This window comes from Ambystoma mexicanum, chromosome 12 (assembly GCF_040938575.1).
Source record: "Ambystoma mexicanum isolate Mex_15411 chromosome 12, UKY_AmexF1_1, whole genome shotgun sequence".
NCBI lineage: Eukaryota > Metazoa > Chordata > Amphibia > Caudata > Ambystomatidae > Ambystoma > Ambystoma mexicanum.
The window spans coordinates 727,392,377-727,536,555 of record NC_090936.1 but is presented as its reverse complement, the minus strand read 5'-3'; positions in this window follow the sequence as shown (position 1 = coordinate 727,536,555).

Here is a 144,179-nt window from a genome sequence, read left to right as displayed (position 1 = left end):
CAGAAAGGCACCATCTCACACAGTAAAAGCTATTTACACTACAAAAGTGAGTAAAGTACAACGAATGCTATTGCTGTATTATCCCTACCCTTCCCAGTAAACCATGTAATTGAAAACCTGTTTGCCTTAGAATATAGGTCTTGAAAGCCCACACCCCATACAGTAAGTTATGTAAAAAAGGAACGCACATCTTACAGCAGTTATATACAAATCTGAAATATATGATTCATTCAAACCCATGATCTTAACCTAAATAGGATTATCAGAGATATGGGACAGACTGAGAACTGTACTTCTTTAACTTTCAAGCTGTTCACCTCAGGCTTTCAAACTTCTAGCAAAAAGGTGGATGGATTGATTGATTGATCTTATTAATTCAGACTCTATCAGTTTTAAACCCATTGCATGCATTCGTCCACAGCTACAACGTTTGCCTTTTCAATGGAAGATCACTTATGTTCAAAGAGTTTCCTTTCTCTTGAAATTAAAGGTGTGTATCTGTAACTCTACAGTCCCTTCTCTCTGCACTTACGAGCCACCCGCTGGCTGCACTTTTTAGTTAACTGCACTTCTCCTTTCCCCTCCTCCCTGGCACTTCTCCCCTTCCCTCTTCTCTACACGTGTGCGATCGGAATGAAAAAAGGCCTAGTAAGATCGTTATTTTGTCCTCCCTTTGTTTCCCCCTCCTTGTCTTGTTGCGCACTTGTGTGCATTATAAATACCACATCATATTATATCAAATACCAACCCCCTATTGAATAATGCCTTTCTGTATCATGTATTGGATTTAATAGTGCACTTCAATATAGACTTCACGAACCTTACCATCATCAGAGTCAGTTGAAGCAAAAACACTTCCACAGCTCAAAAGACTAATCAACAAGTATAGTAGATATCACCTTCCTACAAAGTTGATTGGTCCCTACCGACTATAAAACACATATGGTGACATAATTAACACTAAACCATACCTGATGGTCCAGCCGTTAGATGTAAAATAATTGCTGACACAAAATATCCTTAAACACTGTAAACCCTTGGATATGAACACTTCAGCAGGATTTATAGCAAAATGCCCAATATGTCTGACAGAAAAGTCTACATCTGTCTATTAGCATTCTTCACCCTTGCCAATTGCATTCAAGAAGATCGAAATAGAATGTTGCCCACCATGAACTAATAAACCAAAGTAAAAAATAACTTCTAATCTTCCCAGAACTAACTCTACTCAAAAGAAAACACTCTTGGAGTGGGACTGACGCCAAGGAAAATGTCTTGAAGATATTGCTAACTTTAATTAAATTCACCAAACATTATACTGTAAAACATCTTTGCACAACTCCAAGAAGCAAAACCTGTATATTTACAAATGTGTGCAGAAAACACACCGGAAAGAACTCTTGCAGATGACAAATGGATGCTGCATTAGCAGCGAAATCAGACAATTGATCCATTCAATCCCTGTGTGACAATATGTCCAAATATGTTTCAGAATAGTGACCAGAAATCTACACCGAGATACACACAAAAACATCTTCTGGCTGTCTGTCTTTCAGTCTTTTGACCTGTCTGTGTCTATATATCGATCAATCTGTCTGTCTGTCTATCTATCTTCGTTTATCTGTATTTGGGTCTATCTTTTTTGTGTAGCTATAAATCTCCTTTGGGTCTATCTATCCTTTTTGAGTCTATCTACCTATCTGTGTGTATTTCACGTTACCAATAGTAATACACTTTGAGAGTTCTGATGTTCTACAGTGCACAGCTGCATGCATTTATGTGTGATGAGATAGATTGTCATACTTTTTGATACGTTTTCAAATGTGCTTTCCTCTGTTTTGTTCCATGGCCTAGGAAACACACAACTAATTATACCAGAACAAGCTTGAAGGGTTGTATTAAACAAAAGTAAAACATACAACTTTGTCATATAAATTGGTTCAGGATGGCTATAACATAAAAGTTATCTCAAATGGTTAAATGGGTTGAAGGGTTTCCTATGGTGTGCTGTATTGAACTTGCCCAAGACACTTTCAATGTCTATAATTCGAATGGAATTTGATTTACATTCATGGAGGTATGCTGTCCTAAGAAACAAATACAATGTATGTGTCAAGATTTTTCTGGGAGAATCTAATACACTCTTCCATGTGACAAACAACACACTAGAATGAAGTAGGGATTTCCCCGTTATGGAATGAGTACATAAATGCACTTAAGCATTGCACAATCTGTACCTGCATGAATCTATTCTTATGGACAAACCATCAATCCTAACAAAAAAATGGAAGGAACAAGAATGTACAAATAATAGGGAAAAATTGATGAATTTGAAATTGTATTAGGCATTTGCAGAGGTGTTACAATCCCTAATGCCCTACGTTAAAAAAAATGTCCACCTCTAAATTGAGTGTTGCCTTTGAGATTCTGATTAAATGTTTTGCACACTTTGGAAGTGCTTGGCTCTACACTACATGTACCAAGTGCGGAGCACACTTGTAGAATTTGCAACACCAATAGTGAGAAAACTTTATGTCATCTATTAATAGACTGTCCTAAATTGATGGGGAGACGACAATTGTTTTCAAAGAAATCTGTTCACTCTCAAAGTGCAGTCTGTTGAGAGACCTTATGAACAAGAAACATGTCTGCTAGGCATCTTAGGTTATCCTTACCAGTAATCACCGTTTTAAAGGAAATCTTCCACAGTCTTTGAGCAATCCTCCCCAGACCAAAGGGTAGAGAGCCACCCTACCCCTTGAAGTATGATAGGGTGGAAAAGACAGGTAAGATACATACTCAACCAAGCCGCACGGTCACTTTATAGTTAGAATGAATTGTAGTTTTACATTGTTCAACAGTTTCAATTTGATCTAATTTGACTCAGGATTTTGGATTACTAAATATGAATTCTGCAGTAGCATGTGACACTTTAATGTAAGAATGATTAAATGTATTATGTAACAGAGATAATTCAATGTTCTGATGGTATTTTAGATCTTTATTACATGTTGAGATAACAATGTATAAACGATAGATTTCTAACCATAAATAAAACAATTAAAAAGGTTCCTGTGAAACGTAATATCTGACCTCAGAATGATGTGTGAAGGACAGAAAAATAGAAGGCATACAGAAAGTTCCAGACAGGAAGGTCTACTGCTTAGTTATTTCTAGAGCTCAGTCTTCCTCCCTTTTCCAAGTATCCAAAAAGTCAAATCATTCTTGGTGCTTTCCTCTTTATTAATTATTCCTCTCTAACATGGTAAAGAGGCTCTTCTCTTCTGTTGGACATCCCGTTCGATTGGAATCCAAGCCACACTCTCTTTTTCTCTGGGCTCATGGGGCTCTCCTCCCTCTCAGTGGGGCACACCCCTTATATGGGGTCTGGAGCTCGCCTCTTCTTCAGTGAAGTCCAACCCACTTCCAGACTCATGGGCTCACCTCTTTCTCACTGGTGTGCACAACTCTTCTGAAGTTCAAGGGGCTCTTCTGCCCCTCAATGTAGCACACATCTCTTCTGGGGCTTTTTTGTGGGTGCCTGGTGTTTGAAAAGCCATTTGAGGTAAAGGAAAACTGCTGACGAAGTCCCCACCTGGGAAACATCACTTTTACTTATGGTAGGATAAAGGAAGCATTTCTCTCCTTAAACGCTACAACTGCAGGGGGAAGCAAAGTTGTTCTCCTTTACAAGCACTGCTGCCTGGAGGGGGCAGTGGATGGAATGAGTTAGGTTTCCCCTTCAGGAATCGGCACTTGTTGTCCATGGCGGGGGGTCTCACTTAATGTACTAGTGTTTCCCGAAAGTATATCTACCTCCGAAGCTCTGGTAGACATTCCAGAATCTGCTCTGGGTTTTAGAGCTCTAAACCGAATGCATCCTAGGACTGCAGTACAAAGTATTCTGTTTCTTAAGGACCTCGTAGCTCCTAACTAGTTGCTCTCTCAGGGGGATTCGGAAATAGTTCAGTGCTGGTCCTCGTAACATCCTGGATGTGATTTAGAGGGATGTGCTCAAAGTGTTAGAAATCAGCCTTACCTGCAATCTTCATTCAAGGAAAAGGAGAATGCTCTCCTCTGAGCATATCTCCAACGGCACAGTCAAACCCCAAAATATCTGCATCCTGGGACCTGATGCCTGTACCCAAGATCGCATTTTTCTGTTACAGTGCAATGCTCAGAGACAAAGGCATCCTGGAGGCAGAGAAGTGACCTATCCAAGTGCCATGCACACCACACCCCTGAAGGTGCACTCTGTGCCAGTGGGATAGTGCTGCATGAGCAACCATGCCACCATGCAGCAGTCTACACCAACATGTTGTGGGCCCAGTTGGCCTGCCCCATGTTGGCATGACAGACACGCCATAGGGAAATACACATCCCCCTACACTGACATGGGCTCAGCCAGCCAATCACTGTACACTACAGTGCAACCCGGCTGGCTGCACAGCAGTGCCCCATGGAGCCATGCCGGTGCCATTAGGTAAGGCACCACACCCACAAGGTGAGTGCAACCCGGGGAGAGGATGTGGGGGCATGAAGGACCACAAGCATGCATGCCATACATCAGCTGCCCCTCATGGACACTGTGCCCTCCCCACTCATTGGCCAAAGACCAACTGGCCATATTTCACACACTCAATGCTGTAACCATTCACATAATACTAGGCCCACATGCAATCACCCATGACCAACCATACCCTTCTTGCCAAATGCTTGGGGTCAAACTCTGTACCTTAGCAAATGCATCTTGCATACCAACACATGTGGGGGAACCATACCTGATGTTTCCTATGTCCCCTACAGACACTCACACATCGGCAGAGGCATCAGAGGTGGAAGAGGCAGTAGGCCCACCTGGGAGTGGCACAACCAGGCCCTCAAGGTCCACCCCCACCCATATATGCACAGACAGGCTATGCTGAAGCAGATGTCCCGCCATGGAAACTGCAACCCAGCAGGGCCAAGCCAATTTCGACTCCCCAGCCCTCCAGAACCACCACAAGGCCCACTGCACCAACTCCCACAGCTGGAGGTTTGACACCGAAGCCACACCTCCATGCAGGGTGACTTTGGAGACATAGGGGGACACAAGCCCAGTGTCACCACCTACAGAAAGGCCACAAACCCCTTAGCGCTCTCGCTGCTGCCAGCTTTCACAAACCCAGAGAGCCCCCACTGCTGCCAACATGCTCAGACACAAGAGAGCCGTCACTGCTGCCCGCATTTACAAACCCCTGAGGACCCTTGCCGCCACCAGCATGCTCAGACACCTGAGCTAGACATTGACACGCCTATCTATGTCTCCCATGACATCTCCTCAGGGCCACTGCACAGCCCCCCCTCCGATATGGCACACACCACCAAGCAGCACTGTGCTGCAGAGGCTGAATGAGATGGAGTGGGGACAGAGGGAGATGGTGGTAATAGGGCACACTCACCTAGAACACCTGCAGGCTATACGTGACATCCTACAACGGGCCACCCACAGGGTTGTTTCGGGCCATTACGAGGAACTGGGCTGAGGTGGCTGGCAGTACGGCCGCCCTGGTAGTATACATCCAGAAGGTCAGGGAGATGACTAATGGGGTCTTGGCACTTGCAGAGGAAATCGGCCAGAGCACAGAGGTCACACTCCAACATATCTGGGAGCCAGGCTCCATCCCTTCCAGTTCTACGACTTCTACAGAGGAGTCTCATCAGAGCACACCAAGGTGCCAGTCCCAGCTCCATTTGCGGTCAAGATCATCACGGGCCAACAAGGGGGGAAAGAGGCCACGATTATAATTAACATCGATACACTTATTGCCCTGAGTGGCCATGCTGGATGGAGTTATGGTGGTGGGAGGAGGGAGAGGGCATAGTGTGCTTGGGAGTTGGTGGTGGGAGGAGGGAGGATAGTTGGGGCCCTTAATATCATTAAAACAGTAATACTTTGTCAATGTGAGGACATTCCTGATTGTGTCCCTGTCACGTTTATTGATAGAGGTGAGTGTCACACAGTTGTGCATCTGCCGTGTGAAAGTGTCAGAAAAAATGTTTTTCAGTCCCTGGCGAGGCAATATCCCATCCCTCACATCATTTCTGCGAAAGTGTGCATTAGCCTCTGCCACAGGCACTGCATCCTCATCCTCTGGGGGTGGCATCTCTACGTCAGGGGGTAGCGGAACACGTCTCTTCAGGCAGATATTGTGCAGCCTGGCACACACCAGCACAATTGTACCTACTTTCTCTGGAGCTGTCCAGTCGAGGCCGCAGAAACATGTCTTCATAAAGCAGAAGGTACAATCAATGGACACATGGGTCCTGCTGTGGGAGCGGTTGTAGGCATTATCCTGCAGTGTTTGTGGAACACACACAGAGGTCATTAGCCATGGCAGCTTTGGGTATCCGAATAACCTGCATGGCAGAGGCACAGGCATTAGTCACGGTGTAAAGTGTGGGGGTGCCCTTGCACAATATCAGATCAATGGTCACCTTGTGCATGCAAATGGGCCTTCATTTCACGTCATGTGTCTTTTCAATGTCTGTACATGCTGTGTTACTCATGTCTTGCATTGTTTCTGCTTCACATGCACCCTGTTCCCTTGCAGAATATGTTACGTAAGGTGTCTCTCGTTGTAATGTGCAAATGACATGGTTGCCGTCATGTGGCAGTGTATTCACACCATGCATGTGGCATGCTAGGTTTCCCATGGGCCCTCCCTGAGCATCTGGGGCCACTGGGTCGCCATTGTGGACCGGGCACACATGGGTGCATGGCTTTGGTACTGGCGGGGTTGGTGTTGTGTGAAACAATGTGGCCGTTTGTCAGTATTGCTGTGGTTTCTCAATATTTGTTTCACTGTATATATAGTTGTTCATTCAACTCAGTTGTTCATTTTTTTCAATTCGTTGTTCATTCCATCATAAATGCAGCTTTTCTTTTTTAATTGTATACAGTCATTAAATTTGTTGTTCCATGAATAGTTTGTTACGTGTTTCATTTAAATAAATTAACCTTTATTTATTTCTATCAATTTGGTTTTCAATAAAGGTTACTTTACTAATTTCATTCTGTTCGATGTTCATTAAAGGTTGATTTATTAAATGTTGCTTTGCTTGCTTTTACTCAGTTCGGTATCCAATAAAGGCACCTTTTCAGGCTTTACTCAGTTCGGTATTCAATAAAGGCAACTTACTCATTTTGGTATTCGGAACACTGCCATTTCATTGATTTCCATTGACCGCTCCTGCATTCACCATCTTCTGGAGTGCCCCAGTGATTAAAGTGTCCCACTTACACGGGCTCGGCAACTCAGTCACACCGCTTCTCCCTCCATTCAGGAAAGCCTGCACAAAGCTTGGGTCTCTCCACTCACTCCGGCTCTCGTGTGCAGCCACGCCTCTGTTTGCAGACAGCTTCTGCTGCCCTCTTTCCTCTCTGTGGGATCCCCGTCCTGCACTTTCACTCCAGCAGGGCTTCCAGGGTCTCGTTTGGCATCTTGGTTTTTTGGCTTCTCTTGCTCCTGCACGGCTCCTTCTGCTTTCTCTTTACCAGCTCTCTCTTTCTCCTTCAGTGTCCTGTTTTTTATACACTTGGGGTCCGACAACGTGCTGCAGGTGTATTCCATCAATTACTGTTGCCTTGCTTTCATTACCAGGACATGCCTGACTGCCATGCATCTTTTCTGCCCCAGTACCAAAATGATGAGAGTCATTTGTGTTTATTACTCTCAGTTGCTTCTTCCTCATCTTAGTACTTGAATAGGGAAAGGGTGTGATATTAGTATCCTGCCAGGGTTTCTTCCTCATCACAATACTGTTACGTATTCCAAGAGGAGAGTGAAGGGGATTTACTTTATAATGACCCAAAAAGGTTGATGATGGTTAGGTTGGTTGTTCCAGGGATATGGGGAATATTGTGTTTTATCCCAATGTACTTTATCCCAATCTTTTTCCTTCTCTGTTTAACCTGCTTAGAATGATTATATCTACTATCCTTCTCCAAGGCAAGGGAAAAAAGTTGAAGAATATCCCATAACCACTTCTGGGATTAGGGTTCCTTTCTGAAAGGAAGATACAGAATACTCTGTCTCACCTAAGGGCATCCCATCTCCAATCCCCAAGGACCCGCTATCCAGGTGATCTTTCCTTGCTAGTCCAACCCCAGTGTTCCCAGTGTTAGGATCCAAAAATGATGGCCTTTCCCTGGCCACCTGCTTAGAGGATTCAAGGGGAGTAGATGTGAGAATACCCTCAGGTTCCTCACAGGACCTAGTTATTGATGATCATACTTTCAAGGTGTGATTTGTTTGAGACTCTGCATTTTTGATCAAACTTGGTGGTGTTCAAGGGGTTATGCAAGGGGCAGCACCTGAGCCTGTGTGTGATGTCCTAGTGCATAAGAAGCAAGTCTGCTGTGATTTTTTAACTTGGCCTAGCTGCTTATGTCTTCTATTCACAGACATGAATTATCTTTCTATTGAACATGATATATGTGGTATGACATTGATAAGAGTCAAACACTGGTGCATGTGAAGCCCTGAAGAAGAAGTCAACATTTTATGAATTTGTAGATTCATCTCATTTGACAAATTCCATGTTAATGCAGTACTTACAGGTGATCTTCACTATGACTATTCCTATTCTTCCTCCTCACAGTACCAATGCCCACCTCTCCCTCCCTGGTGGTAAAATAGTCTTGATTGTTTTGGTATTATCAGGAGTATTATGGAGGATTATGTGAGTGGTCAGGTGCTTTGTACAAAGGCCTATGAGGGGGAGGGGTCAAAGCAACAAAAAGTACATGTCAGCGACGTTGTGACAGCAGGAGCCCCCGCCAATGGAGTCATGTTCATGCTGCAGGAGCAGCGAGGACCCACTCTCTCACCCATCCTGTGATACCGGTGAGCACCCACAAAGTGTATTTGCACTATAATTTATGAAATTGACAAACTGTGCTGAAAAGGGCACTTTGAGCATCCACATTTGCTTCTGCAACTACCTCACCTTGTCTTGATCGTAAATTAGAAATGAAGAGAACTGCGTTCCAAAAAGTGTCTTATTTTGCCTTTCTCCCCTGTCACGTGGAAGCACCCACCATTTGTAAGATGGCTGCTTCATTCATGCTTATTTGAGAGGCACACTTTGCTGCAATTACACATACCTGATTGACCCACAGAGCCTAATTATGACCAATACTATTGGCCAGTAGGCGTAAACTGGCTCCTACCTCGAAGGCCCATAGTCAAAGACCTTGTCTGTGCCTCTGAGGCTATTCAGAGCATCTCATCGATGCTGTGAGGGCAGTAGCGCCCACCACTGGAGTCATCTTCACGCTGCAAGAGCAACGATGCCCCACTCTCTCACCCATCCTGCAATACCAATGAGCCACGCAAAGTGTATTTGCACTATGATTTATAAAATGGACACACTGTGCTGAAAAGCGCACTTCGTGCGTCCACATCTGCTTTTGCAACTACCTCAGCTTGTCCTGATCGTAACTTTGAAATGAAGGGAATTGTGTTCCGAAAAGTGTCTTATTTAGCATTTGTCCCCTGCCATGTGGAAGCACCCACCATTTCCAAGATGGCTGCTTCATTCGTACTTATTTGACAGGCCCACAGTGCCTACTTAGGGCCAATAGTATTGGACGTTAGTGGTAAGCCGGCCCCTACCTGCAAGGCACATAGTCAAAGGCCCTGTCTGTGCCTACGAGGCTATTCAGAACATCTCAGCGATGTTCTGAGGGCAGGAGCCCCCTCCACTGGAGTCATGTTCATGCTGCCAGAGCAGCGAGGCCCCACTCTATCACTCATCCTGCGATACCGGTGAGCCCCACAAAGTGTATTTGCTCTATAATTTATTAAATTGACAAACCGTGCTGAAAAGCACCCTTTGAGCACCTGCATCCACTTCTGCAACTACCTCACCTTGTCTTGATCGTAAATTTGAAAAGGAGGGAATTGCGTTCCGAAAAGTGTCTTATTTCCACTTTCTCCCCTGCCGTGTGGAAGCACCCACCATTTCCAAGATGGCTGCTTCGTTCATGCTTATTTGAGAGGCACTCTTTGCTGCAACTACATGTACCTGATTGGCCCACAGCGCCTACTTAGGGCCTATAGTATTGGCCGGTAGGTGTAAACTGGCCCCTACCTCCAAGGCACATAGTCAAAGGTCCTGTCTGTGCCTACGAGGCTATTCCGAGCATCTCAGATAAGCTCTGAGGGTAGGAGCCCCCACCACTGGACTCATGTTCATGCTGCCAGAGCAGCAAGGCCCCACTCTATCACTCATCCTGCGATACTGGTGAGCCCCACAAAGAGTATTTGCTCTATAATTTATTAAATTGACAAACCGTGCTGAAAGTGCCCTTCGAGCACCCCCATTCGCTTCTGCAACTACCTCACCTTGTCTTGATCGTAAATTTGAAAAGGAGGGAACTGCGTTCTGAAAAGTGTCTTATTTCCACTTTCTACCCTGCCGTGTGGAATCACCCACCATTTCCAAGATGGCTGTTTCGTTCATGCTTATTTGAGAGGCACACCTTGCTGCAACTACACGGACCTGATTGGCCCACAGTGCCTACTTAGGGCCAATAGTATTGTCCAGTAGGCAAAAGCCAATCTGTATTTCGAAGGCCATAGTCAAAGGCCCTGTCTGTGCCTTCAAGGCTATTCATCGAATCTCAACGACACTGGAGGGCAGATGCGCCCACCACTGGAGTTATCTTCATGCTTCAGGAGTAGCAAGGCCCCACTGTCTCACCCATCCTGTGATACTGGGGATCCCTGCAAAGTGTATTTGCACAATAATTTATGAAATTGACAGACCGTGCTGAAAAGCGCACTTCGAGCGCCCGCATCTGCTCCTGCAACTACCTTACCTTGTCTTGATCATAAATTTGAAAAGTTGGGAACTGTGTTCCGAAAATTGTATTATTTTGCCTTTCCCCCCTGCCATGTGGAAGCACTCACCATTTCCAAGAAGGCTGCTTCATTTGTGTTTATTTGAGAGGCACACTTTGCTGCAACTACACATACCTGATTGGCCCACAACTCAATTTTAGGGCCAATAGTATTGGCCGGTAGGTGTGCGCTGGCCCCTACATCGAAGGCCCATAGTCAAAAGTCCTGTCTATACCTGTCCAGACCTCTACGGCACCTCAGAGCACGTTATTCTGTGCAATTCATTGCTGGTGCCTAACTGCGGGCTCACCGACGCCGCGCAAGTTACTAACACAGAAACTGTAACATCCATGCCAAATTTACCTTGCTGCCCTGCTACAGCTGTGCCAAACACAGCCCCACCTCTTCAATTAAGCCCTCCCTTCCACGACCCCACTTGCTGACTTCACATCTACAACCCATATCTGATTAAGCAGCATTTTCAGACCGAGATCACAAGACACCAGACTGAACCATTGCACTCATAGGTACTTACGATCACTACCCTGCCAGACCTATGTTCCCTCGACCAAAAGCACACAAGAGCTACAGCAAGTGCTCAAGTAACTGTTCTCTGTAGCCTTCACAAACAATCACACCTCACCCCCACCACCACTGTGCCCTGTTATTGATATGCTCTTGCTGCCTATGTAATATGATACACATATACTGACTTTTTGCTACACTCCCAAAATATAAAAATGACATACCGTGCTGTCTTCACCTACCGCTATATGAGCTAGCCTCCTAGTTTTCTTAATGTACTAGCCCTTATTTACTTACCAACCATCAGGCGCCTCAGCTTTGCTACATACTGTCAATAACGGCAGCTGTGCATCGCAGGACTGACCCTAATCAGACCTCCCTGGGCTTGTTTCATTGCATCTCACCACATCCAACCCTTTAGTGTGACTTTAAGCGCCAGCCTTGCTCACCGTTTTATTTACCAGCTACTGTTTAACTGTATACTTTCAAATGTCCGAACTCTGAGACCTACAGCCAATAATGTTTCTATGTAAACCATCAGATGCCCTAACTATGCTACTTACTGTTAACTATGTCTTACTATGTATACTCTCACCTGCCCTAACTCTGAGACTCACAGCCAATCATGTTTACTATTCATACTCTCAAATGGAACACACTGAATCTGAAAGCCTTACTCAGCATGACAAGAGCAGCGGAATCCAATTGAAAATAATTCCCCACTCTATGGAACAAATTAGCCTTCTCTGAAGCCTCTGATAATGACAATCAGGCAATCCTTCCTATTAAAAGTACCATGTACAACGAGAGAATCTCTAACGCTAAATCTGAATCTAAGGAATCTAAGGAACTCTTCGCCATCCTTGGAGAACTTGTGTCCCCAGTTACACCACAATAAAAATGCATCAAAGATGAGAACTGGTGCACTGGTCTTCAAAAAGCCCTAATGGAAAAAATCCTCTTCCTGCAAACCAAAATTGAAACAAAAACAAACAGCCTTAAACCGGCCCAACCGACATCCAGCCCCATCACTCGCAAATCCGACGCACTATTCAAATTTTCTCGAACAGTGAAACTGAAAAAAATATCTCCAGCCTCAAACTCTCAAGATGTCTGTGCGACATCTGCCCACCCGGCATCACTGATCAAAGAATGTGCAAACAAATTGATGCCTTACATCACTAGATTAATCAACGTTTCCTTCGAAAGCGGAACCATCCCATCCAATCTCAAAGCGACTTGGGTCCTCCTGCTCTTAAAAGACCTACTCTAGACCCCAATACACCGACTAACTGCAGACCGATAATCACAGTACCATTTCTCCTAAAAATTCTCAATAGAGCAGCTTATCTCCAGATTCAAAACCACCTGGAAACGAACAATCTCCTTGGCATTCGACAATCTGGTGTCTGCCCGAGACATGTGATGGAAACAGCACTACTTGACCTTAAAATAGAAAGGGATGAGCTGAAAGACAATGGTAACCTAGCGCTTCTCCTTTTGTTAGAGCTCCCTGCAGCGTTTGACCTAGTCAATCACAATATACTCTGCAATCACCTTGTCTCGGCAGCCCACTTCTCAACTAATGCAATCCAATGGATACAATCCTTCCACATGGATAGAACCATGAGAGTTTTCTCTTCACTTTCAGCGGCTGCACCTGCCCCGGTGTGGAATATTTGTATCCACGCCAATGTGACACACTGCAATCCTTTGCCAATGGGGAAAGGAAACTGCCAAAAATTGAGGCGATAACCCCCATGCACACTAAATCTGCAAAATTGCGCATGGTTCCCAAACCACAAAGAACTGCACACCCTGCCAGAAACACAGGCAAAGTTGGTGTAAACACAGGAATCACTGCTGTCACCTGTCATCTGTCATATGTCACCTGTCACCTGAAACAAGGCCACAAAAGGGCAACATCCGAAAATGCTCTTAAAAATTCAGTCATTTTCCCAGAGAGTTATGGAAAGGAAAGGGTGCTGAAATCAAAGATTCTCCAGGCAGTGAGAGGAATCCGGGCATCACTGCCTGATAGCTGTCTAATGAAATTGGCTGTGAAACCCAGTTTAAAAGTGTTTTCTTTTTCCTGAAGAAGTGAAAAATCCACCTGTTTAAAGCATTTTTCAGTGACAGGCTTAATTCCTTTAAAATGTCAAAATCCATTATAAACTCTGTTTATTTTATATCTTTTAAATAAATGATTGTAGGTAAATCTTACAGAAACCCAGTCTGGAGCTAATCCACTATTTAATTCTGATCTGACAGTGCCTGGCCTAGGAAAGTTGACATCTCAGCTTGACACTCCCTTGCTACAGAAAGGCTTACGTGATGCTAATGGTTCCTGCATAATGACAACAACCAGTACAATGGGACCTCAGTAGACTTTTGTCTGGGGCTGAGCCGAGGACAATGGCAAGCTGCCCAACTGATCTCTACATGGGAGTTTCCCTCCAGGAAAGGGAACACACCCCCCTGATCAAAAGACTGGACAGCTGCTACCTTAAAAGGGGATGTTACAAAGGAGAACTTTGATGTTAAATCCTTATGTTTGATTAAAGTTTAGAACTCTTTAACAGAGCAACCTAAAGAGGAACAAATCTGACATTGGTAGACATTATACTAATTTCAGGCTTGTGATTTGAAGACATTGAGGAAACTTGTACCATTTAAGGACCGACGTTATGAAAAATGTCTCATTTTAGCAGAACGATCAATATTGCAAACCTAAAATTTGATGTACATGATACACTGATCAGCGCCCAGAGATGCACCGAATTAGAAATTATTAATCCAAACCGCTATAGTTAAAATTGATAAAAATCCATAGAATAACCAAGACAGCTCGCACAAAGATCGGGAGTGAATGTGAATGTAGACAATCAAATATAAAATACATGTGTCCAATTTTATTAGGGTACGGGTACATAATGTTAGAAATGTACATTTGTGCAAAAGTTATGTTTTGGTAAAAATCCATGTAGGAGTTCCTAAATCCTGTCATAGGGATGACAGCTCTGTTCAAACTGCCAACCAGGTCAAAGCACATGCCTGTAGCCACTCACAGACATGGGGGTGTGTTTTTGAAGTTCTGCCCATGCCATAAACGTTGTAATAGATACATATAGGACTTTCACTACACGTAGAGACTGCTTCCAGAACCCATCCAGATTTCAGCGCAGCACCTGGTTCCAGAACTTTTCATCTTGTAGCTGACTCCAGAATTCTTTGAAGATCCAGATTTCTTTACCGAATCCAGACTTAGCATTGCTGAACTATGCTAGCTTGACCCAATTGAAAGCATACAGAATTTAAAAGAATAATTCTGGTTCAGCTTGGCTTGCTACCATTAAGGCTTGCCCGCTGAAACTTGCATACTGCTATCTACCATGTCCAGTAACCAGAAGGGGCCCTTCCAAATCCAGTCTGAGGTGCAGTCCAAAACTGACCAAAACTGCGCCGCTGATCCGATCGCTCCAGAGGTGCCTTGCTGCCAGTAAATCTGACCCGATTCATTGACCAGAGCTGACGGTCCAATAAATTACAAAAGGACTGTAAGTATAACAGGAAGAACAGTGACCCATATTATATCTGCATTGTAGTGTCCCAATCTCAACCCATCCCACCTTTAATTCAGAACCCTAGTATTGTTAGAAGCCTTCTTGCGCTGATTTTCTCACCTGTGTTACAAAACCATAACTCCTTAGTGATTTTGAATAACTAAAGTAGATCCCAGAAATCGAGTATCCACCACTGGCTGGTTGCGCTGGCCACATAGCTGTGAAGTTTCATGTGTGGCATCTTCTTTTTCATAGTCTTTAATATAGTATAAGGAAACCTATGTGTCATTTTTAAATCAAATTTATGTTTTCATTTTCGCTCCTATTCTTCAAAAACGACTCTCACTAAAACCTCTATAACTTCTTCAATTTTAAAGATAGAAACAAACTCTCACTGATACCTAAGATCCTTAGCTATATCCCCGACTAAAATTAAGGAACAGTGTATTTGACCCGTTTTTCTCCAATATCTCATAGTAAATTTTTGCAGCGAACTTGCAATTTTAGCCAAAATTACATGTGTCTTTTGCCCATTTCAAAGTGCTTCTTCCATCCCATCCTGATCTGAAGTGTGTATTGTTGTTTATATTATAGCTCATGTGTGTTAGGACTTGTTAAGAGTTGCTTTCTTTAGAAGTTTTCTCCATTTAAGCATTTTTGACCATTGTGCAGTATTTCACAAGGCCATTTTCACCTGTCAATTTTAAAATAGTCCATTTCCAAAAACGTTTTTCTCTCTTGTTTGGGGAGGGAAGATTGCCTATAAACTTTATACCTTGTCTTTCATTCCTGAATACCTGCTGATTACTCACATTGGTGTAGGATTGCTCATTTGTATTTAAACAAAACTTTGCAGGGGGAATATTAACTTAAACGCTATCTGTTCACAAACCAAAAGTGTTATTTTTCCTGTGATTTCTATGCTGCATCATTATAAGTGAATTCATTTGCTTGACATATATTATGAATTGTATTGTCAGCGTTAGGTGATTGCTGATATATATATATATATATATATATATATATATATATATATATATATATATATATATATATGTAAACTTATGTGTGATTTGAATATTAAATAAATAAATAAATCTTTACCTTTACAAAGTTCAGTGTGACCTGGATGGTATTTTGAGACAGGTGTGATATGAGTAGTATATCATTCAGAATATGGAATTTATAGACAAAAATAAATAAGGGTTTCATTGTGCGCTACATGCTAGGCGAGACCTGGGTGAGTGCCTGATTGAAATCCCTTACACCGGTTATGTGCGGAGTACCTCAAGGTTCAGGCGTCTCCTTCACTCTTTACAACATATTCACGAAGCCCCTATTCAACCGACTTGACGAATTGGGTGTCACCTACACTAACTATGCAGATGACATCCCAATCCTCATACCCATCACCAGCTCACGTGACACGGATTCTGATTCCCTGAATAAAATCTATCAAACCATCCAAGCATTGATGGCCTTACATGGGTTATGCCTCAACGATGATAAGACCAAACTCGTCCTTGTAGGCTCCCAACACCATCTCAACAAACTAAGCAACTCTTTTGAATCATTTAACATAGATAGAAATATTATCAAGGTTTCAAAAGAAGTAAAAATCCTAGATTTTTACCTGGACTCCTCCTTAACCCTTACTCGACACGTTAACACCTCTGAATCGACCGCATCGTACACATTGTAGGCGCCCTCCCCATCTTTAGACGTGCAAAAAGAATAAAAGAGACACCCCCTAATGGGAAAGAGAACCGGTTGCAGAGTTAAAAAAATATGTTTATCTAAATGGCATCCAAAGAACTCTGCTGCCCGAGAGTGCTCTGACAAATATCACAATTACATTGCATTATAAAGGAGAGAATCGTTATAGATGACACAATTAACATAGGGTATTAAGTTGGTGCAAGATTGGACAGTCAGTATAGTACTGTATGGCAGTGACGTCACTGTTCCATCCGGATTGGTCGCTCATTTGCCTGGGGGGTGGACTTCACGTGATCCCGTTGTCAGTGTCCAGGAGGGGTGAAGGTCAGGTTGCTGCGAAGCAGGGTGGCCACTAACTAAGCTAACATACTACATCTTTGTGAAGCATGCACTAAATAATGATCATTCCAACTCTTTTGACCAAATCATTGTAAGTTTATAAACCTCATACATGAATTTACATCGTTAATAATAGAGGCTTATATGGAGCTATGGCTTCATCCCAGGCTGGTGTACCTTTTATGGGCATCCATGCCCTGCATACGCTCTTCAGGCAGTGCCCTTTCCTAGCAAATTCATTGGGGGTACATGTCATATATATCCCTCCATCTCCATCCAGGTCAACCCATACTTCATTGTACCATTGCAGCTCTCTTGGTTCTTTTATGGTGCTTTGATATAGATTGTCATCCCTGTCCCCATTCTGGCAGTATACTGCTGTCATGAGATATTTTGGTGGGTTACATTCCCCAGTTTGCATCTGCGGATCTATCATGGTTGTTACAGTTGCCTGTCGGCCCATCGTTACCATCATCATAGCTGAATTAGGCATAGATTTTGCACAACATCGGATACCTGATTGGCACACACATAAAAACAGCATTATAAAGACGATGATAGGAATGAACATTTTCATCAGTGTGTTGAACCAGGACGGTACCCAGCTGAACATGTTGTCAAAGCAGGTGGTTGGTTCTACCCCCCCTTCTTTCGACATCCTTTCCCCCAAGCTGTGTACTGCTGATATTACATGGGGAAGTGTTTCATTATCTGCATCTTCAGATGGCACAAATGTGCAACATGCGCTCCCGATTTTTCAGCAAACACCGCCATCCACCGCCGTGAGGAGATCCAGGACGTAACGGTTCTCAATTGTCATTAGGCGCAAGGCACGAAGCTCCACTTATCACGTTGAATCCTTCTTCAGTGTCATTGGCGAGTTGGATCAGCTCCCAGCTCACTATCTGCAACTACTTGGCGTTAGTTTGAGCCTGGCGTCCTAGTGTTAGGAGCGAAGCAAAGAATGTCTCTGCGGAGTTGAAGAGTTTATACTTCGGTGGGATTGGGCAAGAAGATCAGATGATTCAGAGGAGATGTAAATGGATGATCTCCTTTTGTGGGAGAGTTTGTCTTTTAAGTTATTTTCTGACAACAGTTCATATGCTGGAGGACCTGTTACTTCTGGTTGGGGCACTGCCGATGCGTCAGCCAATTGCCCTGCTGCCGATATGCCAGCCGATTCTCCTGCTGCCGATCTTCCAGCCGATTCTCCTTTTCCACCTTGGATGTGACTTTCTGGGATTACCATCAGAGCCGAATGTGGGGTGGCTAGGGCGTAAGTGCCCTTCCACGATGCCGGGAGATGCAGGTATGCTTGTTTTCCACAGATCCAATACATATCCATGAGAGCCGTCGTGCCCTTCTTCATGTCTGGAATTATGATTGTCTTATTGCATTGCTTGTTGGCACCCATGGCACATTTCATTCTCTGTGAAAGCATAAATCATGTGGTATTTCTATTTGCGTTGTGATTGGCTTTTATAGTGCTGTGACCCACATGAGTTTGGCAATGTGCTGGGATCAGACGGGGTGCATGTTTCTTTTACTCATTGAAAGTTCTCTTCAGTCAGTCCTCTGAGTGCCTCAGCCTTGCACTCGATCGTTTCGTCATGCCATTTATTTTCTGTGAATCTCGTACCTTTTATGACGAAGAAGGGTTCTTTGATGCATATTACTCCTTGGGGCCTGCTTGTGCATGTTCTCTCGTTCTGCAGCATCTCTATTGTAACTGTGTGTGCCCGGAAGGTGCTCTGAATCCTACACAATATAAGATGAATTAAACACTGGGCCTCTGAGAAGGGCACCTCTTGTGACACTAGCATTTTTGGTGTCCCTGATGCGTGCGGTATGAGAGAGCAAACATAGCAGCTCTCATTCGTGGCTTGCTTTGCTGTGGTGCTCATGTCAGAGTATCATTTGTTTGACTGGTCGGGGTGGTTGGGGTCTTCTATTTCATCTAATCCCAGGCCATGGTAGATGTCATATCTTTTTCCATCCGCCCCCCTTTTCCTCTCCCCTTGTAATAGCTTCTAACTTTTCGATAATGTATTGGGAACACCCCAGACCATGCTGTGTCATTAACATTATTTATTGTGTGTCCAGCTAGCCGGGCTGGTGGTTCATGAGTAGCAGCAACATAAAATGAGGTAGGGTCTCTGGTTGTCTGTGCATTAATATTCATTTTGGTTAATTCATTTGGCCAAAAGTAGTCACCATCATACTTGTTTGTTTCATTGTTATCATTTATGCTTATTGTGGCAATTGGTAGGAGAGGGCCAATTGTTGTGTTATTAAAGTGCATCATAGTGTTTAAAGTGCATCATAGTGTAGGTTACATTAGCATCATTATAATTTGCAGAATAATTTTCTTTCCACATCGTTTTTATCACTGCCCATATTAGTACCGACCCTTCTCGTATCAGTTGTGCCCCGCTCCCCCCTTTGTTCATATCATGGACACGACATAGGAGCGTATAGTACCATGCCATGAAGAATAGATTCACAGACAACAAGACCACAGAATACTTTAAAGCAAAATCAACATTACTAATGTTGAATGTGTACTAATATGGACCGCTGTCCGTATTAGTACCGACCCTTCTCATATCAGTCGTGCCCCGCTCCCACCTTTGTTCATATCATGGACAAGACATAGGAGCGTATAGTACCATGCATGAAGAATAGCATCACAGACAACAAGACTGCAGAATACTTTAAAGCACATTCAACATTACTATACTTATTGGCTCTATTGGTAATCCTATCGCTAACTAACATTGAGCCATTGTCTGTGTGTGCGCTTCTTTTGGCCATTGTGTTACCTGGAGCGGCGATATGAAATGGTTAAGTGACAAGCATATATTCATTATTTACATTGCATAATTCAATGCTGTTTGTGATATTCTTCTTATTAATCACTTATATATTATTATAAATATTTTACAATATCGTTGTTTTTTGTTTTTTTTCTCGTTGTGCAATTTACTTGTATTGGGCGACAAACATCATTTCTGTATGTACATACTTTATGTTTCTTTTCATTTACTTTGATAGAGAGCACGGGACATGTGAGCGAGAGATAGAAAGAAAAGATGAGAGAAAGAGCGAGAGAAAAAGAGCCATGCAAGCACATTCATGTGCTCTGTTCTTGTTGCCCTTTTTGTGATTACATTTCACTTTTATTCACTATTTCAGTGGCACTTGCTTGCTTACACTGAGGGAGTGCTGTATTGCGTGCCTTCCTCACATCTGAGAGATGCACCCAATACTTCAGTCCCTTCACTTTAACTGCTGTGGGTGTGCAATAGATGACCTCATAGAGTCCATGAAACCCCGGCGAGTTCCACCGCCCAACAAAACTCCTTATGTATACATTATCTCCTGGCATTAATGGGCCCCTTGGGCTGCCGGGGCTGGCGTTACAGTGTCTGTCGCAGCATTCTCAGTAAAGGGTGGTGCAATTTGTCACGCTATGCTACGCACTGCGCGTGTCAACTGAGTAAGATATTCCTTAAATTCTTCCCCCAACACTGTGGCAGCCCGGTGCGCATCCAATGCTTTTTTTATCATGGAAAGTGGTGTGTGGATAGGCCTGCCAGTCATAATTTCATGGGGGCTCAAATGGCAGTCTTTACTTGGTTGCATCCTGAGTTGGAACAGTGCTAGGGGCAGGCAATACACCCAATTTTTCTTGAGTGTGTTGCACAACTTTGACAATTTACTTTTGAGCAGGCCGTTGATCTTTTCTACTATCTCGTTAGCCATTGGATGGTAAATAGAACACAGTTTGTGCTTTACCCCTAGAAGCGATGTCACTTCCTTGAAGAGGTCCTTCACAAAATGTGTTCCGGTGTCTGATCTTATTACATCACAAATGGCCCACCTTGAGAACACCTCCCACACCAAAAACTTGCCAGCACACTTTGCATCCGGGTGGTGGCATGGGCCTGCCTCCACCTACCTTGAGAAGGGGCATACCACCACAATCAAGTATCTTGCCCCATTACACCTCTCCCCCATGTCTGCATAATCAATGTGGAGCTCTCTGAAGGGCCCCACAGGACGCGGTAATGTTCCTTGCAATGTTCTTAGAGTCATTCCTGAATTGTATGTCTGGCATATGGTGCATTCTATGGTGAATTTTTGGACAATCGTTTCAAAGTTGTCTTCTTCCATTCTTACCACGACCATCCCCACATGTTTTTCCCCTGTTTCAGTATCTATGGATGCTGACCGGTCTATGAAGTATATTTCTCCTTCCTGTAATGCGTTCTCACTTATTTGGGATATCATCTTCCTCTCCTTCATATGCTGCACAGTCGCGCTCCTCCATATCTTCTACTGTACATGGTTCTGTAATGAACGTGGCTGGATTTACTGTTTTACATCTCACCACATGCACATTTGGGCTGAAAATTATTATCTAATAAGGTGTTGCCCTCTGTGTTGTCAACGTTGATTTGGATCGCTCTAAAATCGCAAAAGTGAATGCTCCGCGTACAACGTTACTGAGCAGCCAATTACAATTGTGGCACTCTTTTCAATGGTGAAGGCCACTGCAGCGAGAGCTTGTTCGCATGCGAAGTGACCTTGCATTACTGCGTCCAGCGTTCCGCTGTAGTAGGCCAATGGCTTGTGCCTAGGGACGTTTTCTGTGTTAACACTGCAGTCATCAGTGTGCCACTGCAGTGTGAGAACAGGTAGAATTCCCTGTCGTAATATGGGTTTGTGAGAACTTGGGCGTGTGCAATCAGGTCTTGTAGCTTGAAATATTGTGTCATCATTTCATTTGTCCATTTTATTGGGACATCATTCTTTTGGGACTCTTTCAGTGCATGGAGCAATGGGCTCGTGTAGGCTGCATAATCGAGTTTCCAGGCACGGCAGTAATTACAGATGCCGAGAAATGTCTGCATATCCTTTACAGTCTTTGGTATTATCATGTGGCGTATAGCCGCTGCCCTGTCGGGAAGTATTCTTTTGCCATCCCTAGATATGAGTTGTCCTAGGTATAGGACCTCAGCTAGTCTTCTCTACACTTTTCTTCAGTTTTGCTACAAATGAGCAGATCATCTACATATTGTATTATCGCGCTCTCTACATCGATGTTTCCAAGATCTTGGGCTTTCACAATACCCGTGTGGTAGTCTGCAGTGTTTGTACCTGTTCCCTCCTAGCGTGAACGCTGTGAAGTACTGAGAGCTTGGATCGAGTGGTATAGAAAAGAAAGCATTTTTCAACTCTACCACCGTAAAACATATGGATTCTTTGGGTATGCTGCATAGTATTGATGCCGGGTCAGGGACTAATGGGAACTCTTTCTGAATGACATCATTGAGTGGGCGGAGATCTTGTATCATCCTCCATGCCCCTCCTTTTACTTTTTTTATCAGAAAAATTACCGTATTACATGGGGAGTTGGATGGGACTATTATTCCTTGTTTTAACATAGCACTTATTGTTTCTCTTATCCCCTCCTCCGCTTCTTTTGATAGTGGGTACTGCTTAACGCTTGGGGGTATGGCACCTGGCTTCAATTTTATCTTAATGGGTGTTACTTCATGCAATAAGCCTACATCATGGGGACATGTGGTCCAGATCTCAGGCAGTATTTCTCCATATATTCCTCAAAATGTATGTATTTTGTCTGCCCATAGGCTGTTGTGCTCCCCTTTGTTGTGACTGGTGTTGTGGGGGTTGCTGTCTTTGCTGCATTTGGGACTCATTGTAATATTGACCACCTTGCCCGCCCCCTCCCATAGGTAACCCGTAGGGGCTTCCTGGGTGTGGATGCCCGTATTTCTGTTCATTTCCCATAGGGGGCTGTCCTTGGAAGTACCCCACAGGTCGCATTCTACAATCTCTTGAATAGTGCCCCCAGCTTCCACAATTCCAACATGACCCTTGTGGTCCTCCTCCCATCCCAGGCCCACCGAAACCTCTGTTTCCCATTCTTACCGAATCCCCCTCGTGGTCCCCTGTACCCACCTCATCCTCTTGTTGGTCTTCCTTGCCACTGGGGCCCTCCATATTGTTCTTCTCCATCCCACTTTTCTTGTCCTCCTGCAGCCCATGCTGCGGCCATCCTGGCTGGTGTATTTCCTACTCCGTCATCCCCGTCACTGATTTTATCACTTGTTGTGGTTGCGTTCAGTGCTGCGACCTTCACTAACTTATTCTGTACTAATTTTGCTTTATCTGCCAATATTTTCTGTGCTATCTCCTTTTCTCTTTCTTTGATCCTCCTACAGTGGTGTACAATTATGCTTTGGATCTCGGGCCAGCCCTTGGCTTCTATCCCAGCTATTTTATCCAAGGCCTTCTGTACCTCCTTCGGAAGCCCTTTTTTGATTATGAAATAGAACAAGGCGGTGGATTGATCCCACGCCGTACCCGTTTCACTTCTCCACAGATCTTCCACCCGGAGGATGAATTGCGTAGGCTCCTCCTCCTCTCCCATCGTGCACTGTATCACTAAAAGTAAGTCTGGAATGTCTGGAAACGTGCACCGCAATTCATCCCATACTTGTGCTCTAACGTTATTAAATGGCGATCCATCATGGCAGTCGCAGCTCATTGTCACTACCGGGAACCCAGCCTTCACATACTGCATCTGCTTGATCACCAACAGCGGACGCCAACAAACTTTTCACGTCCCCTTTTGCTAATGGGACTCCTGTGGTGTTCTTCTCGAACACGTGTATCCACTTCCCCGCCCCTCCCGAAAGTGGGGGGAGAAGTTTCAGCAAATTGTTTTTGTCCATTTGGGCCCACAGAATGTAGTGCGGCCTTCCTGCCCCTTTGTGTATCAGTGGCATTTGTAATTTGTGTTTTTTCCCTATCTTACTTACCGTCCCCTTCTTTATCTTGCTCACCAGCATGTTTCCTACCTGCTGTCTTAACCGGCCCTTCCATCTTGGCGGCGATCTTTCATTTAAGTCATCAAAATGGAATGGCAGTGGGGATCCCACCGCTGCTACCCTTTCTTCATATTCATCGAGATTACTCCACACCTCTTCTACTTCTTCTTGCTCCCTTTCTTCTTCTTGTCTTTCTCCCTGCTGGCTGTCTTGGGTTGTTGGGCGTATTATTCTTACTGGCTTACCATTTAAATGAAACAGGAACTCTCCTGACTGCCACTCTTGCCCTCTTGGTATGGGTGTCGATTGTGAGGTCGCTGATTATGATGGTACTGGTGTCGCTGGCGCCGATTCTCCTGCGACACTTGGTGGGGGTGTGAGGTCTGCCACTGCCAATAGTGGCACTTCCCCTCCCGCTGGTCGCAACTGGCCCCTATAGCATAACGCTCTTAATCGTGTTATTTCCATCTGCGTGTGTGTCAGCTGTCTATATAAATCCCCAGTTAACCGTGCTAGGTTTACTGGTGGGGCACTAGTTGGGCTGTACAGCCCCCCTCTGTCATACGGGGATGGTGCAGTGGCTGCTGCTCCTGCTGTGGTAGTCGGGGTAGGGCATGTGGGAACATATTGGGGCTCGCTGTATCCTACTGCAGGCCTTGTCATCAGCGGGTATATTTTAGTAGTATCACTCTCAGTTGTGGTTGTCCTGCATTCTCATCTCGCTGTCCCACCTACTTCTTCTGGCGTTTTCTCTGTTTCAGTCTCTTTGTCTGTACTTACCTGACCCGCTGGCCTTACTTCCTCGAACATCCGCCACAAATCTAACACTTCCCTTCTGTTCTGTAGCTGTTTTCCCTTATATCTCGCCAACAAATGGGTGAATACTAAATCCAGCACCCTTTAATCGAAAAATCCCCCCCTGACCATATGGGTGTTACACTATCTCCCTTTATCTCCGCCACCCACTGGTCGTGGTACTTCTGTATTTTCTCACTTTACAACGGGAGATGCTGGCAGATGTGCGCTAATTGTGTTGTTGTTCCCCCCATGGTTATACAATTTCCCGCGACACACAGGCACTTGGTTGACACCCTTCTCGCCTCAGTTTCGTATGCAACCTTCTCCTTTTTTTGTATCAGCACCTTTTGGACAGCCCCCCTTTTTTTTCTACTTAAACTGCTAATTATTTATTTCAATTGTGAACATCTGTCCTTTTACCATTACTTAAAATATTTTTGTAAGCATTGCATTTTCAATTTTCTTGATCGACCTTAATTATCTTTTTCAATTTGTATGCACATAAACAGTTACTAACAGATCAACATATAACACCTTGACACACGGAGAAACAAAGAACATAATACATATAACATTTAACATATATTTCCTGCGTGCTGGTTCTCCCCTTTCCCGTTACTTTAGTTTGTTTTGCCACCTGTTCTATTTTTCTCATGCACTCCCCACATCTTACTCCCCTCTCACTACCTCACCAAGAATCCTACTCATACGGAAAAAGAATATTCGAAATTACTACTCTGAGTCTACTACATATACGAGACTCCTACTATTTTCTCTTTATCTTCACTTATTTAACTGCACTGGACGGGACAATGCTATGCGGCGCCGCCTTCTACCCCGTTTGGGCTATGTTTTCTCACTCTTCTCTTACTTCTTTATCTCCACAAAACCTAATGGACATATAAAGGATGGATCAGAAAAGCCTCAATATCATTCACACAGGCCCTTACTTTCTTTTAGTCCTCTGCCACCTATTGCCCTTTTTCCTTAACCCTTCCCTTACCTCTTGGGAACTTTCGCAACCCGTACTCACGTGTTCAGTCTGGTGGTCCGAGAGTTACCGTTCACGGTCTATCCACAATCTGGTCCGCACCCCAACCAACCCTTGGCCCGCCTCGGCAAGCAGCTTTTACAGTTGGGCATTCGTTAACCGGGAACCCTCGACCCCTTCCCATTGTGCGCACATGCTGATCGACCACGGAGGCAATGGTTTTGCTGGGGGGCGTCCCGGAGCTCGCCACACTGCACGGGCCTCGAGGCACCTATCCCAAATCACATCGGGGTCACCAAAATGTAGGCATCCTTCCCGTCTTTAGATGTGCAAAAAGAATAAAAGAGAAACCCCCTGATGGGGAATAAGGCTAAGAGAACTGGTTGCAAAGTTAAAAAAATATATTTATCTAAATGGCATTCAAGGAACTCTGCTGCCCGAGAGCGCTCTGACAAATATCACAATTACATCGCATTATAAAGGAGAGAATCGTAATAGATGACGCCATTAACATAGGGTATTAAGTTGGTGCAGGATTGGACAGTCAGTATAGTACTGTATGGTGGTGACGTCATTGTTCCATCTGGATTGGTCGCGCCTTGCATGGAGGGTGGACTTCACGTGATCCTGCTGTCAGTGTCCGGGAGGGGTGAAGGTCAGGTTGCTGCAAAGCGGGGTGGCCACTAACTGAGCTAACATACTACATCTTTGTGAAGCATGCACGAAAAAATGATCATTGCAACTCTTTTGAACAAATCATTGTAAGTCTATAAACCTCATACATGTGTTTACATCGTTAATAACAGTGGCTTATATGGAGCATCAGGTTAAGAGTCTTGATCATCATGATAACATTGATTGAAGCGAGGGTCTGGACTCGTAAAGAATCTGAGGCACGTTAGCATTTGTTAGTAGTGTGAGACAATATACTGCAACAGAGGTCTAATGTTAGTTGGGGGTCCACTTGGTGGGCATCATGGCAGGGTCGCATATCTGGTACATCAAGAGATCCCTTGCAGGGACACAGGGTTACACTGGCAGTAATTTTTCAATGGCAAGCGAGAGGGGACAAGGACAGATTTGTGGAGATGGATGAGCTACAGTGCTTGGCTCAAGCTGGTTCACACGTAGAGCAGTGATCTCAGAGGAAGAGTGAGATGTTACATTTGTTCGTTGTTGCAATTACCTGCAGCTTCAGCGTGAGCATGGAGCTGCAGAGTTTTCCAGACATGGTGATAGAAAAGTTGGGGGCCATGTGTGCTGTGCGCGCGGCACTGCAAAGGGGTGAGAAGCCTTTTCGTATTATCACAGTGAGGCCTAGTTACCAAGATGGAGGCAAGGGGTACAAAATGGATGCCCTGTGTCCTGTGCAACGGCCCCATCTACGCGAGTGCCAACCGATGCTGACATCACATAAGGGCAACAGGGGCCCTCCCCACCATTGGAGGCACATAGTCCAAGTTTGTACTAAGGAAAGGAGGGCCGGGGGGGCCTACTGGCCCCTCACTCCTACACAACATCCAAAGTCATTACTGCCTGTAGACCATTCTTATCACCTGCCAGCTGCATCAACCTAGCTAGAGCCCTCATATTGACTAGACTATTCCAATGCTCTGTAAGCCGGCACTAAGGTCGAGAATATCAATAAAATCTAAGTGATACAAAACAACACTCTGAGATCAGCTCTGAACATTCCTAAAATGTCCCACATTTCAGCTACCAGAAGGAACACTCACTGGCTACCTATCCTTGAGCGCATCCAATTTAAAACACTTGTCATGACACACAATCCGACTAGGAAAATATAATATTAGAGCTGTTGCTTGTAGTGCTGCTCTGCTCGCACATTGCTGAACACATGTATGGAGGTGTGTGGGTGGAAGTAGGGAGTCTTGTTCCTGTTTGTCCATTGTTTCCTTTTTTAACTTGGAGTATTTTTACACCTTATCTTTTTGTTGGGTAATTTTACAAGATGTTAGGCTGGAAATGTGGCTGATGGGCCACTCAACTAACCTTGGCACATCTACTTGTGGTATGTTAAAATGCTTGTAAAACGCAAAATAGCTGGCACCAGCGTTTAAGTGCTTAACTGGATAACCTCAAAACATACCGTTTGACTATTTACGGGGGAACAGCAGGGTTTTCAATGTTCACCTTTATGCTGCATGAGTTTCTATATTTGAATGCATTATGTTCACTGTAATGTCTGTGAAAAATGGTTATCACCCAATATTTGAGCACAAGTGCTATTGTGCCTGATGAATGCATATGTGGATTCGGAGATGCTGCTAAACGTGTGTAGATCTTTGAACTCTAAATAAGGTTAGCCTCATTGCACTGCAAGATGATGACAATGCAATCAGCATGTCATTAGGTGCATACATTGTATTATATTATATTAGTTAAATTACACAGATCATTTTTCGTTTATGCCAAATCGAACAGTTGTACCCTCCAAGCTCCAAAATATCTGCACCTACCTGTTATGTTTAGTCTTCTTGATGCACTCTATGTACTAGCACTACATCCAACACGTTGCAGTGTTCTCGGTTCATCCTGAAGTCAATGGCTCCTAAACTCCACTCTGCATGCCATCAAGAAGCAAACCCTTAAGGCAGCTGCTACATTGACAAGCACCCATGAATATATTTTGTTGTTCTAAAGTCCTGGCTGATGAACTTTATCTGGGTTCAAGGGCAGCCTGCAGATGACTGTACCAAGAGAGCCTGTTGGCACAGCAGGAACATCAATCTAATACCAAACAGATCACATGCCTTCTCTCATGAGAAATAGAGACCAATAAGACTTTGGGCCGCATTACGAGGTGGGCGGTAAGGGATACTGGGCACCGTTAAGGAGACCGGTGCAGGTAATCCCTTACCACCCAATTCCGAGATCCCTGGACATATGGTCTGACCACACGTTCTTTACAGGACCCGTTAAGATACCTTGGAGCTAATAATGGGCCTGCAATTAGCGGGCCCTTTATTAGCGCCTTCCCATTGAGCCCTATGGGGGCTCAAATGGGAATGGGAAATGGCATTTGGAATGGGGACTTACCGGGTCCGCCTAGGTCGAAATGTCCTGGTAAGTCCCCTCTCCACCAGACCGGTCCCGGACACGATTTTGGAGGCAGCCATGGCGCTAATAGCTCCAGGGCTACCTCCAAAGTTGTAATGAGGCCCTTTGACTCTTGAGGCGCAGCCTCAGGCATGGGGCTGGCAAGTAAGTAGCAGCTCACTTCTAGAGCAAGAGTGGGATACATTCAAATCCTATGTTTGTAATGCAGCTGGGGGAACTCATTCATTGTCAATGAATGAAATCGGCTATAGAGCATCACAGCGGTTAGAATAGTTCAGCAGGATTCTCAGCTGGAGGTCAACATATTTAACCCCTTTCCCCATGATTTCCAAATCAGTCAAGCAATTCTTGAACGCAGCAGTGGGTGAAATCTACAATATTTGAGAATAATGGTAAGGAGAACAGAAACACATCGTAGGGAGGAAAGACCACAATTCCCTGACCAATCATGTGACTGGAATTAAGCGAGAACTAGTACAACCAATGCCAGACCTTATTAGAGTGCTTAAGACTGCTCGAGCAGTATGACGTGAGGCATGCGTCCACCAGCAGTGAGGGAGTTGGAATGGCAATCCAGTGAGTTGTTGTGTTGGTTTAGAAAGCAAGGCGAGGACACACATATGTTGCAGTGCCAGATAGTCCAGCCCGGAAAGAAAATATGGCAGCCAGGAGTAGTTTTTGCAAGGAGTCTGCTGGAAGGCAATGGCCTAGAATATGGCAAGGGCCAGCGAAATGTAAGCTGAAGGAGTTTTGTTAGGCTGGTGTATGCTACATTCCTAAAGCCAATAACAGACAAGTGGGCCTCATTACGAGTTTGGAGGTAGCCATGCCGGTTTTACTGGCACGGCTACACCCAAACTCAGCTCCGGCACCAGCACCCGCAAAAGGGGAATCACCGACCCATTTTGACCTCGGCAGACATGGTAATTCCCTTTGCCCGGGTGCCGGAGCCAGTACGTCCCCATTCCCATTTGAGACCCCATAGGGCTCAATGGGAATGGGGAGCATGGTAGCAGCGGTACCATTCATAACGGTACCATTGCTACCATCATGTTCTGCTTGTGGGTGCCGGTATGGCCACCTGGTTTGACTAGGTGGCTGCTAGGGCACCCGCAAGCAGAACTCGTATTATGGTGGTACGTTAACAACGGTGCCGGTATCAATATCGGCGCCGTTGTTGCCTTACCGTCATACTCATAATGAGGCCCAGTGCCTGAGAAGAAGCATCACTCTCCAGCAGGTGGCTAGGCAATGGCAAAAGCTAGGGAACTAGAAATGGATTGGAGAGTGTAGTGTACAGATTCATTAACAACCTTTCTTACCCGGTTATCCAGATTGCTCTTTTTTTGTTTAAGAAATAACCCCACTTAAACAAACATAAATGTTCATCTTAACTTTTCTGGGATAAAATAAAGGTGTTGAACATATTCCCTGTTTCTCAAATCTTCTACTTTTTCCATATTATAATACCTTTATCTCGTGAAAAGCCACAGATATCACAGCACCACCTAACTCATAGTTTTCTGCATTATTTTTTTAAATGAAACAAACTCAGAACGGCTTTACACTGGAATATCATTAGACCAAATGATTTACTGAAAAATAAAATAGCTAACAGAAAGGAGCATCTGTATTTATTTTGCCATATGAAAGAAAGTCGAATTAAGAAACCTACATTCTGCAAGCGAATGAGAAAGAGAAAGTTATTACTGATCACATTAGTTCTAGTATATTTATGAACAGACCAAGCTGTTACATGTGACACAATGTATCACATGTGGCTTTTAGATTCTGCGAAACTAAGCTTCGAAATTTGGTCCATCTCAAACATTGTCTGTGTGCAAGTGTGTGTCAGCTTTCTATAAAATAAGAATGCAAAGGCGCATTATCGATCTCTTTGATCAAAGCAGAAAAAACGTAATGGGCTCAGCTGTGTGTAATTGAGACAAAAGGACAATTTTCCAAATATGTAAAATAAGTCAAAAAGAACTCTGGGATCAGGTTTTTCGAAGCTAATGTGGAAGGCCATAATGGTAATTTATTGATATGTGTCAGGCTGACCATACACACAACTTCAAAAGAAGCAGATGCTTACACAGACCCTAATTTTAACCCTGCAGAAAATAAAGTTTCCATAAAGAATAAATCCGTTCTATTTGGCATCAGCCATAACTAGGATAGGTTATAAATGTGTGATTTTGATAAATGGCAAAGTACAAAGGGATGCATTCTATTTTTAAAGGGACAAGCCTTCCAAAATAAAAAGCAAATCATATAATGTGTCTACATCAATTGCCTATCCTTTCTTACTATCTTGAAAGTTTTTGTATCTTCTCTTTCACCTCCCACGTTCTGAATTTAGGAACCTTGTAATGCACTTTGAGAAACTCTAGATAGGGCCAAAACTGGATAAAAAGTCCAAATAACATGAATATAATTGTAAAAAATAAACTTTTTGAAAAATGTGTATTCACAATCAGAAAACACATTTTTATTTTATAACTTTGGAACCATTGGTCCGATCCAAAAAGCAGATAGAGATTTAGATTATGTAGGAAAACACAGATGACATGCATATATAGGAAGGATATATTAAAATGTATCATTTATGCACACTGTGACAAATCACAGACATGCATCACTTCTCCCCCAGGGTGAGCCTCCCCCTGTGAGGCTTGGTAGGTGAGCCAGCTCCACAATACCCTCCCTATTGTGTTCTCATCGGGAAAGAAAGCCTGTTAGCACAAAGCTCTATATTCTTTGCCAAAGGGCATAGTTCCTTCTGGGCAGTTGAACCCGTTGTGTAGTGGACGAGTTCTTTCTGCCAATATACCTGTCAGAGGAGTCAAGAAATACCCCCTGACAGATCTATTAACCAAACGATGGATGGATGCTACATGAACCGCCAGCCTGCAAAGGAAGTCACAATTAATACCAGCAAAAGTCAATAACAACCAATGTTTAGAAAGCAAGAGTAGAAAGCAATACCTGAAAGACTAGCAGGAAGTTGTTATAAGAATACAAGTACTTGAGACGTCTAACCTAGAAGAACACCAGAGCAGTTAGACTCTAACAAATGATCTAACTAATTCCTTAATGAAGACTCAACATAGAATGCTCTTACCATATGCAGTATAACTTGTAGGTCTGTGAAGAAGATGATTCCAGGAGACCACAGGTAAGTCCAGGAGACCACCTAACAACCGTCGGCACAAGGACGCCTGATAGTCCCAATTCACAGTTCCCGTTGATGAAAAAGAGTCCAAGGATCCACCTACCAATTGCCGGCACAAGGACACCTAAGTAACAACACGAAGCGTCTCTAGTTCATTCGCCCGGTGGGATGGGCGTACTTGAATCCACGGAAGGAAGGAACTCTGTCAGTGATGAATTGCGGATCCAAGGCGAGTCGAGGAAGCGGTCCGGGTCATCATATTGCAGGTGAGACAGAGACAAAGGGCTTAAGCAGAAACAGGTCGGGGACGATTCCAAAAAACAGCGTGAGCAAACAGTAGACAAATCGCAAAGCAGAGAGAGGTCGAGTAACTTTCAGAGGTCGTAAAAATCTGGGACAACAAGAAGACAAGAAGGGCAAACAAAGAGTTCCAAGAAACAGGCCGGGGTCAAGAATTCCAACGGTCAAGGAAGTCGCAAAAAGCACTAGGCTGTAGAATTCAAATTCAGAAGCGAAGTGCCAAGTTCAACTGGGGCATACATTTAAAGAACGCCGGTCAAGTGATATGAAAAAATGGAGCTCAATGTGAGAAGACACGTGACCTTAGGAACGCAGAGCATCCGCATTTCCAGGGCAACCCCCAGGGCTGTCGGAAGGAATAGCCACGTACCGAATGATTACGGGTACTATCGCTGTGGGAATGTGTCGTAATCCATGGGGTGAATTAAGGCTTTCTGTGCGAACAGAGAGTGAAAGAGGCACTGTTACTGGACACCAAGCTCTGGATCTAATAGAGTACATGATCCCCTTTTCACTTCCTGACACTCCCTGTTTGGGGACAAGGACTCCTGTTCCTGTGAGGAACTCCCAAAAGGACATACCAGTTTAACCTCTTCAGACATATCCTATAGAGATTTCTGTAAAGAAAATACCACCACGTGCTATTGGAAACTGAATATTCCTTTAATAACTGAGATCACCTATGGAGAAGAAAAGAAGCCATGATAGACAGAGAAGAAAGAATACAATGCTATGCCATGGAAGGCCAATGGCTGTGTAGAGTATGAAAGGGGAGGAGTCTGAAGATAAAAGAGAGAAACTTGCAAGTTGCAAAAAGGCTTGCACAACAGCTATGAGTGGAGGTGAAATGCTCCATGTTATGTACTGGAGAGAAGCCAGAAAACAGAGAGAGATGCATGGAGTCTCACAGTGATTGGAGAGAGAGAGAAGAGAAGTGGAATGCATGGTATCTTAGAAACTGGAAATAGAGTAATGTTGAAAGTGGTGGCATGGCCACAAGAAACGGGTGATAGACCAGGGGTCCTGCAAACAATACCTAGACCACTCTATCTGCATAGAACCAGCTGGTAACTAAATGACTGGAATATCTTTGAGTGCAGCAGTATGGAGAGAAAGACCTGAAGGAAAAATCAGAAGCCAACCTGACGAGAAAAAGAAAAGACCCATAGAGAACTGAGAACCTGATGACTTTATCCCTACCAATCAAAGGTAACAAGGAAGACGGTTGACCTGGCAGGGGGACGAAGAACCATTAATGGAAAGCTCATACTCGTCTCAGTACAGATCAAAGGAACGTGATATTGAAATAGAAAGAAGCAGATGAGAATCATTATTGGAATGCTCATATTTATCTCAGTATATATAAAGAGACTCTATTATTAAAATTCAGTGGAGCCGATAAGAATAATTACTGGAAGTATCATATTTGTGATAGTGCGAGAGAAGAAAGTATAAATAAAGACGAAAGGCAAAGACTAAGGGAAAAAGCTGAAGAAAAGACTGTAATAAAGTATAGAGGCAAATGCCATTTTTAGAAAAATAACCTGTGTGCAGAAAGAGCAACGGGAAAAGAGAAGACTTGCAAATGATTGATAACCTTGTCACGGGAAAAGAGAACATTTAATAGTAACAAAGAAACTCAAGAGCAAATCAACAATATAACGGAAATCTCTAAACAAAGGGGACAGTGAGAAGGAACTAAGAAAGTGTTAAATGAACTATATGAACTGACAAAATCAGTCACAAAAGACTACTTGAAGATATCCTATTGAACTGAAAGCTTGCAAGTAACCAATACATCAGGAGAAGGGAGTTATTCTCCTGTCCTTAGTAATTAGGTTAGTAGTAGGGTCAGATAGGGTTAGTTTGGATGGTGGAAAGATTCTTTTTGGAGACATTCAATGATTACTGGTGAGCACCTTAGTTAGTGTGTTAGGTAGGGACACCTTATAGAATAAGGAAAGATAGGCCTTTACCTTTTTCGTTAGTCAATAACGTCTGTGAAATAAATCAGCAGAGTCTTTGTCCGTCTTCTGACTAGCCACTATATATTCACATATTTTGGATTTAAAGTTTAATTTTCAAATAAACAAAGTACACAAAACAAATGAACCAATGTCATCAACAAGTAACCTAAAAGCATCTAGTAAATGTTAACCAGCACAATAACATATCAGATCACATCAATACCAAGGCCATTTAAAAAAGGCAAGAAATAAAGGAAGAAGAAAAAGAGGGAAAAAATAGAAAATAGATCAAAGATTAAAGCACCAAAACATAATTATACTATCAAACATTGCTAACAGTAAATAAAGCATCATACAATGAATCAAAGAGAAAACCATGTTGGCATTATAGTTAACAGACCTGAGACCTTGCAGTCCAAATAATAGGTACATATCAACCATAAACTTCAAGGAAACTTCCCCAAATGTCCCAAAATTTCTCAGCGTCTTCTGAGTCTCTGTAAATGGCCTTCTCATAAGTGGAGACAGTGAGAAGTTCTTCCACCCATTTGTCAATGTTAAAGGAGCTGCTTGACTTCCACATTCTCAGTATCATCCTCTTGGCGATCATACATGCCTGGAGTAACCAAGTTTTCCTTCCAAAGGTTAAATCATCAAACTGAGATATGTCACCTAAAATCAGAAGGGAGCCAGATAGAGGGTTTGTACAGTTCAAAACTAATCCTAATCTTTCACATACATGTTCCCAAAATGTTCTTGTTTTCGGGCAGAACCACAACAAGTGACTGAGGGAGCCACTTGCACCTTTGCACTTCCAGCAGAGATCGTCCTCCAAGAGTTGCCTCCGAAATAACTTAGCTGGTGTCCAGTAGGTTCTAAAAAGAATTTTAGTTTGTGATGCTCTAAGGCCCCAGTCCAAACTCACCAAATGAGTATTCTCGCAGCACCGTTGCCAACAGTTTGGATCAATGTCCTCTCCCAGCTCTTCTGCCCAGATAAATGGTAATCTTAGGTCCCCCTTTCGGCAAGCCTTCAAGAGCCCATATAACGTGGCAGCTGGATGGAAAGCACTTGAACATGTTTGTAGTGCTGACCAGGCAACATTTTGAGTTTCCAAATGAGGCATTTCCAAACAATTTGCCACAATAGTTTTCAATTTTCGGTATTCAGCGAAAGTAGAATCTGCCATGTTATAAGATTGGCAAAGTTGTGTGTATGAGATCCAATTTCCCCCTTCTATAAGATCATGGATGTACTTAATGCCCATCAGGAACCATTCCAGCCAAAAAAAACTTTTTCCCTGATATTTCAAGGTAGGGTTGATCCAAATGGATGCATTTAAGTGCCGGTAAGGATCTGCATTCATACGCTTGGATATTTCACACCAGCAATCCTGCAAGAAACTAGTCAAGGGATTCGCTTCTTTGGATTTACATTTCTTAGTGGTCAACAGAGCTTCTGGATCCAGTTGGGACACCATGTCGCACTCCCACACCAAATCACATGGTCATTCATTACTAGAATTAATGATCTTACATAGATGGCATGCAGAGAAAGATAGATGGTAATCACTAAATTTTGGCTAATTCATCCCTCCCCATTTCAGGGGAAGTTGTAATTTCCAAATTGCCAGCCTTGGTGGTTTCCCATCCCAGATGAATCTTTGCATAACATTGGGGGTCATTCCGAGGTTGGAGGTAAGGAATTACCAGCACCGGTAAGGGTGCCGATGCTGGTAATCCCTTATCTCCGTATTCCGAGGTCCCTTTGCGGGTCCTTCCTTACCTCCTGCTATTAGCAGGAGTTAAGTATGGGACCCGCAAAGGTACTTTGGAGATAATTACGGTACCTTAATTTACGGTGCCGTAATTACCTCCTTCCCCATTCCCATTGAGCCCTATGGGGCAGAAATGGGAATGGGGACGGGCAAAAGGTGAATGGGGAATTACCAGTCCCTTCAACCCTGGAATGGACCGGTAATTACTCCATTCACCATGCCGGATTTGGGACAGTTTCGGAGGCAACCATGGAGCTAATTACTCCATGGTTAGCTCCAAACTCGGAATGAGGCCCATTGTCTATTTCTTTAAAAAAAGTGCCCTGGTATCCTGATTGGTATCAATGACAAACTGTAATTGATCCGAGGTGCTAGATTCATCTTTATACAATTTATTTTCCCCCACATAGTCAGTTTCAAGAGACCCCATCTTTCCAGATCTGATTTTAGCTAGGGCAGGAGCAATTCAAAATGTATTGTTGGTAATTCCAACACGTTAGCACCAATCCATATGCCCAGATATTTACTGTTCTCCACACACCATCTGAACTGAAATTGGGCAAGCAGAGAGGAAAAGATAAAGGATTTCTCTGGTTTCAGAATAGTCTTCCAAATTGTGACATATAATTCTTATTAATACCACATGTGCATAATGGGAATTATAAGAAAAATGAATTTTTCAGTCCAGGGATGATTTCTCATTCCTGACAGGATGGCTTGCAGATGCCGCATCACCTTATAACAAATAGAATGTATTGGGGCAAAGACAGCAAAGCAGAAACATTGAGTGGTGCAAGTACGTGAAGGGATCCTATCACTGCCTATCTCCAATCCAAAATTGTTTTGGTATTTAAGGTGAAAACACATAGGAAGAAGGGGGAGAGTTTGAAAAAGCAAGATAACCTGTCCACCTGAGAAAAGCTGATTGGAAATCTCACTGGAAGTAACTGAATGACAATCTATTAAAGAGGGCCTTTTCCATATGACACTGAATGCAGAGGCCTTTCCTAGGACAGAAACACATATATTGTATTATTTAATACATTAATATAGCACGTTTGTGCTGGTGTTTTCTTCACAATAGCGCACTACTGTAACGGTCTGTCCATCTACTGGGACTAGTCCATGGTCAGGGGTTGTTGAAAAAGCTATGTTTTGAGAGATTTGAGAAATTGCAGAATTGGGGTGGCATTCCTAGACAATATTGAGACCAAGTTCCAGAGGATTAGTGTGTTACAACAGCAGGATTGTTTGCAAGTCGAGATCTGATTTGAGCCGGTTGGTTGATCTGCTGTGTGAGGAGCATGTTACACAAGACATGCGGAGCTTAGCTGCCAGGTACACTGGTGAGCTAATTGTGACTTCATTGTAGATAATACATGCAGTCTTGAACAGTAACCCAAACTGGATCTTGAACAGTAACCTGTACTGGAGAGTGACGATTCAGTCAAATTTCCACTCACCCACAGCAGTGCTTAATTTGTGCAAGTGTTTGGCAGTGGTCAAATCCGGCACATATTCTCAAGGTTGGGGCGAGCACAAACACTTCCTACAGTCAGTGTTGTCATGAATAAGAACAATATGTCGAACAGGCTACTTGAAACAGCACTCTTAATTAACAACGAAGTGCATGTCCAAATGTTTATTGACAGAAAGGTGAGCCTGCTCCACATACTTCACTGTGTTACTGGGCACACACCATGTTATAGATTCAGATTTCCACTGTCACACGGCAGTATAAGACACAGGGGGTCATTCCGATTGAGGTGGTAAGGGGTTAACGGCGCCGGTAAAGGTTCCAGAGCCATCAACCCCTTACCGCCTCATTGCAAGTCTGCTCGCGGGAACCCGCTAAGGATGCCTGGCTGTACCAGGCACGCTTGGCGGGTTCTGCGAGCAGACCAGGGTGCTAACAACGCTCCCCATTCCCTTTGAGCCCTATGGGGGCTCGAATGAGAATGGGGATGTACTGGGTCCAGGTTCCTTGAATGAGGAATTACTGGGCCCTCCAAGGTTGGAATGGCCCGGTAATTCCTCATTTAAGGAACCTGGTACCCAGTAAGGGGGTAGCCATGCCGCTATTGGCGGCATGGTTACCTACTACCGTGTAATGACACCCACAGTGTTCCTTGTGTGATGAATTACAATTTACTTTCCAAAACTGCTTTTGCATTTGAAGCGCACCCTGAGCAGTTTTGAAAAACAAACGCAAACTGTAAGTGAATGGCTTTCCAAGCGGGATGAGCGCGATAAAGGAAGTAGGCACTGTTCGCATGTAACAATATTGTTGCATCTGTGAATGGAGACAGCCTTCCAAGGCCGTTCCTTTTGTAATAAACTCCTGCATACGGGTTCATTTTCTGGCTGTGATGTAGGAGAAGTGTTCCCTTGTACCGACGGCAATTCTGAAAATGATAGAAGCTACAGCAATTGTTTGCTTGACTCAAGACCCCAGGATCTAGATTTCCCTTCCAGGCAGACTGCATATTAAACTACGCGAACAGATATGTGCAAGTAATTAATATTTTAGAGGAAGAGAGAGGAGCATGGAATTAGAGGCAGATAGATTAGTATTCCGATTGCTTTGTAGGTGCCTCTGTCTCTGTGGAGACTATTCTATTTACCCCACAAACCTGTGCAGGTTAAAGTTAATTAATATGCATTCAGTATAATTCAATGGGTGTTTTGTTTTCTTATGATATACACACATTTTCAACAACTCTCAGAGAGGTGCCGTATTTGCAACTTAAACTACAAAGGAGAGAAAAGTCCAGGTAGCACTTCCATAATTACATTTTTATTTCGCACCTATACATTTAACTATGATGTTCTTGAGCAGTAAATAATTCTTCTTGTATAGCTTTCATTCAGCCAAATACCTGCAGGGACCTTTGAATCTTGTCTGGCAGGCATGCACTGCATAAGGGCTTGATTAAAGCCAAACAGTTTACAAGTGTGCAGTCATGTGCAATATTCTAAATGTCGTCATTTATTCATAAAACGTTATTTTATTTGTATTCAATTGGATAAATGCAAGGCGCCTTTACAACAAATGTTGTTTACAAGGCATCACTATTCTAACCACAAAGTAGTTCCAGCAAACTTATTTCCTCTTACTATAAATTAAAAGTATTCATAAATATTTGCAATTAGTGACCTCGATCACAGTTCAATTTTCATGGCGAGATTCGCGTATTTGGGGTTCTTTATAACTGGGCCCACCTCAGCTAAATTCGATACAAACATTTTGAGACAAAGTGCACAGTGCATAAGTATTCAGTGATTTTACACAGGTGTAATTCCATGTCAATCTGCCGGGTATTTACCCACCTGAAGTTCGGTGGTAAGTAGCAGTTACTTAAATCCTTGCATCTTGCAAAAAACAGCAGATAGTCTGTAAGCGTTTAACTGGGTCATCACAAGCCCTGCACATTGCCGCGTTTCCTGCGTGCCAATTCTCTGTGAAGCTTTGCACTTTCACTGTACCAGTTCAGATTTCAATGAAGATGCCCCAGGAATAATGGGGTGAAATAATATTCAGGAATGATTTATGCCCACCATGGTTTTTTTCTTCCCTAAACAGGATCTACCAGTGCGGAGCTCCATCCAATGCCTTGAAGCCTCTACACTGGCGTTGTTGATCGTCTCTTTTGCTCCCGTATTAATTTCATGTGGCGACTTCCATAGGTTGCCCAAATTTAACTAGCCCTTTCTGCACATGATTCAGCCACGGCAAATTTCTGGATCACTCCAGCGATAGAACATGCGCTAAAGCATCTCTGTACTTAGACAGGCTCTGGGCTGTCCATACTCTCAACCAATACAGCAGAGGTTTAAGACCACCAGGATCCTCAGTGTGCCTCAGATGGCATTCCATCTGCAGGCTAGCAGCTGGTCCTACTGGAGATTGTTTTAGGATAATTCTTATGAACTTGTTCTCTGCGGTACTTAGTTTTTGGGCACTTACATAGCCCCAGATTTCAGCACCATATATTGCTTGTGGAAGAGCATGGATCTTGTAGGTCTGTAGCACTGGGGTTATAGCACAGCTGCCATTGTTAAGGAAATATTTTGGTATCCATCCACTGTATTTGTCCAGGTTTGTGATCGCTCTAATTTGTTGGTTTGTCCACAGGCAGTTTTCAGCAAAACTGATGCCAAAATAGTCATAATTGGGCACCTGCTCTAATTTAACACCACCTACATAAAGGTTTAAATAATGTGGCTTGGTGAACCGAGGTATAAACACCATATGCTTGGTCTTTCCTTTGTTAATTTGGAGACATAGGGCCTCATTACAAGTCAGCCGTTCCGGAAACAATGGTGGCAGTAAATCTGCCGCCACCGTTGTTTCCGGACCAGCTGATTCCGAGTCCTGCAAGCGGGAGGTGTCAGTCCTGGCGGGAGTAACACCACCCGCCTGCAGGCGTATTTGGAAACACCGGCTCTGTCATAGACGGAACTAGTGTGTCCATGGTCCCCATACACATGGAGTCCTATGGGAATGGGGATTTACAGAATTCCGCCTCCAGAATTACTGGGTCACTGGGGTTGTAATGCCCCGGTGATTCGGGCAATCACTCGAAATGCCAGACTCGTAATTAGGCCCATAGTTCTTTACATTTCTTGGAGACAATATTTAAAGTACCAATTGGAGTTATTGCTAGCAGAACAGCATCATCTGCAAAAAATAATGCTGGATATTTATCTCAGCCCAAACCTGTGGAGTCCAGACAGGAGATGGTCAGCTCTTCAATTATTTCATGCATGTATACACAGAAGAGTAAGGGGGATAGTACGCATCCCTGCTGTACTCCCCTCTGAACCTCTATGGGATTGGTCAGTTCCCTACCAAACCCCATCGCACTGACACCTTGTTATCTATGTAGAGAGGTTGAATAGCTGATAGCAGGTTACTTGGTATGTTCCTGTGTGCCAACATGTGCCAAAGTTGCCATCTGGGAACACAGTCAAAGGTGGTCCTGAGATCAATAAAGGCTCCATACTCCTTGGATCGACTTAAGATGGTATACTTATTCAAAAACAATGAGAGCCTAAAGCTCTGGTTCACAGTACCTATCATCTGCTGGAAAACAGATTGAAGGTGGTTCGTGATTCTGGATTGTTTGACCCAGTTTTGCAGGTGCCTCAGGACACCGTAAGCAAATATTTTCCCTGCCGCATCCAGCAGGAAAATTGGGGTGATAGTTCTCATGTTGGTCCTTTTTACACTTCTTACATGTAGGATCTTTGTCAGCTTCCCAACATATCTGGGGCACAACCCCCATAATGAGTGCTGCTTTGAAAACGTGACATGACACTGGGGCCCAGATCATCTGCTCATCCTTATAGATGTACATTCTAAATGTGTAAACTCATGTCTAATGCACATTTTGCACCCCAGAAATATGCAAAAGCAGCAAGTAGGTCTATAGCGAGTGAAAACAGTATGTCATTGTTGGGCTGCCTACTTATGCAGTGTCTGGCCATCAATCATTTTGTGCATATTTGCTGATTGGCTGGAGTTTTTACAAACGCAAATATTGGACAATATGCCATGTTGTTTTTTAAAACGGGTTGCTATGTGGGACACTGCACAGACCCAGTATATGGAGTTGCAGGTTGACAACTGTCTTGTGTTTGGCTGTTAGTCACGTTGTATAACAATTTGATAGGGCAGTATGCCACCTGCTTGGGATGCAATATTTTAAAAGTTGGGAAATGTCATGTGATCAAGTGTTTCAAACTCAATGCTATATGGCACACATTGCAGTGTTCCAGTGCCCAGTTAAAATAATCCCATCACAATACCATACACATACATCGTATTATCTTTTACCATCGTTAGCTTGGGGTGTTTCACTCTGCTTTATTGTGTACTAGTTACTATGTACACAATTATGGTAAACCAGCCAGTTGTTTTATACATCCTCTGGTTTTCGCTGCATATTAAAATTCCTGCCTCCCCCATATTCATCAGCCCCGCAGAGCTCTGATCTGGTGGGAAAAGGTTGAATGTGGTGGTAGGGGTTGGAGCTGGCAGTGGCAGTAGATATCAGAGGGATTGTGGTCCACCAGCAGTAACAATGGATGGTGCGATTGGTCGTGGTTGGCAGCCTCACATTCAGCATTTTGAGCCCTATCACTTATTTGATTGTACAAATTAAACACCTGCCATAGTAAGGCATGCTGTAGAATGATTGACTGATTTTATTTTATGAGGGGGATGTTGAGAGCAGGTGGACAGACTGAAATAAGAACATACTTGGTGGTGGGGCCAGAGCCAGGTGATGTCCCTAGCTGGCATATGCATTTGAAGGACAGACACACAGTGACTGAAAAGATTCCAGAGTCTGTAGACACATTTCCATAATTAATTGAATCCCAGGTATTGTCAGGCAAGTCAAATCTTGAATGCCATGAAATTCCCCACATTTCTCCGGAAGGCTGTGAGAGTCTATGGGTGAAAATAAAAACTTCCCCACACACCACACTAAACACACTCACAATCTATCGTCCTCCTAAAATCATGCCCCTTTTTTAAGAACAGTTTAGTGATCTACTGGTCCAGATTTGTGCCACCAAAGGCCCTGTTATTGTTATGGGTGATTTTAACTATTGGGCTAATGACCAGCAGGACAAAGCAGGTACCAACCTTATGGATACCATCACCTCCTTTGGCCTTACCCAGTGGATGGAGTCCCCCACGCAAAGCAAGGGTCACACCTTAGACTGGCTTTTGTCCCAAAACACTAACATTTCCGACATCTTAATCACACCATGCATGTGGTCGGAGCATTTTCTCATTCAAGCCAAGATTTCATTGCCATCTCCTCCTCCTAAACTCAAAATGAATCCATGTATTCAAAAAATGTCTCGCAACCTAAAGAATCTAACAGCCCCAAAACTTACTGCACTATTGTCGTCAATCCCAATGCAACTTTGATGATCCCTCAAAACCTATTAACCATCTGTCAACTAACATCAAAGAAGCAGTTAACGACCTTGCTCCATTGAAAATGAAGGCAATAAAGTCCGAAACCACAAAGAACACTTGGTTCAATAATGAAATTCTTACTGCCAGACAAGAAAAGAGAGCTCTTGAAAGAGCCTGGAGGAAAGACCCCAATGATGACACCCTAACGAAATATAAAAAATCCATTCTCAATTAGAAAAAACTCATTATAGAAGCAAAAGCTACACACTATAATGAAAGAATAGTGAACGGTCAATCCAATACTGGGGAGCTATTTAAAATCTTAGCGGAATTTCAAAATCAGCCTCCTCCCAGTAACAACATCATCAAGGATGATAAGTGGTGTCAGGGCATTCATGGTGCCTTTCTACTCAAGATTGATTCTCATAAAGAAAAAATCAGTAAAGCCCTTAGTAACGTAGCTGTTACACAATCTATTACTGATACCAACATCTGTGAAAACACCATCCCTCTATTTTCTTTCACACACTATACTGAAGACGAAGTATTCTAAATCATACAGAACCTCAAAGCCACATCTTGCCCTGCTGACGACTACCCCACCAGTATTCTTAAGGAGTCCTTAGAGACCCTGGTTCCATGGATTACCAAATTGGTTAACCTCTCCTTTGAAGAGCGTCTGGTGCCGGACCTGTTAAAGTTGGCATGGATCACTCCTTTACTGAAAAAAGAAAACCTTGACCCAGCCAACAACGACAATTACAGCCCCATAACTAACGTGCCCTATTTTCTCAAGATACTTTATTAACTTGCCTACTTACAGCTACAGGCACATGTTGAAAAATACCACTTCTTGGGTACCGGTCAGTCGGGCTATAGAGCTCATCATGGAACTGAGACAGCCATGCTGGATCTCAAATCTTGCTTTCTAACATAGCGGACAAATACCATGCTGCTCCACTCATGCTATTGGACCTCTCTGCAGCCTTTGACGTAATTGATCACAGCTTACTAGTGTCAAGGCTCGGAGAGGTCACCAATTGCTCTGCAAAAACATCCAAATGGATTGCTTCCTTTCTGGGTCCCAGAATGGTAAGGGTCTGCGTTGGTGATAAACAATCTTCTCCAATCTCTCAGACATGCAGAGTTCCGCAGGGCTCCTGTCTGTCGCCACTGCTTTTCAACCTTTACATCCGGCCCCTTCTCGATCTCTTGAACAATTTGGGAGTGCAATATACAAATTATGCTGATGACACTCAGGTTGTTATTCAGTTTAGTGGCTCATACAGCAGTGATTCGGAAACCATTAACCAAATATATAAAGCCATACAAGATTGGATGGCTGCAATTCTCTTGCCCTAAACGATAAAAAGACTGAACTCCTTATTGTGGCATCTAAAAACACTCGGACAAAACTTGATCCTAACTATGCCAGTTTCTATATTTTTTTTTATTTTTTATTATTGAACTTTACACAGTTAAAACTGAGTTTTGTCAACGAAAACAGCAGCAGATCCGACCAGGGCGAAACTCTTCAGGGATCAGCAGAAGGAGAGAAGAGAGAAGAAAAGGTAAGAGAGACGACTTCCTTTTTATCATTCCGCCATTGTTGAGGCCAATGAGGAGGTGGTTTCCACGGACTCATTGGCATTAGTCTGCATGATTTTTGTAAAGTCTAAATCGATCAGTTTAGACAGTGCCTGAGACCATTTGGTGCTCGCCCCGGAAATTAGTCTATTCCATATGTCGTTTTTCTGCAAAAACCATAGTCTCTCAGATAAAGGGAGTAGATAGACATTTCTTATGTCATTAATGGCGATGCAATCCATTATCAGATGTTTTAGTGTTTCAGTTGTATTTGGGTTTTTACAGAGACGACAGAGTGTTACAGAACCCTGATTTCTGAGCGCCAATATCTCTCTGGTTGGTAGCAGGTTAAAGCGGGCTCTCATAATCACGTTTCTCAGTTTTTTTTCCGGAAATTTTGCACAGTAATTTAGGGTTTTTTTCAGCTTGTTAAAAGAGGGTGGTAGATGACTCAATAGTTTGTTGTTTGTTGCCTGCTCTATTGTAGTAATCCAATCCATGTCTTCCATTTTAGTTTTGATACGATCTGGGTTTTCCTTTAGCTCCGTCGGGGAACATTTGATCATTTCAAGATCTTCTAGTCTCCTGTTAACCCAATTTTTTAGTGCGAGACAGTTGCCGGTGGAAGTTTCTGCGTGAATGATGTTCAAAATCGGTAGAGTGTCCGCAGAGATGATTTTTCTATATAAGCGCATCGCACTTTGGTTTACCAAGGATGTTAAAGAAACCAGTCCTAGCTCCCTTCTGATGGCAGCTATTGCAGTAGACTTGGGGAGACCCAGCAACGTTTTCCACACATATCCTTCCAATTTAGTCCAGATTTGCGGAGGAAGATATAACGAAGCTTCTGCTCCATACGTCAGGGATGGAACTACTTTCGTTTTATAGAACAGGATGGCTGGTAGCAAGGAGAACTTTCCGAACTTGCGGTCGATCGCCCTTATTTGAGCCGTTAGGCATTTTACTTTTGCCCACAGTTGAGTTTGAAGACTAAGGTCTGTTTTAGAAGTGTCCAGTTGTGTCCCCAAGTATTTAAAGTTGGTGACCACTTCGATATGTTCGTTGTCCAGATAAATATTGGGCTTGGAAGTTCCCTTTGCCTTCAGTTTCTCCAATACCAAGATTTTTGTTTTGGATTTATTTATTTCTAACAAGTTGTCCTCCATGTAGTTTTGTAGGTTAGATAGTTTGCGTTGGAGACCCACTTTGGTTTGATCGATGATAGTAATATCGTCCGCGTACAGTAGACGAGGAATCTTGACTTTCCCAATTTTTGGAGGGAACGCTCGGATCTTTGTTTCAGAGTGCTGATAATCGCCTAAGAAGGCGATAAAGAGCGCTGGCGCAAACGGGCAGCCCTGCTTCACTCCTCTTTTCACAGGTATTTCTTCTGACAGATCATCCTGTTGATTGAGTCTTACTCTCATCTTTATATCCGTTTCTATATTGCCAACTATACCATCATTGTTCAAAAGAAAGTCAAGACCTTAGGAGTAGTCCTTGATGAAGAACTCTCCATGAAATCCCATGTTTCCAGCATTAAATCTAGTTGTGGTATTATAAACAAGAGAATTAGATACATTCAACCATTCATATCGGAAGAGAACTGTGCTCTCTTGTCCACTGCATTGATAAATTCAAGATTGGACTATTGTAACAGCCTCTTGGCGGGCACCACAGCCTCTAATATTCAATCTCTAAAAGTGACACAGAACAATGCCGTACGTAACATTTTCAATCAGTCGTGTCGTACAAACATCTCTACTTTCAGGAAAAAACTCCACTGGCTTCCCGTTAAACACCGCATAACGCACAAGATGCTTACCACAACCCATAAATGCCTCAGTCTCAGCAGTCCTATCTATCTGTCATCCCGTATAAACATCAAACCTAATGTGAGGAACCTTCGCTCTTCCTCTGCGATCACTCTCAACCATCCCAAATTCAGCACAGCCATATTTGGAGGTACTACTCTTGATGCTCAGGGTCCCCTTCTGTGGAACACACTTCCAGTTGGGATGCAGCAGATCCAGAGTTATGCCGCATTTAAACGTGCCGTAAAGACTCACTTCTTCAACTTGGAATAACCTCCTGACTTTCCTTTCCTTCTGCCTCTTCTGCCTGTTTGTCTCGTCTTGTTCTGTTTCTGTGTGCGTCCTGAGGGCCACGGGCATGTTGGCACGTTACAAAATTAAAATAAATAAGACCTCTGGAAAACCAGACAATAAAAAACACTCCTCTAAGGAAAAAGGCTTAGTGCACCTCTTTGCATGGAAACCACAATTTATTTTGTATACCAAAATGAAAAAGGTGACAGAAAGTCCCATAGAACCAAACCAACACAGAGCTCTCTGTTAGTTCAAAACAGGTACAAGGTTTTAAGGAAAGAAATCATCACATTTGATGCAACCAACATACAATGTTAATCCCCCACCATCATTGGCTAACCCACATATACATACTATCAGTCCCCTTTAGTTCTTGACCAATTGGCCACATTCTAATCTACTCCTGAACTCCAACATGTGGTTTCCCTAGTCCATCACATTGGTTCCCAACTACTGCATTGGTGAGTTACCTTGGATGTTACACGCCCAATCGGCCTGGTCACATGGTGTGCACCCGGTCATTAGCTTGAGCTCACTAGACAACTTTGAGGTCAAATTATCCCTTTGAAATAATAGTGTGCTTCTCTTGATACCAGACACGTTGACCCCCCCAGCCATGCCTCTCGACACAGGACTAGATTGGTTGGCATCAACTCTTGCTCCTCATATCACAAATAACTGCATGTTCTGCTCTTCGCACCCCCCATACCAGTAGCCCAACCCCCTGGTTCACTCTCGGACCACATTAATCGGCCCAATCCTGAGGGATTTACCTGCTCTATTTGTGAAATCGCATGTTCAAATGGGATGACCATTAATCTGGGGGGTGCTAATGTCCTAAATATATGTCAAGTATTTTGGCAACTGGAGACCACCTCCCATGAGTGTGTCCTTCGGGACGGGCACAGCCCTACCCTGATACACCATTCACATTCCATTCTGGTCTTGCAGGCCTATGATGTGATATAATTAAAAGCGTATCTGCTCAGCGTAAATGCCACTATTCTTAGCTTCACTACTGGGGCTTGGGAAAGGGAAAATTACTCAAACTATTCATTGTGTTGTGCGGCTACACCTCCAAAGGGGAATACAGAATACTAGGCCTGACTTCCAAAATAGCCATGCTTCACTGTTTCCTGTACGTGGGCCCTGGGCCTATATCATCATTGTTATACATTATATCTCCTTACCTCTACACAATATCACACGTGCCCTATGCCTGGGCATACTTACACTTCTATAACTACTATAAAACAAATATATCTGTTATGTTCACTAGCGCGCTCCACCAACCTGCAGCCATGCACATTCACTTTCTTGTGTGCTAATGTATTTTTCTACACCTAAATCATTTGGGATGGCATGGGAGCTGTACCTGTATCCCAACATTCCCCCTTAAGTTAATCCTCAATTAACTAAACCAACCGCTTCCCTTCTTCTATAATCATCATCTTTGGGGACCCATACCCTACATACATGGCATGAACTTCCCCCAACCTGGGCATATTTTTCTGTGGTACAGGTAAAGTGAAGGGAATCACTCTCCCCAGCAAGGTCGACCTAGTGCTCCACATAGTGTTCTGGGTCCAGTGGAGATGAAGTTAATGTTCCTGGGCATCTATAGACTGCTCTACTCTCACCAAAGACTGGTGGACTGTCTGTGTATACTGGTGTTGCGTTCTAAGAGGAGCTCCACCTGCCTTATCGATATTATCATCATGGCACTGTTTGGGAGAGTCTTGATTCAGAGAACCATCTGGCACGTGCAGAATATTAGCAGGAGGAACACCATGATAGGGAGCAATATCTTCACTGCCATTCAAAACCAAATTGGGGCCGGGGAGAACATGATGTCGAACAAATCTTCAGCTTCCACTACTGCTTCTGTCTCTAGGCCGGTCTTCAACATGTGCAGGGACCCTATCATGTGTGAGAAGGACCCATCATTTGGGGGAACATGACACCCCTTTTTTTGCACAGGCATCCTTCCATGGCTGTCAATGAGTCGAAGGCATACCTATTCTGCAAGGTCATCAGCTGTATGGTGCTCAGTTCACTTGTTATCGGGCTCAGGCCCTGCTCTGTACCATTCACCAACTGAATCATCTCCCACCAAACTATCTTCAGCCATTTGGCATTGGCTGCAGCCTGTATGCCTGGTACTAGAAGGGGGGCAAAGAACATGTTTGTCTTCTTGTAGAGGCAGTATTTATCTGGAATTGCTTTCAGCAGTTTGGAGGCAACTTCTGACAGTTAATTTGATTGCTTTTGCCGTCCTCTTCTAATGGAATGTTTCCTCCTTTTAATTTGCGGGTGTTGGGGTGCCTCTGATCTTGACATGTTTGCTAGAGACAGGTGTGCATCAGGAACCACCAGAACAGCTGAATGCAAGGTTGTCAATGAGCATGTTCCTCTCCATGATGTTGGGAGATGCATGTTTGCTTGCTGATCGCATGCCCTGAAAATGTTCATAAGAGCAGCTTTTCCTTTGCTACGGTCAGGAATGAAAAATGTCTTGGTGCACTTCCTGTTAGTTCCTATGGGAACAGTGCTATTTCTTTGAAAGCAAAGCTCATGTTTTGCCGCTGTTTGCACCGTCACCAGGGTTTCTTTTGCTTCAATCCACGTTCATTTTGAGACGTTCGTGCCCTATATAGCAAGACAGTTTTTATTCTGTTCCATATTACTTCTTCATTGAACCCTGCCAACCCCCATGCTGCACAGATTACTGTTGCTGCCTCCCATCTGTTGTCTTCAAACACCACTCCTTCTCTCTTTAGAAGTGGGATACCTTGCACCATGGGTCCTTTTCTTCCTTTGCACATTCTTCATCATCTTTGTCCATCAGTACGACCTGTACCGTGTGCAATTGGAACATATTTCATACCTGACACAGTGCTGAATGAACTAAACACTGGGCTTCCAGAGGTGACATTTTTTGCGTTACTAATTTATTGAGTGCCCCTGGCTCATGAGGGATGAAGGAGCATACGTAACAGCTCCCATTTGATCTCTACTTCCCCACTGAGAGCATGTGATTATAGCATAAATTATTGAACTCTGGAAGGTGCACATCGGTCATTCTATCAAACCCCACTCCTTTGTATTGGTTATATTCCCTCTCTTCTACAATTCCCCTTCTGATATGCTGTCTTTTAAACCAAGTAGAATAATCTAATATCCAAGTTATTTTCATATTAACCATGGCATTTTGAGTGAAACCATCTTGTAATTTGGAAAAATGTGTACCCATAGACCGGGGCCCTTAAAGATGAGTAGCAATACTTAGAGGTGGATGGGGTTGCAGAACTTACTCATACATCAATAATCAAATTGACTCAGGAAGTTGGCAAAACAAAGTACTGTTTTATTTGCAATTATCTAAAACAGGGAGTTACACGGTCATTAACGGACATTCGCTCTATTTCTCTCACTCCAAGAATTTCATGAAAAAACAACATTCTTATGCTAAAAATCTGACGTCATACTATTTGGAAAACTACAAAAAACCTACTTGGCGATGTAATAGGCATACTGGGAACATCTAAGTATATGTTCCATAGTAACAGGGGTTGTGATTGGGTCTCTAACATCAGGTGGACACCTAAGCCTTCCTCTAGTTCAAGTCATCTTCATCGTCACAAAATACACAACAATCCATTGGTTACAGAAACTATAGGGCTCTCTGTTTCATGGCCCTCTATAATTGGCTGGAATGCTTGTACCATTCTGAAATATTCCACATGCTAACACCATGCAGGCTGGCACCCCAGGTGCCTGTGGGCTGGTCTTTACCATAGCTTCCCACCCAACTAGTCTGACATCTATCATCACTCTTGCGGTCTGCCATTCAATTAAGGCTTTGAACTTGGCCTCGCAGAAGCTCTCTGTTCGTGAGAACAGAGTGTGGCATGTTGTTATCGTCTGCTTTCGGTGTAGCTCCACCCAAAATCTATTTCAATCTTGCCTTGTCACTAGAGACCAGGTTTTCAAGTTCTTTTGCTGCATATAATATTATTAAATGATGAACTCTTCAGTGTTTTTTTCATTCCACCTCACACTCATGTAACTACTTGAATTTCTCCTTCACAAATTAGCTATTTTTCAACTGTGCCAAACTGAAAACCTTTCCATACACGGGGTTCATCTACTGGACTGCAATCTATTCACTACGTATCCATCCTCAAGATCACTTTGTCTACTTGTGTGAATGTATATAGGGTTTCCTCAGTGGATAACTTGTTTCAAGAATTATTTGTAGTATAGACATCCTCACTGGTACTGCACGTGTCGCGATTTCCGGGTTCCCAACATATAGGCAACATGGGTGCGGAGCTTTGGTAATGGTTTTTGGCTCTTCCTCTACAAATGTAATTTTCTGAACACCGTCTACATCCCCCTTTATATGCCCCAACCATATGACCTGGCATAAAGAATATATAAAACATCCTAGCACAAAATGTAAACATATATACAATAGGGACACTTTTACATGTTGCTTGTGATGTGACACCTTTATGGGGTGAGAAGAAGGAGACAGCCACGCAATAATCATTGTCTTTTTCATACTTTGCAGCAGTAAAAAAACTTAGTGTACCACTAAATGAATACTGTCCTAAAACGAAAACAGACCCGGTATGGAAAACGTCTACAGTGGGCCTCATTACGACCCTGGCGCTAAGGGGTCTGCGCCAGCGTTAGCTGCGCGGACCCCTTACCGCCAACTACGACTTCCCGGAGCGCCATGGTCATTTTTCCGCCCGCTTTTTGCGGGTGGAAAAATCCATGGCGCTCTGGGACCTTGGTGTTAATTACGCCACTGTAAAGTACAGTGGCGTAATTAACTCCTTCCCCACTCCCATTGAGCCCTATGGGGCCAAAATGGGAATGGGGAAGGGTAAATGGGTCAATGGGGACTTACCGCCCCGCCGACCTCGGAATGGGGCGGTAAGTCCGCCATCCGCCATGGCGTAAAGGGACTTTGCGCCATGGCGGAAAAGTCCGCCGATGGCGGAAAAAATCCGCCAGGGTCGTAATGAGGGCCAGTGTGTCAAAAGCTTTAAACCATACCCAATTAGGAAATACTTTATTCTAAAACAGTCTCTTGATTCTGAAATGTGCTGTGAGTCTGCTATAGTGGGAGCTGTATGAAGCACCTTCTGGACATCAGAAAGCTGTACCCAATGCCATACCTCCTTTACCTTCACTGATAAGGGAGTCACACAAACAATGGTGAATGGGTCATTAAACCTTGGTTGACTCCACACTGTACAAAGTAAGTTGCGGATATAAATGGCATCTCAGGATAGCAGTTGCAGGGGTGGCTAGCTTACTCCATTGGGTGCTGTACCATATCCCACTTCTCCTCTTTTTGGTGCAATATGTCAAGAGAGAAACTTTATTCATCTGGTTAACTGATGCAAATACCCTGTAAACTCCTCCCCAAAACACTTGTAGCCCTGCGAGCATCAGATGCACTACGTAGAGTTGAAAGAGGCATGTGAATTTTCCTCCCCGTAACATTCTCCTGTGGTGAGAGGTGATGGTCCTTGCAGAGTTGCATTCTCAAACTGAAGATGGCCAGGGGCAAACAGCGCACCCAATTTTTTTACAGAGTCAAACATAACTTTGACAATGTCCCCTTCAAAAGTGCATTCATCCTTTTGACAATGCTGTTGGCTTGAGGATGGTAAATTGAGCACATTTTGTTTTGAATGCCTAACAATGCTGCTATTTCTTTAAACAGCTCATTGAAGAAGTGAGTGCTGTGTCATATTTAAGTACTTTGCACACCCACCAGTGGGGAAAACTTCCCAAACTAAAAATGTGGCTGCTGATTTAGTCTCTGGGTGTGGAAATGGCCCAGCCTCAACCCACGGGGACAGCGGTCACACAATAACAATAAGGGATCGATAGGTATTGCACAGCTCTTCAATGTTGGCAAAGTCAATATGGAGCTTGCAGAATGGTTCACTGGGTCTGGGTAGTGTGCCACTCAGTGTCCTCAATGTTTGCCCTGCTTATAGATATAACAGGTGGTATAGTTGGCAACATATAAATTCAACAATTCCTGATGGTTCATAGAAACCAGTCCTCTTGGATATCTGTAGCAATATGCTGCTTTGACATATGCGGCTGTTTAAAGGCCACCATTTAAAATTATTGGGGTATTAACACTTTACCTGTGATGACCTGTCTGCAGATAAGATTGTTAGGTGATTACATACACCTCCTTTTTTGCATTTTTCTTTTTGAGGTGCCTGCCCCTGTAATTGAATAATTTGGGTGATTCACACTGATGTGTAGGTAACTTCTAATTGTACTTGCAAGCTTGCTAATTCTGGGTAAGCCACAATGTCTGGCACTGGGAGATATGTTGCTATTTTGGCTGTTTTGTCTGCTGCCTTGTTACCAAGGTAAATCAGGACTTTGTTGTCTGTATGGGTGGCACACCGACCACTTTGACAAGTGTAGGCTGTGATAGAGCATAAATCAATCTGTCTAATAGGGCTGCACGTTGTACTAGGGACCAATCAGCCCTCCGAAACCCCCTTCTCTTTCAGCAAGACAATCGAGTTTGTACAGTGGTGGTAAAATACACTAAATCTGAATATATGGTCACTCGGCACCCCTGGGATACCTTCAGCACTTCAATCAGGGTGATGAACTCTGTAAATTGTGCTAAATAATGCATGGGCAGTCTTTTCTAAACCAACACCTCATATTCCATATTCACTAGGCGGACCACTGCCAAACAGAATGCCTATTGCCCGTCTCCTGGTCAATGGTCACTGAACCATCAATGAAAACACTTCCCCCTTGTCAAGAGCACAGTCCCTTGCATTGGGTATGTCATCCTCAGGCCCTAATAGGTCACAGAGTCATGCACTTCGTCCCCCTCAATGATTGGTTCAGTGAGAAATGTGGATGGGTTAACTGTCTTGCATCTTACAATGTGAATGGATGGGCTTAAAAAAATCACCTCGTACGCTGAAGCCTCTGTGTCATCAGTGTGGATCTGGAGCTCTCAAGAAATGCAAATACTGCGTGTTCCACATATAAGGTAACCAAACACCCAATAGTAATTGTAGCAGATGTTTCTATGGAAAAGGCTGCTGATGCCAGATCCTCTTCGCATGGGAACTGTCCCTTTATTACTGAGTCCAGCATACCACTGTAATAGGCAAAGGGCTTGTGACCCATAGTACCTTTGCTGTGTCAATACTGCTATCATGATCTGTTCATCCGAATGGGAAAACAAATACAATTCGTGCATAGTTGGGGGTTGCAAAGACCATTGTGACGGATTACGTCGTTGAGTTCCTGGAAACTTGTGATCATCTCTTCTGTCGACATTATGGCGCTTTTATGCACCTTCATCAGTCCATGTAACAGTGGCCTCCACAGTCCTAGATGATTTTGCATGTCTTTAACAGTTACTGGCTGTGGGGTACTGTGCACTGCAGCTGAACGGTAGTGAGTCACTTTCTTACCGTCAACGGAAATCAGTTGTCCTAAATATAGCACTTCCTGTTGGCAATGTTGCAACTTGTCCCTGTCTACTTTGTACCCTTTGTCTTCTAACAATTTCAACAGTGTGATGGGGTCCTGCCTACACTGCTGCCCATTCACACTTCACACCAACAAATCATTGATATACTGAATTATGATACTGCGCAAACCTAACAAATCTAGACCAAAGGAAGATGACCTATTGTCTGAAAATGTTCTGTCCCTCACACTAATATATACAGCAAAAATCATACACGGATCATTTGACTGTTTCAACTTTGTAAAAAAAACATATACATTCAAAATAAAGAAAACAGGAATCCTTATGTCCTGGGTTGGATCCCCTGCCCCTCGATCAATTCAGAAGAGTAACATAGATCCATTGTCTACCCATATTACAATTACAAACAAACAGGTTATAGATTTACTTTACAAATCCGTTCATGAAATCCATGTTGTGACAATCGGAGTAAATATTTCCTTAAATAGGTTTAGAAGAGTTAAACAACTTAATAGGACTCAGCGTCACTTCAGTAACGTGTAGTATATTGAAGGTCCATATAATTGCTAAGACCCGGTGAACACCAGCACAATATACATGTGATGTAAACACTGTTAACTAAAGTAAACAATAATGGGGCACGTAGGCCATCAGACGTGTGACGTCATTACGCAGATAGAAATACAAAATCAAAATGGCGCCTGCGACTCATCTGGCTGTCTGAAGCATTTGGAGGGCCTAATTCTTTAATATACAGCAATTAGTATAATGACCCATACATTTTTCTGTGAGATTACTGACACAACAGTAGAAATTGCATATACTAATCCACTATGATATCGAAGATAACAATCAAGAATGGTGTGCATATTTACTTATACTAATACATGTAGATTTTGAGGGGCTATTGTAATGAAACCATTTAGTTTTTTATTTCTCATTTAAAATGTTTAGGATCTTCTACACAATTCTAATTGCCTGCTTATTTAAAAAGAGGGTGAACCATAGTAACCCTCATCAGGTGAGAATGTTTTTTACCTCAAGCACGAAAAAGTCTTGCCAATAGACACATAGGACTAATCAGACCTCTATACAATAGCACACAATAGGATTCCCTAATTTTGCTATTCTTTAATTGTCTTACAGTACTCCAACTTTGAAATGTGGATAACGATACCAAGTTTAATCAGAGCCTTAACATATTTACCTTAATAAGGTGAGTAACTCAGGAGAGATTAGCACCACTAATAAAGCATGGAGGAAGCCTTAAAAATAAGATGTAATTTATTTGAAATTATAGTAAAAGAATAATATTCATTTCAATGTGGTGTATAGTCTAACTAAATAAGATGGGCACTTTGGCAAGACCATTGTGTAATCAAGATTCATTCACGCAAACTCAAAATGTAACACTGGACTAGTGGCATGAAGTGGCAGAACAACTTACTCACCAGAGGAGATCACCAAAATGTTATTCTCAGTGCCCAAATGGCATGTCAATGGGACTAAATCTGTTAAAATATGTTTTTATTGCTTGCTTTGGAAGAGTACCACGACTAAACTGACAAGTGGCGATGGAACATTAACAAATGTACTATACTATGCTGTCCGCCTAGTCTGATCCCCTATCTGATATCCAAACCTAATTGTTTCAAATATTGTATTTTTGATGAGCTTGTTTTCTTGTTTGACATTGATCAAATCCTGCAATTAGTCAAGTTTTGAGTTTAAGATGTGCATGGTAACTGTCTCAGCCTTGATAAAGATTTTAGTACAGTCAAAACACATGTTGACACAAGGGCAATGTTGTGAATGCTAAGTCGCTACCTTTATGTATATCAAATACAAGGCACAGGGCAATGTTTTAAATGCTAAGGCACTTAATCTTTGAATATCAGATATAAATGTGATTATCAATCTTATTGGCACGAGGGCAATGTTTTGAATGCCAAGGTACTGAAGTTGTCAACATCAGATATAAAGGCACAAGGGCAATGTGTTGAATGCTAAGGCACTTCATTTGTGTATTTCAGTGTCAAGGATGGCACTCTGTCAAGAGTGGCACAGGGCACCCAGGTAGGTTTTGGATGGCTGTGCTGATGTAAGGTGACAGATAAGCACACACATCAGGAAGCTCAACAAGAAAGATGAATAGCAACAGTAGCTGTGAACAAAAAGGGGCAGGGAATACAAAGGTACAAACAACTGGATTCCCTCTTGGGGCGTATGCAGAAATGGAAAAGAGTGTTCTACGGACCTTTGGAAACTACAGCCTTCTGCACAGATTACTATTACAGGGGCCCACTCTGTAGTTCATGGCTGGGACCAACAGCAGTGGGTGTCTGTACCTGAACCCTAAGGCAAGAACAAGGTAACAGTACTTCACAAGACTGAAGCCTGTACAGGTCCAGCAGGAACCAAACAATGACACAAAGTACAACACTGAAAACGCGACAAGGGAAGGGGCAGAGGTTGCCTGCCGGAAACCAACAGTCAAGTTCTGTACAAAGGGGTTTATAGTCATTACAGCGAAAACAATAATGTCGAAAGTCAAAATATCGAGAAAATAAATTTTGAAAAAAAAAGTCGAATTTAGTTTTCATTACGTTTTTTATTCGAAATGGGCATGCTCCCCCTTCAATCCCCCTTTTTTCTATTTTTTTTTATTTTACCCCTTTTTTTTACTTATTAAACCCAGAAAATATATATAAATAAAAAATAAAACATTCTACTTTTTTTTCGACATTTTGTTTTCGACATTTTTGTCTTTTGCCATTTTTTTTCTCGATATTATGACTGCACACCGTACAAAGGATTTACATAAGACACAAGTGAAGACAAGAACAGAAATATCCAGGGAAAAGGAAGTCAAAGAGGACAAGGTTAAGAACAGAATCCGGAAGAAAGGAAGGGCAGAAACCTAGTATCTAACTGTAGGGAATGGTGACCGGAAACTGTACACGGAATAGTAGAACAGTATAACTGAAATGGATAACCTAAGGGGAGGACAGAAGACTCAAGGAAGAGAAGGACAGGGATCAAGAACAGGGGGTTGCAAACAAGGAAGAGAGCAAGGGAGCATTAGCCAGGACACAGGGGGGCTGCAAACAAGGAAGCAGGGCTGCAGTAACGGATGGCACAAGGTGCAGGCAAACTGTAGTGGACTACAGAGGACTGTAGTAGGCTGCAAGGCAGGGCGTCCAGAGGAGCAGGGCAGCAAGGAGCAAGCCCACTGGAGCAGGTCAGTGAGGCAGAGAGCCCAGAGGACCAGGGCTGAAGGAAGATGAGTGTAGCAGGCTGCAAGGCAGGGAGCCCAGAAGAGCAGGGCAGCAAGGAGCGAGCCCAAAGGAGCAGGGCACTGATCAGAAGCAGGAAAATACGGCAACAGGAACAGCATACAATCCATGGCTCAAGGCAAAAAGGGTCTGGGAGAACTCTTGATGCAAGAGACTAAGCTCCTGCAGGCAGCTGCTTAAATACAGCCCTGCCCTGTACTTAGGCATGCTAATTGGCAGCACCTGGAGCAGCACACCTGAAGGTAATCTGCGTCCTCCCTCTCTGGTCCTGAGAAGGTGGAAGCAGCACTGATCGCTAGGGCTTCTGGGGATTGTGGTTCCAATACTGATGAATGGGAATAGCCAGGAATTGATAACTGTAGCAAGGTGCATTATGGTACATGTAGTTAGCAGAATTAAATAAGAAAGTACCAAAGTCGTGCAAATGGAAATTAAGGACCACAGTGTGAATAGGGGTTGTTCAAAGAGTATTATGAAGATAAATGAGTTCCAAATAGTCCATGATGGTTGCCAATGTGTGCGCCGGTGGCACATGCATGACAATCAGATACAAGACACAAGGGCATTGCTTTGAATGCTAAGACACTTAATCTGTGAATATCAGATATCAATGTGATTATCAGTCTTATTGGCACAAGGGTAATGTTTTGAATGCTACGGAACATCAGATATAAATGACACCAGGGAAATATTTTGTAAGTGTATTGAATATATTGGTTCATAAGAACCACATCTTTGTAAGGACACCAAACAAGTGGGAGCATATGTGAATATAATAGAGTGCACCTTGAGCTTGTATATTTGTCTTGTAGTATTAGGCTCTTTTTCATTTGATTATCATAACTACGATTGTTAATACTAAAGGACCTTGCACATAGTGCATGGTGTAATAGTTGAACTTGTTCTAGATTACGATAGCAAAAAGACTGGGAAAGGTCTTCACTGTCTGCACTCCCAATCAATTTGAATAGTTAAGACTTTTAAGGGACGATTCATGGAAAAAACGTGCGCCGAAAAAAGTGGCGCAAGCTGGCGCAAGCAGGCCAAGCGTGAAAAAGGAAGCGCAAGCGTGCGATTCATGGAAGTCCCTGCGCATGTCTTTCTCGGGATGTGCGCCAAACCCGTGTGTGGGGCACATGGGCGCACACGTCATTGCAACATCCCAAACGCTGTGCGCAACATGCACAGGGAAATCACACAAAGTCCGCGCCCACACCAAAAAGGGGGCGGGACATGGGGCATAACACGCGGAATGGGGAACAACGCGTGAAAAAAGGAGGCGTAACTGGGGAAGTACTGCAGGGAAATACACGGAACGCCCACACGCACGCGAACAACCCGTATTCATGGATTTGAATACAGGAAACCCGCGCACTGCAAAAGGGAAAAAGGCTGTAAGCACCAAAAAACCCTGGAAGAGTCTCCAGTAGATGACTTGAAGTAGCAGGAAATGTCAAAGCACATGTACAAGCACAATGATTGATCAACCAAGGTAGCACAGTTGAACCATGGTCCAACAGGATTGCTACCATTTACGGTACATTACATACAATGATAATGCAACAACTGATTTAGTAGTGTCACAACTCTGTTGTCCAGGCGCAGGAGTAGCATGAACCAACCACCCCCTCTGTGGTCTGCGCACCTGCAAGGTAAAACTAACACAGGTCTCTGAGACCCCGGCGGGGAAGGAGGGTCAGGGATATGTTGCATGGACAGGCATTGTTATTCAGGATAACCGGAAAGAGGGGCAGGAGAGTGGATGTGGATTTGCAAGAGAAAGTAAGCAAAATACAACTAATCACAAAAACACATACCCAATTAGAGAAAACATGTTCATCATGCACATTGTATCAAATTAGTCAAATGCAAGCCAAAGAGACACTTATCTCTGGGGTGAGTGCTGGCCCCCTGCCTGCGCACTCTCAGGTCCGGTAACAGGAGCACTTCAATGCTGCAAAGAGAGGGTGAGTTACTGATCTGAAAGTGTGTTTACAACACACACACACAACCCCATCTATGCCCCAAATAAAGTGACTTCTCCACAAACAAACACCCCTGTCTGCTGCCATGTACCCATATGTTAGCTTGTGCCACCGATGGTACATACACTGTCAGTGCAGTAAGGCCGGCGCATGTGGCTGCGCGGGAAATGGAAGACCAATGGGTCAAGAATCAGACATGATAGAATGGTCCCTGGGTGAGCTGCAAGACGTCTATTGAAGGTGCAACTTCAGTACAAGTTGTGTTTTGGCCGCAGCAGATTTAAATAGGCAGTGCACGTGGCAATTTGCACATGCAAATGGCATGCACTCACCACAAGTCTGAGCCTCGCTGGTCATCCCTGTGCGTTGTATCAGTTTCTGGCTAGGAACGCTACTACCCTAATTACTCAGCTTCAATGGAGCAGGGTGTACTGGAGGATATGTTTGATGGCCCCTGCGTGTGCCCCTGACAACTTGCAGAGGCAATTGGCATTTGACCCTCAATGCATGTCAGCTGTACTGTGTGCTTCCCCAACAATGCCTGGCAAACCTACCCAGCACTGGTGCTACTTAGCATCCATGTGCAAGTGGCCTGGTGGAAGGTAGTCTGCGGTGTGGGCCCTAGTGTTGCTCACCTTGGTAGGAGCTCCTGGAAACATGTCTGCTTCTGTCAGATGTCTGAGCACAAGCCCTGTGCATCTGCTTGCACACACATCCACACGTCTGCACCACCGAACGTGGCCAGTTTCCTGGATTAGTCATCCCTGTGTCTGCTGGCAAAGGTAGTCTGAAGGCTCATCTTCCTGCAGAAAGGGCATTTAACAAAGCAATAAGGCTGGAAAGTTCCATGTGTGTGTGTGTCTACATGCTGGTTGTCACTGGGCCAGGTTACAGAGCTACAGCCAAACTCCTCTCACCATCAGTGCCACTTTGACAGGCCAAGGGTGCAGGCTACTGTCTACAGCATGAAGTGCATCAAGCACATATACAGGCAAGAAAATAACACACATCACAATCCACATCAATTAATGGAGAAACCAATCACATACTCACCCAAATTCATCACAGACATGGGGTGGATGAAACGCAGTAGACAGGCCACAGTTATGAGGCAAGTCCAAAGCCCTTGTGTAATATTTTGTTACACGGAACCATCCTTGCAAGCCCATGGATAAGGGAAGCAGGAGTGGCCTATGTGAGCCAGGACCCAAAGCTGCAAACACATACACAAGACAAGCTTGAAGGGCCCAGCTGGAACAGACAGTGGATGCTTTCAAAAACCACAAAGCACCACACCGTCACATGAAAGCACAATAGACAAACAAAATTAAACTATATTTACTAATTAAACTAACAATGAACAACCTATATAACCTAATTAAAATAACTATCAAATAGTTAATATTAACTAACTAAACTAAATTGGCCATATACGACCCGGGGTGGGGGGCAACCAGGAAGGGGGAGGTAGAGAGTGCACCTCAACACCCACATGCGAAGATGTTGAGACAAAAAAAACCCCTCCGTGGGCTCAACGCCTGCACAGCGTGACCTGTGTGGGAGATATCTCGTCGTCCGAGTCTGTCTCATCCTGAATCGGAGGACGTGGGCCAGGAGCCTGACCATGCCTAGGCACAGCTTGCCCCTCGTCGGCAGCAAATCTGCCAGACGGGTGAGCCTGGTTCTGTGTGGCAATGACACACAGGTCTGCATGCAGAACCTCCCGTGATACACGTGCTTCCTCTTGCAAGGTAACACGTGTAACACGGAGTTCTTCCTGCGCGGTCTGGCTGGACAACTGATGCACCTCCCGGCAAGCACGTATCTCAGCTGAGATGGTACGCTCAAGCTGCTTAAACTTCTCCTCTGACTGCACCCTCTGGGATGTCAAGAGGGCACCCAGAGTGGATCTGAGGGACTGATACTCAGCCCTCAGGACCTCCATGTGTGCCTCTGCGTGAGCAGAAATTGCTTGACGAAGAGACAACATTTCAGCCTGGTGTGCCCTGTCAGAGGCCGCCAAGCCCAGCCTGAGCGAGCGGGCTGTGGACTGCGCCGCCCCCTGCTGGAGAAGCACCTGCCTAGCAGGGGGAGCACGGATTGGGCCACACATTCCATGCTCACAGCGATGTTATCAAGTGCTGCCCAATGACGTTCTGAATTGGCAGTCATGTCTTGCTCCCACTCAGTATACCTCAGTGGCACGCGGATACCGCGTTGCTGGTCCTGACACCTGAGGGACACAAGGACTGGGCGTCCTCGTTGGGTTGGCACCGCCCGCGGCTGCACAACTACATGCCCCCGTCTACATGATGCCCCAGCACATCAGCGACTGGTGTTGGGGGAGACCCTGCATCTCGATCCACCACAGGCAGAGGTCCCACCACTGTCTGGACCCTCTGTGCAGGTGTCGCGGTAAGAGGAGTGTCCACATCAGAATCACTCACCCCTGACCTATGGACCAGAGTACATACAACTCGACATGGTCGTCAGAGTGATCATCTGAGCTCGACTCATTGCCAGCCAAAGACAAGATGGACTGTATGTCATGACCGCAGCCTCCAAGGAGTCAGGTTTAGCCCAACTGCCTCGGAAGCTGGGACACAACTTCATTTCCAGGCACCCATCGGCTCCCATAGGGGCCTTATGGACCTTGTCCTGGCGCCAGTGGCGCCAGGCTCATAAGGGGACCCAGACCCGGCACAGGACGTGCCGGGCTCATGATGTAAGGAATGGTGCTTGGGTGGACCTACCTGCTGCAGACCATGCTGCTCACTCACCTGCAGGATGAAATCCTCATCCATCCATGGCTGGAACTACTTTACCTTCTGGGTGTGGCCAGCACCACTCCCTGGGACTGGATACTGGAACTATTCTGGAAGCTGGGACTTCTTACCTGGGCGAGGCTGCTGTGGAAGGAGACACCTAAGCACTCCAGTAAGCTATTTAAACCACGCCCGATCAGAGCAACGTGCTTCGCGTTATTCTGCAATAGCAGCAGGACGCTCACCGTGTCAGCTCCAGAGAATCTTCAACTTCTGCATCTGGGGAAGAGAAATCCGCAATCTTACCTTCCGAAATACCATCTTCGTCTTCAGCAGCATCTGAAAAGGGAAAAGAACACCAGGTTAGCACAAGATAAAAACCAGCGCAGCACTTACCCAGTCCATCGGTGCATCTCAAGCCACGGGCTGCAGCTTTCCATTTTTTTCCGGCACCCTGTGGAAGCAAAGACATTGGTTAGTAAACCTCTGTGAAACTTTCCTTACCTGCGCTGCATTCTTCTCGCCTCCGCCGACGCTGCTACTAGCATCTGCAAAACAAAAGGACATCATTAAGAAATACAAAACTCCATCTATACGCACGTGTTTTGGGCAGCGCTCATCTTTCTCACTCCTCGGTGCATTCCTTGACATCCATTTTTCTACCCAGCTGCTTCTGCGACCTGAAAAAGGAAAAGAGACATTAAGAAGTGCTTTTAACTTCAAATTGACATTTTCTACTTACTTGCCTGCAATACCTCCGCCATTCCATCGCTCTCCGGACCTCCATATTCAAGCAACCGCCGTTCGTGCTGCTAACAACGGCCTAGCTCCAAATCTTCATCCTCTGCAACCAAGAGGCTGGACAATTAACCAGTGAAGTAACTGGCTTCGGCGCCCCTGCACAGACGCAGGATGGAGAGCTCCGCTTTCACCTACATAAGGTGAGCACATTTAGCCTACGAACTACTTGGGAGTACCAGGAAGGGGAGGCAGCTTACCCAGTCAGGCTTATATATCCATATTAACCCCTTGCTCTCATAATTGCAGACACCTCATCCTTCAGATCAAGATCTCAGTGAGGAAAGGGCCTTTCCAGGGTGGCATTCGAGGCCTGCGCGTGACCCTAGAAGACTCTGAGAACCCCCAGCCCAGACCTGCGCCTCCGAGGGATTCAGGTGAGCGTTACAGAACGCGAAGCCTACTGCAATTTTCCCACCCAGGCGCAATGGAAACCTCAGACACAGATCAACTGGCTCAATTGCTTGGGGAGCTAAGGGCAGAAGTACACGCATCTCGCCAAGAAACAAACGCTTTACGAAGGGAGTTGATCATTGCCAAGGAACGGACGGATGATCTGGCCAGACAGTTGCTACAGGCTCAAGCGGGACAGACGCCACTGCCTCCCTATGGAGGGTGCGGCACTCCTACAACCTGAAGTAATCAGGTGCAAATTAATCTGCCAGGGAATTTGCCTTTGGCCCCGCCCGAACGTTTTTCCGGTGATCCAAAGCGATATGCAGTATTCATCAATCAATGCCGCTTGCACTTTCTGTGTAGACCCGCCGCATTCCCAACGGACCAAGCCAAGGTAGCGTTTGTACTTTCCTATCTTAGCGGTAGTGCTGCAGATTGGTCCATTCCTCTCGTGACACAGGATGACCCGCTCCTCTATAACTTTCAAGACTTTCAGACCAGTATGGAAAAGTTGTTCGCAAGACATTCACAGGGGCAGGCCTTGGACAATGAACTCCTGTCACTCAGACAAGGTAATCAGGATCTCCTGGCTTACATAGCGTCCTTTAATAGACTGGTGGTTGAGACCAGGTGGCCTGAAGATAAGAGAATCACGCTCTTCTACAGAGGTCTACGTGGGGAACTTAAAGATGTTTTAGCACAGGTGGTTAATCCGCCGCAAGACTGTTCAGATTATATCGACCTAGTAGTCCAATTAGATCATCGGCTACAGAACAGGAAGACCGATCGATCCAGATTTGAAACCCGGGTACTTTCAAGACCTCAGAGCTCCGCTAAAGGGAATGACTCCGTGGAACCAATGCAAACAGGAGTAGTAAAAGGACCATTAACTCAGAAAGAACGGGAAAGAAGAAGGCAATTACAGCTGTGCCTATACTGTGGGAATTCTGGACATTTCCTTCGTGATTGCTCAGTGAAACCGGTCAAGAAGACCGTAGGAGTTTCTAATAAAAATGCTGAGAAACTGGAATCGGGAAACGACCTCGCCCGACAAGCGTAGAGGTCCGCTTGCCGAGCGTTAAAACCAGTTCCTTGACCTCGCATTTGGTAATGCCTATGGTCCTCATAAGTCCCAATAGACCAGATCGCATGCATGCTATCAAAGTATACATTGATAGCGGAGCAATCGGTAATTATGTGGACCAAGACTTTGCTATCAGGATGGATCTTCCCCTACGTCCCAAGATGGTAAAGGACGTAATCACTACAGTGGATGGTACTGAAATAGCTTCCGGACCAGTTTCTCATACCACCCTGGAGGTAACGTTGTTATGTCAAGACGGACATCGGGAGAAGATTGTGTTTGATGTAATCAAGGCCCCGCAGTTTCAGGTGATTCTGGGAATGCCTTGGTTGGAAAAGCACAATCCTCAGATAGACTGGCGAGCCAAGGTAATTCGGTTTCCAGAATGCGCTTCAACCTGTTATCCTCAGCCCGAAATCAAGCTAGCAGCCATCACTTCCGAGGATCCCCGATTACCTCTGGAATACCAAGAGTTCAGCGACGTCTTTCAGAAAGATCAAGCCAACACCCTGCCTCCGCATCGGTCATACGACTGCCAGATAGACCTAATACCTGGGTCCACCCCTCCGTGCAGTAGAATATATGCCCTCACTGAACCAGAAAACCTCCATCTCAGGCAATACTTGGACCAGTACTTGGCTAACGGATTCATCCGCCCCTCGAAATCCCCGGCTTCCTCAGCTTTGTTCTTCGTCCCGAAAAAGGAAGGTGACCTAAGAACTTGTATCGATTATCGCGCCCTGAACCAGATTACAGTCAAAAACCGATACCCGTTGCCCTTGATTCCTGAATTATTGGACCAGGTAAAAGGCACCTGCATATACACAAAGTTAGACCTCAGAGGAGCTTACCATTTGGTACGCATTAAGAAGGGCGACGAATGGAAGACGGCCTTTCGCACTAAATATGGATTATTTGAGTATCAAGTAATGCCCTTCGGACTATGTAACGCACCGGCCGCTTTCCAGTTTTTCATGAATGATGTCCTCAGAGAACTTATTGATGTGTGCGTAGTCGTTTATATTGACGACATCCTGGTACACTCAGCCTCAGAAACTGATCATCGTAGACACGTCACAGCGGTTTTACAGAGACTTCGCCAACATTGCTTGTTTGCTAAACTGGAGAAGTGCACCTTTCACGCAAAGGAAGTGGAATTTTTAGGGTTCATCTTGTCACCCAACGGAGTTCACATGGACTCAAGAAAAGTGGATGCTATCACCAAATGGCCTTCCCCAACTTCTGTGAAAGGTGTACAGAGCATGCTAGGCTTCGCTAATTTTTACCGAAGGTTCATTCCTGAATTCTCTCGGGTAGTCCAACCTATCACGGCTCTTCTGAAAAAGAATAAAAAATTCGAGTGGACTCCAGAAGCCGAACAAGCCTTCCAAGAATTAAAAGCCAAATTTATCTCTGCTCCAGTCTTAAGGCATCCCCGTCCAGAACTTCCCTACATCGTCGAGACAGACGCTTCCAGTCTTGCAATGGGGGTGTTGCTGTCACAAAGAGACCCCGAAACGCACCAGTTACACCCTGTAGCCTTTTGGTCTCGCAAATTTTCGGCTCCTGAGATCAACTACACAATTACGGACAAAGAACTCTTGGCGATTCAGTCCGCCTTTAAGGCCTGGCGGCATTATCTTTTGGGAGCCCGGCACACAGTAACTGTAATCACGGATCACCGTAACCTCCAGTACCTGAAGTCAGCTAAAGCTCAATCTTCGAGGCAACTATGCTGGGCTTTATTCTTCGCAGAATTCGATTTTGTAATCACATATCGACCAGGCATTAGGAACGGAAAAGCAGACGCCCTTTCCCGGATAGGGGTAGACGAACTTACAGCTAATCCGGAGCCGGTGCCAATAATTCCTGAACAAAAGATACTAGGAGCAATCAACACACTATCCCTCGAAGAGATTAAAGCAAGGGTCAATCAACTCATAACTCCCGAAGATTCATTGAATTGGCAATTGAAAGGAAAGGATTTTACAATAGATCAGAACCTATTGTATTTCCAAGGAAGACTATTCTTACCCTGCGTTGACTTACAAAAACAGGTCATCACCTGCTACCATGATTCTCTAATGGAAGGACATCCTGGAGTTGCCAAAACCTCAGAGAAAATTAAAAGGCATTTTTGGTGGCCATCTTGGAGGAAAGATGTTAAAGAGTTTGTGGCTTCTTGTGGTATCTGCGCACAAAACAAGAGTCAGAAGGAAAAACCAGCAGGATTACTACGTCCAATAGACATTCCACCAGGCCCTTGGCACACGCTCTCGATGGATTTTATCACGGATTTACCCCCTTGCTCTGGATACAACACAATTCTAGTGACCTCTTTCCTTTCAAATCGACCCTCCCAGGTCCAACTGGGGTCCTTCCTCTCCGACATCTTTTTCTCCACCTGTGGTGTCCCCCAGGGATCTAATCGCTCTCCCTGGCTGTTCAACCAGTATCTGGCACTCCTTGCCCACCGCATCGCCGCTCTCTGCCCTAATTTCCAGTGCTATGCGGACGATACCCAGCTCATTTTCAGGCTACCCTCAGCCTCCCCCTCTCCTTCCCTCATCTCTGACTGTCTGTCTGCTATCCAGGAATGGTGTGCCGCAAATGACCTCTGCCTTAATGCCAGTAAGACTGAGATCCTACTCATTGGTACACCCACTCCCTCCTTCCCTGCAGCTCTCTGGCCTGCCTCCCTTGGCCCCCTCCCTGCTCCTACCTGCAATGCAAAAAACCTTGGGGTCATCTTCGACTCCACACTCTCCTTCTCTCCTCATATTTCTGACGTCGCTAAGAAGTCACACTACCAGCTGCACCTCCTCAGAGGTATTCTTCCCTTCCTCTCCTTCCCCCAGAAGCTCACTGTCTCCCGAGCCCTGGTTCTCTCGAAGCTGGATTACTGTAACAGCCTCTACCTTAATCTGCCTGCCTCCACTCTCCGCCCTCTGCAACTCATACAGAACAGAACTGCGAGACTTGTCCTTGGCCTCAAGCCCAGGGACCATATCTCTCCAGCACTGAAATCTCTACACTGGCTCCCAGTGGCTGCGAGGATAAAGTTCAAAACCCTCTGCATTGTCCACAAGGCCTTCTGGGGCCTTGGTCCTAAATACCTTCAACTCTCTCTTCCCAAATATCTTCCTTCCCGAGCCCTTCGCTCATCCGCCTCCAACTCCCTCAGGGTCAGCCGCTTCTCGCAGCAACAAGCTGGGGGTAGATCTCTCTCCGTGGCAGGGGCTTCCCTCTGGAACAGCCTTCCTGCCTCCCTGAAACTTGAGGAGAACCATCTCCGGTTCCGGAAGCACCTCAAAACCTTCCTCTTTGCCTCTGCTTTCTCTCTCCCTCTCCCCTGCTGAACAGCTAATATTCCTCACTGAAACTGCACTGATTCTGCAACTGGACCACTCTTAACGGCCTCGGTCCTGGGCCCAGCCACTCTCCACTTGCACTGATGCCCTGGAACCCCTCTGCACTGCGGGACTGTCTCTGTATCCCTACAGCCCCCCCCCTTTTCCAGCACTTGTTCTGCACTTACCTTGCACTTGCCACCAGTTGGCCCTATTTATTTATTACTTTACGCCACTTACCTTGTACTGCACTTCCCCCCCTCCCCTTCCCCTTGCACTTTTCCCCCTCCCCCACCCTTGCACTTGCGCGATCTGAATGACACCTGGCCTAGTAGGATCGTTGTCTGTTTCCCCTTGTTTCCTCCCCTCCCTGCCTCGTCGCGCCTTGAAACACCTGTGTATAGGCGCGTTACAAATGCCATATCATATCATATCATATATCATATCGTGGACCTTTTTTCAAAAATGGCTCATTTTATCCCACTGAAAGGGTTACCTACAGCTTCCATTCTAGCCCGAGAATTTCTTGAAAACATTGTCCGGTTGCACGGTTTCCCTTCAGTACTAATCTCTGACCGAGGGAGCCAATTTATTTCCCATTTTTGGCGGAGTTGTTGTCGTTTAGCACAAATTGATGTACGACTTTCCACCAGCCATCACCCTCAAACCAACGGGCAGACTGAGAGAACTAACCAAACTTTAGAACAATATCTGCGCTGCATGTTGCATCAATCCGAGGGTACTTGGAAGGATGTCCTTTGGATTGCTGAATACGCTTACAATAATTCAATCCATTCTGGGACGGGAAAAACCCCTTTTTTCCTGCTGTATGGAAGTCATCCTCGAACCTCAAATCTGGACCCACCTCAAGCTCTCGGAACACCTGCTGTTGACCATCTGCATTCGACAATAACTCAAGCATTTAAAGAAGCCACAGCTCATCTTCAACGAGCTAAAGAATCATACAAAAAAGGAGCAGACCAACATCGAAAAGAGGCTCCTCAATATCAAAAAGGAGATCAAGTCTGGCTGTCCACTAAACATTTATCTTTAAAAGGGCCACGCACCTTCAACCCAAGATATTTAGGACCCTAATCGATCACGCCCGTGATTAACCCAGTGGCTGTCAAACTAGAATTACCTATTCGAATGAAGATACATCCTGTCTTCCATGTTTCTCTCCTGAAACCTGTGCAACCCGGAACCCGTTTGACTAAACCTCCTGAGCCAATCCAAGTTGACGGGGAATCCGAATTTGAAATTTGAGACATCTTGGACTCCAAAATTTCCAAATCAAAACTATACTACCTGATTGATAGGAAGGGATATGGACCCCAGGAGAGATCTTGGGAACCCTCAGAATACGTACATGCACCTCGTCTAGTCCGAAAATTTCATCGGGCTTTTCCCAACAAGCCAAAACCTCCGGAAAAGACAAGCTTGGGAGGGGCCTTGAGGGGGGGTGCTGTCATGACCGCAGCCTCCATGGAGTCAGGTTTAGCCCAACTGCCTCGGAAGCTGGGTCACAACTTCATTTCCAGGCACCCATCGGCTCCCATAGGGGCCTTATGGACCTTTTCTGGCGCCAGTGGCGCCAGGCTCATAAGGGGACCCAGTCCCGGCACAGGACGTGCCGGGCTCATGATGTAAGGAATGGTGCTTGGGTGGACCTACCGGCTGCAGACCATGCTGCTCACTCACCTGCAGGATGAAATCCTCATCCATCCATGGCTGGAACTACTTTACCTTCTGGGTGTGGCCAGCACCACTCCCTGGGACTGGATACTGGAACTATTCTGGAAGCTGGGACTTCTTACCTGGGCGAGGCTGCTGTGGAAGGAGACACCTAAGCACTCCAGTAAGCTATTTAAACCACGCCCGATCAGAGCAACGTGCTTCACGTTATTCTGCAATAGCAGCAGGACGCTCACCATGTCAGCTCCAGAGAATCTTCAACTTCTGCATCTGGGGAAGAGAAATCCACAATCTTACCTTCCGAAATACCATCTTCGTCTTCAGCAGCATCTGAAAAGGGAAAAGAACACCAGGTTAGCACGAGATAAAAACCAGCGCAGCACTTACCCAGTCCAACGGTGCATCTCAAGCCACGGGCTGCAGCTTTCCATTTTTTTCCGGCACCCTGTGGAAGCAAAGACATTGGTTAGTAAACCTCCGTGAAACTTTCCTTACCTGCGCTGCATTCTTCTCGCCTCCGCCGACGCTGCTACTAGCAACTGCAAAACAAAAGGACATCATTAAGAAATACAAAACTCCATCTATACGCACGTGTTTTGGGCAGCGCTCATCTTTCTCACTCCTCGGTGCATTCCTCGACATCCATTTTTCTACCCAGCTGCTTCTGCGACCTGAAAAAGGAAAAGAGACATTAAGAAGTGCTTTTAACTTCAAATTGACATTTTCTACTTACTTGCCTGCAATACCTTCGCCATTCCATCGCTCTCCGGACCTCCATATTCAAGCAACCGCTGTTCGTGCTGCTAACAACGGCCTAGCTCCAAATCTTCATCCTCTGCAACCAAGAGGCTGGACAATTAACCAGTGAAGTAACTGGCTTCGGCGCCCCTGCACAGACGCAGGATGGAGAGCTCCGCTTTCACCTACATAAGGTGAGCACATTTAGCCTACGAACTACTTGGGAGTAGCAGGAAGGGGAGGCAGCTTACCCAGTCAGGCTTATATATCCATATTAACCCCTTGCTCTCATAATTGCAGACACCTCACCCTTCAGATCAAGATCTCAGTGAGGAAAGGGCCTTTCCAGGGTGGCATTCGAGGCCTGCGCGTGACCCTAGAAGACTCCGAGAACCCCCAGCCCAGACCTGCGCCTCCGAGGGATTCAGGTGAGCGTTACACTGTAGCACACGTGGGTTCTCGTGGTCTACCACCCCACAACCCCCACCTGTGCCGGGTTTCGGTTGTGATAACAACCCTGTGTCTGGCATGACAACACCATCTTCTGTCTCCATTGCGTCATCATCTGAAAAGTGGAGAGAAAAAAACATTAGTACACATGTTAGGAGCACTGAACACAGTCACACATGGACATCACACAGACAGCCAACACATGAAGCAGACATGTCACACACAAAAGAGAACCTGCCATGCATGCCTGGTCAATTTGACATTGCATCAGTGAGTATGCATGTAGAACAGTGTTACATGGCTCCGAAGTGGGTTGATGCAGTGCAGAACATTTGTACGTTACTCACTATCTACATGAAGTACTTCATGATGTACATCAACACACATGAAGGCACGTGCAATGTGCATGCAATGGGTTGCATGACTACAAGCAAACCCCCCCCCCCCCCTGAGTGAAAATGCAGGGATGCCTTGCATGGTGGCAAAAGGGTGACCAGAGACTTGTGTATTGGCAGCCAGTGTTGACTAGCATCAATGGCATCATCTGAGTCAACTGACAACACAGCAGATGATGATGGGACAGTAAGCAGGACACATGACGAACCCTGAACAGTATACCCATATGTGCAAAACCCACTACACCAGTTGGACAGAGTCAGTGGGCCTGAAACTGGGGGAGGACTCTGCCCCACACAGACTGTGACACCCTAAACATGTGTGTGATACAGGACGGGGCCAGAGTGGCCATGGGATGGATGGTGGAATGGCATGAAATGTCAGTCACCCTGGACACGTACTACAATGAGCATCCAGTCAAGGACACATAGGGGGACGCGTGGAATGCACATGGAACATGAATGGGTAATCAGGTCCCTGCGGAGCATCTGCCATCTGCACAGTCCAAGTGAGACACCCTGCATGAAGTACAGAGGATTTACCCCACTGCATATGTCTGGCAGGTTGTCTGGTGGAAGTTAGCACATACACAGGAGGCTTGAGCAGGCCATTGCAGTACCGCAAAATGATGCACAACAGTGCAATGGTGAAATTGGGGTGCAGGGGGGGTGGAGGGGCAAGGGAACATGCCTACGTGGAGTACCCCCATGCAGGCAGGTGACACATGCATGTCAGTCATGCAATGACATAGTCCCAGTGCTGAGAGAAAGGACACCCCAGGCTAAATGCAGAACGGCCAGTGAGTTCGAACATGCTTTGGCGGGGCATCCGGGTGACTAGCATGTGATCATGGTGCAAGTGTGGTGGTGAGGACAGTCCCTATCTGCTCAACATGTCCACCATCCTGCACAGCAGGCACACATCAGTGAGGCATTGCATGACTTGCACATGAAAACGGTTCTAGGTCAAATGTTGAAATGAAAACGATCGAATGACCAAAGGGTCAAAACAAAAGGACCAAAAAAGGGTCAATATTTTGGCCCAATAGTTTCCGGGTTCCCCCCCTAACCCCAGTTACTGTAGCATAAACCACTTTTATTTTTAACTACACGAAAACCATTAACCATATATATTCTGTCTGAGAATTTTGACCCTTTTGTCTTAGGTCCAATTACCTCTACCCTTTCATCATTCAATCCTTTTGGTGTTGAATCTTTGACAGGACACCCATGAGAACCATGTACAGACATGTAGTGGCAGTCATGACCAACACATGACACGAGTAAAACAGCCATGGCCTTGACAAACACGCAGCAACACTCACTGGACTGGGCAACAAAGTCCTGCATCTCTCCCACTCTTTCGACCAATTCTGGTTGTATGAACTCTGCAACGAGTGACTCATGCGGAGTGAGGTCTACCTCCTCAGGTGCCGGCCCACTGCCAGTCACCAGAGTCATGTTGTAATTTGAGGCACGCTTTGCCTTAGCGCTGTGTTTGAGGTCATTCCAACGCTTCTTGCACTCTTTGGCTGTGCGCACCTCATGGCCGAATGCACTCACATCTTCCGCAACTTGCTTCCAGTGGGTATTACGATTGGGCAGCCGTAGTCTGACAATTCAGCCCCACTAGCATGTCATGGTTGTGGTCCCGCACGTAGTCCACGAGGCAGTCCAGTTCCTGCTTGCAGAAAGGCTTCTTCCTCGGCGTGCACAAGGCCGTAGCTGTGTCTGGGGTCCCAGCCTGTACTGCAGGTGCAACCTTCCTCCTCTTGGACGCTGGTCCGGACCCTGGCTGGCAAATGCCGCCCTGATCAGTATGAGCAGTGGCACTGGTGGAATGAGCAGAGGGAGTGTCAGGTGGAACATGGAGTGAGGCCCTGACTTGCGTCAGTGGCAGCTGGGTACCGTGGAATGGACCCTGCACAGCAACATCTGCTGGGCCAGGGTCATTGACCGGAACTGTCCTGGTTGGTAGACTCACAACCGGGGTCGTGTTGGCTACATCTGCCCCTGCAGTTGCTAACACCCGGCTGGTTGGGGCAGTAGATGGGATTACTGCCCCAGGGACACGTGCCTCGGTCTGGGCAGCCCTGCGTGCACCTACAGTGTGCCTCCTGACCACCTGTAAATCTTCCATGGACTCATACAGTGCCAACGCAGCCTGCGCTGGCAGACCCTGAGCCTGGGTGGTGGTGTCCACAGCTGCACCTGCAGCTACCACTACCCTTGGGCCCGTGGCAGTCGATGAAACGGACTGCCGGGTCACACGGGCGCCAGTGCCAGATGCAAGAACTGCATGTCCTGGAGCCGCAGGGGGTGGTGGCATGACTGCACCAACATGTGGCACAACATCGTCCGGAGCTGGCACACCCCTGTCTCTTCCCTGTCTGCAGCCAGCATGGACACCCTAGAGTCCCCCTACTCCCTGGTCACCACGTCCACGTCCCTGACCAGGCCCACCACGAGGAGTATGCCCAGCTGAGGCACCCCTCACCTTTGGTGGACTCCCAACCATGGCACAGATGGAGTATTGCTGGCACAGATGGAGAAGTGACAATGGGAGGTATACACAACAATTGTCATGGGCAATTGGGGTGAAGGGGGTGGGATATAAGATGTTATAAGCACCCCTGCACCTGCAAGGCTTTAGATGACCCCGGTGATGAAGTGACGGGTCACGCAACGCTCAGGCACCCCAAAAGTGCAGTAAAACCGTGCACGCTCCCCGGTAGCCCGCGTGTGCGGAATTAACTCCTGCAGTACGCGGTGGCACCCAGGGACACACAAAACATGTACGCGTGGGACACGCAGGCTACTATGACCTCGAAAACAGGTACGCAATACACAGGGGCAACCGCAGCAGGAAAAATAGCATGCACGACTCACCTTCAGACTAGTGTGATAATGAAAAACACACGTAGCCAATACCCCCGCCAAAAGAAGTGATACATCCTTGATGATCTGTGAAGTAGTGATGGTGCGCGAAACAACACAAAGTAGCAACACACACATCGGTCTCCATGAAAGGCACGTGCAGCGAACTGCCGGGAGCCGCTCACCTTTAACCTGTGCTGAGGGAAACGCCCACGCGCATCATGTCACTTACGCACGTACGCCCTTTCCTTGGATTACACGCATTGACACGTGGACGTGCAGTTTTTTCACATGCTGATTCACTATGCACCCGACACGAGGGGAACGCCCGCACGGGTAAAATCACAGACACTCTTATGCGCTAAGGTCCTTTCCTCGATTTACACGCTGACGTGCAATTTTTTCACGTGCCAAATCGCTTCACGGCAGCCAATAGAAAAGCACGTCAGATGTCCGCAGACATCACACAAGCTGCTTGCCCAATCACCGTCCTGTCCGCGGAGCGAACAGGGAAGTTTGTCCGCGAAGCGAACACAGATATCACACATTTTTTCTGACCTACTTTTTGGTCATTTCAGAAAAAACTACTGGATGGATTTTGACCAAATTTGCAAAAGCACGCTTTCGGGACCAAGCCGCTGCTCCTGGTCCAAATTTGGTGAAAATCCGTCCAGCGGTTTTGGCTGTAGGCACGAGCAAAATTGTTTTCCCATTCAGTCTATGGGAAAAAAAAAAGTTTTGGGACCCCACTATAACTTTGCCCCCCCGGACGAATCCTCACCAAACTTTGCAAAAAAATTATATATATATACATATATATCAGTGACAAAACTTTGTTAAAGGGACGTTATGGTTCAAAGTACAACCGAAAAACCCCTGAAATTCGGCAGTTATGGTAATATAAGCAACCATAACTCGCGCCACCGTGCACTGCTAACACTAACACCTAGGACATCAAAGATGGCATTAAAAATGTCATTGATGACATTACTGATGACATCACATGTGCATTTACTTTTCATATAAACTCTGTACAAGGGATTCTTATAATTCGGACCAAAAACTGTCAAGGATCATTGGGATAAATATCATGAGCTAATTAGTGCATTAAGCAATGCATTGATATAAATAGCATTCTATTATGAAGTTCTATCCAGTATACTAAGATACTCATGCAGAAACAAAGGCAGTGTGTGCAGCATACATGATGAAGGTGCCATATTCATAATCTTGCCATGTTGAATAGTGAAATGATAACTGCTTTCTTATTAGAGTTTTGCGTACTGTCAAACATGTAATAAGTAGATAATAAAACCCACTTAATACATAATTATTACAGACAAAACACAAAGAGACAACAACACATACAAATATGAGTATATACAGGGACAGTGAAGTAAACAAAAACGCAGAAGTAGTAGCAGAAAGAGTTCATGACCTAACTGATTGTCTTTATGCAGAGAAACTATTGCTCTGTTTCAAAGCTGCTACTTACCATATGTATGTGTATCACATGATGTGACTGCACCCAAAGGAAAGGAGAGTGAGTATAATGTATACAAATATGAGCTTATACAGGGAAGGTAGAGTAATAAAAATAAAACTATGAGAAAGTGCTGATAACCCTAATGATTATCTTCATGCACAGAAAGGATTGCTCTCTTTCAAGCCTGTGTCTTCCGCTATGTATATGTTTCATATGATGTGACTTGACCCTAAGTCTACAAATATAGTACCTTTTCAATTTGTACTTCCTGACTGTTACTGAAGAAAACTATGTGGCCTAGATATGTCAATAAAGGGAAAAAAGGGAGAGCCAGACATGTGATGTCATCAGTGATGTCATCAATGACATTTTTGATGTCATCTTTGATGTCCTGGGTGTTAGTGTTAGCAGTGCACGGTGGCGCGAGTTATGGTTGCTTATCTTACCATAACTGCCGAATTTCAGGGGTTTTTCGGTTTTACTTTGAACCATAATGTCCCTTTAACAAAGTCTTTTCACTGAATTTCATAGGTTTTTAGTAGCGCAACTTAACCATAACGTTCCTTTAACAAAGTTTTTTTACTGAATTTCATAGGTTTTTAGTAGCAAAACTTAACCATAACGTCCCTTTAACAAAGATTTTTACTGAATTTCATAGGTTTTTAGTAGCACGACTTAACCATAATATCCCTGACTTTAAATACATGTAACATAAAACATACTGAACCCCTAGCTAGTGATTTCGATATCCGCGGACTACCGTCATGTCCGCGGACATATCGAAAATCTGAGCGTGGTGAATGTAAATTTAAATAGTGTGCCTCATTTCCCCTTTGAGGTTGGCTCTGAAAAGAGCCGTTTATTTTGTTTTTTTGCAGATGCTTGACAGACACCTGTTATTTTGTATTTTTTTTCTTCTTTTTTTCTTACTTTACTCCTAAAATCTTCACATAACCTTCTCCAAAGCAACCCTTACATTCCAAAACTACATGGCATTTCCCATAAACGATGAGGAAATGCCATCTTCTTTAAAATAAACAGCATTACTGGAATCAATATTCTCATTATTACAGAAGAACATACCAGCTCTAAGCATGAAGGCACACATGCCTCGTTTGATTACACACCTAGCATTGTTTTACTGAGGACAAAAAACTGAACTATTGTCCCATATTGCCCTATGTAGTAATCCAGATAAAATACTTTAGCATTTGAAAGGATGTTCATTACTGCTTGAACCAAGTGTTCCAAATCTGCCAACAAAGTAGGGGCACTGACATAGCCCAAACGGAAAGCACCATAGTGCAAAACTACCACATGGGGACTGTTGATCCTGCCCATATCTTCACAAACTTGTACAATATCCTGTGCATTGCAATAAGGCACAGTGCTCCACACGACCTCCACTCCTTTAACATCAAAATTCTTTGCAAGATGCCTGCATTGAGCATACTGTTGTAAACCATTCACAAACATATCTCCGAGCACCAACACCCTGACTTTCTCCACTTCTGCCATCTTCACTACACACAGTCTCTTTCAACACAAATCCACAACCTCAACATCTGATTAGCTGATCCCTACAGTCTTCTTTCCATGCTGGATTTGCTGGAAAACCCCGGATGTAGCACGCCCTGTCCATGGACAGCCGCGATGTCCGCGGACCGCATAACTCTTGGACATCCCTTCTACCATTTCCACTTCACTCTCTGTGCCATTCCCTCATTGCATACAGCTAAGCAGTCACACAATACAGAGAACGCCCTCAGAAAACCCCTATTTTGTTTATTTTCGAACATTTCAGGACACTGTGAGTGTTCTTATAACACATGCAACTTGCCAGTGAACAATACGGACAACGTCCTCATAACACCCCATTTTCTTTATGTATGAACATTTCAGGACACCGCGAGTGTTCTTCTGGCTCACTCTTTTTTCTTTTGCTGACATATCTAGGCCACATGGTTTTCTTCAGTAACAGTCAGAAACTAAAATATGTATTTTATTTGTAGACGTATCCTACAAGTAGGTTCTTATAGTAGAGTCCAGTCACATCATATGAAACATATACATAGGGGAAGACACAAGCTTTAAAGACAGCGTTATTTTCAAGCAAATAAATGATGATTTCTCTGTTTCAAAGCTGCTATTTACCCTATGTATATGTATATTGGTATGTGTTCTTGTCTCTTTCTGTTTTCTCTATAGTAATGCAATTATGTAATACATGGGTTTTATTAGCTACTTCTTACATATTTCACAGTACAAAAAAATCTATTAAGAAAACAATTATCATTTCATTATTCAACATATTAACATTACGAATATTATACCTTCATTTTGTACGCTGCACACAATGCTATGTTTCTGCATTAGTAGCTTAGTATACTAGATAGAACCCCATAATAGAATGCTATTTATATCAATGCATTATTCAAAGCACTAATTAGGGTATGATATTTATTGCAATGATCCTTGACATTTTTTTCGCAACATTATAATAAGAATCCCTTGTACACATATTTCATGAAAAGTACATACACATGTGATGTCATCAGTGATGTCATCAATGACATTTGTGATGTCATCTTTGATGTCGTGGGTGTTAGTCTTAGTAGTGCACGGTGGTGGCACGACTTATGGTTGCTTAGCTTACCATACCTGGCGAATTTCAGGGGTTTTTCGGTTTTATTTGGAACCATAACGTCCCTTTAACAAAGTTTTTTTATTAGCACTCAAACAATATACACAGATGGAGTGTAAAAAACAATTTCTCAGAGATGGCAGTACACAGAATGTTGCAAACTAAGATTTTATGGTCGTTTACAGTGAAGGTCAGCTGCTTCCATTTTTTGCTCACATGCCAGAGAGGCCCACGACTCGCACTACAAGGTTCTATTGTTTTTTTACCTTGACGGCTAGGGATCGTGCTAAAAGACTTCTTTTGAAGGAGTGTTGCAAAAAGGTAAGACACGATAAGGATGACATTTCTGAAACAAAACCACTTTTATATATTATATCACTATGAGAAAGATCGTTGGCACAGACGGAGTTGTATTTTGGGACTGCACTACGCTTAGACAATGGAAAATGCCAATATAATGTAAGTAACCCTTTAGATTATTTTATACCGGAATATAATAACAATACCGTGGCGTTAAAGCCTGGTTAAGTTGTACTTGTTCGTTCAATGTGTCATAGTGTTTTCTACCACGCACTATCACCGCCGAATTGGTCCTCTGTCGCTTAGAGGGCTCTGAAAAAGGCGGAGGACAGACAGTGGGTTAATGGGAATAAGTTAACATCCTCCGTTGCACTATCCTCGCTAGCAAATAGTTTCACGCCCTGATAAATAAAACGAATATTTTTAATGTAGATCGGCTGGTGAGACTAATTTATGTTTTTTAAAACAGGTATGTCCTTCCGTTCTGTCCATGCCACGATTTTCAGACCCCGTTCGACGGATTTTGCCTACCCCTTCAGAGGTCATTTTAGGCGGCGTGTGACACGCATATGTTCATTTTTGTGTTTCTGGGTGCCACAGCGTAGTGCAGGTTTTTTTTTCCACGCACATGGTCTAGGAGGGGTTGCGTGCACATTATCTACCTTTTTCGGGGTGCCTGTGCATTGCGTGACCCGTCATCTTCCCCCAGGGGTCACATACAGCCTTGCTAGAGCACTAGGGTACGAATTCCATCTAGTACCTTACCCCTTTGACCCCCAATTGCCCAGGACAATAGTTTACTGCAACTCCCATATGCACAACAACATCAGTGCCATGGTTGGGAGGCGAGAACGCGGTAAGGGTGGCAAAGGTGGGCGAGCCACAAGAGGGGGCCGTGGTGGATATGGTAGGGGACATGGCCACGACTTGCAGGGTGCCCCTAGCCCCCCATGTGTGGGTGACCAGTCAGGGACACCGATGCCCACCCCCTGGTTGAGGCTAACGTGGCTGACACCATCCCTGCTCAGCCCTTGTTGGACCAGCCCATTGTGGCACCAGACCTGGCACTGGATGACTCCATGGATGACTTCCAGGTCAGCAGGTCTAGGCCACGTGTGGCGGTGCACGTTGGTGGCACTAGCCCACGTGGATCAGGGGCAGCTATGTCATCTGCTGCCCTGAGTAGGCAGGGGCAGCTGCGGCTCCATCCACCCCAGCTCTGAGTGTCCCAGCCAGGACAGTGTCGGTCCTAGTCCATCCTGCTGACGTTCCCCCTGACCACACTTCAGTTAATGCCTGCACCAACTCCCATGGTGATTGTTCATTCCCATACTCCTAGTCCACAGTCCACCGGGGCTCCTGCCCCTAGTGTCCAGAGCAGCGTAGGACACTCAGTACCACCACCACCTTCCAAGCGGAAGAGGAAGAGTGCTCGTCCAGTACAGGCTGATGCCTCAGACACGGCTACACAGTCCGGCCCACCAAGGAAGCCCTGCTTCAATCGGGTCGAACTTGATGCACTTGTGGAGTATGTGTCCGCACATGACAGCGAAATGGTGATTACTGCAGGATGCAAGAACACGCCTGCACAACGTCAGGCACACCATTGCGGAACTCATAAGTGTCCTTGGATTCATGAGGCGCACAGCTAATGATTGCTACAAGCGCTGGAATGACCTTAAGCGCAGGGCAAAGAAAAAGCTGGCCTCAAGTCATGCCGCAACTCTAGTGACTGGAGGTGGGTCTCCGGCAGAGGACATAGAACTCACTCCACATGAGTATGTTGCTGGGACCTACGTCACGGAGGAACAGATCCAAGGTGTGGGTGACCTGCTAGATTACGAGGCATTGTACAGTGAGTGCACATGCATGTGTGTGTCATCCATGTGCATGCCGTGTGTGTGAGTGCTTCTGATTGAGTGCCAGGTGAGGGGGTGTGTGCCTGAGTGGTTTGGGTCACCCATGTGCTTCATCCAAAACATTCTGCGCACCAGGATTTGGGTGTTGCAGTATCCCTTCTGGCAACAGTAGACATTCAGCCCAACCTCACGCCAGTTGCCCTTGAATTGTCATCTTGCCACAACTGTGTTCATTCAGGCTGATTGTCTGCATTCCACCACTTTCACAAGGCATTTCTCAGTCCTATTGTCACATGTGTGACATGGCTAGGGTACATGCCATCTGTGTGATGGCATGTGTCATGTATGTGTATTGCACATGCCAATCACAGTCCAATGTGTGATGGCACTGCTAGGCAGCATGCAGCAAATTTGTTGGTCTTCCATCTTGGTGTCATCAATGTGTGCCATTTGCCTCTCCTTCATAAGCAGTGACAGTGCATGCATGGGAGGGTTATATGCATGTGGGACATGTGTCAATGAAGTACTGTTTCTGTTGCTTCTCAGCCCTAATTGTGTTCCATGTTGCTAATGCCTGTTCCCATTTCTTTTCTTTCATATCTTTGCAGGGGATGACACACTTGATATTGCTGGGGTTGTGGAGATGGTGCAGACCCAGGAGTGGTCTCAAGCCCGACCGGGCACCAGTGAGGGACGTGGTGTGGTGGTGGGTGAGAACCCACACTTGCTGCAGGCCGTCATCTCAAGGGGTGTCTCTGGGTGCACCTTCCCCGAGCTCTATTCAGGTGTCGATTCGGATGATGAGACCTATGTGCCGTTGCAGGTAAGTGTCTCTGGGAGGGATTCTGTACTGTCCAACCCACCTGCACCAGGGGCCGATCCCTCAATGGGGATGTCAGTGTTGGTAGGTCAGCCTTTGGTGGTTACGGATGCAGGGTCACACTCCGCTACATCTGATCCTGTTCCTGGCCCAGCAGATCAGAGGGTGAATGCAGTCCTGCAGCCTCAGGCAGTGCCGGCACAGCAAGGCGCAGTTCGCCTTGCCCCAGACAGGTGTGGTGCCTGCCGACGCAGTGGCCGTACGCCACCAGGCAATACCGCATTGGAGCAATCCATATATTGTATGGCAAACCAACAGGCAGCATCAACTGAGATGATGGCTCAGGCCATGGATAGGGTGGCCACTTCCATTGTCCCCCAAGAAAGGCTAATTGAACAACTACAGCATGCAACAGACTCCATTAGCCAGTCACACAGGGAGGACATGTTGGCGTCCAACAGGGACAGGCGGGCGGCACTGGAGACTCTGCGGAAAGCCATTTCCATTGAGTCCCAGGGCCACAGGGAAGCCCTGAGGGTGGAACTCCATCAGCTCAGGGCAACTCTGGTTGAGCTTGAGGCTTCAGCTAACACAGACAGGACAGAACAGCAGCTGGAGCGGCTCACACGTACGCTCTCAGCTGAGATGCAGGCAACTAAGGCGGAGGTCCGGGCATCCTGTGAGTTGTTGCATGGGGACCTCCGCACAATTATCCTCCAGAACCAGACCTTCCACACCCGCATGCTTGCTGCCATGGAGGACCAGACTAGGGCTTTGCGTGGTCTGCCTCCCATAGTGCCACCACCTCCTGATGCAGCTGCAGAGGGTGAGGAGAGCGACAGCAGCGAATCTCTCACAATAGGGTAGCCGTGCAGGCCATGAGCCCATGGAGGTGTTTTTTTTCTCGCAAGATCCACACAGGTGGGTTTTGGTGTGCACCCTGTCCTCGGACCTCCTGGGTGGCCTCCCACACCCCCCTGGGCCCATTAATGGCCATTTTTGATATTTTCTTTTTTTTAATTTTTTTATTTTTGATTTTTTGGATAGTGTGTTGCCTTGTGTGGCTCCCATGGGCATACGCTGTATTGTGGCTGGGCACATGCAGGCTTGTCCTGAATTTGGGTCAGATGCTTGGGTTTGTGTGACACACACCCCTCCTGCCTCCCGTTTTCATGGGCTTGCAAAGGGTGTGCCCAAGTGACATTGACGTACACGGTGACGTTGGACTCCCATTTGATGTGTGGGCAGTCTGTAGTCAATACTGTGTATACATTCCTAGTGCATATTGTTGTTGTATTGTACACTGCATGGTGTATTGATATGTGCCTCTGCATCCATCTCATCCTCCTAATTTGCAGGTCCATTTCTCATGTCTTCACAAGGCGGTCCACCTTGGAACTGGAGTCCATGTTGTAAGCAGTCCACGTACACTCTTGCGTGGCGCTAACACTGTATACTTGGAAGTGTTCAAAGTGCTGGCATCATCAGGTAGTGAGGCTACCAATTTTTTAAGTCTGTAATGTCATGTTTAAGGTAGGTTGGAGGTTGTGTAGGTGATTGGTATTCTTGGTAAGTATTTGGTAATGTGTGTTGTAGGTCCTGCATTACTGTGAACATTTCATGTGTGGCCATGTTTCCATTAGGGACACGGTAGTTGGTGACACTTGGGGCATGGTGTGGGGATTAATTTGTTTGCTCTCACATTGCATGACATGCCATGGTGTGTTGTGTGGCCGTGCCGGGAAGGGGTTGGGTGACATGGCACTGTTCTCATGTAGTATTTTGCAAGTGGGTATTCATTTCTGCAGCATGGAAGTGTGTCTTTTGATGACACTGCATTGGTGGTGTTTGTGTAGGTAGGGATGCACACATTGGGACACTTCCACATGAACAATCTCAGGCTGCTATGGTTCTGACAGTTGACTGTCCCTTTGTTCGTCATAATTGTCAGGTCGAGTCATCATTGCTTATCAGATGGTATGTGCCAGGGCTTTGTGCACTCCTAAGGGGTGTGATTTCTATGTGAAGTAATTAGCCACCAGCTGCGTACGGGCAGCCTCACCCCGTGCCCTTTCCCCTCCCATGCACAGTGGGCTTGCATGTGGTTGGGGATGTGGGGGCACCACCATGTCCACAGCCATACCCCGGCGTGTTGCAACATTGTGCAGGACACATGCTGCCACTATGATCCTGCACACTACTGGGGGCGCATATAACAGCTGCCCGCCAGAACGGTCAAGGGAGCGAAAGCGTGACTTGAGCACTCCGAATGTGCGCTCCACTATGCCACGAGTTGCGATATGGGCTGTGTTGTATCTTACCTCGGGAGGCGTGATGGGGTTCCGAATTGGCGTCATCATGTGGGTGCTCAGAGGGTAGGCACTGTCCCCTGGTGAGGAGGTGATGAGTATCATTAGTGGGGTAGTGACATAACTCTGCATCTGACATGCATGCATGTGCAGTGGCATTCATACTCACCAAGCAGCCATGTATCGCCATGCCGCCCAGCTTCTAGGTCCCGGCTTAGGGTAGACATTCGGTAAATGAAGCTGTCGTGGGTGGATCCTGGATAGTTGGCATATACTGAGGTGATGATTCCCTTGGTATTACATACTACCTGCACGTTGATGGAATGCCAGTGCTTGCGTTTCCTATAGATGTGCTCAGATGCCCTGGGGGGACGTAGTGCCACATGGGTGCGGTCAATGGCACCTAGCACTTTGGGGAATTGTGCCACACAGTAGAAATCAAGGGCGGCAGCCTGCCTTTCTGCAGGTGTCCTGGGCAGGTATATGTGCCTACGGACTGATGGGCGTGCAGTGATGATGTTCAAGACCTGGTGTAGGCAGCGTGACTGCGTGGCCTGTGACACCCCACCCACTATGGCACTTGTCCGCTGAAATGATCCTGTGGCCAAGAAGTGCAGTACATTGAGGACCTTCTCCAGGGGGCTTGGGAGCACAGGGTGGGTGATGTGAGGTCATCCTCCCACTCACTGACCAGGTGCAGTATTATGTGTGGTGGAAACCTGTACCTCCCATACACCTGGTCATCAGGCATCCCAAAAAGGCTGGTTCTGGGAGTGAAAATTCAGGCCCTCACTATCCTCCTCCTCCTCCTTTGGTAACCCACGGCCACTGCTGCTAGGAACGGCATATTCATCCTGGCGTCTGAGCTTGTTTGTTGCTTGCGCGCACTTTTATGCTGCGCGGGTCGACGTACGCCTGCTTCATGCTGGCGTACGTGTTTCAGGATTGGACCATTTATTTTTCGGCACGTTGTAGGTGAACGTGTGAATCTTCCCACCCACCCCAGGAATACACGTAACACGCTCTCCCAGGCCCAGTCGCGAGTAAATATTCCTGCCCACCTCTGGAATACACTTACCCCACTCTCACAGGCCCAGTCGCGTGTGGAAGTTCACGCGCACCCCGAAATACACGTACCCAGGGCAATCACGTGTGGAACTTCCCGTGAACCCCGTAATACACTTAGCCTGCTGGTATCGCGTGTGGAAGTTCACGCGGACCCATAATACACGTACCCTGATGGTATCGCATGGGAGACTACCTGCGCACCCCAGGAATACACGTACCCAGGCAAATCGCAAGGCTGGGGGGTGGGGGTGGTGGGAGACATGTGTGGGGGCCTGGTGGAGGGTGCCCTGCATTGCTGGGGGGTGGGGGTGGTGGGAGACATGAGTTGGACATGAGTGGGGGCCTGGTGGAGGGTGCCCCTGGAAGCTGGGGGGTGGGGGTGCAGGGGGACATGAGTGGGGGCCTGGTGGAGGGTGCCCTGCACTGCTGGGGGGTGGGGGTGATGGGAGACATGAGTGGGGGCCTGGTGGAGGGTGTCCCCGACTGGTGGGGGGTGGGGGTGCTGGGAGACATGAGTGGGGGCCTGGTGGAGGGTGCCCCTGGATGCAGGGGGGTGGGGGTGCAGGGAGACATGAGTGGGGGCCTGGTTGAGGGTGCCCCTGGATGCAGGGGGGTGGGGGTGCAGGGAGACATGGTTGGGGTCCTGGTGGAGGGTGCCCCACAGTGCTGGGGGGTGGGGGAGCAGGGGGACATGAGTTGGACATGAGTGGGGGCCTGGTGGAGGGTGCCCCTGGATGCTGGAGGGTGGGGGTGCTGGTACACATGAGTGGGGGCCTGGTGGAGGGTACTCCTGGATGCTGGAGGTTGGGGGTGCTGGGAGACATTAGTGGGGGCCTGGTGGAGGGTGCCCCTGGATGCTGGGGGGTGGGGGTGCAAGGAGACATGAGTGGGGGCCTGGTGGAGGGTGCCCCTGAATGCTGGGGGTGGGGGTGCAAGGAGACATGAGTTGGACATGAGTGGGGGCCTGGTGGAGGGTGCCCCTGGATGCAGGGGGGTGGGGGTGCTGGGAGACATGAGTGGGGGCCTGGTGGAGGGTGCCCCTGGATGCAGGGGGGTGGGGTGCAGGGAGACATGAGTGGGGGCCTGGTGGAGGGTGCCCCACAGTGCTGGGGGGTGGGGGTGCAGGGGGTGCAGGGGGACATGAGTTGGACATGAGTGGGGGCCTGATGGAGGGTGCCCCTGGATGCTGGAGGGTGGGGGTGCTGGGAGACATGAGTGGGGGCCTGGTGGAGGGTGCCCCTGGATGTTGGAGGGTGGGGGTGCTGGGAGACATGAGTGAGGGCCTGGTGGAGGGTGCCCCTGGATGCTGGGGGGTGGGGGTGCAGGGAGATATGAGTGGGGGCCTGGTGGAGGGTGCCCCTGGATGCTGGGGGTGGGGGTGCACGGAGACATGAGTGGGGGCCTGGTGGAGGGTGCCCCACAGTGCTGGGGGGTGGGGGTGCTGGGAGACATGCGTTGGTGGGCAGTAGTGCAAGGTGACATGTGGGTTGGCTGGGGGGCATGGCCATGGTGGATGGGCTGCCAACGGGACATGTGCAGGGGTGCAGGGTAGTTCTCTGTGTTGTGGGCTGCCTGCAGGGGCCGTGGAGGGTGTAGAGGGAACAGCTGGGAGGACCCACATGGCCAATTCACGTGTGGGACTCCCCGGCACCCCAGAAATACACGTAGGCTGCTGGATTTGCGTGTGGAATTTGCCGCGCACCCGGAGTACACGTACCCTGCTGAAACTGCGTGTGGAACTTCACGCGCACACCGAAATACACGTACCCTGCTAATTCGCGTGTGAAACTTCCCCCGCACACCGAAATACATGTACCCTGCTAATTCGCGTGTGAAACTTCCCACGCACCGCAAAATACACGGACCAAGGGCAGTTGCGTGTGGAACTTCCCGCGAACCCCATAATATCCGTACCGTGCAAATTCGCGTCTGAAACTTCCAGCGCACCCCAGAATACACGTGCCCAGGCCAATCGCGTGTGGAACTTCCCGCGAACCCCGTAATACACGCACGCTCTAATTTTCACACAGCGGGTGTCTGCGTTTGTCGGTACCCCTTTGCACCTCATTTGTCCTAGAGGGCCCCTGTATGGACCATTCATCATGGCTGTATGTGGGTGCTTTTTGTTAGCGCACATTTTGGCGGTCATTTATTTCAGGCGCAGGGACGCTACCGCCTGCTTTCTTGTGGCGTACTTGTTTGGCCCTGTGCGCGTCTTTCACTGTGCGCTGGTTTGCGCTATTCGATTCCATAAATACGGGTTGTAGGCGAGCCTGTGGGCGTTCCGCGCATTTGCCTCCTCTACTTCCCCCGTGACGCCCATATTTTCACGCGTTGTTCCCCATTCCGAGTGTTAAGCCCTGTGTTCCGCCAACTTTTGTGATGTGCACCACGCTATGTGCGATTTCGCAGTGGCCGTGGCACACGCCGTTGGATGACCTGTGTGCCGGCGTGCGCCGCACACTTTTTCAGCACACATCCAATGTTTTTCACGTGCACGGACTTCCATGAATCGATGTGCGCTGGTTTCCCTGCGATTTTCGCAGTTGCACTGCGATTTTCGCACTTTTACTGCAAATCGCACATTTTGGCACCTCTGCTCGGGAATTTTCGGCGCACATTAATTCCATGAATCGACCAGTGTGTGTAGTGAAGATGGCAGAAGTGGAGAAAGTCAGGGTGTTGGTGCTCGGAGATATGTTTGTGCATGGTTTACAACAGTATGCTCAATGCAGGCATGTTGCAAAGAATTTTGATGTTAAAGGAGTGGAGGTTGTGTGGAGCACTGTGCCTGATTGCAATGTACAGGGAATTGTACAAGTTTGTGAAGATATGGGCAGGATCAACAGTCCCCATGTGGTAGTTTTGCACTATGGTGCTTTCTGTTTGGGCTATGTCAGTGCCCCTACTTTATTGGCAGATTTGGAACACTTGGTTCAAGCAGTAATGTACATCCTTCCAAATGCCGAAGTAATTTTTTCTGGATTACTACCTAGGGCAATATGGGACAATAGTTCAGTTTTTTGTCCTCAGCAAACCAATGCTAGGTGTGTAATCACCCAAGGCATGTGCGCCTTCATGCTTAGAGCTGGTATGTTCGTCTGTACTAATGAGAATATTGATTCCAGTAATGCTGTTTACTTTAAAGAAGATGGCATTTCCTTATCTTTTATCGGAAATGCCATGCTGTTTTGGAATGTAAGGGTTGCTTTGGAGAAGATTTTAGGAGTAAAGTAAGAAAACAAGAAGAAAAGAATACAACGTAACAGGTGTCTGTCAAGCATCTGCAAAAAACCCCCAAAAAAACGGTTCTTTTCAGAGCCAACCTCAACGGGGAAATGGGGCACACTATTTAAATTTACATTCACCACGCTCAGATTTTCGATATGTCCGTGGACATGGCGGTAGTCTGCGGACATCGAAATCACTAGCTAGGGGTTCAGTATGTTCTATGTTACATGTATTTAAAGTCAGGGATATTATGGTTAAGTTGTGCTACTAAAAACCTATGAAATTCAGTAAAAAAACTTTGTTAAAGGGACATTATGGTTAAGTTTCGCTACTAAAAACCTATGAAATTCAGTAAAAAAAACTTTGTTAAAGGGACGTTATTGTTAAGTTGCGCTATTAAAAACCTATGAAATTCAGTGAAAAAACTTTGTTAAAGGGACGTTATGGTTAAGTTTCGCTACTAAAAACCTATGAAATTCAGCGAAAAAACTTTGTTAAAGGGACGTTATGGTTCAAAGTAAAATCGAAAACCCCCTGAAATTCGGCAGTTATGGTAAGATAAGCAACCATAACTCGCGCCACCGTGCACTGCTAACACTAACACCCAGGACATCAAAGATGACATCACAAATGTCATTGATGACATCACTGATGACATCACATGTCTGTCTCTCCCTTTTTTCCCTTTACTGACATAACTAGGCCACATAGTGTTCTTCAGTAACAGTCAGGAAGAAAAAATTGAAAAGGTACTATATTTGTAGACTTAGGGTCAAGTCACATCATATGAAACATATACATAGCGGAGTACACAGGCGTGAAAAAGAGCAATCCTTTCTGTGAATGAAGATAATCATTAAGGTTATCAGCACTTTCTCATAGTTTTATTTTTATTACGCTACCTTCCCTGTATATGCTCATATTTGTATACATTATACTCTCCTTTCCTTTGGGTACAGTCACATCATGTGATACACATACATATGGTAAGTAGCAGCTTTGAAACAGAGCAATAGTTTCTCTGCATAAAGACAATCAGTCAGGTTATGAACTCTTTCTGCTACTATTTCTGCTTTTTTGTTTACTTCACTGTCCCTGTATATACTCATATTTGTATGTGTTGTTGTCTCTTTGAGTTTTGTCTGTAATAATTATGTATTAAGTGGGTTTTATTATCTACTTATTACATGTTTCACAGTACGCAAAACTCTAATAAGAAAGCAGTTATCATTTCACTATTCAATATGGCAAGATTATGAATATGGCACCTTCATCATGTATGCTGCACACACTGCCTTTGTTTCTGCATGAGTAGCTTAGTATACTGGATAGAACTTCATAATAGAATGCTATTTATATCAATGCATTTGTTAATTCACTAATCAGCTCATGATATTTATCCCAATGATCCTTGACAGTTTTTGGTCAGCATTATAAGAATCCCTTGTACTGATGTTTCATGAAAAGTAAATGCACATATGATGTCATCAGTGATGTCATCAATGACATTTGTGATGTCATCTATGATGTCCTGGGTGTTAGTGTTAGCAACGCATGGTGGCACGAGTTATGGTTGCTTATCTTACCATAACTGCCGAATTTCAGGGGTTTTTCGGTTTTACTTTGAACCATAACGTCCCTTTAACAAAGTTTTTTCACTGAATTTCATAGGTTTTTAGTAGCGAAACTTAACCATAACGTCCCTTTAACAAAGTTTTTTCACTGAATATATATATATATATATATATATATATATATATATATATATATATATATATATAAAGAAGAGGAGGGAAAAGAAGGGGAGAGAGGGAGTCGGGGTTTGGGACAAGAAACAAGAAACAAAAATTAAAAATCATTAATGATCAGATATAAATGATTCTTAAGCTTAAGTTATAGAGTAGATGGCACCTGGTGAGCGCAAACTGCAACCCTCCAGGGGCACCTAGTATAGAAACTTTTTGGTTACTAAAGTTTACCTGTCTACTGCTGTACAGGGAACTGGTGAATCGTGTTTTTTCAAACATGACTTGAGTTCAAATCATGTACTGCAGATAATACGTCTCTACAATATCGAAATCTAAAAATAAACATGATCCGTTTTAGTCCTATTCATAACGCTTGTCCAGCAATACCAAAAGTAAGCATTATAATGTTACCATTTGTAGCATTAAATTAAGAATGCCATTAAACAGACTCACTGCTTACCTACGCATTTGTATTAAAAAAAATGCAGGTATCGGAAGATTTGAAACATTTCTATGGTAGGCGTTGCCAGTGCGGTTGTTGGTCACTTAGTTGTACAAGGTACGTGGTTTCCCAAAGTTAGCTAAAAGGGAAAGTAAGTATCAATGCGTGTTGAGTGTGAAAAATACTGGACTAACATTGTATGTCATTTGTAATCTTGATAAAGAGTTTGGAGTACCTGGAATATTAGGTCCCACTGGGTTAAGCTTGGAAAAGGGCAAAGCTGAATTGATAGATCTAAGCTTACCAGATCTGGCACCTGAATGCCGCGAGAAAAGCAATGCTTGGCCGTTTGGCCGATCGCGTTCTTCTGGAGCAGGAGGTGTTGACTGGATGAGCCTTTAAGCAACCTTGAGACTAATTTAGTCTCTGCTCACGTAATGAGTCACGTGGTATCTGATTGCTTGGTAATGCTTTCGTACAAAAAATTCCAGCTGCTGCGCTTCATATTCTTCCGTTCATTTATAGATGTAAAGTGTCCAGATGGTTCATGTACTAGTGGAGTGTCCATGCTAATATTGGTAGGGAGCTAGCAAATCGTGAAATACATGTTAATATTCACCTCATGTGTCGTATGCTGAAAGCAATGGGCATTGGCCCATTTGACCAATCAGGGGGAAGTGTGTTAGCAATCTAGCTTTGCCTGTGGTTGCTAGGCAACATTCAATGAAATGCAAGAAATGCAAGTCCGGGGTCTTGCAACTCTGACATACTCGTTGCTGAAAGCAGACAAATAGGTCGGTCTGCAGGGTGTGTTCAATGAGTAAAGGATGAGAGACGAGATGTATAAAAAGTGATATAACAAAAGTAATGCATGCACCATGCCGCTACAAGTAGCCCTGATTAAGATATTGCACTCAGGATATCACAGCACTAATGTGATAGGTGCAGAGCCCACAAAACGAATAAATACATACTCAAAAATGTTTGGATGTGTAAAGGCAGCATATGTTCAATAGATGTATAAAGAGCAGTTACATCCATAGTGACCAGAAAATAATGTGGTTGCGAGGTGATATCCTTTAGAATTTGTAGGGTGTGAGTCGCATCCTTGAGATAAGCCGGTATATCCGGGACTAGGTCCTTGATGCTAGTGTCAATATATTCTGCTAAGTTCTCAGTGGCCCCTCCTTGACCACTCATTATAGGTCTCACTTGAGGTAAATACGAAAAAAGGCTTATGTACCTTGGGCAGAAAATATAAGGTGGGTATTAGAGGCCTAAGGATGATAAGAAAAGACTTTTCGTCATCAGACAGTATACCTAGGTGATACCAATGTTGTATAAGTGTCTGTAGTTCTTTAACAGTCTGGGCAGTAGGGTTGTGAAGGAGTGTTTGATAGCAACCAGGTGTTGCAAGGTGTTCTTGAGCCATATTGATATAATCAGCTTTGTTAAGGATGACAATATTTCCACCTTTGTCTTTATCCTTGATAACAAGTGTACAGTCTGCAGAGAGTTCCTTGAGCGCCATGTGTTCAGATTTGGTGAGGTTATTGATCTTACTAGTATAGACTCTGTCTTGCGCATCAATATGATGATGGATTTCTTTGGTGATTGCCCTATAGAAAATTTCGATTGCCTTATCTCCAGTAAAAGGGTGTGTGAATTTGGATCTGTTTTTATGTTCCAAAATGTCCATGTTCTGTTGGTGTACACCTAAGTCTTTTTGGATCTCAGATCAGGATTGACTATTATCACCTTTTAGGTTAGTAAGCACCTGAATATTTTCAATTTCCTGAATACTCCTAGAGCTGATCAGTGGTTGGCTTTTCTGAGGTTTGAAATAAACTGGTTTGTTGTGAAAGAATTTTTGGAGTTTTAATTTTCTGGTAAATTTGTATAAGTGAATTTGTACTTCCCTCATGTCTGATGCCACACTGGGTGCAAAGCAGAGGCCATTGTTGAGAACAATAATTTTTTTTGTGACAATTGTTTGCCAGATAAATTTATAACTAAGTTTTGAGTATTGGTTTCTGCTTGGTATGTTTGAGACTGGATCTCGTGAATCTTTTGCTTGTATCTTTGGTTCCCTCTCTTCCTCGCTCCTCTTCCTCTTCTTCCTCTAAGGTTGTTGGAGTCGTTGGAATACTTTGGCCTAAAGGGAAAGGCTTTTGAAAACATACCTGTTTGTAATTAGGATTGTAACTAGGTAGGTTGCCCTTTTTATACCTTTTAATTTCAGCCAGAAAGCCTCTTCTGGTATGACGTGCTTCATCTGAAATGGGATCTTGGTCTGTGTTACCCATACTGCTAGCACCTGGTTCTGATTCTGAGTCCGCATCTGAAGTAGATGTGAATACTTCTAGATTGCTACTGGCTTTAAATGAAACCAAAGTTCAATCATAGGAAATTTATTTTCACTTGCCAAGTTCACTCCAAGTAGAATACACAGTTATTTTCATTCAGTATGTCCTCCACTTGGCAAAGTAACTAGCACAGTTTCAAAAAAAAGTTTCTCACTCTTAAGACAATTGTTAAAATGTTCACAACCTCTATTTGGTGAACCCAAAAGAATTCTTTCTTCAGACTGCATACTCATTCTTCGACATGACAATGCAAAATGTTATTTTCTCAAAAAGCTATTTTCTTAAAACGACCAAGCACCTTCTACCACATTACATTTCTTCTTCATAAGCAATACCTTAGTCATGATGGATTATGTAACAGTTCATTCTCCTTCATAAACAATACTTTAGTCACGATGGATTGTACAATAGTTCATCAAAACATATTAGTGGAGTTGCCACCTCTCTTCTACCACAGCCATCACAACCTTCTACCACCTATCACCGTACTTCAAATCATCTTCTTCCTGGTTCACTCGCCTTCCAGGACTAACCACTCTTTGTCCCTTTCCTGGTGTACATGCCTTCCAGTATAAAGTTCCTACTACTACAACTTGTACTCATTGGTGAGGCCTGGTTAAAACTTTCCACACTTAATGGGGAAAGTTGAACCAACACCAGCTTCTTGGGTAAGTCTTTTGACTTGTAACACAATTGACGTATATCTTATTTTGCAGTTATGCTGTCCAAAAGGACAATGATTTTCACATTGATCTCCTTGCCATAGGAAAAGCAGTTTACAGTTCTCTCCCCTTTAATCTTGTCTACAAGTAAGGCTTTTCTCCCGCCACCTGTGATATCTTGCTACACAACCTATTGGCTTTTGACAATGTATTCTATAACTTTCTTCCAAAGGGTATCTGGGACTGCGACATTCAAATGTCCTTGATGTCAGCTTTCTTTGTATTTGCAAATGCTGATTATAATGTATCTTTGCTAGATATCCCCCTTTTGGAAAATTGTATTCATTTGGTTTGATGATTGCTCCCTTTTAGCTTTGGCAATATGGTTACAATATTCTTGTGTCCAACATCTCTCTCTTGAGAGGTTGCATTAACTCTCTTTAATAATTGCCCCTCTTTGCTTTTGCAATACGGGTTACAATGTTCTCTTGTCTGACGTCCCCTCTTTGGGAAACTACATTCACTCTGCTCCATTATTGCCCCATACTGACTTTGGCAATGTGGGTTACAATGTTCTTCTGTTCGAGATCTAGCACAGGAGGGTTGTGCCCAGTTCGCTTTAGTATAAAGGTTTGGTATTCAAATGGTGCACTTGTGCACAGCAGTCTATTTTGGAGTGCCCCAGGGTCTCCTCTATTAGGCCAATGTACTGGTATGTCCTGGCATCTCTGTCAAACTCGCTGCTTCTGCTTCTCACGTAAGGGTCTCCCTGATGTTTCACAGCTCTGTCCAGCCTACTTCTGTTTGTGCTGTCTGTCAGTGGAGCACCCACTGCTCCACATGTGCTCCGGTGTACACTTCACACCAGAGCGAGATGCTGGACACAAAGAGCTTCTCTCTCCTTTAGGACAGATGGTTTCCGCACTGCTCCCGCTGCACATACTCTGCATGTGGCTGGACCTGTGACATCTGCCACGTTGCCTGCACGGCATCCCCCTACTGGCAACCTCTACATTCTCCTGCTGCCTCTGCCGATCCTTCTTAATGGCCCACTTCTGAAAGATCTTTAAATGTTTAAAGGTCCTGCTCAGGTATGGGTTGTTATAACAAATAGACGGAATATTTGAGTTATGCTCTTCCTCGTCTCAGTACTAATAGGATTGTGGGAGTTGGAGTGCACAATGTTCTTAGTTATTTTAAAAACATTCAATCCACTTCATGTAGGTGATTTACATGATCTATATTTACGGAAAGATTTGAAAGGAAATACAGGTTTTCTCTTGGGTGGTCCATAACCTGAACACCAAGGATAATCTTTACTACTAAAATCAGTAGTGTTATCTCCATGGTGCTTAATACATTATTTCCATGTTTACAAAGAGTTACTTGGTACCTTGGCTATGTCTGGGAGGAGAGGCCCTATGGTAACAACATGCCATTAGATATTCAGCCATTAGCAAAACGGTATCCTCACAACAACATGCATACTGCGTCCTTCCTGACCAAGTCACCACATACCCTTGATAGTCTTCTCCTCTCATGTGATGCTCCTCCCTGATACCACCTAGAGTGTTAGGGTCAGTTGAAGTCTGCTTTTCCCTAGCCACATGGGAGGAGACATTAGGTTGGGATTCTGTGATGACTATGATATTGCCCCTGATATACAACATTCCAATCGTACCCTCCTCCCCACATGGGGGCTGCTTGTACCTCCCCAGTATCACCCTCTGCTCCATCTGTCCTCCTTGTGTTGCAGTTACTATCACTCTCTCCACCATCAACTCGCTAGCTTATTCTGTATTAGTATTGCTTCTGCTTTCTGTATCCTCTCTGCTATTCCCTTTGCCTACTCTTTCAATATTTTACAATAATGTACAATTATTGACTGTATCTCTGCCCACCTCTTTGCTTCAATGCCCACCACCTAATGCCCACCGCCTTATCTAGCACCTTCTTCAATTCCTTTACCATGAAATAGAAAAACACTGTGGACCTGTTCCATGGTTGCCCCATTTCTGCCCTCCACATGTCCTGAGTCTGCAATATATATTGGGCCGGGACCTCATCGTCCAGCATAGTTTGCGCCATGATCAACTGGAGATCTAGCGTGTCAGGGTATGTGTTCCGCAGCGCCACCCACACTCGGGCCCTGCAGTCATTAATATGGGCCCCATCATGACTGTCATCCCCTTTCCATACTGTGGATACCCAGTCTTAGCCCAAATGTCATCTGCCTGGCCCTGTGGTCAACAAGATTTTCATGTCGCCCACAGCTAGGATAATACCTGCAGTCTGTTTTTTGAAGGCACATATCCAATTTATTACTGACCATGCTTGGCAAGGGTACGTTTGGTGCCCTCCCATGACCTTTGTGTAACAACAGGAACTGTGCCCCTACTGGAGCCCCCAACGACTTTCCCCCTTCATTATCGCTATGCGCCCATGGTGTGCTCTTAACCTAAGTCCCCACAAAACTTTGACCTGCAGTGTTATCATGGGTGAGGTTTCATCTTCCCCCTACTCCTCTGTGTTGAACTCTTCCTCCTCTGCAACTGTGGCAATATCGGCATCAGACCAAACTGATCCGTAATCCAAAGTCCTGGCCCATTGCCTTTTCTATGATGCCCTTCAGAATACTGTTTTTACCTTCTGTCTGCACATGCACTTACTTAATTGCAGTACTGTTAATTGTAAAGAGAACATCCCCTGCTTGCCATTCTTCCATTCCAACTGGGGCTCTCTGCCCATCCCTATGTCTAAATTCAATTTAGCTAACTCTTCTTCCGTATTCCTCAACGCTTCCTCTAACTCCTTCTGTGGCCTCTGTGCTGGGTACCTTTGTATTTGAGCTTGAACGGCTGCAAATGCTATGGGGTTTGGGATATTCTCATACTGAACAGGCACTGAAGGAGGAGGGACAGTGGTGGGCAGTAGGACATTTGTAGCATGTGTGTATCCTGCTGCTGTGTATGTGGGATGACACCCTTCTGGGGGAGGCTGCACTGTGGGAACTATGTTCGGCAGGACGGAACGACACTCGGTATTCAGGACAATGGGTGCAGATCGAGCCGGGACATATGTAGTGGATGGCCACTCACAATTATCTTAGGGTCAGGGGCACATCCTCCAAATCCACCACTATCCTCCATACTTCTAGAACCCTGTTTCTATTCTCCAACTTCTTCAGCTTATACTTGGCTGCTAAAGAACATGCACATGTTACCCAAGGCCTCCTTGTTATTTGTTCCCTGTTCAGACTATGGTGCATACATACCTCCTCTTGTCTCTGCCACCCATTACCGATGATACTTCATATCTTTCTTCCTTCCAATACAAGGGAGGGCCATAGACATATACACCAATGGCTCCATTCTGATGGTCCCTATTCACTCCTAGCTTCATCAATTAACTCAGGATGTGAATCAGGAGTGCCTTGCCACCCCTGTCTCCACCACTTTACCCATTACTGTCCCCCTTCCTCACTCGTCACTTATCATGCACAACCCTCGTTCTCATTAAAACATTAAAATCTACACACCCTCACATACATACCTCCTCTTGTCTCTGCCACCCATTACCGATGATACTTCATATCTTCCTTCCTTCCAATACAAGGGAGGGCCATAGACATATACACCAATGGCTCCATTCTGATGGTCCCTATTCACTCCTAGCTTCATCAATTAACTCAGGATGTGAATCAGGAGTGCCTTGTCACCCCTGTCTCCACCACTTTACCCATTACTGTCCCCCTTCCTCACTCGTCACTTATCATGCACAACCCTCGTTCTCATTAAAACATTAAAATCTACACACCCTCACACTAACTATACACACCTTACCTCCATTCCACAAAATTATATACAACAAAGCTGGACCCCACCTAAGTCCACGGTACCACAATAAAGATAAGCACCAATAAAAACACCAAGTCTCCTATTTGTCTCATGCTTCCTTTATATCAGGATGAGGGATACCAGGGCCCTCAATATACTGGGCCTCTACCCATATTCATTTTCTTTCCTTAGTTCTGCAGCGCTGCCTTCTCCCCCATACGACAGGATAGAGGAGGTTCCTCTTACCCTCTATTCCTCTTTCCTCATATAATAAATCAAATATATATTACAGGGCCTGCGGTAGATGCACTGTAGTTATGGTTAAGTTGTTCAACCCATAAGGAGTGCACTTTTTGGGTGGTGTATTACTTCGCCCCCCCAGTCATCACCTCATAAAACTTTCCAAAAAAGTATATGGCCCTGTCAGATTGATTCTGCAAAGTTTGGTGAGGTTTTGTCAAGAGGGGCGTAAAGTTTTAGGGGCAGTCCGAAAAATTGGAGTTTTTCCCATAGGAGCAATGGATAAAGAATTGTGCTCATGCCTACAGCCCAAACCGCTGGATGTATTTTCACCAAATTTACAGCAGGAGCAGCGGATTGGTCCCGAAAGCGTGCTTTTGTAAATTTTGTGTAAATCCAACCAAAAAGTAGGTAAAAATAAATGGTGATATCTGGGTTCGGTCCAGGGACTCACTTCCCTATTAGGTCTGCTAACAGGCCTCCGATTGGCCCAGAGACCGATGTGAGGTCCAGGGCCATCGGATGCACCCGCTGATTGGATGGTGAAAAGCATGAAATGCGTCATATTTTTGGAAACACTGTCATGGGGATCCGCAACAGCTGCCATTGTCCGTGGACAGTGCGTTGGGGAAAAGTCTGCAAAACACATTTTGGGTTATTTGGTGGTGGAAAGACGGGCTTGGAAGAGTGGAGGAGTTGACAGAAAGATAATATGGGGCTATTTTTGTGGGTTGAAAAAGGTCAGTCATGTTTTGTAGCTGTATGCGGAAGAAGCAGCAGTTTGCGGACAGCACCGTGAACGGGCGGCTTGGAAAAGAAATTTGGGGTTATTTGATGGCTGAAAGAGGGTGTAGAAATGGAATGGAAGTGAAATGAAGGTTTTTATAGGTGAAAAATGGGTTTGGAAATGCAGCGAGTCCTCGGTCAATTTCAGTGTCTGGGGACATCATTTCAATTGCATGGGGGTCAGGGTGAGTTTTATTAGTTGACGGTGTATGATGCGTACATTGTATTGTGGTGGTTAAAAAAAACGATTACAGTTACATGACTGTAAGGGTGATAGTATGTTTGTTTGAAGTATGTTGTGATTAAGGCAATGCTTGAAGTAGTTAGATACCTGTTGGTGTATTCTAACTACATTAGAGGTTAGAAGATGTTTTGTTGTATAAGAATTGAGATGGCATATTAGAAATGTTTTGTAATGAAGGGTATTTATCAAGTAGTTAGATACCTGTTGGCATATACTAACTAGATTAACTATTAAAAGTACTATTGTAGTATTATGGATGTAGTTAGATACCTGTTGTCGTATACTAACTGTTCATTGTGCTACAGTTTAGTGACTATATTTTGGTTAAATGAATATTAAGTAGGCATTTGTTAAATTTGCTGGTAACCTATGTTTTGGAGTAACTGAGGTATCGTTTAATTCAAACCATCCACTTATTTCTTTCAGCATATGCAGTGTAGTGTGCTGAAGTGGTTGTGGCACCAGTGCGGTATACTATACCTAATGTTGTGAACGTTTTCTTTCCAAGAGATACTTGGTGGTATGTGCAGCATAGATGTGACGGCGTTAGCATCAACACAGACCGTATACGAGTTGACACGAAAAAAAACGAGAGGAGAGCCACAGAATCAGGGTACCTGAAGAATACGAGGCATACTAGAGGCGGATGAAATCGCCCGAAAAAACATTAAGAGATTTATCCTGTGGCAAAAGATATGAAGATGATTTCCCATGGAATGGGCTTTATCTAGACATTTGGCAGTCTGAGAAGAAACCCTCGACTGCTGGCTATAAGATATGACATCCTTATATGAATACAACAAAGACAGTATGGAAGCTGCCTTTGGCGAGTGTTGATACTCACCCTACTTGGTTGCAAGGGAGTGATTGATAGAAATCTCTTTCCACAGTCCTGAAGAAGGTTGCATCAACAAGAGGACACATTTATAAATGTCCGATGAGTCAACTGAAACATGTGTAGACTATATATACTCTGTGTAATTGTTTAAAACAGAAAACACAGAAAAAAACATCTGCTATTGAAGTGGAGGATTTTGCACATAACAAAAACAGAAGAACTGTTGACCAAGGAGTCAATAAATATAGTTTTGATGTGCACGTTTTTATAATTTGTGATGGAATGAATGGTAGGTATGATTGAGAGTGAGTTGATTTAATGTGAATAATATTTTGTGATTCATGAATTTTATGAAATTGGTAGTTTTTATATTTTAAGGAAAATAAGATGAATTTGAATTTAACGAATGACATTTATTGGTATTTGTTAAAAAGATAAATTAAATAATGTATTCCATTCCCAAAATCCCATTGGTCCATTGTGTTTGTTTTTTATATTGTTACTAGCCTGGCGGACCAGGGTTGACCAGGTACCCCTTTTTTCTATAGGTATGTGCAGCATGTAAGCTTACAGTTTTTTTTTGTACCATCTGCATTGTACCTTAGAAGCATTAGTATGACATATTGGCCGTGTGAGTTTATTTGTATGGTGGAACCATTGTCTGAATTGAAAAAAGGGCATAATAGGCAATGATTTGCATTCTGCAGAAGCTGGTGAAATGGAATGGATTCTATGTCAAGACCGGAGGCTCGGATTATGCAACTCTCTTAACTTTACTGATCAGCAGCAAAGAACACACCAATAAAACATGTAACACAAAAACCAATAAAACATACCATAACCATGTTTTTGAGTCTTTTGTAGTTCATTTCTTATTGGTCCTTAAACTGACCATGTGACATTTCCAGCCAATCAACATGTCCTTAGTCCTTAAATCATCCTGTCCTTCTACTATTCTTTCTCTTTCTTTGCTGCTTGGCAGCGAGTTAAGTGCCTTTTTTATTACTTACTATGTGTGAGTGTTTTTGGAGACAGTTGTGTTTTACATATTAGCATGCACGCACACAGAATCAAGAAGAACAAAACTCTCAAATTACCTCCCTTAACCCCCTTGCGCGCCTGGACTGCCTGCAACATAAAATGCCATTGGGCCAGGCCACCAGTGACGACCTCCTCTGGGCTTGCAAAAGAACACAATACCCCCTCTGAGCCCCACTCTTCCCCTACATACTCAAACAAAGACACTATACATTGTGGTTTATAGTGAAAATGTTGACTGCAAAAATGTCGAAAAAAAGAATGTAGAAAAAAAATAAATTCAAATGTTTTTTTTTAAATATTTTTTTTAATGGGGGGTTCCCCCAACCCCCTGTTTATTTTTACTAGCTAAACCCAAAAACAACATACAAATTAAAAAAAAAATTCACATTTTTTTCAACATTATTTTTTTCGCCATTTTTGCTGATATTATAACTGGATACCATACAGCCCTACCGCCAAACCCCCTGGTGCTAATAGCGCATGATCACGGGTATGGCGGAACGGGTATTGCCCATTCCCCACTGAGCCCATTCGGGAATTCCCCATTCCCCATTGGGCTCAATGGGAAATTTTCGCGCTCTTACCGCCGGCGGATTTCCCACCGGCGGTAATAGTGCAAATTTTCGGCAGATTTCCTCCCAGCTCAGAGCTGGGGAGAAATCTGCCAAAGCCCTGATTTGGCAGACCCTTAAATCCGGCGGTAATAGCGCTACCGCCGGATTTAAGGGTTACAGCTAAACTAGTGATGAGGCCCATTGTCACCCGCTCCCCCTCCCCACAGGACAAGTGCCCGACTGTCTCCATTCTTTTACCGAAAGAACCCAACACATTGTAGGTCCGAAGTTCCACCTCAGGTCTTCGGGGCTGAGGTCCATAGTTAGATCTGTCCAACAATGTAAACCAGTTTCTGCAATGAAAGGGGAGCAGTTCGTCGTTGGAGGCTCTAGGGGAGGCTGGATTAACCCTCCTGAATTTTCTGTTGTCACAGATGCAGCACCTCTGGATGAAACCAGTGTTTTTTTGGGGTCCTGTTAACTCTCTCCCGCGACTCCCCAGGTCACCCGCTGAGGTGGGCCCACCCAAGAGCTCCTAGGACAACCTATGAATGTCGTCCTCCGCGATTTCGGAATATTTATATCCTTCATACTCAAAAGAGAGGGAGGAAGGGAATCCCCATCTATACCTCACTGCTTTGGACTGGAGCCATTTTGTTAGGGGGCCACACAGCCTTTGTCTCACCCAGGGTGAAAGCTGAAATATCCTTGCAAATTGTGATTTGAGCATTTTCCCAGTCGATTGGGCCATTTCTCTGTGCCAGCTCCAAGATTTTGCCCTTCTCTGAGAAATAGTGAAATCTCACTAGCATCGACCTGGGACCCTTGGTGGAAGCCCAGGCCCTGTGCACAATATCAGTTGTTGGTTCATTGATATTGCCCTCATCGATCACTGCGTTAACGGCTCTTATGATGTCCGCATGTGTCTCGCCTTCCTGCTTTGGGAAGCCTAGGAACCTCAGGTTACTGCAGCGCTCCCTGTTTTCTAGATCATCCGTGTTGAGGGTACATTTCTCCTCTCTTCTTTCCAATTCTGAGAGTCATATATCTATCTGGGCCTCCAAGAGATTGACTAAGGTTCTATTTGCTTCTAAGTCCTGGACACGGTCGTCCATGGTATCCGCTTTTTTTTCAAGGGTGTCCAACCTTTTGCCAATGTCTGCTCTGAAGCCCCAGATCTCGTCGAGCAGGGCTGCCATGCCCTTACTCATCGATTGGGCCTCTACTGCTTTGACTTGCGATGAGGAGGGCATGTCGGAGGTCGCTGGTGTAGGGGCAGGGCATGGGGAAACTTTTGTAGCGATTCGCCCCAGCTCATCCGTGAATACCAGCGAGGAAGAATAATCTGGCTAACATGTGAGCCCTACTCAGTGAGGGCACTGGAGCAGGAGCTCAGAAGGAGTGCAGGAGACCCCAGGGGGAGACCCCACAGTGAGCCAGGACTCAGGTGCGCCAAAAGCTGCCCAAGAGGTTGCTTTGGTGTCAGGCGGAGCGGTCTCTAGTTGACGCGTGGGCACTGATGATTCCTGAAGCACATATGTGGCCCTTATCCTTTCCCACCCAGAGGGGGAGGTGTAGCAAATGCACCCAGAAGGTGGCGGTGGTGAGGGGCTGTGCACTTCACTGGATAGAGTGAGGGCAGTCCTGGGGCCTTGTGATGGGGGCTCACAGCAATTCCTGTACCCAAGTCCCTGGTTGGTACAAAATGAAAGTATGAGTGTTGGTGTTTACCAAAGTCAAGCAATGTTTTTCGATGGCTAGAGGGTGGGCATGTCACAGAGGCGTGGATCTGAGAGGAGGAGAGGGGCCCCTTCAGCAGTGGAATACACTAAGTGTAAAAGCCGTGTGACGGCACTGTTCTGAACAAGCCCTGCAAGTCGTGGAGGCACATGTAACTACGTTACCAGATATGAAGCACTGATGGGCTGTGGCGCTGAAAGCTGTTGGTACTTAGCTATGGTCACTCAGCAAGTTTGTGGTGAAGGCAGGGAGTCCATTGAGTTCCCGGGGCATAGTTCAATAGGTCCGGACGTCGGGTTAGCCAGGCGGTTGTTAGGGTTTTGTGTAAATCCAATGGGGGGGACCTGTACTGACTGCTCAGTGATAACTTCCAGCGGGTGCAGGCGTGTCCCAGTACTCCACTGAGCTATGTCAAGCCCAAAAGCAGCCACCGTTGTGTCCCTCCCTAGTGACCAGACTGCACAGATGAGTCATAACAAGGGTGGTGGCCTTCTCCGGGGCGGGGGGCACGGGGTCCAGGCAAGACTTGCAGACATAGGCAGAGGTACGTGCCTCTAGGGGAGGAAGAGTGATGCCTGGAAGTGGTTAGATTGTTCCCTCTGCTGCTGCAGCAACTCCCCTGGGCTGTTTGGGGTGCCGTCAACAAGTGGTGCTGTCCAAAGCTGGGCCCGGGGTATGGGTGGTGCCAATTCTGGTTGCTGAGGTGGTAGAAGGCTGGAGTCCCAGGGGCCTGGGGGGCACTGCTGGAGGCTGGCTCTCTGCACTTTCTCCCCCTGGGGTCTCCCAATCCCTGGGGCAGTGTTACAGGCAGTAAGATGAGGGCTGATGGGTGCTGCTTCCTCAGTCTAGGTGGTTGTACTGGGGGAGACTCCTAGGCTAGGCCCCCCAGCACGCGCACAAGGGAGTGCCGGGTGAGCCCCCGTCGGGCTGCAGGCCTGGGCGGGGTGTTGCTGGATCCTGATTCACCTCAGCAGAGGCATGGGGCTTCAAATCAGATAATGCTGGCCTACCCCACCCAGTTGGTGATCCTCGTTCGGGCGGGGTAGCTCCCTCCAACAAACAGCCAGATCAGGATCTAATGTTCCATGTCCACAGTGCTTTTGTTAACGGCTGTTCAGGACACACTCACCCTCACAAGTCCAGGCAGTGTGGTAGTGGTCCTCCTGGGCCCATGGAGATTCCCGCCCCTTCTCTCTCATCTCCTCTGCTCTTGGTCCCCAGATGACTGCACTGATGGACAGGCCTCTCCAGCACTTTAACTTATGGCCCTCTTCCTCTGGCCCGGGCGCTCCCGATCTCCACGGCACACAGTCTTCAGGTCGCTGGGGGTGGGGAGGTAAGATGCTGCTCAGAGCACCCGGTGGCATGCACCTCTTGCCCCTCTGGGTGCCTCTGGGGCATCAGCTGCCGCCAGTTAGGCAGGGAATGTGTCAGCAAATACGTGGACCAGGTCCCAGCTCCCCGCTGCTATCAGCTCTCCCAGAACCTCTGCTGTGCCAGTTTCGTCGCTCTCATGCAGCGCCGAGGCCTGGGATGTGGCTGCTGAGATGCCCGCCTCCTTCACCAAGCTCCTTATCTCCGGTGTTACAGGGGCCTGGGTGCCCAGTATTGTGCTCAGGTGCTGCTCCGGGGGTTTAGATAGTGTGGGGGGTGTCCGTTGGTCACTCCTGGGGGTATTGGGGGAGGCTCACTTCCCTCTTGTTAGCCACGAAAGAGGAGATGGATGTAGGTGCTTCGGCACAACTCTGCACCCCCGGTCGGCTCCATCATATTTCTTTTTAATGTACAAATTTCATTCTGTACACATATTTGTACAAACCATATACCCGTTTCACAACGTTCAGTGCATACCTGTATTATACTGCAATAGTTGTAGCCAGGCCCTACACTTTTGGGTGTAAGGCCGACAGCCTACAGCCTCAAGCCATGTCGAGGGCCTGGCCACAACCACCACAACATAATGCAGTCATGCATGCAAACATCTACCCTTATAACCACAACTCACACACGTAACACAGCCACCTGGGACCCTATCCACTTCAGTTCACATACTGTTTCAATACTTCCAGCTAGTGGACAGACTGTTGGCTCCACACCCAAGACTAACTTCCTATAACCACTACAGCTTAATACAATGAAATACCCAAGAATCTGCCCAACAGCCACAACCCAAACACATAACTCATGCAACTAAACCCCTGTCCACTTCACTTCACATAGGATAAAATTACTCCCAACCATTGCACAGTCTATGATACACCCAAAAAACACAGGCCACTCCAACAAACCACTTGCCACACAACCTATCCACTTCTGGACACATACTATTACACTACTTGTAGCCACTGAAAAGACTATTGGGTGCATGGCCTATGACTCTAGGCCCTGGCCACAACCACTGTAGCATAATACAGCCATGCATGCAAACATATATCCACATCACTTCAGATACTATAACAGTACTCTCACCCACTTCACAGTGTATGATACACCCAAACAATGAAGGGCACACCATAAAATCACTTGCCACACAACCTATCCATTTCCAGACACATGCTATTACACTACTTGCAACCACTGAAAACACTCTTGGGTGCATAGCCTCCGGCCATGCAGCCAAGACTCTAATAGCTGACACAATCACCACACCATAATACAACAATTCACCCAACAATCTGTACTCTCACCACAACCCACACACATAAGGCAACTGCCTGAAACCCTATCCACTTCTATAAACATAGGACCTCATTACGAGTCTGGCAGTAACCGAGCTGGAAAAAACAGCAGGTTACCACCAGACCCGTATTACCATTCTGCCTCTGTGATTCCTGGAATCACCGGGTCATTATGACCCCGGTGACCCGGGAATTCCGAAGGAAGAATTGTGTAAGTCGCCATTCCCATGGAGCCCTATAGGACTCCAAGGGGATGGGGACAATGGAAACACCGGTTCCATCTATGACAGAGTCGGTGTTTCCATGTCCGCCTGCAGGCGGGTGGTGTTAAACCCGCCAGGTCAGACCTGGCAGGAGTGACACCTCCTGCCTTCACGACTCTTAATAAGCCGGTCTGGAAAGAACGGTGGTGGCGGTTTTACCACCACCGTTCTTTCCGGACCGGCAGGGCCGTAATGAGGCCCATAGTATTACAATACATGCAACCAATCAACACACTATTGGGTGCAGTAAGCAAGCCACCCAAGGTCCTCTCCACTCTTTGACACATACCATTACAGTACTTCAACCAGTGGGCACACTCTCAAACTCTTCAGTGTATCGCCTCCAGCCATGCACCCAAGACTACAGTAGCTGGCCACATTTACCTCCCACTACATACTATATCATACACCCAATAATCTTGAAACAATCCAACAAACCACCTGACACACACCCTGTCCACTTTTATACACATCCTATTACAATACTTACAACCAGTGTACAGTCTCTTCAGTGCATTCCCTCCACCCAGACACCCAAGAGTTTAGTAGCTGGTCACAATCACCACAGCATAAGACAGCCATGCACCCAACAATCTACACTGCCACAACGCCCCCCCCCCCCACACACACACACACACACACACACATGCACCCAAGACTCTAGGCCCTGGCCACAACCACTGCAGCATAATACAGCCATGCATGCAAACATCTGCCCACTTACCATAACCCACAAACATAACACAGCCACCTCAGGCCCTATCCACTTCACTTGTGTGAATACATGGTGTTAAGTTGTTTGTGAGGGATAATTTGCATGCAGTTAATAAAGTTGCAGTAAATACATGTGCTTCATGTTTAATACGTGTTCAATTCTGCCACAATGGTGTAATAAATGTCCCATGCTGTTTCACGTTTAAGCCATATTACAAAATGCAAAGTGCCTGCAGGTTCATGGCAATTGCGACCTCTCGTGCCATAACATCCTTGCGCTGAGAGGTACAAAATGCAAAGTGCATGCAGGTCCATGCTGCGACATTTGCAACCTCTCACAACGAAACATCCTTGCGCCACAAGGTCCTTGCCCCAACTGGCTGCATCTAACTGGGCACACCCAAACAGAACCTGCAGCGAAACCTTCACACCATAACGGCGTGGACTTAACTGGCCATGCCAAAATGTCCTGCCCCATGCTTAATGCACCTTGTTTTATGGCTGGTCTCTTGGTGACTGTTATGATACATTGCACAACCCCAAGTATCCACACTTAAGCAGCACGGAAAACGAGAAAGAAATGACCGGCTGCAAGAATAACATATGCCAGGGTACTTTTTGCATCCATTGCGAAAATCAAAAGTGGGCATCCATTAATATACACACAGTGCTGCTTGGATTCAAAGTGAGGATGGGGCCAGCCACCTCAGGCCATGTTGCTCTTTTTAGTCTTATATGTTTGCTTCATTTGTTAGGCTCCATTGCCTGAGGGGGCTGGACTCTTCCTCACTTTATGGCTAAACAGAGTCAGTCCTGGTTATTGTATGGATGGGGGACCTGGATCACCAGTTATTTTTCACCCTCAATGTACCTGTAAATATATTCATTTTTCTATTGTGTATAAAACATTACAGGCTTTGAGAAATCCCAATGTCTTTAGTTGATGCCCTGTGTGATTAAATTATTTGCTGAGGATCACACACTTTGGTTAAGCAGCATGCTACAAACCCCTTGTTTTATGGCCGGTCTCTTGGTGACTGTTGTGGTACATCGCACAACCCCAACTATCGGCATTTAAGCAGCACAGAAAAGGCAAAAAAAATATTGGTTGCAAGAATAAGATATGCCCAGGTACTTTTGGCCCCATAGCGAAAATAAAAAAATGGCACCCAATAATATAAACACAGTAAGGGGCCACATATTTTTACGTGAAATATACAAATGTAATTCAATTGACCTTCTCCTTAGAAGAAAGTGGGCAAGACAAAATAGAATTGGATGATTTAAAAAAATAATGAACACCAGAAAAATAACCTGAGAGAGGAAATGTTTCAATAAATATGTTGTCAAATTATACATGGTGCTCACCTTTTAAACCCAGCAATCTGTAGTGAAATGTTCCCTGGATAACAAAATCCCAATATGAAACAAGTGCTTGTGGTTACTGGTGCCCTGAAAAGCAACCACAATAAGGGGAAAATAAATTAACTCCCCCAGTGTCCAGGATTGCAATCTCTATTGCCACATAGTGGGAAAATACACATGACTTACCTGCCCTCTCATAATTTCCCCTCCTCACCCCATGTCTGGCTTTCAAAATTACTCTGCTTTATGAAGCTAACTTGAAAAGTACACTTATCATAGTGTCACATACATATATACATCCTCATAAAATATGTTAGGCAAAAAGTGTACAATTGTGAATTATTGCCCCCATCTTGACTGTGAGACTACAAATACCATAATGCAATTCAGCAAAGGGCAAAAGAATTATCTCAGAGTGCACAACTTTGATGGACTGAAAGTGGCACGGTTTGAAAATAAATAATGCGGATGCCATGTGTTATGAGATATTTAAAACTTTGAACAATGTTTTTAGACAGTGCGCAGTGAGGTTAAATTATTTGCCATTGAGCACACACTTTGGTTAAGCAGCGTTCTCCAATCGATGCACCCATTACAGCGCCATCATTTGGGCGATCTGCCACAGCGCCCATTTGGGAACGAAATCCATTCCGGGACCGTTATTTTGGCGTAAGGGATGTTTCGACATGGCTGACATTGCCGCCACGTCTAAATGCCCTCATGCTAAATAAGATCACAGGAATGCACTACAAAAAACTTTGCCAGCTCCCACTTGCATTGCTTTTCTTTTAATTAAATTAAACATACAGCCTTGAATATTGGTCTGCCAGAGTTCGAGGACCAGCATTTAACCACTAGGCCAGAATGGCTTGGTGCTTCATGGCGCATACATTTCATACTTAATTTAATAGGTTTGATGATAAAAGGCTAGGTATGAAATTTCAAACAATAACATCATTGTAGTTTAATGGTTATAGTGTACAGCATAAATGTAGTTTTCATTATTTAATTATTTCTGTTTTATAAAAATGTGGATGCCATGTGTTATGAGATATTTTAAGCTAAGAAAACACATGGCATTCAGGAGCATGGACTGTCTGCCATCCATTCGGTAAACGGGACTGACCATTGCTAAGTTTCAAAGCGAGGAAAGATCCAGCCGCCTTAGGCCATGTTTCTCTAAGTGTTCTTCTAAGGGGTGCCCTTTATGTTAGGCAACATGGCCTTAGTGGGATGACCCCTTTGTCACTTTGAAGCTAAGCAGGGTTTGTCCCAGTTACTGCAGGGATGGGAAACTCATGGTTGCTCTAATAGTACCTATTTTTTTTATTTATTATTGGCTAGGAGACTACAAATACCAGAATGCAATTCAGCAAAAGGCAAAAAAGGGTCTCCTAGTGCAAAACCTTCAAGGATTGACAGTAGCATGGTTTTAAAAAAGTTAATAATTCAGAGGCTGATTCAGTCCCCCACCCATGCCCTGCTTAGCTTCAAAGCGGGTCTGACACTGCTTAGCTTCAAAGCAAGAAAAGGGCCGGCCCATTCCTCTAAGTGGTCTTGTAAAGTTGGTTCCTTTATCAGGCAACAGAGCCTGAGAAGACGGGCCCCTTTCTCACTTTGAAACTAAGCAGAGTCTGTCCTAGTTACTGCACGAGTGGGAGACCTGGATGGCAATTGCCATGGCCTTTGATGTTTCATCCCTGATGTCACTATAATTCTAAAAATATCTTTTAAAAAATGTAACCACATGTACCTAACCACTCATAGCCGTGGTTATCGGTACTCCTCTGTAACCTCCGATATAGCTGCACATTTTAAAAGAAAATGCTTGCCTGCCACCCCAGGCCATCACCAAGTGCCTCCCTCATCTGTGCCAGCTCCCACTGCACTCCAGACAGCCTCCTCACCTTACCTGCCCTTTCACTCTCACCCCACAGTACATGCTGCTTCTGTGACACAGTTTGCTTTCAGAGGTCGCCATTCACGGCTCTAGACGAGACTACAGAAATCTTTGTGTTGCAAACTTGGTCCCTGGAAGCCCTCCAGCTCCCAAATGTCACTCAGTGCTTTCTAGCCAACCCCCATCTCTACCCTGATGGCATTTTATGTTTTGTGACCTGCAAATAGCTTTAATGTGTTCCGTTTTCCCATACCCTCGGCTATAGCCACGAATATCTCTTTCATTGAGAGAAAAACAAGATGGCACTCGTTTCATTTCTGAAAACCATGATGCGGCAATGCACAATGGGAGATACAAGTATGATTTTTGGGAAGTGGGCACCCCGTTCTCTGTCAAATTTTATAATAACTACAGCACAGAATAATCCCAAACCACACACGGCGTGTGAGTCAACGCTAGTTGTTTCAGACCTGGTCTAAATCCGCCCATCCGTTGACCTTTTTTGTCTAGGGGAAAATGAATGGGAAGTAGGCCACACTTTTGGGGAAAATAAAATGTTGGGACGCTTAGTAACTTTTTGATTTTTTAACAAATCTTTATGAAACTTTGCAGTCTCGGCTAGCCTGCAGACATTTAATCGGTTCCATGTAATAATGTCACCACAAAAATCTTGCCTTGCAAAAATATCGACGAAAAATGGCCGTTTGAACTTTCAGCCAAATCTGTTACTTGAATCAAAAGTTAATAACAATAGAATTTCAAGGAGTTCCTATGTGTCTCTGACTCACCTTAACTATGGGGAGGCTACTGCCACCCTATAATATATATTATTATAGTAGCTTTCTTATGTAGCTAAATATATATTTGCCACGTGATCTTCCCGCTCCACTTTCACTTCACCATCAACACTCTCACACACTTCCCAACACTCTCACATCCCAGCCCATTATTGTTTTCACCTGCAAAGGGTGCACTTACATCTATGTGCTTTCGCAAGTTCCTCCTCCTGTCAATGGCTTGCACAATACAGGAGCGGCACCCCGCTGCAAAGGGCAGATAGGAATTCAGCCAACATGGCTCATGTAAACCTCTTCAGTTTGGGCAAAGGGGACTGGTCACTTCAGGTGAGCACGGCTCCTCCGGACCTGCAGCCAGGAATCCTCCGTCACTTCAGAGGGTCTGGGATCAGGTTGAGGTCACCAAATGTGTAAGGCCAGACCTCCAGACCATCAGACAAAAAAAACACTCCTCTAAGGAAAAAGGCTTGGCGCACCTGTTTGCAAGGAAAACACAAGCTGTATTTTGTATAAAAAAAGGAAAAAGGCGACAGAAGGTCCCATAGAACCAAACTGGCATGGGGGTCTCTTGTTAGTCCAAAGCAGGTATGAGGTTTTAAGGAAAGAAATTGTGACATATGACGCAACATATATACAGTGTTAATCCCCCACCCTCATTGGCTACCGCCTATGTCTTTTTTATTTTTGTATTTATTTATTGCTATTTGGTTTACTATAAGAAACCTTTTACCATTCTTAAGATCACACAGTATTCAAGCATAAAATAAAAAAAACAAGACAGAATCATTTAAAATCATCATTACTTCAAATCATCATACTTTTCTTTAATGTATTGCCTCCCATTTGTGTCGTCAAATCGCATGTAATAATTAGTATCAATGAAAAAAAATAATTCATCAGTAAAAATCAGTAAAAACTAAAAACTTTGCTTCTTGGGCCGGATTTCAAGTGTTTTGACTATCTCTTTTAAAAAATGAACTAGCACTAAAATCAGTGATCAGTTCACCATTGATCCACACACCTCAAACTTTGATCATTGATACATTTGCCACGCAATCTCGTTCTCAACTCTTCAATGCAGTGCCAAACTGCATCTTTTGCATCCTCCAATTTACACAAACTACACGTTAAGTCAGTCATTCCACCTCTACGTGGTCTACCCGTGTAGCCAGGATCTCTCTCGTGGGATAGAGGATTAATCTGAAGTGCATGTATTGAGCACGATAGAAGCTGTTTGGAAATTATACCAAGTATTGGAGTAAATTCTATGACAAGACTGGAGGCGAGCATTATGCATTATGCTTCATCTTCATTTTATTCTACTCTTCAGCAGTTCAACAAACACAATAAAAACTCTTGAAAAGTGTCCAACAAAACATTTCTCTAAACACACTACAAAGTCCATGAGTCTCTGTAGTTCAAGCCCCTTCAACCAGTCACAACCCACATCCTGTGCATGGGCTCCTCCTCTTCTTTTACTGCTCTTCAAGCAGATAAGTACCATAATTTTCCTCTCCATGTGTCTGTGAGAATTGACTGGTGAGAGTGGTTATTTTCGTAGCTAATAGCTTTGCCAGTACAGGCTTGCGCGCTAATAGGCGAATGGAGGTTGCCACCAGAGTATCTGCCTCTATAGGCAGTGTTTGGGGAGTACCCGCGGGATGTACGTCAGGCAGAGTAGTACTGTAGGAGTTTAGAATTAAGTGGAGAAGTGTACGAGCAGACGCGGCGACCTCGTTTCGAGGTGCGACAGGTGAGTAGCGTTCCCGAGAGGACGCAGATAGGATAGGCTCGCGAGGCAGCGACCCTGTGTCGCATTACCGGCACATCGGGGGTGCAGCCGCACTCACGAGCTTCGCAGAGAGCTTATTGCGGCTCGCGCAATGGCCCACTCCCTCGGGGTGGAGGAGCCAGGACACGCGAGCGCGAAACGCGCCGACCGTACAGCGAGAGCCCCCACCCGCGGGTGGGTGGAGCTACGCTCGGGAGGCCAAGCCAAAAGGGCTCCCGCGAGCGAGCCCCCACCCGCGGGTGGGAGGAGCCAATTGTGAGTTCTGCCTCACGCGGGATGCGATCGTCGCTTCTAAGCGACAGTATTGGGAGAGAAGCCTCGAGAGAGCTTTCAGGAGAGATCACAGCTTTAGCTGTGGAACAATAAGCGATCCCTCGGTCGCAGCGCTTCAGAATAACAGCCGAGCGAGATCGGCTGAAGGAGAGGGGCAGTAAGGAGCCCTGTACACTGGATGCTGCTGAGTCAGCAGGAAAGACAGCACATTGAAGCGAGGTACCTCGCAGCAGGCCAGAAGGCAAAGGAGGTCGGTGCAGCCACATAAAATAAATAAATAAATAAATAAATCAGAACATCTATAGCAGTGCGTCTAAGGGAGCAGGGGCGTCCTAAGACACCTGTGGCAGGTATTTTGGGCACACAGCACGACAGCATAATGTCGGAGTTCAAATGGAGCGAGGAGGAGCAGAATGAGGACCTCGCTGCCAGCTTTAAGCAAGTGTTGGGTACCTCCCTTGTAGATGCAGTGGCGGAAGGGGTCAGGCCCCTGCAGAAGATACTGGAGACGTTGGAAGCGTTGCTTTCCCAACCCAGTACAAGCACCAAGACCGGGAAGAGCACGCCCACAGAACCCTCAGAAGAGGGGATTAAGGGGAGTAATACAGCCCTTAAGAGAACATTCTCTGACGACCCCCGGGGATCTTTGGAAGGGGCAGAAGACAAGGCCCCAGAGGTGGTTGACGCGTTTGCGAAGTTGAAGGAGGCTTATATGCAGCGTCAAACTGTGCCACACCTCTTTACCCCATCTCCAGGGGAAGAAAACGCTGGAGAAGACCCAGACTAGGAAGAGGAGCTGGTAGAGGAACGGACCTCGCAGGGAGACGAGGAAGTCGCAGAGGACGACTGGGACGTCCCAAGCGGGGGAAAAAAGGTACGAAAGGAGAAACATCTCCTGGAGCCCCAGGACGATATGTTCGACCCAGACAGTATCCGCAATCCAAGGTCCTCCGAATGGCAGCCATGCCCCCGTGTGACGCAATATATGGCGGCAAGATTGCGCAAGGCGCTAGATAAAGAAGTGAGACAGCGCCTTCGAGCTGAGTGTCCACGGCCGGACCTTCCAGGAAAGGTAGCTGAGACCCCCGAGCTCGACCCAAAGATGTTGAACTTTGTTTCGAAATCAGCCAAGGACCCTCTCAAGGGCATCGATAGGTCCTGGAGAAGCTGCCAGGAGAAGGTTTTGGACCTGGCCGGACCGCTGGCAAAAATTATGGACCTCGCAGAGAGGGCAAAGGATACCAGGGAAGAGGTGGACCCCGAGGTTCTCGCCGGCTGGGCCCAGAGGGCAGTCTGTCTTCTTGGGAACGCTTACTGCGCAATCGCGTCTCTTTCTGAAGATAGACTCTAAGCTTAGTGATTTGGCTTCATATGAAGGAGCTCAAGGCCTCCTGTTTGGAGAGACATTTGGGAAGGAGATGGGACTCTTTGTCGGAACGTATGCGTCATTAGAGAAGTCTCAGGCCAGGGAGGAAGAAGATCCCAAACTTCCAGAGCCCAGTACTGGGAGAACAAAGGCCAAGACACCTTTTTCCTGTCCAGAGAGAGGTTCCCGAGAGGACGCAGATCCAGAGGATCAGGGCGAGGCCAAGGTTTTACACCAGGTGAGAGCGAAGGAATATCCTCCCGTAGGGGGGAGGACGCGCATGTTTTTAGAAAATTGGCACGCGCTTTCAAGCGATTCCTGGGTATTGCAGACCGTCAGAGGTTTGTTTCTAGATTTTGTAGAAGATCCAGTACAGTCATGCAGACCCCAGAGGCAGATGCTGACGCAAGCAGAGCAAGCATGCTTAGACAGCGAATTAGCACAATTAGTGCACAAGCGAGCGATAGAGAATTGCGAGTCAGCCCCAAGGTTTGTGAGCAACATGTTCCTGGTGCACAGGAAGGAGAAGGTGCGACCAGTTATAAATCTCAAAGAGCTCAACGGATAGATTGTATACTGACATTTCAAGATGGAGGGTATCCATCAGCTAAGGGACTCCCTGAGAGAGGGAGACTGGTTGACGCGCCTCGACTTGAAAGACGCATACCTGACAATCCCAGTTCTCAAGGAGTACAGAACATTCCTGGCTTTTCACTGGCAAGGGCAGTTCTGGCAATTCAAGACGATGCCATTCGGTCTTGCATCAGCTCCTTGGGCTTTTACGAAGCTGATGAAGCCAGTAGCGGCAGCAATCAGAGAGAAGGGGGTAAGGCTGATCATTTACCTGGATGATCTCTTACTCTTAGCAGAGGATCCGGAGCTGCTAGTTTATCAGATGCAGTGGGTGCAGGACCTTCTGGGATCACTAGGGTTTCTAGTGAATGCAGAGAAGTCCGATACCACGCCAGCACAAAAGTTAGATTTCATGCGGTTTGTGCTAGATACCAGGAAAGCGACGCTGGAACTCCCGCCTCGAAAGATAAAGGATATCAAGAGAGAGATCAGGGCATGCTTAGAGAAGCAGCAGGTATCACTCAGGACTTTGGCGCGGATAGTGGGGCTGCTGACAGCATCTATCCAAGCCATATTTCCGGGCCTGTTGCATTACAGAGCGCTGCAGAGGTTGAAGATCAGACACCTCCAACAGGGGCTGAGGTATCATCAGTCGGTACCCTTAGATCCGGAATCCATTACGGAACTGGAATGGTGGTTGAGGAATATGGATGCCTGGAATGGGTGAGCCATATTCAGAGACAGACCGGATCTGATCATAGAATCAGATGCCAGCCGGACGGGCTGGGGAGCCAAATGTGGGTCTTTACAGACCGGAGGCAAGAGGACCGAAGAGGAGCTTCGCCTTCATATAAATTGCCTGGAGCTCCTAGCGGGATCGTTTGCGATCAAGGCATTCACGAGAGACAGAGTAAAATCTTGTGTCCTGTTGAAGATGGACAACATATCGGCAGTACGATATATCAACCACCTAGGGGGGACAAGATCCAAGATGCTAGCGGAGCTAGCAAAGGATTTGTGGCACTTCTGCCTAGAATCGTAGACGTCAGTGACAGCAGAATATCTACCAGGCGCCCTGAATTCGGTGGCAGACTGGAACTCGCGGTATTTGACAGACTCCAGCGACTGGAGACTAAATCCAGTAGTTTTTCAAAGGTTGAACGCGAGATGGGGCCCGATGCACATAGACCTTTTTGCCTCCCGGCTCAACGCTCAGACAAGGAATTACTTCAGCTGGAGGTTAGACCCAGGGGCACAAGGAACAGATGCCTTCCTGCAGGAGTGGTCCGGAGGCCCGCACTATGCTTTTCCTCCCTTTGTAATGCTGAACAGAGTTCTAGCGAAATGTCGGAGGGAGAAGGCGGAGCTCGTGGTAGTTGTGCCAGGTTGGAAGTCTCAGGTATGGTTTCAAACTCTCAAGGAGTTAGTGACGGACATACCCAGGATCCTACCAGAAGGAGAGCGACTACTCACGGACCCAGTTGGGTCATCTCATCCTCTGAGAGTGAGAGGGACACTCCCGTTAGTCGCGTGCAGAATATCAGGAGACGCTGGGCGCTGCCAGGAATTTCGAAGCAAGCTGCAGAGCTTATCACTGAATCCTGTGCTCCATCCACTAGGAGGAGCTATGACGCAGCTTGGGCTAAGTGGTCCAGCTGGTGCAGGAACAGAAGTGTTCATCCCATTTCAGCGCCTGTAGAGGAAATTTTGAACTTCTTAGCGCACTTGCTGCAAGACGGAAGAGCTTTCCGTACTATAGGGGTATACAGATCTGCCATTTTAGCAGGCCATTTGCCAATTGAAGGAGCACCGGCAGGAGAACACCCTGCAGTGGTAAGGCTCATTAGAGGAGCAAAATTTAAAGTTCCACCGGAGCCCAGATATAGCTCAACGTGGGACGTAGCGGTAGTTCTACGATTGCTAGCTGATTGGCCATCAGATAGGTATCTCTCACTCAAGCAGCTATCAGGCAAACTAGCTATGCTGTTGTGCCTGGTATCCTGCAAACGAGTGTCGGACGTGAGAGCTCTGGAGGTGTCTAGGAGGTCGTTCGGGCCTGAGGGAGTGACTTTCTCGATAGTCAAGAGGACTAAGACAGGGACCACTTCGGTCCATTATCCCTATTTTCCGAGTAATGCGAAATGGTGCGTTGCTCGTTGCATTAAGGAATACGAGAGCAGGACTGCGGAATACAGAGCAGTAGGTACCACGCAGCTTCTGATAGCTCGTAGGAAGCCTTTTCAGGCAGTAACTACTGCAACTATCGCGAAATGGGTCAAAGAGATCATGCAGGCCGCAGGAGTGAATGTGAGCATGTATGGAGCTCATTCTGTGAGAGGAGCAATGGCCTCGAGAGCCGTAAGGGCCGGTGTATCTTTAAGGGAGATAATGTTAGCAGCACACTGGTCGTGTGAACGCATGTTTAAAGAGTTTTATTTTAAACCAACAGAGAATGTAGCAGTTACGGTGTTGGGGAGCTTTGAACAAGCATAATGCTCGCCTCCAGTCTTGTCATAGAATGTAGATTACCCCTGCTAGCTGCGCAGGGAGTATTCATTCTATTAAAGACTAGGAGGCGAGCATTAAATTCCCACCCGAGTATTGTACTGTCTATTTACATTTGTATTGTTCTTATAATAGTAAGTACACCACATAGACACCACCCTAAAGATTTTCTATTTGTTTTGCCTCTTAGGGGAAGACCAGAAAAATAACTGAAGACAAAGGAGTCTAGAAGGCTGAGATTCTCCGGCAGTTGAGTTATCACGTTAATGAAAGCTTTGCATCGTTAGCGAGGAACAATTATGGAAGTTATACAGATGTTCAGAGCAAGTAGAAGCAGAGGAGGAGCCCATGCACAGGAAGTGGGTTGTGACTGGCTGAAGGGGCTTGGACTACAGAGACTCATGGACTTTGTAGTGTGTTAAGAGAAAAGTTTTGTTGGACACTTTTCAAGAGTTTTTATTGTGTTTGTTGAACTGCTGAAGAGTAGAATAAAATGAAGATGAAGCATAATGCATAATGCTCGCCTCCTAGTCTTTAATAGAATTAATACTCCCTGTGCAGCTAGCAGGGGTAATCTACATTATTGAACCATCGAGCTTCTGGGACCAGGTTTGAATACATTTTATAGGACTGCATTTATTACTGAGTCTCTATCCAGTCTTTTAACCATATTTTATTTTTAACTAAAACTGGATTCCCATCTAGAGTATCCTTTGAGATATTCAAGTTCATTAGTAATGCACTGCATATGTTCTTCCATTATGTTAGTTTGGACTCAGAGTCGTTCAATAAAGTTCCCTTAAATATAACAAAACGCTGGTCTGGGTCTGTTACTATGCATTTCCAATATAACATTAAACATTTCCAAACAACCATTGTGTACATGGATATTAGGCCCAATTCCATTCTTATAACCTGGATCGGCCCCCACTTTGGAATGGACAGCACCCTTTTCCAGAAAAATGTTTTCCAGCACTGCCCACGTTCTAACTAGTAGTGCAAAAAAAGCCTCGACGCCATAGGTCAAAATAGGAATTACTTTCAAATAATAAAAATACATTACTGGAGTTATGAAGAATGTTCCATACCTTTTAACTTTTACTCGTCCTTGGGACGGCAAGGTTTTCACTTTTGTGCATAAAATTAATTCCCAAGGGGCAACTTTAATACTGTTATTCAGGTGTATCCCCAAGTGTATGAAAGAGTTCACTTGTAACAAACTCTCGTTTCCCAGATACCACTGATGTTTTACAAGGTACCCTTCATGTAGGTGGCTGCAAAATTAATACTCTGGATGTAGCGGTGTTTATTTTTAGTACATTCTCCTCCACATAGGACTGCGCCGCATTTAGATGCCTTTGTAGTCCCACAGGGGTTTGGTCAATTAGGACCAAACCATCTATGTACAATAGTCTAAGTGCTTGCTGTCGATGTTGGGGAGAAAGATTCTTGCGTTCTTTAATATTTTGTGTAAATCAGAGATGAATACTTGAAGAGAGCTGGTGCTAGAGGGAACTGTTGTTTAAGGCTTTTTCCATTTGGAATTGTGTTGGAGAGCGAGCCTGTGGAGTCCAGTCCTACTTTATGGGATGTGCCAGATTATAAGCACTGCATTGCTTCACAGATATTCCTCTGACACTCCCAAGTGCCTGTCAGTCAATTGTATCGAATGCTTGGGCCAGATCTATAAAGGCTAGGTACATCTCGCTTTTCCTTTTAGCTACGTGTGTCTTCGGTATATTAATGAAAAAAACACATTCAGCGATGTACCTGCTACTTATAAAGCCCAACTGCAAGGGATCCCAATTGCCAGAGAGCATAACCCACACTGAAAGCACTTTTAAAACCAAGGCAGCAAGGTTCTTTCTGACCGTGTCAAGAAGAGCAATAGGCCTATTATTCTTGCAATTTGACCTATAGCCCTTCTTGAATATCGGAACCACCACTGATGACTTCCATGATTGTGGGATTCTCCTCACCTTTCTTATGCAGCTAAATAACTGCCACAAAACAGTGCCTATTCCTCTGGATTCTCTTTTAACATCACATTTGTTATGCCATCCGACCCTGGAGCTTTGGAGTTGCTAGCTTTTTTAATAAGATCACTGATGTCATCTATATCAACCGAGAAAGACCATTTTTTAATAAGGGAATCAACATCTACTAGCCCCCCCCCTACACTGTGATCTAAGAACTGCTGGGAAAAGTGCTCAACCCATAATGCTGCAGGGACAGCGTTAATTATCAATGACTCCTCGGGTGCATTCAGGAAATTTATTAACTTCCAGATTTCACCTGTCTTTTTTGTGTCGATCATATGAAGCATTAATTCTGCATCATGCTGAAACATCATGTACTTTCTAGATTGAACCCAGTTGCGATACTGTTCTTTTGATTTCCTAATATATGCCAATGTGTCCCCTGCTTCATTACCTTTAAACCCATTCACACTGGACCTTAGGTTCCTCTTAGTCTTCATTACTTCTGTGTCATGTGTGTGCAATAGAGTAATAGGCAATCTTCAAAGCTGATTTTCTGGTTTCAACAAAATTCTCCAAAAACCTAGTATAATCCAACGCAAAATCAATGTAATCATCAAGAAATCTTTTTGTTAAACATGCTATCCTCAAATAGTTCATAATCAACCTATTCCTTCCCCCTGAAAGCTCCAGCACCATGGGATATGTCTCAGTAACCCCCCTCTGCCATTCCGCACAAGTCAGCTTCAAGATATTATGATCACGAAAGTTTGTGTGGCTGATTTGAAGACTTAAGGTTCTCGTAAGCATGTTGCCTGAAACAAAAAATAATACAGTACATTTTTTTCCTACTCCTTTTCCATGTCACTTGTGGTGGCATGTCGCCTTGATCTTTCCGTTCAGTAGATGTGTATTCCTATGGCTCAACTCTTTTCGCTAAGCGTGACCCCTCATTTCAGACTTAGGATAAGTGGCGTGGATCTCATTTATCAATACTTTGTTCCAGGTTAAATTAATTAATATTTAAGTCACCACATAGTATTTTCACAGGATCTTGCCATGCCCCTGAAGTTCTATCTAGCAAACCCAAGACTACAGACTAGAAGTTGGCAGCACCTTCAACGTCAGTATTCCAGTACACGTTTGATAACATCACCCACTTTTGACATGGGGGGTTGCAGACCATTAACTCAGATTTTTAGCATTTGAATATAGGCCTTTGGATTGATTGTTTCCATCACACATAAACCTCTTCCATTTTTAACTGCTACTAACAAACCTGAGCTGCTCCTCCCTTTTCGCCCTTTTAAAACCTGATTTAAGTATACAGTGAACCCATTTAAAACCAGGGGCTTTCTCTTGAAGACATACCATATCAAATATAATTGGAGGCCAGATTCCTGTTACCAAACAGGTGAGTGTGTCCTCTAGTGTTCCAACATTACGAGGTGAAGAATTTAGGCTTGTCAGGCAGGGTCAGTTACACTCTTCGTTTGTCCACAACTAAGGCTATGGCTAGCAGTGTCACTGGTTGAATTGCCATTCTTCTCTTGCCCAGGAATGTACAGCCTGCAGTGTCAATACAGGAGAGGGAAGAAACGTCCTCCTTTCTTCTGAACCTCAGCACCTCTAGATGGTTTACTCAGCCCAGTCTGTTGGTCAGTGATGGGCTAGTTTGATGCATCATGTAACTCTGTCAGTTCAAAACCCAATCATAAAAAATGGTTTGCTTCTTCCAGCCGGGACTGCTTAACTAAGTTGGATACCGGGTGGATTGACACCTTATCCAACCATCATTCTTCTAAAAATGTGATTGTTTGTAAATCGTTTGTCGAAATCAGGTGTAGTTTAGGGACATGATGCAGCAATCTAAGAACGTTTTCCCGATTCAGTGTGAGACCATCAGTAAAGTATAGATTTTGCTCTAATGGAAGGTGGTTTGTGCTACTTTGTGTAGGCTTAATGTGGTTATAATTCCTTCCGGAACTGTTCTCATCCAGGTCTATAGCTCCCCTTCTACTAGTGGATCTCATTTTCAAACCTGTCTGCTTTTCCTCCAAGGTTAAAAACGAAGGGCTAGAAGGTTCAACTCAGCACAAGTCATCTGGTTTTCAACACTTTATATAAGAGCGCTGGAATTCTCTCCCCTGAAGATATATTTCCCAGGACACTTTGACCTTTAACCCAGTTCAACCCTGTTCATAGAGTTACTGTTCTCATGAGTATGATCAATATTTCTGCCAGTAATCATCCCATGTTTAGACCTCAAGACATGCCATTTTTCTTCTAGGGAGTCAGAAGGTAGAGGTGATGGCGAAGACTGACCAATATAGTCCTGATCCTCATGTGTAACGTAAAACTGGACACTCTTTGGCGTTTCCTCAAGCTCATTAGCATTTTGTGTCTGTGTCAACACGGGCATCATGTCTTATGTTCGTACAGAAAATCCACTTTGTCCATTACCATTCCACTCCCTTTGCTTGCCTGAGAGAACACATGGTCATGACACAGGTGTCTCCTACTGACCAGAGTGTTATAGGAGTGACCCTTAGGTGGAATTTCAGTGTCCAATGTGGATGATGTTGACATGTTCATCAGGTCGTCAGATGATCCATCAAGTGGACACTTTTCTTTGCTGAGTCAACATCACAGGATACCCTAATCACATTTTCTCTTTTTAAAGGTTCTTCCTCAGTAAAATCTTTAGAGATAGAAGTCTCAATTACATTTATGGGAAGAGTCAAGTTCCTTATAAATTGTCGTGAGTCAATTGACCGCTGTTTAAGCACCATTTTTTGATTCGATTTTATTTTTTTTCCTGAAATTTTTGTTGGTGTTTATTTTGCTGGATAGACGTTCTCTTTTGAGTTAGCCAATCCGTTTTCCCTTTTGTGAAGGTGGTGTGTTCTTTCAGGGCTAGTGGGTGTGTCACCCATGCAGCCAGCTGAGTCTCTTCAGCAAGCTCATTGGCCGCTGGTCGAACCGGCATATCCTGCCCTTCCAACAAGGTATCCTGCTCATCATCTGACTCTTGTGTGGTAATTATGTCCAGAGAGTCTAAAGCCAAATATCTCTGAGCAGTTGAGATGTCTTCTTCAACCACCTGCGGCTTAAGTTGTTGGTACCATCCTTTGATGTGATAGTTGATTGAATTCCCTGTGAGCCTGACCGGGCCTTCTTTTACAATGGCCTATTTGTTTGTTTGAAGAGGGCTGTCCAGGCTGAGCGTTTGAAGTTTCATTCTGGTCTTTCAAGTGTTGGGTGGGTTTTCCTCTATATGATCCACTGATGCTACCAGAGTTGTTTGTGATATTCTTGCATTTCTCTCTTGGCTAATTGGCTCCAGTATTCTACTAAGTATATTTGTTATCTGTGCAGAGCTTTTATCCATATTTTCTTGTACAGATGTAACAAATCCCTCCACCAACAACATCTTGTAATGAAACATTGCTAGTATTGTGGTATGATCTTTGAGCTGATCATTTAAACACTCATGGAGCTTAGTGAATGGAGCCAACGTCACAGCTAATGCTGTTACAGTTTTAGAGTCAATCCCAAACAACCAGGCTTGAGGCTCTAGAGCTCTGTCCGGTTGGATAGTGGCTTGTTTATGAGTTTGTAGGTACCTACTGCATGCACTTTGTTCTAATGTGTTGCACAACGGGGGGAACACAGGGCTTCCCGAAGAGAGTCTTACCCTTTCATTATTTCTCTTCCCAAACCATGTTGGAGTTCGGCACCCGATGATGTTAATAGCTTTTGCCAAGGACCATTTGTTGGTTTTAAGGGCCCCCTCTAACGACGCCTGCTCGGCATTTGCTGCAGGGAGTCTGTTGTTCATTTCCACATGTCTTGGTGCCATTGTTCTGCCTCCTCTTTTCTCCTTTGGTGTACCCCTATCATTGTAGCCCAAATCCCCTGTGCTGTTGAAGTCAAGTTTGATCCATTGAATAATCTCCAGTGCGTCACTGTCAGAGTCGCTGTTACTTACGGCCCTTACTTGTGTATTCATAATGGGAAGGCGAGGGGACAGTGGAACCTTGTGGACCACCTTCTATTGAGTTCATGCTTCCAATAGGTCCCAGTTGGTTCCCGTTTCTTCTTTTAAAGGAAATATTATCAACCCTCTTTTCAATCTTTACTTACATCTTCTTAAGGAGTATTATAGGGATGTAATGGGTGCTTTGTCTTTACAAGGGAATTAAGATTTTCAGAATCTGAGATGTTAATTTTTTGTTTTTTTATTTGTTTTTTAATCTCTACAGATTTTTTTTAAAGAAATGTAGTATTTGAACAACTAGACAGAAACACTGAAGAACTGTAGAGCAGGCTAAAGAAAGAACAGACCGTGGTCAAAAAGAGGAAGAGAGGTGAGGAAAATTAGTTTGTTTGTGTAGTTGGAACAATGTTCAAAGTCTGTGCAGGGAGCATCACTTTAAAAATGTGTTGAATGATGTTCACTGTCGCTAGGAGCCATTTCTGTTTGTCGCCTCCAATCAGTTTGTTCCAACTATTTTCCTCATCTTGAAGTGTGAAGTTAGATAAACTGTCTTTCAAGTATATACAATGAATTTCTCGCGTCGCTGGACAGTTCAGAAGGAGGTGGCAGATTGTTTCCTTAACAGTAGGAGATTTGCAAATTCGGCAGCAATTGCTTAAGAATAGTTTTCTTTTAGCCAAAACTTCATTTGTTTCTAGTAAGTTCAGTCGGATTTTTAAAAGGTAGTTGCGCGCCGACCTGCTTGGAAAGAGCTTTAGGTAAGGTTGTAACGAGTCCAACTTCTTGGCAAACGGAGGGAGATGGCTGGAAAGTTTGTATTTGTTAGCGGATTGAATGGTCTTAATCCAGTCGAGCTCTTTAATCTTTTTGATTACCTTTACTGGATTGGTTATAAGCTTGTCCCCATTACTTTCAACTGAGTTTAAAATGGACAAGTTCTTGGTTTCCCATCTTGTTAACATTTGGCAAGTGCCAAGCTGGATTTCTTCGTTTATCAGGCGGTAGGCGTATGGCGATTCTTTCTGAATACATTTCCTGTATAGTCAGACGCTGTTGTAGTCTATTGTTGTTGCCATAGATGAAAGACTGAGTTCGCATCTGATCAGTGTGATAGGTGTTGATTTAGGGAGACCGAGAATTGATCTCCAAAAGATCGCTTCTAATTTTGGCCACAATTCTGTAGGAAGGTTTGGCATGGCGTCTGCGCCATAAGCCAAGGATGGTATGACCTTCTTTTTGTAGAAATCTCTTGCTGGGATGATTGAAAATCAGCCAAATTTGATGTTGATGGCCTTCCCCTGAGTTGCCAATTTAATAATGTTCACGTGGAGAGCCTCTTACATCGCTTTTTCTTTAGGTGAACTGTCCAAGATGACACCGAGGTACTTGAAGCTGATGACTCTCTCTATCGTGGTCGTACCCAAGTGAAGGATGGTCTTTTCCTTATTTTTCACAGTTTTTTCGATGACCACCATTTTTGTTTTTGTTTCATTAATTTCCAGGTTATTTTCCGCCATATACTCCTGCAAGTTGGTAAACTGGCGTTGTAAGCCTATCGGAGTGTGGTCTAATAGAATTAGATCGTCGGCGTAAAGCAGGTGGCTGATCTGGTCGCCTTCGAGTTTTGGTGGAAAAGCTTGTACTGATTTTTCAGATTCCTGGAAATCGCCCAAATAAGTCCAAAACAAGGCTGGGGCCAATGGGTAGCCCTGTGTAACTCCTCTGGCCGTAGTTATTGCCCCAGAGAGGGTCCCTTGTTGGTTCAAACGGACCCGCATGTACAGTGGTTGAGGTTCTGCCACAATCTTGAACGATCAACCTTATCAAACGCCTGGGTAAGGTCGACAAAAGTGATGAATAAGCGTGGGTGACCTTCCAGGATTTTGCTTTTAAGTGAGCTCAGGATAAGGATGTTTGCATTTGTGCCCAGATTCTTTTTGAAGCCAGTTTGCAGTTTGTCCTGGCAGGGAGCTTGTTGGCCCAAGTAGTAAAACGTTGTAAGAGAAGAGAACCAAAATGTTTACCTATGGGGTCTAAGAGGGCGATAGGACGATAGTTAGCTGGATCTGCCCTGTTTCCTTTTTCATAGATGGGCACTACGTTTGTGCATGTCCATGATGGAGGGATGGACTTGGTGGATGAGCAGCGACTAAAAATTAGGCTCAAGAGCGATGACCAGGCTTCAGGCTGGGTTTTCAAGTCTAAATTGGTGATTCCATCGGGCCCTGGGCGCACAAATGTTTTAATTTTCGAATCAGATCTTGAATGTCCTCAATGTTGTCCAAACAGATCCAAGGAGCGTCGCAGTATTTCTCAATCACAGGAGTGGTTTTGGGTCTCTGAAAGAGAGATTCGAAGTAAGCCTCCCAAGCCGATTGACCAATTCTGTTAAGTTGGCACAGTCGAGCGCCTGGTGTTGATTAATGAATGAGAGACCAAAAGTCTCTGGCGTGGTTGCCATTCATAGCCTTAAGGATACTTTCGGCATCTTGTTGGTAGAGTATATGGCGGTGGCCTCTCAGCCATGATTTGTAGGTTTTTTCTGCTGCTTTGATGATGATTGAGGACTGGTGGGAGTCTAGTTTTCGTGCCTGCCTTTTAGTTTTCCCGAGGGCTCTCTTTTTATTGGCGATCAATTTGTCGTAGGTGTGTTTTTGTACAGTTGTAATTTGCTTTTTTTTTCCCCTGAGGGACCCTGAAAGTGGTCAGCAATGGGGTATAGTCCACTTCCATCCAGTGAAGATGGTTATCAAGGCCTTTGTAGGACAATGTTATGGAGTTAATTGCCTTTTCTGTCATCCTGAGTCTTGTTCCTTGCGATGTTACCTCAATGTTTACACTCATTAGATGGTTGGTTGGAGGGCTTGAGGCCCAGGTTGTTTCTAAGAGGTTGTGGTCACTTTCAGATGATCTTACCACTGTATATGAGTTAATTTGCGGTAACAAGGATCGTGATACAAAGATACAATCAATTGTTGATTTAGAGTTGGCTCTTTCCCAAGTCGGTAGTCTATTAGGGTCTGCGAAGACTTGGTCGAGGTTGGTGAAAGATCTGGATTTCATCAGGTTTTTCCATGTTGCTGACCTCAGGTCTGTTGATGGTTTTTTCGGTTTAATCACAGTGTTATCCATCGGGGGATGGTAGTGCATGTTAAGATCCCTGCATATAACTATGTGGTCAGCTTGATGGTTGGCTTGGGCCCAGTCGATTTCCAATTCAATCGTGTTGATGAATTTAGCACCGTCTATGGTAGCAGGATTCCAATAAATCGTAATGACGATTATCTTCCTCGTCTGTGTTTCATTTGTTTTTGTGTCCCTTGTGAGCCAGTTTAACTTCACCATCAGCATGAAATTGTTCTCTTTCAGTTTTTGGATTTCAGTTAAACCTTGTACGCTTCGAATTGCGATAAGTGGGCCCGCTGTTGGGCGTCCTGTAGTTCCTTTTTTTGCCAGGACTGTGTTCGTCCAGTAGCCATCAAGGATAGGAGGTTGGAGTAGCCATGTCTCTTGCAGGCAGATGATGTCGTACTCACTCAAGTTTATAGAGCCAGGAGTTGTTAGATGAAGAAAGCCTTGTGTGTTCCATGAACACATTTTTATTTGATCTTGATCGTATGATGTCCCAGGGTCACTCATGTTGCTGTAGGTCTTGTTCTCGGATTGGCTATTTTTGGCGATTTATCTTCAACGCTTTCAGCAGCCACGACCACATGGACTGAAGTGAGGAATTCGGAAGAGAGGTGGCCGTGACAGAACAAAACTTGTTCTGGATTTTCCTTTTAATTTTATGATCGTCTTCTGAATGTATAATTCTAGGTTGAAGGGCTAGAGTTGCTGAAGGGCCTTGATGGCTGGAGTTTTTGTGGTCCACGTTTGTGAGTTTTATGGTTCGTTTTGAAGGCATTGCTGTTTCGGGTTTCTGATTGGCCTTATTCGGACTTACCCCAGGCACTGAAGTAGTGCTGGTTCTCTTCGGAGAACTACGATATTTTTGGTGAGATGGTCTAGGTCGGTCACTTTCTTTTTTGGACTCATGTATTTCTTTGCGTTCCAGGTATTTTCTTGGTTTTATTATTCTCGAGGATTCAGTTAGATCATAGCCCATTATTAACAGATCTTCAAGTGCTGATCTTAGAAGGTTGTTGGTGGACGATGATGCTATGTACAGGTGTGAAATCACCTTGGAGTAGTAATGACTTGAAGGTCAGCAGATGTTATCGAACGTAGTTTCGGGATAAAACTGAATAGATCAATAACTGCTCTTCTGTTTAACGTTACTTCATCATGGTTCTGTAAGATTATTTAGCATTTTCTTTTTCATGCAGCACCACTGCATGAGTTTGGTGCATTGCTATAATGCGGTACAGCAAGGCATGTGTTGCCAGTGGGAAATGGACATGTAAATGAAAACAGGCTATTCAGTTAAAAACGATTTCTACATCTAAAATGCAAATCATTTTTTTTCACAGTTAAAAGCATATATATTTTTTTCTCACCTGAAATTCCTCTGCTGCAGGAGACACATTTGAGGATTAATGAACTAACCTCATTAACAAAACTAACATGATTCTAAATCATTAATAATATAATGTGTTCTCCAGTGCAAAATGAGATGGAAAAGTTGCAGGAAGCAAAGACTCGAATAAGCAGGAAATCAGTTTTGTTACAGTTGCAACTGTATAAGCCAAGCCATTGTTGAAAGTAGGAGTATAGGACATGATGGATTTTTATTGGATGCACGTCACATTAAGGGAGGTAACAAGAGTTTTCCTGTAGAATCTCGGGGAAGAAAAGAGTTAGAAGACATTTTTACACAGCTCGGAGAAAGACCTGGCTGGTGGCTGGGGAGTTTCCTGATTGAAGAAGCAGAACCCAGTGCACTGCTGCAGAGACTGGGAATTCCAGTCAATAAGCCCCCGTTTGAGTGACGGCAGATGCTCGTCCTTGCTGGGGTGCTTTAAGAGGGAGCATTGAGCCCCTTCCAGGAGGCGACCAGCTGAAGAATTTCACATGCTGGACAGGCTTGGTAATTATATTGCAGAGTGCGGGGGCAGTGTGTATGTGTGCGAAACTATTTAGTCAGAGTAGAAGAGGGAATTCCAGTGTTTTGTCAACATGTTTAATGTTGCAAATTGAATATGTTCTCGCCGCTCTCTTCTCATTTTGTTACAGATAATGTTGTTACTGTGCAATTTCCATTTATTTCTGTAAAAAGAGTAAGATCGTGTTGAAATGCAATTTTTTATAATACACAAAAATATCTGAAAGCAGACGGGTAGTGTGTTTTATTTTTCTCTTTTCTTTGTGCATCTACCATTACAGTACTGATAATATGGGAAGATGTTTAGACAGTGCAATTGTCATTTTTAAGGTAGCTAAAAATAAGACTTGGCGGTAGCTGTGTGCACGATTCCATTCAGTATATAAGTGTGTGTGTTTTCTGAACGGGACATAATAATAACATAATGAAATAGCCTGCTGCTGGAGGTACATGAGTCAGCAGAAAGAGAGGCCCTGGACATAGTTCACTTATGGAGATAAATTGGTGATGAATACCACATGTTAGCTCGCTGTCGTAGATAAGTCAGTGAGAACAGCCCATGGTGGCACTCCAAATGAAAATGTGGTGTTCCTGAAATGTAAGCCTGAGGCCTCTCTAGTGATCACACAAACAATCTAAACAAAAATAAGGGGTTCTGTATATTGGGGCCACATATAAAACAAAGGAATTATGCTCACCAGAAATACCACCAATAACGCATACCACATAATGTATACCACTAAATGTATCTGTGTGTTGAAATAATGTATATATACTGTAGTACTATATACCAAATCCAATCTGAATGCAAAGAGTGATTATTACTGAATTGTTTTCATTTTGGTGGTAAGAAAATACAACTAGGCCCCAAATCTATACAAAATACCCAACATATATATGGTGTGTTGGCCGGGAAATTGATCATAGAGCACCTATTGGGCATGGAAAGTGTGTCTCACACTGCCATCTGTACATTAAAGGGGACCCATTTCATAATAACAGTGTGTCATCAAAAGAAAATTTCAGAATGTCACAAAGGGAAACCACATTCTCAGACCTAGTGCAATATTTAGAGGCAAAGTTGTTTGCTCATGGGATGTGGTCATCAAACAGTACCTCAGAATGGCATGACTGCATTCAGGGTGAGGTGCAGAAAGAAAAACTAGACAATATTTTTGCAGAAGGCAGCATAATTCAGATCTGCCTTACAAGGTTATTGAATGCAGCTGATAAAAGTGCAGAGAAAGACTGTTTAATATGGCTATGCGCCAAAATATGGTTTATTTTGAATAGGTCCCTGCGAATGCAAGAAAATGATACCCAGCTAATTAAAAGATTAAAGACTGACTTAGATGGGGCAAGAAAAAAAGAGGAGATGTTAAGAACAAAATTAGAAGGATGTCAGAAAGACATGCAATTAAAATGCAGAGATTTTGATATTCAGTTGTCCAAAAGCAAGAAAGAGTTTGAAGACAGTAAGCAAGAATTGGTACACTTAAAAGCCTTAGTGGACCACATTAGACAGGATAAAGATGATATTGTTTCAAAAATGCAGATTTTACAAAAAGAACATTTTGAAAAAGAAAGTGATCTCCGAGGTGCAGAGCAAGAAATGGTTAAAATGATTCAAGAAAGAGACAAGAGAAACAAAGAATTCAATGAATGCCAAATGCAAATGTGCGACATGCAGGAGGTAATAAATAAAATGAGTGATGAAAACAACTATCTGCAAAATGAAGCAGACAGGCTCCTTAAAAAGTGTAAGGACTTAGAACAGCAAATGTGCATTCCCAGGTCCCAGGAGAGGCGGCAGGGTACTACATTCAAATGAGTGGAGGTGAATTCTATTTCTACCCAAAGAACTAGTGCTCCAGTGACTGGGCCGGTGACTGAACTTGGTTGCATCGCCCTTGGGGGATTTGATACTCCCATTGGGGGCCGCCACCAATCCCATACACCTGGACGCAGGATTGAGTCACCAAGTAGTGCAATTCCATGCATTGCAACAAGTAGTCCCATAAAAATAATGAAATCTATTAAAGCTCTGATCAAACCATTTAAAAAAGGAGGGAATGCTACATTGAGGATCACAAAGAAGCAGTTCATGACATTTTTAAAGCACTCCAGATACCTAAGGAACAGTACAGGCAGTATTTTCATTTAACTTTAGATGCTCCAACGGCGAGCATCATAAGAGGATTAAATGAACAGCAGAATATGACATGGGTGGAGTTTGAAAAAGAAATTAGGCATCATTTTTCTCCTTTCCAGTCATTACAGGAGGCAAAGAAAGTTTCTTACACACTTACTGCTGGGCCTAATACTCCCCTCGCCAGTTTTTACAAGACTTAAAAAGAGCATTTTCTCGCTTTGATGTATCTTTTGACCCCAATTCTAATGAATTTAAAACCGCCTACTTCTATGGGCTACAGAAAGACATCATATCTCAATTGGTCCGTGAATTTGATCGTGACAAGTCCCTTGAGTGGATTGTTCATCAAAGCACAAAACTATATGAGGTACTCTATTGTCAGGGTAGAGAAAGTGATAAAATGAAAGATACTAGACCTAAATCTAAAGAACCCTCAACAACAGTGATGGAAATCAGGTCAGCCAAGATGTCCCTTGAATCTGCTCAAAGTCCAGGTAAAAATAATTCGGAAGCTGAACAAAGGGTTAATCAACAAAGGTCATCACACTCTGCACCAATGTTTCAATCACATGATCCTAGTAATAGGGAGAGCTACATCAGTCCTAGGTATTTAGGAGATAGACCCCGGGCAGGCTATCGGACTGATATGTCAGGTATGAACCATAATCAGAGACAAAATCAAGATCAAAGAAATGATGGTCCCTACCAGACATTGGGGACACAGAGCAAATTTGATCCCAACACCATGATATATGGTAATCAGGATAGACCCCAATATGTGGATCGATTTGCTGCTAATGGGAATCAACATAGGGGCCAGTACCCACAACATGAGAGACAGGACATGAGACAGAACATGAATCATACTCCACGTCAGTACAATGATTCCCCACCAGGGGACTACAACCAAACGATGGGTGCACCCCGCTTCCCTCCACAAATGAATCAAGAGTTCAGAAACTATCCCAATAGAAATCACTCACCGGAGAGGTATCAGAATAGATCCAATCAGGGAGAAAGCAATCAATATCGATTTAGGCCACAGAGAGAGGATTCTAGAGAGATGGAAAGGTTCCAGTGCCTTGAGACCCAAGTGAAAATGTTAGCTGAACAAATAGGGAAGCTTTGTACAGCACAAAAACAGTCATCAAAGGAGAGGGCTGATGGCCATAGCAATGACCGGGGGGCTTCTTCTGAAAAGTGACTAGGTACTCAGGATACCTACAGCGCCGAAAAGACAGATTGCTCTGATGTAATTTCGCATAATGACTCTGAGATATCTAATGATTTAAAAGTGAAGATGCCAGTAAGTGAACATGTAACAGAAAGTGCAAATACTTCTCAAAGAGAGGTACGGTTTAACCTAGAGTTAAATCAAACATTGGAGATTTGTACAAATGAAATAAGAAAACCTGAAATTCCAAAAGAACAAAGAGACAGATTTAAGAAAAATGACTCATGCGTGGGGAATACCAGTAAACAGGGAGTAAGTGGGGATGATATAATTTCTTTCCTGGGCAGTCAAAACAATGACCAAACACAGGCAGAAAAAGGAAATACTCCAAAGGAGGGTACATGCCAATCACCTGAAGTATTCTTTGAGCAACATATTTTTGAAGAAGTTAAGAGGGCTGATACCATACTAAACGATCACAAATGCACAGAATTAAACAATGACCAATTGCTGAATGATGTTGTTACACATGTTCAGTTGGAAGATTGTAATGTTTCCCTGATGATACCTGGATGGATAGGCGAACAGTGGCCACACTCCAAAAAACCTCTGAACATGGAGAAATGAATAAAGTCTCTTGCGCAGAAATGGGTAAAAATGAGGGAAAAATGTCTTTCCATTTACCAATGTGCTTAGCCAAAAGTGTAAAAGGCCTGAGAAAGGTGAGTCCTGAAATCAGTAAGAATTCACACTTCTTATGTGTATTAGAGGAAGGTGAGGACAGGTATTATGCTCCCATCACTGTAGAAGAAATATGTCAAACATTTGCAATGATTGACACTGGCGCACAGGCCACAATTATGTCCAAGGAGCTGGTAAAGAGTATCAATGAAGGGAGATCCCCACAGAATCAGATCACAGTGAAGGAAAATCAAGGTCCAGTGCATAACTTTAATGGGGAGGAGGTGCCCATCATAGGTGTAACTGAGGTTGACATAAAAATAGGAAAGCACAGAATGAAACAAGAGGTATTGATCACATCTATTTGTGAAATTCCATTTCTGATGGCGTCAGATTGCCTGAAAAGATTGTCTCCTCTCATAGATGGGGTGAATGGAGTGCTGTGGTCCTTAACCAAAAAACCATTGAGACCTAAGAAAATAAAATCACAAAACAGCAACATAAATGAATGTCACACCGTTGCCAAAACAAATGATGCTGTGGAGGTGTATCTCCAGAATAGTTGCATACCTAGTGTCACGGTTATATTAATGTGTCAAGACAAAATGCAGAGCGACAATGAAAAACTACCTGTACAAATATACTTGGACCCAAGGAAAAAATGGCAGACTGCCATAGATGAGCACACATTACGTTTTTATTTAAAAGAGAAGAAATGCATGCAAACAAAATATTGCTTCTTAAACAGATTCAGAAAAACACATTACCACTCTTGCTGAAATACACATGGAAGATAAGCAACCATGGGTTCATGTTGGTATGAATGACTGTTTTAAAACAATAAAAGCCACTTTAGCGCTTGAACAGGAGAGGAGCTTCATTAATGAGAAATTGTTGCAAAAAATAATGGAGAGGGAGGAGATCCCGAAATTTAGGATTAAAAACTAATATGTTTCTGGGTTGGACAGTCCAGACTTTGAAAACCGAATTGCAGGCAGATGCATGCTGAAAATCAGTATTGGGCAGAAAGCAATTTACCATAATGTATGGATAGTGAGTGGAGCGGAAAATGACTTTTACACGGGCAATGACATCATGCACAGAATGTGTATGGTGTTAGATTTCCTTAATCAAAAGATATGGTCACGCCTTGGTGGGCCGGCACCTGAATTTGAAGACAAAAGAAGTGTTTATCATTGTGCACAACTGGTTCATTATGCAATTGAACTACAAATGAGGAAAGATACTATTATTCCGGCATTTACAAAACAGTTTGCAATAACACTGAAATGCAAAAATGGACAGCAGATGAAAGACTGATGCATTTGTCTGCCTGAATGAATCCATAAAACAGCAAGGCCTGGATTATGAATGCATTCCATTGGTAGATATTGGTGAAGGGTCTGTAAGAATTATGGTAAATAATAAGGGTTGTCAAGATATCCATTTAGAGGAAAACTCCCCATTAGGAATGGCCATACAAAAATCACATTATACTGCAGATCTAAATAACATGGTAATTGGAAATATCCCTGAAAAGTATGTAGATGCCAAGGGTGAGTTGCCAGAATACCTGGACTCTCAGCCCAAAGGAATATTTAAAATTCATTCTGTGTACCCTTATGATTCAAGTGAGACAGTGTGCTGTTATCAAGAGAGTTGTATAACATTTGATTAAAGTGTAAATGAAATGGAAAATCAGCCCGTTGAAATGGAAGCTGACATTCCAAAACATTTAAAAGTGGCAGCTTTACAAAGAGACACAGCCACACAGCTAGAGGAAAGCGCCGAGATTCCACTACCAGAACATTTTCCAGAATTTTCCAAAATGGTAGAAGAGCAGATCTCCTTAGCGGATGCGTGTGACAACGATGAGGATATTTGCAAAAGATGCTTATGATTGCGTGCAAATTAATTTACATGTGGCCACACTTTCGGAAGGGTGTAGCAGAAGTCCAGTATTTATACGCCAGTATAGACTACCGCTGGCATGTTTAGAATCATTGGCAGAGATTATTAAAAATTTAGAATCGCGGGGAATCATCAGGCCTATCCATAGCACATCCAACACGCCCATTTTAGTTGTGTTAAAGCCAAATGGTCAATGGCGGCTATGTGTAGACTTGAGGGAGTTAAATAAAAGAGTACCAGTGTCCAGATGACCACTGCCATTCATTGATCAGGGCCTAGCTCAGGTATATGGTTCAAAGGTGTTTACCACATTAGATCTCACCTCTGGATATTGGTGCGTCCCATTGGCAGAGGAGATACAGAATTTATTTTCCTTTACATTTGACCGAACTCAGTACGCATGGGTTAGAAATCCGTTCGGGTACGTTAATAGTGGGAGTGAATTTGGAATATTTTTGAGGAAGGACATGCCTGATGCGGCAGAAAGAGGAACCGTAGTGTATGTGGATGATGTCCTGATAAAAAATGAAAGTTTAAAAAACCATTTTGATGAAATAAGACATGTGCTTGGCCAATTGCAGAAAGAAGGCACCAAAGTGTATTTACAAAAAGCAAAATGATGCAAGAAAAAAGTGAATTTTCTAGGCCATGAAGTAACTGAATATGGGGTAAATCCACAAAAGAAGAAAATAGAGGCCGTACAAAAACTAAAAGACCCGAAAAATGTGAAAGGGGTAAAAAGATTATTAGGAATGACAGGATATAACAGGAAGTTCATTGAAAATTATGCTGAAATCACTCAACCATTAACTAAACTGCTAAAAATTAATACACCCTGGAAATGGGAAAAAGAGCAGTCTGAGGCTGTGGCTAAATTAAAAGAATGTCTTGTAAAGGCACCATGTTCAGCATATCCCATAAAGGACAGGGATTTCTTTATAGAAATAGGTTTCTCTGAACATTTTATGTCAGCAGTGTTATCACAAAAACATGATGTGAATCACAAAACCATTGCCTATGCAAGTAAAGCATTTTCCCAAGTTGAAATGAAATTCAATGAATGTGAAAAGGCCCTATTAACCACTGTGTGGGTGCTGCAACATTTCCGCCCCATTGTTCAGGGAGGAAAGGTGATTATTGAAACAAATCATCAACCTTTGCAATTCTTAAAGAGTAAAAGAATTAGGTCAGGTAATCTAGCGCAGTCCAGAATCACTTCATGGACGCAAGCATTACAAGTTTTCCTGTAGAAGTGAGATATGGCCAAAATAAAAAGAGCGCAATTGCTCAAGGTTTAGCAGATTTACATGACTGTGCAGCTGAACAAGCATCAAACGAAATGGAAATAGAACCTAATTTACAGGAGTTTGAACAATCACCACACAAAGCTTTTGATGAAAAGACATGCAAGGACTTGCCAACTGTATATGTTGATGGTTGTGCTTTTCACATTGAAAATGACAGTAATAAACAATTAGTGTCAGGAATAGGAAATGTCTGTTTGAAATGTGAAGGTATCCCATCATAGTGATGAGAATTGGAGCTAGGAGCAGTCAAGTAGCGGAACTGGCAGCCATTTATAAAGCAATTGCAACTGCAATTGATAATACATTCAGTGAAATTGTCCTGGTGACTGATTCTGACTATGCATGAAATAGCTTTGTGGAATATCTACCTGGCTGGAAAGCGAGAGGCATGATTACATACAACAAAAAACCACTTAAGCATGGAAAAATGATACAAGCCATAGACAAATTGGTGTCAGAAAATAATTTGACAATATACTGGAGAAAAATTTGTGGGCATTTAAAAACTCCAGGAGAGGATAAAGAGGGGAATGATAAGGCAGACCACCTGGCTAAAATTGGGGCTGTGATGGGAGAATTGCTACCTATTGAACATTTACTGGGTGAAATACAGATTGATGCAGTAACACGTTCTAAAGCACCAAAGGAGACAGAACAATCAGGGGTACAATGGAGTTACAACACCCCAGACCAAGATTTGATTGAGGCACGAAAGAATGATCGAATTGTGGTTATCTATTATAACCATTTGATAGATCCTGGACAAAACCTTTTAACAGAAAATGATTGTGTGGGACAAGAGCAATTGAGGGTGCTATTAAAGAATAAACATGAATTAGACTACAGGATGGACTCATGGTAGGAGAGTCCATAACAGGACAGATACAATTGGTGGTACCCCTTTCATTTAGAGGGCTAATGCTACAGCATGCACATGATGCCATAACTGCAGGCCACAGAGGTTCACAAAAACATTGGAAATACTAAAAGATTATGCTTATTGGCCACATATCTCCCAAGATGTGGAATGGTATAATAGAGGATGTCTAGTATGTGCCCAATTTAAACCTGCTTCACCAATGCACAGAGCTCCACTAATGAAAAGAGGCCTAACCCTTCCATGGTCAGATTTGCAAATAGACTATGTAGGGCCTTTAAAAAGGTTGAGCAGAGGAAACCGTTATATTTTGAGTGTGGTATGTTTGATGTCGAAGTGGATTGAATGTATTCCTGCACCAGATTGTAGTGCGCAAACAGCAGCCACATTGCTAGTGAATCATGTGTTCTCAAGGTTTGGGTTGCCACAAAGAATTGAGTCAGACAGAGGAAGTCATTTCGCAAGTGCTCTAATGAGCAAAGTATGGCAAATACTGGGTGTGAAAAGGAAACTACATATCGCATATCAGGCGGCTTCTTCAGGTGGAGTTGAACGGGGTAATAAGTCTGATGTGGACATTTTAATGAAATTTGTAGCTGAAGCAGGTTCCAGCTGGGATTTTACATTTACCGTTGGTTTTGATGGCAATCAGATCAACTCTTGCCAAAGCAACAGCCCACATGAGGTCTTGACAGGTAGGAAAATGGTGTTGCCGCAACACCTGCTATACAGAACACATGAGCAAACACTTGTAAGCGCATCTACAGTTCATGAATACATTGATGAGCCGAGGAAGCATTTACAACATGCATTTGCTTTTGTACAGAGAAATATGGAAAGGGCTGCTGACAGTGCTAAAACATATTATGATAAAAAGTCAACAGTAAAGGAATATTGTGTAGGGGATCAGGTGTATAAATTTCATTTTGGAAAAAGTAAACAGAACAATTCCGAATTCCTAGCAGTCTGGCAGGGGCCATTCCGAATTATAGATAAAGTCTCTCCTGTTGTTTATAAAATTTTAAAGACTGAAGATGAAACAGCAACAGAACAGTTTGTGCATGTAAACCAAATCAAGCCATGTCATCCAAGACATGAGATAAAAAATCTGGAGCGTGTAGAAACAGATAAAGTCCGTTGAACACAAAAAGGTAAAATAAATGAGTACAGTCAGGAGGCAGTGACAGAGAAGTTAAATAAATATGGTTGATTATAATGGCACATAAACACTGTAATATATGTAAATATATATATAATATAAACAAATTAGAAGCTGAAGTTTATGGGGTTGGTGTGCAGAATGAAAATGCATTAAATATTGAATGTTGTTTTATGTATGCTTGTTTTCTTTTAAACCTGTGCTTAATTTCAGAAGGCAAAAGAAAAAGGGCAAAATGTTTTACAAAGCATGCTTTATTTTTGGCAAAAGGGTGAAGTTAGTATTGTGCTATATACTTAATCTGTTTCTTTTCTATTTGATTTAGAATATTAACACATTTGTACCGGAGGTCACATGAGACGATGGAGTCCTGGAGCCCACGTGGACGGATTCCGGAAAAGCCCGAAAGGGGGGCGAAGACCAAGGCTGCAAAGCGATCAGCATTGAAGATGACACCAACAATATGGTTAATGATGATGATATTCGGAGGGATCTTCAAAAATTCAGAAGCACAGGTTGTCATTGAACCTGGACCAGCATCTGGTATCGCGATAGAAGAGGCACCCGGATTCATCATGAGTGATAGAAGGATGATTTTCCAGAATATCTACATAAAATTGAATCCTGAGCTTTTTATTGAAAAACATTTGAACCATGTCGGAATTAAGATTGAACAGACTAAAGAGTGGTTGGAAACAAGAAAAGAGGACTCTAAGCAGTCAATAAGATATATATTGATGCAATTGGAAAAACATTTGTGAATTCAGCAGACATTAAGAAGAGGAGAGGAAAAAGAGGAGCGCTGATGCTCGCGATATCATTGGTAATGTCTATAGTTGGAGCCATAATAGGTACCACAATATCAACAGCCAATGCCATTTCGGTAGGAACGCTGAGTACTAAAGCACAACAACTGAGTGTTGACCTAGAAATAATACAAAAAACATTAGATGGGATTAGAGGGGGGTTGGATGAACAAGTAAGATTCATAAATGAAACTGCAATCATTCTAAATGAACAAGCGGATGTGATGCAACGGGCGACTAAGCTAATTATTAAGCATGACAGAACTTTAAATGAAATATTGAATATAATGAGTCCTGTTGATAGACTATTAACGAATTATATGAGAGAAATTCAAACTGCAGTTTCAAAATTGATTCAAGGACATATTCACTTGTATTTTGTTTCGCAGGATATTATTCATCAAATGATAGAAAGATTGACCAGGAGGGAAATTGATGTGGTACAGGTAAAAATTGCGTTTGAAATGGGTAATGCAATGCCATTATATGTGGACCTGGAAAGGTTGGAGATTGGGTTTTTACTATGCATCCCATATGTAGCTCCTGAACTTATTTATCAAACCAAGTGGGTACACAACGTGGGGTTTTGGCAAGAGGACACATTTAATAAGATTAAGACTCCAGAAGTGGTGGCATTTCAGTCATGGGAGCCTGAAGTTTACTTAATACTAAACTTGGAAACGTGTGTCAAATTTAAAGAACAAAATTATATGTGTCAAGGTAAACCGTTTGTTCCTGATGCCACAGATGCTATTTGTGGTTTGAAATCTGACCCAAGTATATCAGAAGGATGTGAAGTGATCATTAAAAAAGGTTTTCATTTTGTAGTTTAAGATAATAACATCTTCTTGCTCACATGTATTAAACTTCAGCAGTGCACACATTAACCATTCTAACATAAACAGTTCATTGGCAATTAATTGCTGAAAACTATTAAACAAGCAAGGAATTTGAAAAGCGTGTAACGGTTTTGATTACCTGTTTCAGTGACAGTTGAAATTCTGACCTTTGCTGGCTCAAGCTGCAGGCATTGTGACGTCACAACGGAAGCATAATAACTGATTACGGAGCAGTTGTGAAGTAATTTTGTTACTGCAGGTCAGTTGTGAGGTCACAACTAGCCTGTAATAAGACAATTATTCACAGATTTGTGTGCCGATATTGGAGGCTGTTATTTATTATATAAATATGTATATTAATGTATAAACATGATAATGGTGTTTTATGGTACATTTGTCAGAGACATAACCTATATAATGTATTGCCAATATCACTTTTGTGCCGCATTGGTATATTTCTAATAACTAGATCACTTCAAGTGTAGATATCTATATTATATAAGTGATATATGCCTTGATAAACATATACGTGATTCTGACAAAGGACAGTATAAGGTCATGCTGTTGTTGAGGGGTTCTCATAATTGTGTGACACGAATGTGTGACTTTTGTCATGCAGGGTATGAAATACAACAGGACAACCATTGTTTCTGTTAATATGCGAGGTTGTTGGCATCCAACAAACTTCCCATCACATGCCATTTACATATCTTTAATAGTCTATTGAAACACTCTTATCAAATTCAATCAAACACCTTTATTTAGGAAAATAACACGGTTCAACTAACGTGGCACATTAAAGTGCTGCAAACACTCGTGTGTGCTCCAGTCACTCACGCACAGGTGATCAGACTAGGGCCCTCAGTATTACACTGGAATGTAAAACTGCAAATATTTTAAATATGTTGCTGACTAGGTTTGCTCGAAAAAGTGTAAGCCGCAGAGAGGTATGCTTATTCACTTAAACTAAAAACAGAGAACTGATCATTAACATAAAAATGTCATATTTCTAACTATAATTTAAACGTGAATGATTAGCCCATGCTGACATGAGCAGAATGTGACTCGTTAACTTTAGTAGAAGCTCTTGGTGTTTGTTGTCATTTTCTTGAATACCCAACCACAAAAACTGCCATTGTCTTGAATACCAGTTACCTTGTTGGCGTTACAAAGTTTCTCGTAAGAAAATTGCCAGTGGAAAGTTCATTGTTATTTATCTTATTTTTAACCTTTCTATCACACTCGGTGACCTTTCAGCCAATGGATCACAGCGCACAGAACATAACCTGATACACAGAAGAGATGAAACTAGCTGCAGCCAAAAAAGGTCATTCCACACACTGACTAGAATTGTTAGATCTGAAGGTGGATACTGATTTTTGATTCTAAATAGGTTAAAAGTCAATCTTTTTTGCCATCTTCTCAAACTCAATAACTGTGCCGTGCGGAGATTCATTGATCGAGAGAAAATATGTGATTATTCGTGCAGCACATTTCTGAAGTCGTTTAAATGGGATTATGCTTTCAGTCTTTTCATAATTTTAACTGGGGCTTATTCATTTTTTGACTTTTTAGCACTCTCCCTAGGCATTGTCCCCAATTTCACAGGCATGCAGATGAGTACACCCTTTTGCTTTCCTGGAGGAGTTAGACCCTTGGGTTAATTTTGTTGGAAGCTCTGTAACAAATCTTATCATCTTGCCAATTTCAGAGAGAAACTATTACTAAAAATAGAGAGTCACTGATAGATCATTAGTACACAGCGAGAGACAATGAGATTGTAGCATGCAATCTCATTGGCCCTTGCCAGGGCATTACCCAATTGGGAATCCCTCTGCCCATAACGTTACTTTGATTCTGTCCCGGCGAGGGGGTGTGGCAGTCAATGAGGAAGCTTGGAAAGGGATAATCCTCGCTTAGAGCCACCGCACGGCTGGAGGCTGCCATCTTCCCCCATCAGGGATCGAAGTAAGTATTGTTCCCTCTCCGCACACCCCACAAATCCAAAGAATCCCCTCCTCAACCTCCCAACGCACTTACCTTCTTTTTTGTCCATTTCGGCAGCGGACCCTTTCTGAATGCATATGATCTGTTTTGGGGGGAAAGTGCAGTCCCAGACGGCAGGGCACACCATCTCTGAGAGGGGAATGGAGTGACTAGAACTTTTAGCCACCAGAATTGTTGATTTCAAGTGTTCATCATGTTAAAACTAAACATGACTTAAATGTATTTATTGATCTACCAACAGGCCCTGGGAACACGCAGATAAATAATTTGGATCAGGGCTACCCACTCTTAAAGGTAGTCGCTGACTGTTAGCGCTATTGAGTTTCATCAGGCTGTTTGCAGGAGTGCAAATGGTAGTCTGTAACTGCCATGTTACCAAACTAAAATGCAACTGCTGGGGGGTGGGCAGGGGTTGAGTGAACAGCCTCAGATGAGTTTCATGTTTGATCTACATGTTTCTGTATGGAGCATTATGAAAGTGAGTCTGAATTGCAGAGCTCATATTCAGAGACAGAATTACCAGCACAATTTTGAGGGTAATTCATAGAATTTCGCAGAAAAGTGTCGCAAGCGGCTGGCGCAGAGTGTCCGCATGCGATTGTCTGCGTCAGGCACGTGCGCTAAAACTGATTTCCGCGCACAGCGTATTCATGGATTTTAGGCTCCCAAACCAGCTGTGGAGCAGAGAATCGCAGCGACCCTGCAGCAGCGCCAGTAACGCCCCCAAGAACGCCCTCGCGCAAGGAAAAGCCATCAAAATCGCTAAATCATCGCAAAGGGCTGCGCTAACCCTGGACCAGTTCACCGGGCTGGCAAACAGCAAACGCCAAGCGGGGAACGTGTATTTCAGGGGTGCGCGGGAAGTTCCACACGCGATTGGCCCCGTGCAAGCAGGGTACTTGTATCTCAGGGGTGCGCGGGAAGTTCCACACGCGATTTCATCAGGGTACGTGTATTTCAGGGGTGCGCGGGAAGTTCCACACGCGATTGTCCCAGTGCGAGCAGGGTACGTGTATTCCATGGGTGCACGGGAAGTTCCACACGCGATTTCAGCAGGGTACGTGTATTTCAGGGGTGCGCGGGAAGTTCCACATGCGAATGGGCCAGTGCGAGCAGGGTACGTGTATTCCATGGGTGCGCGGGAAGTTCCACACGCGATTTCATCAGGATCCGTGTATTTCAGGGGTGCGCGGGAAGTTCCACACGCGATTGTCCCAGTGCGAGCAGGGTACGTGTATTTCAGTGGTGTGCGGGAAGTTCCACATGCGATTGGCCCCGTGCAAGCAGGGTACTTGTATTTCAGGGGTGCGCGGGAAGTTCCACACGCAATTGGCCCCGTGCAAGCAGGGTACGTGTATTTCAGGGGTGCGCGGGAAGTCCCACACGCGATTTCAGCAGGGTACGTGTATTCCAGCGGTGCGCGGGAAGTTCCACACGCGATTTCAGCAGGGTACATGTACTCTAGGGGTGCGCGGGAAGTTCCACACGCGATTTCAGCAGGGTACGTGTATTTCAGGGGTGCGCGGGAAGTTCCACACACGATTTCAGCAGGGTATGTGTATTTCAGGGGTTCTGGGGAGTACTACACGTGAATTGGCCGTGTGGGTCCTCCCAGGTGTACACTCCACAACCTCCACGGCCCCTGCAGGCAGCCCACACCACGGGGGACTACCCTGCACCCCTGCTCATGTCCCGCAGGCAGCCCATCCACCATGGGCATGCCGCCCAGCCAACCCACATGTCACCTTGCACTACTGATCAACAATGCATGTCTCCCACCACCCCCACCCCCCAGCAGTGCAGGGGCACCCTCCACCAGGCCCCCACCCATGTCGACCACCCACCCCCACCCCCCAGCCACCATGGGCAGCCCCCACCAGGCCCCCACTCATGTCTCCCACCACCCCCACCCCCCAGCCACCATGGGCAGCCTCCACCAGGCCTCCACTCATGTCTCCCACCCCCCAACCCCCATCATCCAGGGGCAGCCTCCACCAGGCCCCCACTCATGTCTCCCACCCCCCTACCCCCCAGCAGTGCAGGGGCAGCACCACCAGGCCCCCACTCATGTCCCCCTGCACCCCCACCCCCCAGCATCCAGGGGCAGCCTCCACCAGGCCCCCACTCATGTCTCCCATCCACCCCCACCCCCCAGCCACCATGGGCACCCTCCACCAGGCCTCCACTCATGTCTCCCACCCACCGCCACCCCCCAGCAGTGCAGGGGCACCCTCCACCAGGCCCCCACCCATGTCTCCCACCACCCCCACCCCCCAGCAGTGCAGGGGCACCCACCACCAGGCCCCCACCCATGTCTCCCACCCCCCACCCCCCAGCAGTGCAGGGGCACCCTCCACCAGGCCACCACCCATGTCTCCCACCACCCCCACCCCCCAGCAGTGCAGGGGCACCCTCCACCAGGCCCCCACCCATGTCTCCCACCACCCCCACCCCCCAGCAGTGCAGGGGCAGCCTCCACCAGGCCCCCACTCATGTCTCCCACCACCCCCACCCCCCAGCCAGCAGTGGCAGCCTCCACCAGGCCACCACTCATGTCTCCCACCACCCCCACCCCCCCAGCCACCAGGGGCAGCCTCCACCAGGCCACCACCCATGTCCCCTATCACCACCCCCCCCAGCAGTGCAGGGGCACCCTCCACCAGGCCCCCACTCATGTCTCCCACCACCCCCAACCCCCAGCCACCAGGGGCACCCTCCACCAGGCCACCACTCATGTCTCCCACCACCCCCACCCCCCAGCCACCAGGGGCACCCACCACCAGGCCCCCACCCATGTCTCCCATGCCCCCACCACCCAGCAGTGCAGGGGCACCCTCCACCAGGCCACCAACCATTTTTCCCACCCCCCCACCCCCCAGCAGTGCAGGGGCACCCGCCACCAGGCCCCCACTCATGTCTCCCACCACCCCCACCCCCCAGCCACCAGGGGCACCCTCCACCAGGCCACCACTCATGTCTCCCACCACCCCCACCCCCCAGCCACCAGGGGCACCCACCACCAGGCCCCCACCCATGTCTCCCACCCCCCCACCCCCCAGCAGTGCAGGGGCACCCTCCACCAGGCCATCACACATGTCTCCCACCACCCCCACCCCCCAGCCACCAGGGGCAGCCTCCACCAGGCCACCACCCATGTCCCCTATCACCACCCCCCCCAGCAGTACAGGGGCACCCTCCACCAGGCCCCCACTCATGTCTCCCACCACCCCCACCCCCCAGCCACCAGGGGCACCCTCCACCAGGCCACCACTCATGTCTCCCACCACCCCCTCCCCCCAGCCACCAGGGGCACCCACCACCAGGCCCCACCCATGTCTCCCACCCCTCCACCCCCCAGCAGTGCAGGGGCACCCTCCACCAGGCCACCACCCATGTCTCCCACCACCCCCACCCCCCAGCAGTGCAGGGGCACCCTCCACCAGGCCCCCACCCATGTATCCCACCCACCCCCACCCCCCAGCCACCATGGGCAGCCTCCACCAGGCCTCCACTCATGTCTCCCACCCACCCCCACCCCCCAGCCACCATGGGCACCCTCCACCAGGCCCCCACTCATGTCTCCCACCACCCCCACCCCCCTGCAGTGCAGGGGCACCCTCCACCAGGCCCCCACTCATGTCTCCCACCACCCCCACCCCCCAGCAGTGCAGGGGCACCCTCCACCAGGCCCCACCCACTATGGCACTTGTCCGCTGAAATGATCCAGTGGCTAAGAAGTGCAGTACATTGAGGACCTTCTCCAGGGGGCTGAGTGCTTGGGAGCACAGGGTGGGTGATGTGAGGTCATCCTCCCACTCACTCACCAGGTCCAGTATTATGTGTGG